This window comes from Battus philenor, unplaced genomic scaffold (assembly GCF_028537555.1).
Source record: "Battus philenor isolate CCGP_79_NKW_IND1 unplaced genomic scaffold, ilBatPhil1.0.hap1 SCAF_5, whole genome shotgun sequence".
NCBI lineage: Eukaryota > Metazoa > Arthropoda > Insecta > Lepidoptera > Papilionidae > Battus > Battus philenor.
Genome location: NW_027181715.1, coordinates 2824362 through 2952409, shown reverse-complemented (window position 1 = coordinate 2952409; position 128048 = coordinate 2824362). Strand labels below are relative to the sequence as shown.

Below are 128048 nucleotides of genomic sequence, written 5' to 3'. Positions count from 1 at the left end.
AGTATTATATATACGGAACACTTTTTATTTTAGACAAATTAGCTTATTTGAAGGATGGCTAAAGTATAATATATTGCCATGTTATAGGATTATGGGTTAAATCTCGTGAAATTCGTTTAACACTTGTTTATTAAGATTTAGTTTTTGAGTATCCATTAAGCGAACTTTTTTGGATACAAATCGCATAAAAATTAGTCTCATTTTTGTATTTTTTTATCATACATACAGTAATTTAAATATTATGATTATTTTAACGTATTTCACTGGTTTGCGAAGTTATGTTTGTATTAAAAATAAATATCATACTAGTATAAGAATGAATTTTTCTTGCATAAAAGTCGCAGTGCAATAACACTACAGAGTATCTGATTTTATTTAGACTGCGCTATCAGAGATCATGCGATCCGAATGGAACTTCGTTAGCTAACTCCATTTGGCGGCACAAGATCTTAAACGTGGACGTCGGAAATTAAATTTGTGCTAGTCTGCTCATTTCTGGATATAAATAAACTAATTTCACTATTCCTGATCTTAAATAGATGTTATTTAAATCTTTCGATATAAATAAACATTTCGTTATTTACTTTTATAATTGATTCTGTTATAATGTCTCTTATAAATAAAATATATATTAAACTTGCTTAAAAAAGAATTAATCAAAACAATTACATTAATGAAATATAATGAAATGATAGCGGCGACCAGTGATCTTTTTCATATAGTGGTAAGGAAAATATTTCTGTAAACAAAAAAAATCTTAAAAATAGTAATTAGTAATACACTATTAACATAGGCGAAAAAACGCTTGAAACTAATTCATAGGTGATTTTTTCAGTTTTCAGCCCTTCGCAACATTACTCTGACAACGGAAAATTTCCAATCCAACACGATTTCTGAGAATCCCTTTTAGCCAGCGTAACATTGTCTTAATAAATTCAAACTGTACCACAACTCACAATAATGTTAAAACTTTTTTATTATCTTCAATTTTGGGTTGCGAATTCATCCATGTTTGGACGTATCAACCGTAAAAAATATTCGTCATTACAACATTAAAAAATTATTATTGAGGAGAGAGCTTTATTTACCGTTGAGCGGTTCAACGCGGAATAAACAACAAATACTATTAAAATAGCACCTCGATTTCAATTAGTTTGACCTTTATGTTCCAAAGATACGTTAGTCTCCTTAAAATGGTTTTCTTCGTTGCATTTCTATGTCACGTGCATTTATACAGACAGGCGCGCAGTTTGAATTATATATTAGCATAACCGAATACAAGTTGCGAATAAAAATACTAGGAAGGGGAAAATTATTTTGGGAGCAAAATGTATAAAACAAGAATTAAATTTGTAGCCATGTGGTTAAGAAATGTGACTTATGATCGCAAGTAGTGGGGTCGATTCTGATCGACTTCTGAGTAGGAAAAAGATGTTGTATGAAGTATATCTTCACTGTTCCAAAATTGTGAAGAAAAACATAACATTATGCGACCATCGGCATATCCTAGAACCCAAAATCCAGGTGATGAAAATCCGATGATTAATCCAGAAATCTGGATTTGTAGGATTACGTCATTACCGTCATTCTGTGTGTTGGAAACATTACAAGGTTAATAAAAGATATGTTCGTGTGTTCTATGTCACAAGGTTCTTCTCGTCTTCGCAGATTCACTTTACTTCTTCTTTTTAATTTTAAAGACAATGTTTGTGAGAGAATTGTATGAAATTAAGTAAAATATGATGAGAACATATCAACTGTAAAACCGTGTTTATGAAGCGAAGTATTTCTGAACTGTAACAAGTCGAAGTAAATAAAAGATATAAAATTAAATATTAAATTTTGTTATTGTTATCTTTGTGGTTTGTTTAACGGAAAGTTGTTTAAAAGAGAAAGAAAGTTGTACAAAAAAAACTTCTCACAGAAATAATTCTGTGAGAAGTTTTTTTTTTTTAAATTTTAAAATACAGAGCGGTATATATACACGTACACTGCATAACATTTGCAGCATTGTTGCTAACCTATATACGTGTGTGTGGATAGGTGTAAAAACTTCTTTGTATAATATGTCGGCGAAGGTTCCAATCTCTCTAGAAGTTCTTTCACTGCTAGGCGAGTATAAGAAGATTCTCTGAACGATGTTGTACTATATGACACTACTAAGGCTATGGTGGACTTATATATATTTATATACTACACGTGAGTCGAATATCCTTACATGTCAAATGATAGTGCAAGGCATATCGCTTCTAGCGCCATCTAATTCTACAAAATAAATTTTAACCACCGTATATATTCCGTTACAATTACGTTTGGCATATATATATATATATATTTATATATATATATATATATATATATATATATATATATATATATATATATATAACGACGAGTTTTCGTACGGTTAAGACAGTTATGACTTCGGTCAAACAGTTCCCGCTTGGGTCATAACATATGAGATATTGTTTCGTGACGTTATCGGTCAGAAACACTGACACGGCCCCCAGGAGCAATAGGTTCCTTGTAAACAGCGCCTCGGGTCCACGGCTGCAACTTTGTATGAACTCACACAATAATTTAACTGACTATTGCCTTTCAAGCAATATGAAGCTATATACTGCCTTTAACAATGTTATAATATAGTTTATCTGTTTTAATAATATCTTTATATTTTCAGTTAGAGCAAAATTCTTAATCGAATTCGATATGTATCTGTAAAATTGAATTTCACTGTCATTAAATATGAATTACCATTAGAAGTTATTTGTCACTGATTACGTTATAAAAACTAAAATTAGTTTTAAGAATCATTATTATATATATTATAGCAATAATTCAGTTTCTGTGCAGTGATTGCCTAGTAGTAGAGAACTTAAAACTTGCAATCGTAGGTCGCGAGTTCGATTCCTGGGATATATTCTTATAATTCACAAATTGTGCTTTAATTATTTAGGATTGCCATTGCTCACAAACAAGTTCCCAGAGGATGAACAGCAGTGTCTTCTGCGTACCATAATACCACACCGCAATCGCCAATTCGTCTGTCAAGCATGAAGGTCATTGGTATATCCCCCCATAGATATCTGAGGGGTAGGCCAGTGATTCTCAAAGTGGTCTATATCGACCCCTGGGGGTCTATGACAACCTACAAGGGGTCTAAGTCAGCGAAAAAAAGTTTGGGGGTCCATTAAATGAAAATGGGGGTCCACGATAGTGAATCTCAACACATACACTGATAGTACTATCCTATTTACCTATTTATTAACATCATACTATCTTATAATATCAAAACATTTATATTATTTATAAAAGTACCTATGAAGTAAAAAAATATTATATATGTTTATAAAATTGTGTAAGTTGGGGATGTTGGTATTCGTTTTATGGTCGCAATACATTTTCATACCATAACATGTGTTTTTACTTTAAGTTTTTAACACTAAACTTCACTACAGTTAGAAATATACAGGAAATCAATATCAGGTAAGTAGGGGATCTACCCAACACGGAAAAACATGGCAAGGGGTCGACACAAAAAAGTTTTGGGAACTCTGGAGTAGGCCTATACCTTGCAGTGAATCTCTATGGGTAGAAATGATGATAATCCAAGTATATATTCCAATATGAAAGTTGTAGAAGAAAATTGTCTCACCTACCTCAATTACAAAAAGTAATTGTAGTTAATCTCATGATATCCAAAATTGAAGTAGTTCAGCGTAATAAAAAAATTAATACGTAATTTCTCGTATTCTCTTTTTTTTCAGCTGATAGACGGCCAATGCAAGGAAAAGGCCTTTTCCAAAGATCACTACGATGGCCGCTCTTACACTGCCTGCATCCAGACTTCCCGCGACTTTATGTTGACGGTTCTTCAAGTGGAGGACCTATCCATATCGCGTCTACTGGCTAATGGTCGCCACTCGAGAAACTTTCGACCACAACGACCATCAGTTACATGGGCGATGTGCCACGCCCACTGCCACTACAGACTAACAATTACGTCGGTGACTTTGGTTCTTTTGCGTCTCTCCAAGTTTTCAATTAGTATTTTCTTAGTTCTTTATAATTCTGAACATCCAACCCTAAATTACTCTTCAAATAAAAAGTTAATACTAAAAAAGACTTTTGTTGACTTTTTCCTTTTAGCTCTTGACTTGTTAGCCCTATTAGTAACGCTGCGCATAACGCTTAATGAAATAATCTAAATCCTAAGCTGAAAATCAATTATCAAACGACTGTTCATTTTAAAATAGCTCTTATACTGTGTTACTTTAAAGTGGAATTTAATTTGTCCACTACGGATAATATAACCTACGAACTCACCTGATCCGACTTCGCGTGTTTACTTTCATTTAGTTCTTGATCGAGTATTTATTAAAACATTCAATACTTTGATCATTTAAGAATTGTATAATTAATATAAGTAGTGGTAGAGAACTGAGATTTGCGATCAAGATAAAAATAATCTTATGAATTTCACACTTTATGCATTAATTACATAGAATTTCCACCGTTCACAAACAAGTTTCCAGAGGATGGGCATCAGCGTTCTCTCCGTACCATAATACCACACTACAATCGCAAACACGCCTGCACGTCGATTGTGGTATATCCCCCATAGACATCTTTTGGGGAGGCAATACCTTGCAGTGGGCGTCTATGGGCTGAAATGACGAAGACTGTACCATTTTTATGAGAAAAAAATTTTGACCAGTTACCAAATAAATTGTTGCATATGTGACCTTATTTTTGAACGAATAAAAATTATTAAACGTATTTCAATTTAAATTATTTAGATAGACAGTTAATTCATATAATTATACAAAGGATTGTCTTAAAACTGTTTTGTTGCATTCATTATCATCATCATTTTAATAAGACGTCCACTAATGGACAGATGTAGAAAGATAACGAGCGGGATAAAAATAATGCTATAATAATTTATAACGTTTTTAATTTAAAATTACGGATGATTCCAAATTTAAATGTGTCATGTTCTCTATGGTAGGTATTATGTCCTTTATAAGTTAATCTTGTTCAGCTTGAACAATATGTTAGTGTCAGCAGGTGGCGGCTTCGAACGCGCCTGCTCGTCAAAAGCCGCGGCTGAGGGTGGAGGGTCATTGACCCCGAATCCGACGTGAGCTTTCGCTAGATACGTGTAGACTAGACGAAAATGTATCGCGGAATATCAGAATTTCATTTTTATTATTGATTAACATTGCATTGCGTTTGATATCGATGTCTGATAGATGTTATATACAAATATTAAATATTAATATTTATATTTCATATATAAACAATGCATTTCATCATCATTACCATTTCAGATTCAGGGCGTGATTTACTTGCTGATTAGTATACTAAATTATCAAATTATCAATATATCAAAATGTCGAGATGAGTAGTATGTTCTCCTAAACATGTAATAAATATAGGTTAGACACATAACAGGACTTATTTTTTGTTGTAAAATATCCTGTAAATGTTCGTTTCAGGCGTAAGCAAAGCGATATATAAGGTCTAAATTTTAACTCAAAGCTGTAACTGGTATAGTTAATAAATGTGAATTACTATGTTAATGTGTTAATAAATGTAATTAAATAATGGGAAGAATACTATGCTAGCTAACCGTGTCAAATAAAAGCTAGTAAAAAAAACATACTGTATTAAAGATATTTGTAAAAGTACATTTAAACCTGATTGATTTTGTTGTGGCATCTACTCAAATATGAGAGTGTTTGAAATCTTTTCTTGTCTTTTGTGGTGAAAGATAGCATTACTTTATAGCTTAATTTGATCCTATTTGCTGTGAAATTACGTACGTGACGTACCTTATCGGATTAGAAAATCAAAATGGCATTTGTTTTTTTTTATTAATTCTGATTTGTATCGCTAGTGTTTTTTTTTAATTTTTTTCGTTTTTACTAAACGCAGACAGTTGGAAGAGGGTTGCCGCTATTTGATACGGATCTTTCTTCTACCAGCTGCGAGGTACGTCAGAGTTTTATAATTTTTACAATTTTTCTTACACAATTATATATTAGTTGGTACATTAATTTATTTCAAGTCGCTGCCCAAGCGCTAAAGACTGGTAAATTGAGATTTAGGACAATGTGCCGGGCCAACTCATCAAAAGATTCTGCTGTAGATTTTTCTTGAGAAGGTCCGGTAAGTTGGACGAAGGTATATTAAGGTTTTCACATAAGGAATGGCAATTGGTTAGACCATATAGCGCGTAGAATAAAAGATCGCTGGGGCCTTAAGATTCTGAAGTAGACAACAGACAGGCTAGCGTGGCATAGGTCATCCACCAACTTGTTGGACAGATGACGTCATTGAGGTACTTCTTGGAAGACGATGGATGTAGGTCTCTTCAAACTGGATTTGGAAATTAATGGGGGAGGTCCAGGTCCTGCTGAGGGCGACGTTCGGCGGCAATGATGATGATGATTTTTCATGTGTTTTTGTTTACGTTCCCAAATGATCACTTTAAATGGACCAATATGTTATGAATAAATAGATCTTATCTCTATAGATGAAGATTAAGTTATGTAAAAAACGTATTTTTTGCAAATAAAAGAGTATTTTTTTAAAATAAAATATTGCATAATACCCAGTGATCATTGTCAATCTGCCGCATTCTTATACTATAAATAATTCATTGAGACTAAAGTAACCAAAGCGCAAATGGTTTCCGAGTAAAAGCAAGTGCCGGCATAGACGCACCTGCGTTGTTTGAATAATTCGCAGTCAAAATTCGTCGCGACTGGGGATGCGTTGTGGCATTTAACATCACCCGAGCTTTCTATATTGCATTTGTCAAACCAATATTTACTATATGCTAAAAGTAAGTTTTGACATAATGAATAAAAAGTTTCACATGTAAGATTTAAATAGAATGAACGTAGCGTTTTGGCAAATACATATAATGCACCGTCTATATTTAGAGAAATTTTATTAGTAAAATGGTATATTGAAAAGTAGCTGACTTTGACAGATACAAAAACTGGCACACAAAAAATAAATCTGCAGCTGTAAATATAAAGTAGATGAAGCTAATTTTAAAACTGTAGTAATATACAGTATTGAAATATATCTAACACTTGTCTTTGCCCACAGACGCCCTCTGCAAGGCATAGGTCACCTCAAAAGATATCTCTAGGAGGCTAATCATTAATCGTCTCGCTTGATAGAGGGGTTGGCATTCGCGGTGTAATATTATACGCAGAAGATGCTGCGGTCCACCCTGTGAAAACTTGTTTTTGTGAAGAGGACAGGATCGCCACTATATAATTAATGCACAAAGAGTGAATAGTATAAGATTGCAACCCAGAAATCAAACCCGTGACCTACGATCGCATGTCTTAGACCTCTACCACTGGGCTACCATTGCTCGACTGGAATTTAACATTAATAATAATGAAACATTAGTAAACTCGTGAAAAGGTCCCGAGGAAAGTTCTTAAGAAAATATTAGAAGCAAAATAGTAAAAAAAACCTTTCGCTTTTTACACATTTGTCAAACATTTAATGTCAATCAAAACCGAAAAATCCTTGATAGAATGAAATTAATTACAAAACTATCAAATACTTTAAAGCCTTACTATCCTTATAATGTACGAAATAGAAAACTTATCATCGTGAATAATCATTGTTTGTTATTAAGACAGTAAAGCAATAAATAAAATACTTCTTATTTATTTATTTTGCCTGTTAGATTGCGACAGACCAATGACTTAACAATGCAAAGTGTTTTGGGGCAAAATAAAATAGTCAAAATAAATATCATGGTATTTTCTGTTAATCTAGAAATTGAAATGGCCAAAATAGCTTTAAGAAAAGCTTTATAAATCTAGTGGAAAATTCTAAAAGGAAATTTGTTACTTTATTAAAGATTCATTAACTTTGCAAAACTAAATAAATACAGGGACGAATTCAGTACATTACCGCTTTATGTAGGAAGCTCGGCGCGTTGGCGTTATCTAAAGGCTCTCCCACACAGAAGGGGAGGCCGCCTCCGGAGATGATTGCTTCTTAGATATTGCAACTGAAGTGTGCTTAAGATATCGCAGCGAAACAAAGTAAATGCATCTAGTAAAACTCTTACGAGAATTTCATTATTATTGGAAGTTGGCTTTTTTATTTTCTTTGTTACGTTAAAAGCAAAATGCTTTATATATATATATATCCTGTATAAAGTGATCATTTTAATATTTTTATTTTTTCTATAAGAATGCGACTGCACAATAATTTTTGGCAGTACAGTCTCAAGGGACAGATAATAAATAGTAATAAATTTACTATGTATTAATTTGAATTTTTGATACGCTTTTTTATACTCTATAATTAATAAGTTATTTCTAAAACTTGATTTTTGATTGTACCCTATATATACATTATTTGATAGCAATAGCCGTGAAATCTTAGGTTTTGCATCACAAAATCCTCTCGCTCGATCGATTTTGCGATCTCCGTCTTTTAATATACGATAGTACGTCTCATTAATAAAACAACTTCAAAAGGATCGTCTCATAAAAGACTAAGTTAATGGTCACATGAGCAGCACTAAGACGGACTCAAAAGTCTGTTATTTTAGTACTATTGTGTAGCTTTCATATTTGTAACTAACTAATACTGTATTAACATAACAGTGGACATGTCTATAATGCTTTTGTTATTGAATAAGAGGTCTGGAATTTAATTTTTGGTTTCAATGTGAGAAACTAAAACTTCTTAAACAAATTTTGCGTTTGATATCTTTGAAGCGTAATTAGGTTATGATATATTATATTTTTGCCCCAAGTATATTATGATATAAACTTAGATATGGAATTTTAAAATGAATTATTACTAGGGCAATGCGTTGTCATATATGAACATATAAATAAATTTTTCTACGTATATGTCATATATATAAATTCATGTATACATATTTATAAGACTTATGTACATTTTAGTAAAATAGTTAGAGAACATGGTATTATCTTTGCAAATAAATAGAAGTAAAGCAATCATATTGGGAACTGATTTAGTCAAATGAAAGAAATGAATTGTCATTACCAATATTATTTAATGTTTTAAAATGCATCGTTTCGCACTCGAGAGGTATCATTTACATGTCTTTATCTAAACATAGGTACGTACATTTAAATTGAATTTAATAATACTTACGTTTATTAATACATCGCAAATTACAAATCATAACGTATCCGATGATACAGAAAACATGCATTTTGTTCTCCTGTAGAAATTGTGAGAAATAATAAATAATATATTCTTTTAAATTCTGGAAGTGACTTGAGTGTCATCGTTGCAATAAATAAATAAGTACTATAGTTAAAGGAAAGATCACAGCATAGTTCGCAGCGGCAGCAGTGATATCTTCTGTTACAATAACTACATCGACAAGACCAACAGTACACCGATTGAAATGAAATCGCTCCAAAGTCACGTAACGAATAAGCAGTCGGAATCTAACGTCACTATACTTTACACAGTCGTCGCGTCGACGCTACGTACATTTAGAAAATCTACATAATTACAAACTTTCACTAAGAATCTAGACTTTTCGAGTTCTTCAGCGATCTCAGTGACGGCGACGGTTTAGCCTTCTTGCCCTTGTCCGGCGGGTTGGGGACGCAGTCGCCGGAGGGCCCGCTGAACACGGAGGTCTTGGAGCTGGGCGCGCTGTTCCCGGGCGAGACGCCGCTGTCCGTGCTGACGGACGCCGGGCTGGGGCTGTCGCTGGCGCTGTTGCACACGCTAAGCTCTTGCCCCGGCACCGACACTATCTGTCCGACCTGCTTATGTCGCACTAGATTTATACTTTGGCACACATTCTTCACGTCACCGTCGCTCGCTTCTTTCTTGTGGTACCTAGTCAGAGTTCCCGCCGAGCCCGCCGAATGCGGACGGTACAGCGGGTAGAATTGAGATTGTGGATAGTACTGCATCTCAGGCGGCACTTGTCCTGGAACCCATGGGTTCATGGTGGACACCACTGGGGGCATGTGTGTCCACATTGGCATTTGAACCATGTGCGTACCATCCGGTAGAGGTTTGAAGCCCGGCGCTACCGGCATTGGTCTAACGACACCGACGGGCGTGGGCGCGCTGTGAGGTCTGAGAGCCGGGTGGCCGTATTGGGCCGCGAATTCCTCACCTTCAAACATTCTCGGTGTCTGTGTATAGTCCACGTTAGGAAAAATAGTATGGGGTCCTCTTTGTAAATACGAGTACATCTGCTGCTGGGCCTGTTTCATCGCCACGTACTGCTGCAAGTGTATGGCGGTTTGCTGACGTTGCTGCGCCAGGTCTTGTGAGAAACCGGCCGTTGTGTTGCCGTGGATGTAATAGATAGGCGACTGATTGGGTTGCGTCACCGGCGGCGGCTTTTGCACGTTGTTGTATTTGTTGTCGATGACGTTATTTTGCGGGTCTTGATATTCTTCCGGAGGCGCTATAAACTTGGGCGGCGATGGCGGCGTCACTTGCTGAGATTTAGGGTAACTGATTATTTGGGCGATGTACGGTTGTTGTCCTTTGGCAGAATGTGCGGGGCTATGACTTTGGAATGTTGGATTGTACGTAATTTGTGAGGTTTCCGGGCTTATTTCGCATTCTGCTTCTTTTTGGTTAATTCTTTGGTGTTCGTTTGTTTCCGTCTTTTTGGTTTTTTGACTATAAGGCGCAACTTTGGGATTACTTTTCCAGTTGGCACCCGCACTTTGAGGTCTTTTTACCGGTGACTTAGAAGGGTCATGCCAGTTATCTCCGTTGATCGGTCGGGGTTCAGGTGGATGCTGAGATTGCGCGCTGTGAGATCTTCTTGGGGGCGGAGACATGCCTTCTGGGACGTGCTGCTGTCTATAACACCTTCTTACCGCACCGGGGCTGTTCTGGCGTTCAGGCGGTTGGGGCATTGGCCTCGCAATCCGTCTTCTTGCCGGCGTCGGAGGACTGGGCTGCGTTTGAGAAGATTGCGTGGACTGCGACGCGGATCTCCACTTCTCTATTAATATGCGACGTCGTTCTTGCTCCAAGCGTACTTCTGTTTCACTAGACGAATCGTAGTCCTTTCCCTAGCAAAAATATTTACATTACTACACACTGACTACTAAATTAATTTATTGCAAAATATATAACTAATTATTAAATAATAATACCTTCTCGATTTTCTCGTCCAACATTTTAAAGAAATCCTGTTGGCTGGCTGACACCTCACTGAAAAGAAGTTTCCGTGATCATTCGTGTCTTAATTGTTAAGCTTTCGGGTGATGCTTATCATGAAATTCAGGATTAAAAAACAAATTATACAAAATTATGTGACTTAAACTATTTAATTTTAATTATAAATGATTAAAACGAAGTTTATGACCTGAATTCCGTGCAATTTTTAAATGTAACCTAAGTAATAACATTATCCCCGGCATAAGACGATAGGCATGACAAGTTAAATGTACGTACATGGTCGGTGGATGCGCCGAAAGGGGTAGGATGTTCTGGCTGGGTTCGGTCTCTTCTTCAGTCTCGTCTGCCGGCGCCGCAGCCGCGCTGCCTTCCTCCTCGTCGGCTTCCTTGTCTGCTGCGCCTGAACACAAGCAAGAATATTTTGTGAGGATATGAAAGTCACCTTTGTCATTTATTAAGTGATTTTTTGTGATCTAGCAAAATCAGGTTAAGAATCTGCCGTTTGTTCGACGTAGGCCTAGATTCAGCTATAATTCATCTAAAACTTTTCATAGATCACTTCCAAAATTTAGCAAGTATGGGTGGACCCTTGCGGCTAAATTTTTACCATATTACCAAAACTCCAAAAAATGTGGGAATTTATTAGTTAATTAATTGTTTGTGTTATAAGTGGATGTCAAAAAGTAAAGTTGACCAAACAAAAAAGTGATTTATCATTTTCTACTGTACGCCTGTACCCGTATTGTGAACGGCGACGGCGCTGCAAGACTCGACACGTTGTATTTGACATGAAATATGCAAGTTTCTACAAGTAACTCCGGCTGAACTTCTTAGAATATTATCTATATGTAGGTAACATTGATGAGTCAATATTTCAGTTCCTCATTGTCCAAATTAGAAAGATTACAATTTTTTGTCATGCCAACGTAAATCCCCATCAAGTCTGTCATGGACCTCTAGGGTCCCCACGGGCTATTTTGGGAAATAAAGATTTAAGAGAAAGATGTGCGAATATTCAAAGACAAAAAGGGACAATAAATGGACGAAAATCAATTAATTAATTGTCCATTAAACTCCAGTTTACCGTCACAATGTACTAAGTGCTCGTGCAATTCGCGAATTTAATTGAACGCAAAGAGAAATATAGAATTGTGTTCAACAATATGCAAAGTAAGTTTTTTAATATTCACATGTTGATAGACAGGACAATTATTGTCTGCCGGCGCAGAAAATTGTTTGCTGTACACACACGCGCGTGTTACTGTTTCAAACAATAATTAATCATTGAATTTGTTGGATCGTAAAAAGATATTCATTTGGAATTATTTGTATGCGAATGTGAAGTATTAAACATAGCACGTCAAATATTTTAGTCCCAAACAGAAAATAGGATATCGATAGATAAACGAAAGTAACCGAAGTGGCAACTAGAAGTGGCAGTGTGAAGGCCACATAGAATAGATGGTTCGTGGTCCTCTAGCCATCATAAAATTCTCTTTTGTAGACAATTGTCTATGATTTTACAATACAAATTAATCTAATATATCTTGATAATCGTGTAATAAATTTAAGAAGTTAAAACAAAAATTATTCAAATTAGACTAAATGATTTAAAACGATACTAAATATGGTGTACGAATCATCCTACTACTGTATTTAAGAATGTTAAAGTGATCACAAAAAGGGCTTATCTAAGGTCAAAATGTGTTTGTAAACCTTATGGCTAAGGTGAAGAATCTGATTCTAGCTTCCGTCAAATTGAGCTCTTCTGGGATTCTTTTCATGATGTCTATAAGCTGTTATTCAATATGATTCTGAAATGTTTTGTTCATATTATTTTCAGAGAAGCAATTACGAGTAGCGATGATGCATGGTTATTTAAACAGAGCTTGCACTATATCGGGTATCGAATCCAGGACTTTTGGACTTATTCGATTGCAAGCGTTAAAATATTAAATTTAATAATCTTTACTTCATATGCTAGAATGTACATAGTTAAATAATAGTAAAGAAAAAATTACAATGGACGGTTTTATCACACGAGTCAATTTCTTCTAGACAACATATGGAAACAGTGGAAGCATAAATAGCGGGCAGCGGTCTTTACTTATATCTTTACTCATATGTATTTGGTATGGACAAAAATTTACATTTTCAGGCAGCATATAGATACCAATTCGAAGATACCAGTCATCGTTTCGAGAGAGAAGTGAGAAATACTAGTAAGGGATTCTATATATACAAGATCGAGGGATTTAGGCTAAGACAACAACAGCCCTTCCGAAACTTACAATCTAAGCAACGGTCTACTCAGAACTTAAATGAAACGTGCTATCTAAATTAATCTTAGTAAAGTACATTGTAAAGGATAATTGGTTATACGAAAATAAATCTTCTACTACTAATTTCTACGAAAATAAAATCTTTAAAGAGAAGCTTATTTGTCTGCAAAAAGTTTTAACGCTTTTACACATATTTCTAATCATCCTATCTCTATGACCACTCTGATATATGAGAAATGAATTTATCTTTTCTATTAGACTGCGGCAGGCATATAATTTCAGGCAATACAAAGTCCACACGGGCAATTTTTAATTTTATTACGTAGTAATACGAATTTTGATATCGCTTTCTCTTACTATATTATCATTACGTTATTAATTATTTCCGAAACCATTGGTTTTTTACATAGGGTGTACTATACATTAATTGACATCTAATGAGCAATGTATTCGTATATTTAAAGCTTTTACACACCAATAACAATTCAACCTATGTAATAATATATGCTCTTTTCAAATCAGGAGAACAAACATTCAACGGTACCTTAAGGACATTAAGCGAGAATGCAAGTTTTTAAACTATGAAAATAAGCCAGGAAAAACTTTTCTCAGACTCTTCATGAAAAGAAATAAAGATGTAACAACAAGGACATCCCAAAATCTCACGTCTTCAAGAGCGTCTGTGACAACCGCTAATATAAGAGAATGGTTTAATAAAGTAAAAAGCAAATTAGAGGAAAAGGGTATTAATGTAATGTAATTACAAGCATAGAAGAGACGACGAAAACCAGTAAAACGAGAGACCTGTACAATGTGCCAGAAATACTTTACTATAACTATGATTGAAAAATTGCAAAAAACTTATTAAGTACTTACTTACATATTTTTCATTCTTTTTATAAAAGAAATAAACTTTACTTCTTTCTTTCTTTCTTTTTTTTCATACTTACTTACTCATTAAGTGGTATAACACGTGACACATGTGTTAATAAACAAAGATTAACGAGGTGGGCAACTACTAGCTAGGAAGTGGCCATCTATTGAATTTTTTGTGGCCATATACTAGTTTTCGTTTTTTTTTCTTTCTTAAAAAAATCTGCTAAATTTCTTTCGCTTGAAGTTATTTGTTAATAAGTTCCTAATAAAATGGAGTTCAAACTATTACATAACATTTTAATTAAGTAAATTTAATTATATTCAACCTAGGAATGTCTACAAATGGAATGGAACTGCGTTAAGTGGCCATCTACTAGCGTTTTTACCCTAAGTGGTTCGATGGAATATTGTTAGTATAATTTTGGTACTTTGTCTAAACCTGTACACGTTTGTGAGCTACCTTTATATTTATGTTTGTAAAACAAAATGTTATGTCCAGTTAAAACGGAACTGTTTGTAACAAACTTTATTGAAACGAGTAATTAACATGTCCGAGAAGTTTCCGCGGTCCCTAATTAAAGTGTCATTTCCCTCGCCAAGAGTGACTGCGGTCGAACGTCGTCTATATCTCTGAGACAGGGCAACCCCACGCGGCCCTATCTCTTAATTGGACTGATGGGTTATATTCGAGATAAAAGTTTTAACTGACTACGCTGTGAATTATCTCGATTCCACAAAATGGCGTCGACCCTACACTACTGTTTTCGAATCGGACAGACGCTGTTATCTCTATATTTAAAGTGTTTAAAGAAGAAAAAATAGAGAAAAGTAAAGATTCATCATGATTTCAGTCATAGGGTGACATAGGCCTCCCGCATAGATTTGAAAAAGGACCGGATGGAAGCGGTCGGCACCCAGCGTAGAGTAAGAAGAAGCTGGTTTCAGACCTTGTTAAGGAACGAGGTACAATTGCTTACACATCATTATAATATCAAACATTCGAACGATATACAATGTGATCATCTACTTCACAGGTAATGCTCAGTGACCGCATCTTTTTGTTTATTTGTTATTGATCTCCTTCCTCCTTCTGAGGGCTTTGCTAAGACAAGTCAAAACCAAAAAAATTTTTTTGAGCTTTCTAGTATTCTTCAGCATCCATAGAAGAGAAGGATTGGGATGTTGGATGTTTTTAAGTTATGGTTTAAAAGTTTAAGTGTTGTTTAAGTCTATAGATGTATACTACAAGAAGTAGGCCTCTTTCTTCTAGTGGGGCATCACTTGGTAGTCGGGTTCGCGAAGTCAGTATGGTATAGTAGTACGCAAAGGACGCTGCTGCGCATCTTGTGGAAACTTGCTTGTGTGCAATTGGAAACCTATATAATTAATGCACAAAGTGTGAATTATATAAGATTGTATCCCGGGAATCGCATCTGCGACCGTCGATCGCACATCTTAGACCTCTACCGCTGGACTACCGCCTTGCAAAGATACTGGTGCTGCAAAGGTGCTTCAAAGGTGCTTCGGAATAACATTCGCAACGATGGGGATATAAAAAAGCGCGGCGTAATTTGTTAACTCGCGTGTGGAAGCGGCTTGTCTTAAAGTGATAAGGGCTAGTCATGTTTTTATTTATTTATTTGTAATATGTTTTATAACATATTATTTTTTTGTATATATGCTCTATTCATATGTATATATGTTTATGTATATGTGTTTTGCACACGTGAACTACACGTTATTTATACTTCAACTGTTTCCATACTATGATTGTCTGGAAGAAATTGCCTCGTGTGAAATTACATGTAAGTTTTTCTTTACTATTACGAAACTATATACATATTTTCTAGAGTGTACAATAAAGAATATTAAAAAGGCAAATATAATCCTGCGCAGAATATTTTATCAGAGAACTCCGTGATATTCATTGTTATAGGCGCATCAGGCCTATTTACTATAAGATCAATGCCCTTGTCGGTATTCTTTAGTAAAATTGGACATTAAAAAAGAGAAATATATATACAAAGAAATATATATTTACCAGATATGTTGTAGAGTAGACTAACTGTGTAACATCTTAGTATGAGATGTTCATCAAGCAGTAAATTGCAAAACTCAGATTTGTATAAACTCGCGAATTTACTTAACCTAACCTAACTTTATCTGCTGATTCGTAATGCAGTGTGAGAATTTTTATATTTTCTTTTACCGTAAAATATTCTTTTATTCATATTACTTACCAGATAGGTTCTTTAACAGTAATAATTTGTGTATATCACGACAAGGACGTCAAGAAACCTCAATTTGATACAAACTAGATTTAGTTTGTACAGCCTTATACAAGGAACTTTAACTAAATAACTAAATTCTATTCTGAAAAGAATCCACAATGAACTAAAACGGGAGTGCTTTTCGTAGTCGCATTTATAATATTCTTAACACAATATTATAGCAATTATTTTTTCCAAATTTATTATCGCTTAAAAGTGTTTCAAATTATAATAGGATTATATAAATAACAAAATATAATAGGATTAGGTTACAAGTTTCTGTTTAATTAACTTAAATATATTACAAGATAATTTAGAGACATAACTTGAGATTGTGTTGTAAAACACAACACAGTTGCCAACAAAAGAGCTAGTAAGCTTATAAAATCTAGAGAAAGGTATAATAAGTTTATTTTTATTTTTGATGCTATGTTTAATTGCTATTCTCTTACGCAATTCCTAACTCCCTTTTGCTTGACAGAGAAAGGAATAAGCTGCGACTCCTAATCCTTTCATTCAGTCTAACGACTCACAGATTTTATTTGACGTATGTTATCAAAACAATGGAAGCGCTTTTGTACACCATTATAGCTACGACGTAGGCTTTGTGCATGAACGACTTAGGTAAAGTAGGACTTTTCCACTAGTCATTATAAAATTACTCACTGGAAATAATATTTAGCACGGCCTTACAATACTTTAATATATGTGCGACGGGTTACTGTTGTATATTTTCCAAAGGTCGTATTATCTGTCAAAATCGAGCAGCGCTTTGATTTTAGTGTCTACAGCGCTCTGTTCCAAATTAATTCTTTATTTTTCTCAAAAATCGATTTTTTTGAATTTTTATTTTCTTCGTGTCGTCTTCTTCGTCACAAAAGCGCACCTTTCTTGAGCTATAATATAAGCAATTCCTCACTTTTTAAAATTTTCACGTAGAAAACGACTCGGGATTCGTAACACACACGTCTTATCGAGACGGGAGCTACGCGCGATATACTGAAGAAGGGGTAAGTATAGTGACTGTAGGTAGAAGAAATGTTCTTTTTGTACTAACTGAAATGAAACTGTTGTGTGAAGTATACCGCATGGCTGTTCGATACAAAACTCTTTTGAAAAAAAAAAACATGTTGTTTATACACCTGCGGTAATAAGACCACGAAGGGAGGTTCCCGTAGTCGCGTGGAGATATGTGACTCGTGGAGACGTTTGTTCATTGCTATTTCGGTGTTACTTAAAGTACATTGTCTACCATTAAGATGAATACTCTCGCTTTGTTTAAATCGGGTGATTGCATGAAGCTTGAAGTGTGGTACAACGGCATAGTGTAACCTCCACAGTAAAGTTCTTCGGTTGCAGATGAGGACCTTTAGTGTTTTCTTTCTAATAATAGTAGTTTTACGCAACTTTTCTTGACTAATCACGCCTAGTTATGTTAATAATTACACTTATAGGTGAAGATTACTTTTATTATGTAAAAAAAATGTGCGACAATTCATAAAAAACTTAACGAGTTCTTGCGGCTTCTAAATTTCCACGCCGAAATAAAACAGGCGGCTACCCTCAGTTTATTGTTGTTGTAAAACAGGCGAACAAATTAGTTAATTGACAGTCTTGTATAAGAGGATTTACAACCGCTTTACGCACGAAGTCTATAATTATAAGTGAGAGTTTTCTCTGCTTCTATACTTTTTTTTGTAAATATTTTATTAAACAGTAAGATATAAAATAACTCAATATGATATTAAACGGTCGTTTTACTATGCAAAAACAAACTTTTTAATTTTTTGTTATCGATCATTGAACGTTCATTTCTCTCGTTTCCATCCAAAGGTCTGTCTGGCAAAGATCGCCTGGAGCGATAAGAACGCCTCTCGTACCTGTATATAAATCTTTTCTTTTTTTTTAGTTATTGTCTGTCATTTTGTTACATTTCCTTTTTGTTTTTTTAAAAAGTAGTGTTTATAATTAAAAGTAGAAATAAATAAATAAAAGGATTAATACTTTAGTTTATCGAATGGGTTTCTAAACATTAATAAACTAAACCAACAGTTGCAAAAAAAAATATTAATATATAGTGCCCTCTTTTACGAAATAGTAAATTAAGCCAATTTTATAATTGAGTTTTTTCCTGCTGCTTCTTCCCTACTATAACATATTGTAAAGCAGAGTAGAGTCAAACATAAAATATATAAAAAAAAATAATAAGTTGACGATCAATAAAAGTTCTGTTGAAAGTTCCAATGTTGAACAAATCAATTTTATGTTTTATCTTAATCTTTCCATAGATTTCCAATAGCCGAAGGTCGCCTGCTTGCGGGGAGTGTTTATTTTATGTTTTAATGTTTACTTACGTCATAATTGGGATCAACAAAGAGATTATAACAGCGAAATCTTTTTTTTTAGGCTCGTCAAGAGGGAGCAACATTCTGGTTGATGAAGAACTCCATTGAATTGTAAGCAGGCCTTGAACCTGTTAAGTGGGTGGTCAGACCCAAAACCGTAACCGACACCTTTCACAAGACACTAGACATTATCCTCATAATTTTAGTCATAAGACGTCCACAGCCGGACAGGCCTCTTTCAGAGATTTCCAATACACCAGTTTTCCAACGACCTTAACGTTTTAAAGACCCGTACCAAAGTTACCTGTCTACCTTGCGGGTGGACACCTTGCGATGCCTTATGGGTAATATCCTTTCCATGGCCCGTTGAGCGACTGAGTTTCCAAACGAGGCTCAGAAAAACAGACAGCATTTATGTAAGTCATCATTGATAAAACACATTGGTAAGTTTCTTAGACGGTAAGACATAATATTTTTTTTCCAGATTATTGAGGTATTTTATAATGCCACAATTTACTTTGGAACCCGCTACCGCCAATATAAACAGCGATATCGTTTGTTGTTATATTAGCATTTTACGTAAAAGACACGAAATCCGGTAAGGAAATCCAAAGCATGTAAAATAGATTAAACTAGTCGTTGCGACTCGCAGACGGATTCCCAGCGGAAGAGTCGTCTATCCGCTGCAGACAGGCGATTTTCCCGATCCAATGGCTCGCTTAATAATTCGGAAATGACAGCGATTTTACCATTGCGCGGATGCTGAGCGAAAATACTTCTCAGTTCTTATTATTTATGCAAGAAAAAGCTTGGTGAACATGGGAAGACTTCGATACCATAACAATAGCTAAGATGTAGCACAAATAGCTCATATAAATTATACAAATGGAATACTTTTCCATGATCTGTAAATTCGTATTTCATCAAAAGGCCAGTAATCGTACTGATTAGGTTCAGAAAGTTTTTTTTAAATATTTATTTGAATCTAGTCCAATGTATGCATAACGATACACACAATTTTAAGTTTATTTTTTCTTTGAAATTCACAATTTTAATATGAAAATTTTAATGTGTAATGAATTAAATTCGTATTTACATTACATTGCTAATATAAAACGAGTGAAAGTTCTGCATATCGTTAGGTAAAATTCCAATTCATTTCGATTGAAAAAGATATACACAACCCTCGCTATCTGCATGATACTATATTGCGCATAATTTTCTAATACACTCTTTAGTGCGAGGACCTATTAGAACCCATAGGACGGATATACTTGCTAATTAAAAGCAGAAAAGCGAGTCATATCAAGAGTATTGAATAACAAGTACTAGCTACGGACCTACAGAATGTACAAGGACCTCATTAATGGCAGCAGCGAAGTTATAACAAACGATCTTGCTCTGCCCTGTTGAACAAAGTTTTACGGTGTTTTATAACTGTATATTATTTACGCTACAAGAAGTCTTTATATAAACATTTATTCTATTCAAGTCTAGTTTTAATAAGCGAACATTTTTAATTAGTACATACGTTGATGTTACAAAGTTTTTATTCTTGTAATGGGGACGGGTACCGGCATGAGGAGATACGACTTCAACAGTTACAGATACAAAGATAGTAATTTATTTGCGTACAAAGAGGGAGCTAGGAAGCAGAGATGAACCCATAATGCACTACTAAGGAAACAAATATCTGTACAAGTTATTTATGTAACCGGCCAGCGTACAAATAATAATGCATGGGGGAAGGAAGTATCGCCTCCTTTCTAGGCGATGACTAACTGTACCCATCATTCCTAGGAATCGTCAGAAAAGTGGTGCAAACTGCAATAAAAGTAAACTAGACTCAGGAATAAAAAAAGTGTCAGGTACTCGTAAAAGTATAAAGACAAGTATTTAAAGTAAGATTAAAAAAAAGTTGTAACAGGGTGCCAAATAGTAAAATAAAAAAATAAATTTAAGTGAATATATATTCTGTGATAAAAAATATCTGTGATAATTAATGTAAAACAGACTGTGATCTAGGAATGTACATGAAAGAAGGAAGAAGATCTGCAAGCGAGGAATGAAAACCCAAGTGAAGCGTAAAAGGAATGAATGAAAGATAAAGTGAAGAACGAAAGAGAATATAGAAGAATAATAAAATAAAAACTGAAAAACTAACTTAACTCGAATTTGTAACGTAACGTATAAAAATTAATAACGCGATGTAAAATACAACTAGCGCCATCTATTGCCAAAGTACGTCTTGTATTAGCATCCTTTGTTACAATCTTCGATATTCAGGTTACATTAATGGGACTTATTTTTCTACTGACAAGCAATACACAACACGTGTGGATAATAAATGCAGTTAGCGTTAAAAATGTTATGAATCACAATTGTCCGCTGGTTTAGCCAAGCTCTTTAAACATTCGAATCTTTCCTAATTAGCTTTTGTCTTCAAAAGTATGTCTCTAACTTGTCATTGTGAAATTACTTTTCTATGAAGTACCGTTTTCATCGGTAGCAATGATTATTCACAGCAATCTTAAAGCGAATAGACAGAAAATATTGGCATATATATTTGCTGTTCGCATCTACCAGGAGAATAACTGACTAACTAGTGGATATACAGAATAATTATTTGGTACAATAGTTCACTTAGGTACAATGGTTTATAGGAATAGGTCTTTTGCTGTCAATAAATATATAGTACACTCTATACAAAAAGCTATAGTTACAGAAATTATAAGTAATGTAATTATAATACAATAAGAAAAAGCGTTTTTAAAATTCGAATAACTACATATTAAAATAATTATAGTTTACTATTTGTACCTGCAGACTTACTGCTAGAAGTTATTGTCTTATCGCTTTCCAATAAGATTAAATTTAAATTTCTTGCTGATAATTGAGTTACAAATTCCTCCTTTTAAAGGTTTTTAGCCTATCACCATGTATATAAACATATCTACTAAATGTAGATGAATTTTGCGAGAGGCTGTCGGGGTTACATAACATCGCAGCATTTATTTTTGTCACATGACACTAGCGCACAAGCTTTATTGTTCCGGTTTGAAAGACGTCGTAGCATGTAAGAATATTGGGCTAATGAGACCGTAGCTTGTCTCGAGGTGGCCCTTAGAGACTAGAAGAAACTCTTTTGTACTCTGCATAGTATTTTATGTAGTTTCGAGTTCAAATATTGTAAAACTAGTTCGTACCGATCTTTGGGGTTGGCCTATGGATTGCACTAAGCGCCTGCTATAACTAATGACGCCACACGTGATAAAAGTACGAGAGATGACACTAAAAAAAGTTTATCAAAAATTAAACTAAGAATCAACTTATAGATTATTTACAATTTTTAAAATTTCTCGTTGGCAATCTATACATGGTTGCATCCTATGAAACAACTGTCAGAAGCATTGGGTGAACTTCTCTGTCTCAAGGTGTATTAAAATGATTCATGATTTTTTTTGTATATTTAAGAATATATGAGAGTCACATGGTGCAAGGTTAGGCCAGTGAGAAAGATGGCTCAATAAATCCAAACCAGGAAATGCTATGACTCGATGTTTTCATGGTAGAGGACTCGGCTGCGAGCACGAAATTTCCGAACTTTTATCAAAACAATAGGGAAATAAATTGTAGTGTAACACTAATGCAGTTTTGTTATTGACAGGAACAATCGTCATTCTCCCTACGTTCTTAATTTTCACAAACAGTTCTCTTAAATTTAAAACTAATGTGAAGAACCAGGTTTCGTAATATGCGGCAATATCAAATGCAACATTGCCCACGAATTTTAATATCATTTCACGGTTGATCCCGTTATTGAATAACGACTGAAGATGACTGAAGTCTCTTTTCAGACACGTAGTGTACATGTATTAGAAAACTTAGCTACTCCATATTATCTAGTTGGTTATACTGAAAGTTTTTATAAGTGGCCAGTGTATTAATGAATGAATAATAACCTCTTTCTCGAAGTTGGACTTACCAAGCTATTTAATAAGACAAGTATATATAAAAGGACGACTTTTAGGGGAACCTATGACTTGCAGTGACCGTCTACCGGCTGAAAAGAAGAAGATGGATCTATGATACGAATAGATGTGGTATCCATCTAGCGTGTCAGGCTAATGAAGCTGTGCTTGCATTCTATTTTGTTTTATACAATGGTAGAAAGTCATGTGGGTAACCTTTTTAGTGGTTTTATTTTTGTTACTATGTGCCGTATTAAAATAATTTATCGCTCTTCATCTCAAGAAATCGTTAATTGTGTTTGCCTTTCTATTCATGTACTTAGTCTTGTTACGTACCACCAGCAATCTAATAATATAAGAACCACAGTCGATTTATGACTATCAATGAATAAATAATAAAAATTGTGACATCAAATGAGGTAGACTGTGGTTGGATTTTTATAGTAGTATATGATCAAGGAATATTTTCACAGGAAATAAAAATACTTCGAAGGTAGAAAAAAGTTTCGTCGATTGTACAAAAGCAATAAACACTCCCGACGACATCCAGCGACTGGGATTTGCGACGACTCGCAAATATTATTCCTCTTTCAATTCCACTAGGCTGATGGAGATATCATAAAGAAATGTTTACGTGTCACCTTGATATATATGCGACGGATAACGTAGGCATGTTCCAGATTTCCGAGATTAAATCAGATATGACTTTTCACGTGGTGCCTTCGGCAATATTAACGAAGAAGTTTTTTTTTTCTAATTTTCGAAATATTACTTTAATATAAAAATTGCAGTTGTAAAAGCTTTAATGGTTTAAATGTTATATATAGTTAGAAAAAGCGTATTTGAATTACTATATATCAAAATAAATTATTGTTTATTTTCTGTCACTGCAGACTTTATATTGCTGGAAATATTTGGCCATTCCAGTAGAAAAAATAAAATAACTTAACATATTTCAAAGCATTAAAGCATTATCCTGACAAAGCACCTATACATTTACCCCTATAGTTTTAAAAATAAATCAATCAGTCTATATTATTATCCAGTTCAGTATATAGATGATTTAAAAATAATAAAAATTTACTTTAGTAATTTCAATGAAGTTTGTGATATTGTAAAAGTAAAATTACAGTGAAAAATATTTAAATATGGAGCTTTATTTTGTCTAAATAAGAAGTTTAGTGTTTTAAAATTTAAAGTGTTAAATTTGTTTTGTAAATGAACCTCCAGAGATTCAGGTTTCGTAGTTCTTAATTCAGAATTTCACTTTTATTTTCTTTGCGCAAAATAAATCCTGCGTAAGTACAGATTAGTATTTAAAGCTTTGAGATCTTTTTTAATTTAAAATTTTGTGCATTTGTCTGCGCCGAGTTTATTAAACTTAGTGTCAGTGGCAAAACGAATTTTAAATCTTTTCCGATTTTATTATTTTCATAATCCTTTCATTATTCGGCAGGGGAGTTCAAGTAATGTAAGTTCTTTGACTTTGCCATGCCCTTTAGAAATGTGTTTATATTTATATTGTTATATAGGGGATTACATAGAATCAGCTTCATCGTCTATAGATGCCAACGACCCTTTCTATGTCCTCGGTCCACCTAGTGGTAGATCTATCCACACTATGTAAGGAAAGGACCAATATTTAGCCACTTTCGCACACAGAGTGGCACTAAACGGTGTAACATAAGTCCTGAAGATGCCCCGTGGGGGGTGAAACACGAGTTGAGTGATTTAACGGTGGCAGTTGTGTAATTCGCATTGTTTGCCGCATACGCATTTATCAGCGGACTGGCGGGCGGTGCACTTTGTTGCACGACTACCACTGCATGTGCGGAAGTGGCTAAATATTTGTCCTTTTCTAACTTATGATGGACTTTCGCAAGGTAACGCCTGATTCCATTAAATATCCACACTATGTCTACCAGGTCACACACCTTACGGCCACAGCGACCGTTGGTAGAAAAAGCGATTTGCCTCACCCACTCCAATATCAGACGAGTTATTGTTCGATCTACACCGATGACCTTACTTCTTTTGTGGATCTCATTTTAGATTCGATCTCGCATCGAAGCTTCGAGAATAGCTCTCACTAATATATAAAATACAAACGTTTGTTATAAAACAGTGTCATGTCGAGAACTATATATAGCAAACAATGACATTATACCTTTTTTTAAAGTTTTTACCTTGAGACGTAAGAAAGAATGTTTCGTTAAGTATTTATTAGGTCGAGAAAAAAAATATTTTCACAAATAGTATACACTAATTTGTGATTTTTTTTAAAGAGTAATGTAACTGAACCATTTTTGAAAAGTTCGTAACTCTTAAGATCATTTTCTTCGAAGACATCTATCTATCTAGGTAGATAGGAAACCGACAACGAGCGCACGACGTCCGCCCACGAAGTAGAAATATGGCTTTGTTAAGGTCATCGGAAGACGCTGCTTTCAACCAATCCTGTTGGAAAGCAAGAGGTAGAGGTGTGAGTAGTGGACGTCTTACGACTGAAAGTATAATGATGATATTACGAGAGTGGACTAAAGAAATGATCAAGAAGGGTAATGGTTAAAGGTAAGGTTTTCCAAAGAATGTTGCAACGATTTCTCTATAGTAGAATTTTTTTTTATTAAGTCTAATTTGTATTGCAAGTGTTTTTTTACATATTTATTTTTTGCTTTTACTAAACGCAGACAGTTGGGAGAGGGTTGCCGCTATTTGATACGGATCTTTCTTCTCCCAGCTGCGAGGCACGACAGCGTTTTATAATATTTTACAATTTTTCTTACACAATTTTCTCTTATGGGTAAATACAGCTAAAATTTATACATATTAACAATACAATTTGGAATACTCAATTATATATTAGTTGCTACATTATTGTATTTCAAGTCTAGTAGAAATCTTAAAAAACTTATCCATTTATAAATTATTTTCTTAATTAATTTATACTCCTAAATTTTTTAATATTTATATGGTTTATCGCATAACGTACTCTGAATGTAAAGTAATAAATCATTTATTTAACATCTGATAAGTCTCTTGTGCAAACGTCAGCGCTAAAGGCTTCGTGATCAATAATAATTAACGGCATTACAGTTTTTCATTCGGTGCTTACAAAATTAAAGTGGCATTTACGACTCGTTAATTGTTCTTTTATTCGCTATAACGTCTCTCTACGCAAGTAGTTATTCGGCAATGTTTGAGGACGAAGGCCTTTTACCAATGTAATACGTGTACACATTGGTCAAAGACCGCCGGTGATGATATATGGATCCAAAACCTGGTCACTTATGACGGGTCTCAAAATAATGCTCAAGGTCACTCAGAGAGTAAGAGGGCTAAGCTCGGAGTTTCGCTGCGAGATTGAATCAGAAATAAGGAGATTCGTAGAAGAATCAAGATCACTGATGTTGCTCGAAGAATTGCTTGTATGAAATGACAGTGGGCGAGGCACATTGCTCGTGCAACAGATGGCCGTTAGGGCTGAAAGGTTCTCGAGTGGTGACCACGACCTGGTAGACGCTGTATGGATAGGCTCCTCACTAGGTAGACCGACGTCATAGTAAAAGTCACGGGAAGTCGCTGGATGCAGGCATCGCAAGTCGATCGTAGCGATTTTTGGGGGAGGCTTATGCCTTAGGACGCCTCTCGGACGGCTCCCATCAAGAAGATTACACACAAGGTGACAAGATACGCCCAAGCAATAAGGCTCACTGAATAGCAACTACCAGGAGGTAGTTGCAAGAAGAACAACAAGACACCGACGCCGACTCCAACACCACCATCGAAGGAGAAAAGCAGCAGCAGCAACACAGCAAGTCTCTCGCAGTGCGCCGAAGCGCCGGGAGCCGGCGACTAGTATAGAATTTCTTATTAGCCTTAGACGGGAGTCCGCGGGCTAAAAAAGAATAAGAAGAATTTTTTCCACAACTATCGCATTGTTCTTAGTTTAGCCTGTTTAAAAAATAAGTTATAACAGGTGGGTGAACATTAGATAAATATTTACTGCGTTACTGTAACTTGACAGTAACTACTGTGCGAAACGTAAATTCACATAATAGCATTAGATTGGGAAAGCCAAGTAAATGCGAAAGTCAATTTGCGCGCGTTGTAATCGTATTCAGTTTCAGCGACACGTCTAATCGCAGGCGGTTAGCTGGAATCCTTGGGATTTGTTTAAAATAGAACCTAATTAGCTTTAATCGCAGGCTGCTTAATTGGATCGATTGAAATCGAGACCTTGGGGTGTATAGTCGAACAGATTAAGTTTATATATACTTTTTAATTACTAGAATGTATAATTTGGTTCTTATACAGGTTGATTAGTTATAGGTGTGAAAGATTTAATTAAAGTATAAAATGTTTTTCAGCCAAAAGCTTCAAAGCCACCTATCTCCAATCTCCCTGTATATAATTATCACTATGAATAATGTGACATTAATAATTTTTTTCTATTAGAATGCGACAGGAACTTCTGACAGTACAAAGCCAGTAGGGACAGGTAGTAAACAAATAAGTATTAGTAATAAATGATACAAATTATAGTAAATAATAATTATTTCTTATCCGAAATTTTAAAATGTTTTTCCTTATTTTATCATTATAATATTATTTATTATTTCTGAAACCATTTTAAGCTTTACATCTACAACTAACCAATCTGTACATTGAGTGAAATAGGCCTGCATTTTATCTATATATAACCGAGAAAAACAAACCAAACAGTTTAGAATTTTGCTTTGTTATTGCACTGGTTTCAAGGTATTTATATTTGTAACAAGATTAAAATCATGCAATGTTGTAACATAGAGGAACTTCCATCCACTAGGTGGTCATGCGATCTGTTGAAGGTTGTCGAATGGCGCTGGAGACAGGCGGCACCCAAATGTTTCGGGTTCCGAATTAATGCAAGAGGCCTTTGTACAGCAGTGGCCATGGGTCGTATTCATCTATAGAAATAAATAAAATCGGATCGTCTGTTCCTAGTATTAATAAATCCTTTTTACTACATGCATTTGAATATTATACATATTCAAATGCATGTAGTAAAAAGCGTACGATAAATATACCAAAATTACATATTTTAAATTTTTGTTTGTCTGTCTGGTTGTTCCAGCTAATCTCTGAAAAGACTGGACCAATTTTAACGTGACTTATGCTTGCAGTTAGCTTATATATTAAGGTATAACTTAGGCTACTTTTCTGTTCGAAAAAATCTAGTTATATAAGAATGTATAATTTATTATAATGACATCGACAGAAATAACTTCGAGGCGCGTGCAACGGGCGGGGTAAAGCTAGTATAGAATATATCTGTCATAAGTCAGTATATACAATGTGAAGCTTGTAAAATTGCTGAGCTCACTAGACGTGCGGTCTTCAAGTTTCAACCTGACTCCGCATACGTAGCACTACGTTAGTTTTTCTATTTTAAAAATCTTTATTCTTCAAGGTTGTGCCGAGGCACTTATAAACTTTCACATCAAATTTAAATGGCTTTTTCTTTATACCATTAGTGGATATATTTTTATGTAAAAATAAACTTAGATACGTGTATTACAAACTAATAATGTTTAATTTTTTTATATGACAACCATAATTCTGTTAAATATAACATCTCGTAATATAGGCCATGGTTTATAAAGCTGCTCGCACAAGGAGTAGTATCTCCCGCTCGTTAAATACAAAGTTATTGTGTTACCAGTCATTCCTTTTCCGCTGTGAGTAACGACCTCACCTCCGCTTCTAGTTAAAGACTACAATTAGTCTGAGAAATTACAGCACCGCGTTTCCGAGACGAGTATTATCAATACGAATGTTCTCTGATCATTAAGACAGCTTCGAAGATTTATGAAAGCGTCTAATTTGTACAAAAGTCGTAATTTACATGTTACATTAATTAGAAAATTTGGTACAGAGAGTGTATCATAAATATCTAACCTGAACAATGCATACGTTGAGACAGCTGTTTTTTTAATAGCATTATCGTCTGCTGCGAGATTAGCGATGAGTAGATCTGCGGAAGAACCAAAGTCCGACGTAGTTCGAAAAATTGCTAGTGTGAAGCGGCACTAAAACCCTGTAAAGAACTTTTCGGCCACAAAGGCTTTATGGGTAAAGGTTGTATGGGTACATCTTGGAATTACCTTCAGAATTATGAAGAATTATAAATCTGCAGAAGAACCAAGGTTTCCAACGTAACGAAGAATTGTTCTTCAGAAGTGACAGTAGGTGTGGCACTCCGCCCGTGCAGCTGATGGTCATTGGGTCCGAAAGGATGTGTAGGTAGTACCTTTGGGGCGGCCTACGCTTTACACTGGGCTTCCATTAGCTAACATGATGATAATAGTCCTAGAGCAGAGTTCCCCAAACTTTTTTGTGTCGTAGACCCCTTGCCATGTTTTTCCGTGTTGGGTAGATTTCTACTTACCTGATATTGATTTCCTGTAAATTTTTAACTGTAGTGAAGTTTAGTGTTAAAAACTTAAAGCATAAACACATGTTAATTTATACATTTATTAAATGAATTTAAATTAAAACTACTCAAAATAAAATTTTGTATCTGTTATGAAAAATATACGTAACATTAAATAAACTATAAATAAAATAACATAAAATATATACTCCATAGGTACTTTTATAAATAATGTAAATGTTTTGATATTATAAGATAGTACGATGTAAGTAAATAGGTACTATCAGTGTATGTGTTGAGGTCCACTATCGTGAACATTTTCATTTCATGGACCCCCAAATTTTTTTTTTCGCTGACGAAGACCCCTTGCAGGTTGTCATAGACCCCTAGGGGTCGATATAGACTACTTTGGGAATCACTGTCCTAGAGGAACTGTGGTTCCCAGAACCATTCACTCAAGTAAAGGAAGATCACCGATGGTTTTTTTTTAGTAAAAAGGCATCCTAGATAAATTTCAAACATCTGGAATTTTTCAAAATACTATTATTTGTAAATGGTATGGATAGCAGACTTATGTGATCTTTATCAGAAACATAGCTATTATAAATATTTTCGTAACTCTGTAATCCTTCTACTTGAAGTTGTAGACATTACGCATGCAATATAAGACGGTTAAATCCACAGACTAAATTAAACAAAATGAAAACTTCTTTTCTAAATAGTAATTATTGTTTGAAGTTATCGTTTGTTTTTAATTTTAGTTTCATCTTCGCAATATAAGCTTAAATTTAAATTACACCTGCAAATTAGTTTAGTTATTAATTCTTTTACTCATTTTTTTTTTGCTTTCTCTGTTTCTTTATTCTTTCTACGGCAAGTGCGGTTCAAGTTAGTTTGATGTTTTAATTTATTATTATTATTAATTATACTTTATTTATTATAAATAAATATAAGTCTATGTATTCTACATACATGTGTAAGTATGTTTGAATAAATGTATGTTTTGTCTATGCATATGCACGTTATATACCCATTATTTATCGCTCTACTGTTTCCCTACTAAGGTCGTCTGTAAAAAATTGCTTCGTGTGATAAGACCACCCATTGTACTTTTGTCTTTACTATTATGCAACTATGTATATATTTTTTAGCGTGTACAATACAGAGTATACAAATAAATAAGGCAAGGTTATTTTTGTTTACCGCTTACCATCTTGTCGACGAGTTATATGTACATAAACATGTAATTATAATATAGTTGTCATTTATCTCACTGAATCATATACACAACATTCTGCTTAAGAATATTAATTAAAATTATCAGTTAAACTGAACTCACACGGATGTAAATACAGAGTGATTCCTGTAAAAGCTTGAAACGGGTAAATGTGTGGCGCAGTAGCTGTCATTAATGTACAACGTATCCAAAAGGAGTTCCAGAAATAAAAAATAACGTAATGTTTATATAGTAAGAAAACGCGTCTTCAAAATTCGTATTACAACGTATCAAAATTGATTATTGTTTGTTATCCCTGCATACTTTGTCATAAAAGAGTTATTGGACTGTCACATTCCAATAGAGTTTCAGAATGATCACTATATAAAGGATGATCGAAAGTAGGCGTAAAACATATTAAACTTATTGACTGATAAATTTGTACATTCTTCCTTTTAAAACCAACCAATCACCCTGTATTTTAATTAGTTTTTCTTTTATTTTGTGATTTATTATTATAGTTATGACTAAGAATGACATTTTAAAGGAAATGTTAAGAAAGTTTGACAAACGTAAACTTAAAAAAAATCTTTTAATGTGTAAAGAAATTTTAATGTCTTGATTAGGTTTGGAAATGAATTATTCTAATTACTATACAAGGTGGAAATATAGCTCCATCATAAATGTAAATGCTTTGAAATTTATGATGTAGATATTTAGATATTTTGTATTGCTTGTTGATAAAAATTTACCTAGACATTTGGTGCAATTTTTACAAATTAAGGATCGTTCACATTATGATATTACTTTAGCTCCATTTGTTATTAAGATCATTTTAAACTTATTTTGTTATAAGCTTTACGTAAATAAGACAAAGTGGAAATAAATCTTCATCAAAAATGTCAATGCTTTGAAATTTATGATAAAGATATTTTCTATCCCTTGTTGATATCTAATTCTCAATACGATTGGTACCATTTGTTAAAATTAAAGAATGTTTAGATTGTGACATTACTTTTGCGCCTTCTGTTATTAAGAACATTCAAGACTGATTTTAAATCACATTCGAAATCCACGTAGTATTTTAAGTTGAAGGATGCTATCATAGGTTAACCAAAATAGATTCTGGTTTTATTCAAATCGAACTTATAGCATTCTTCTCACGGCGTAAACAACAGACAATTATAAATAACGAAAAGGGGAATGTCGTTTTAGCTCTTAGATACTCACTGCAAGGCTTAGGTCTTGGGAGTGCCAAAAGTATCAATGGGGGGATATACCATCATCAACGCCATTGGCACGTACAAGACATTGCTGCCTATCATCTGGAATCTTGTTTGTAAACAGTGAACATACAAGTAATGTATCCCGGGAAACGAACCCGAGACGCATTTGCGTTTGTAATATGAATACATAATTAAAATCAATTTAAAAAAGCGTGTCAATATTTCATAAATTAATTTTGATCGCATACGGTTTTTTTTTTGTCCGACGCACGCTAGTTACCATGACAGCTCCTAGACTTGTTAAACTGTTGCGACATTATATGTATTAATAAATCATATTTTGATTGAACATGTCACGGAGTAGCGATAGTAAACATGGCTTGATAATTTAAATCCCATTCTATGTCTCGGTTTGACGTATGGAAGAAATTATAACTGGCAGCTTGTGTATTTTGTTTTTATATTCTATTTGTTTTGTTTAATGGCTTTGAAATTAATGGCGGCGAAATTATTGACGTCTTTATTTGTTTTATTTAATAGTATTAGATCCGTAACGATTATTATCTCTTTATATTTATAAAATAAAACTGATACAGCTTAATGTTTTTTTTAAAGGAATATTAAATAAAGTTTCTGTACGATCCCATCTGATGTCATTTCGTGAGGGTAGTAAGATGTTATCCCCTATTTGTCAGTTGTCACGTGCCATCCCTTGGTAAATGAATTAACTTTTAGGTAGGGGAGAATTTACGAAATTGCAATCTCTAGCGAAAAAAGAAAAACATGGGTTGCAAAGTTAAATAAAATATGATAATAATCGTATTATTCGAGACCTAATCCCGTTCTGGCATTTACAGGTACGTGCAGTACCGTGCCGCATACAGTCGGTACGGGCATAGAATGAAAATACGTCCTTATAAAGAAACCGGAACTCGCACGGATTACAAAATTAAATTGATTGGGCTGTGGCTTTCATCTACCTTTCTCTGCTTGAAAACGTTTAAAACGGTGTATTTTTAAATTGTATTGTCTTGATTAGGTGGCTAAAGTAGCTGCTTTTAATCCTAAGTATTACAATTAATGACACTTTTATTTGCAATATTCCTATAAGTTAAAATAAGTAGTTTTATTTAAAAAACAAAAATATCAAGTCATATAAAAGTAATATATCGTTCTCGATCAGGAACGAGTAGATCGTGGAAATTATCAAGTAGAAATAGAGCCCGCAGAAAAGACGGTGGCCTAGGCCTTATTGGTTCAGGAGCGGAGAACACGGATCGGTGCAGTGTAGAATGCCCTCGGAATACTCTGGATGCAGATTGCTTCGAATCAGTCTTATTGGAAATCTATAGAGAAGCCTATGTCCAGTAGTGGAAGTCTTTCGACTGAAATGATAACAATGATGAAGTAACTTAATCATTGAGTGTATATTTAAAGATACGATTGTATCAACACTAGATGTGTTTCGTCATATAACAGACATCTCTTCACACGAGTTTATTATGAAAGATATAAACGAAGAAATATTTCGATGAATTTATTTTATATCAGAAGTGACATTGTCTAGACTACGTATAAGTCAATACAAATACGGTGGATAAATATCGGTTATTATTCAAAGAAATCCCAATGTCGTTTATTTTTAGACTTTGTGTACATAAATAAAGACAGTTGCGTGCAAATACTATTGAAATAAGTAAAACCTTGATATTAGTGAATTAACCTTTGTGGTAAGCTTTGTAATATACTTTTGGGCTAATGAAGAAAACATAGTCTATGTCCTTACAACTTTCTTGTTAATTATTAATGCATTTGGACGTTACGGAAATTTTCAAAAGAATTGTTTTAAGATGTATTCAAAAAGAGCTAAGCTAAGGTATCTCTGGCAATAATATTCGATCCGATCTGATAAAAAAATCATGTAACGGCCTGAATAAAGACACCCGAAAAATTTATGTGAAATAGATGTTTCTATCTTAGTTAATAAATCTTTCCTTCTTCTTGTCTTTATGTCTGCGCCAGTTGAACATTATTGATTCCACTGTTATCGTCATTATCGTCCGACAAAAGGTGAAGAGTCGACTTTATCAAGGTCGAAAGACACTGAATGCACGCCGCTTCTAACTGATCCTATAAAAAATGTATGAGGGAGGTTTAAATCCAGCAGTGAACATATTACAGCTGAAATGTTGATGATATTTTCGGACGGGACTGATTCATTTATTAAAAATGCCGTTATTCGTTACAGTAAGAAACATTCAAATAAAACCAACTTATTCAATAGGGTATACAAAAGCTAATACGTTAGATCGGAGCGTTTGACACGTGATCCTTATCACGGGCAAAGTGACTCGGTCGTGCCTGTCGCGTCCCCCGCGGACTTAAACTGAACACCTGGGCTCTACAAATTGCCTATTCCTGTGCATTTAGTGGGCGTGACTTTACAAACGAATGTATTTTGTTACGTTATAATAATTTGTATATATGATATAACTTGTTACATCAGGCGAATACTACACATTTTTCGTAGATTCGTCCTAAATCATATAATGTATACCTACTCACGCAGAATTGATTTTTGTCAGAATTTTACTAATATTTAGTTTTTAGACATGTTTCATTTCAAATCACGTTTTGCATTATTTGACATTATTACATTTAAATTTACATCATACACAATTAATCCAACATTAAAATTGACAGTTTTTATTCAATACTCCATTTATACTTTAAGCACATATCAGATATTTGTTTCACAACAACGCTATAGAATTTGAAACTAATTGTTAATTGCAAACATTGACGTTGTAATGAGAATCCAAACAGTGACCGCAAAAAATTATCTGATATTTTAATCACGTGAAATGTTTTTTTTTATTGATTTGTTTGTATTGATGAAATCAGATAGTATCTTTTGTGTACACGAATTTTATTTAACACATTTATATTTTATAATATTGATATTACTTTATGTATGTGGGAGTGAATCACGCAGGCGAATAATAGATGTTTTTAGATATTTTTTAAACACTTTAATTTTTCACTTCTTACATAGTTGATACAAATCGGCCCATCGCCATCTTCCCAGAGAATGCTATAATTCATTCCTACTCTTCATTCGTTCATCAATCAATCGCTCACTTCCTTCACTTTTACGTTCCGTTCCCACATGTATGAGAAGGACAAATGTACAGGATGGTTTGTTATAGGTGCATAAGCTTTAAATAAGTGAGTGTACAGCTTATTTTCTTTCAATTGAAACCCTATTAAAAATTGGTTCAGAAGTTATAAATAACGTAATAATAATATAGTAAAGTAAAACGTTTTGTTAATTAAGGTCACTACGTATTAATATAAATTTTTGTGTAATATTTGTCGCTGCAAAATTTATATTGCCAGAAATTTAAATAATTATACATTTACCTCTTTAAAGCCTTTACACATATAATTGATAAGCGTATATATATCTTTGCGCTAATAAGTATGTTCGATGTGTATTAAAAAAAAATAGACATGCGGTATTTAAGCTCTCTTGGTCGAAAAATAAATAGTCTGTGTAAATGTTGACGCATTTAGCATGTTATCCGACACGTGCAGAGCGCAATACTAAAGGCGCAATCACATAACATTGCGAAATTTGTTATGAACAATCGTTTGTTGACTGTCTGGTGTCTCTGCACTGAACGTCGCTCTCGACAATCTCTTCAGCGCCTATTTCCGCCGAGCAATAGCGCACAAACGGCATAGTTAGGGTTTGATAGACGCTGTTACTTTTGAAATTACTGGGTTAACGAGAACGTAGACTATAGAACTTAATTACTCTTAACCTATTGAACGACAACATTTAAATATTCTGCTTAGTATAAGATTAAAATGTGAGACTGTTAAATAAAATATGTTCGTTATAAAACTTCTCTCATTCGTGCAGATATTTTAAGAGTATTTGAGTAGGAGTAATCTTAATTATTAAGTGCTATTGACCTTAACAAGTCGGTAGACGCTCCAATCGATACTCTCAAAATCACTTGTGGAGGCCTGTGAACAGCTGTGGATATTCTACGGCTGAAATAAAGATGATGAATAAGTGTATCAAAAATCGTTAATGCGACTGACTGTATATGTTAATAATTTTAATCGTTGCTAGTGTATATCATAACCAAATAAATTACTAGCAATGACACATCACATTCAAATACGAGTATGGTGGTGCCAATGACAAGCAGTATACTGTTCACAAACAACTTCGCTTTCGGTGTCAGCTGATCCTTACTCCGCCTTCGCGCACAGCAAGGGCGATCCGAGGTAGGATCCATACCCTACTTCGATCTCATAGTACTCCCAATTACACTTACACCCCTAAAATCTACCTTTGTGCGAACGTGTTCTGTAAACTGGCAAAATCGAACTAGTATCATTTTATCAAGTTCTTAGAACTCGTCCAAAATACCGCAATGATTAAAGACGAAGGTATTTGACCAATTTGTGTTGCGCAACCATCGAGTTCGACACGTGGTCACTTACGAAGGGCCTCTTAGGAAGGCACTAGACCGTCTAGAGAGCAATGGAGAAGGCTATGCTCAGAGTTTCGCAGCGAGGTCGTTTAGAAATGAGGAAATCCGCAAAAGAACCAACATCACTGACATAGTTCGAAGAATTGGCATTTGAAATAGCAGTGAGCGGGATACATCGCTCGTGCAACCGATGGCCGCAGGGGCCGAAAGGTTCTCGCGGGTGGCGACAAGGAGCCGGTAAACGCGACGTGAGTTGGGCCCCCACTTGGTGGATCGAGCACATAGTAAGGTATAAGTTGGATGCAGGAAGTGCAGACCAGTCATTTTGGCTATCGTTCGAGGAGGCCTATAATTCGCAGTGGGTGTTTCTCGGCTGAAAAGAAGAATAAGTTCTTGGACTCTTTTCCACGAACTCAGTTACGATGAAGCGGCAAAAGCCTCCTGGTCAAAACATCAACAAATATAATACATTTGCAGATTATTAAATAATTTGAACTGTTTTTTTCTCACAAACATAATACTAATTTTCATATTATGGTCACGACTTGCTAAATATATATATCATCTATTAACCTAGTCAGTGGCATGTCGATCGACGAACCATTACATAGCAATGCGTTAAAATTTGTGTTCCTCTATTTGCTAATTAAACACCGCGTGTCGTTGAGCGATATCTATGATTTCTAGAAGGATTAGCTTCATTGGGAACATTCTAAGTATCTCTCTTTCCGTTGATTGACTCTTTTCTTCCATAGTAATAGGTGTAAAGGTTTTAAGGGAGTGAATTTGTATTTCTTATTTTGTTATTTAATGTATGGTTCACCCTTCCAAAAATAATGATTCTAGTTATAATGATAATATAGTACGAAAAAGTATTTTCAAAATTCGAATTACCGCATATAAAAATGAATTGTTGTTTTCTATTAGTTCCTATAGATTTTGTATTGCGAGAAATTATTGGATTGTCGCATTTCATCGAAAAAAATGTAGTAAATTTCAGAAGGATCACTTTACACAGGTTGATTGGAAATGGATGTAAAAGTTTTAAAGTTTTGCTGACAAATAAACTACACGTCCACCCCTTTAAAGTTCTTTTGAACTGTAGCACTGTAGGTAGGCTATACTGCCACACTTTATGCGAAGCAAAATAAAAAAAGTACTAGAGGTTATAAGAGAAGTTATATTTATTACATAGGCTCAATGTTTATCCTTTAGATTATCAGTCTAAAGGTGTTTACATGATATGTTTACGATTTATTTTACGCAGTATGTGCAATGTTAAATAATTAATACAACTTGAACGCCAGTCCGCCGTATAAGGCACTAAGATTATCAAATTAAATCAAAATATCAAAATCAAAACAATGTACTATAATATTTTTGATTATATGCGTAGAACACAATGACAAAATATCATAAATTTATTACAAAGATCATTAATAAATATTTTAATAATATTTAAATGGATCAAGATTGTTTTATCTTTCAACTTTAGCTTTTAAGGTATTAGAACAAAAGTCAACGTAATGATGGAGGCAGAGCGTGGCAGTAAGGTAATATGGGACAAATTTTATCACTCGGATTATGGAACATCGTCACACCCATAACAATTCCAATCAAAAATGATGGGCTCTGTAAGTCAGTTACGGTTGTGTTAACTCCGTCATCTTGTTAAATTGCCATCTTTATATTAAGCAATGTATTTTTTATTAACTACATAGTATATGAACTGTGGTAGTCCAGGAGTAGAGAACAGGGACTTTAGATGGTAGGTCGCGGGTTCGATTTACGGGATACAATCTTTTATAACTCACATTTTTTTAATTACTTTTAATATACCTTATATTATTCATATTTCGTCCTTAATTGTTAAGAATTGCCATTGCTCACAAACGAGTTTCCAAGGGATTGGAAGCAGCGTCTTCTGCATACCATAATACCACACTGTGATTGCCAACCCGTCTGCCAAGCTGGGCTTCCGGAAGAGTCCTCCCTCTAGATATCTTTTAGGGGAGGCCTATGGGAAGGGCTGGACGACTCCCTAGTATATATATCTGGTATGTTTTTATTGATATAGAATATAGAACTTCCTGTGGTAAGTAATACAGTATGATTCGTTATAGGTGTAAAAGTTTTAAAGGGGTCAATATATAGCTCATTTCTAATCACCCAATATAAAGTCACTTCGAAATATTTATGTTACATAAATATATTATTTTCTATTAAAATACGTTTGGACAGTAACTTCTGGCTTTATAAAGTTAATTTTAATAAGTAGACATCTAAATTTCTAAAACACTTTTATTACTATATTATCATTTCGTTATTGTTTTAGAAGCTATTGAATAATTGGATAGCGTGTATCATACATCATTTGAAAGAAAATTAGATATAGATTTACAATTTAAAGCTTTTACACCTATATCCAATCATAGTATATATACTATGTAAATATTAACAAAATCGTTCACATCATATTTATATGTATTGAGATAAAGTAATGCGGGAAAATATATAAATAATTGTACGTTTTTTAGCATCTTTGCGAAGTGATGCTTTCAAAGTATTTATCCTTTAAGCTTTTGTATTCGTGAATCGCACGGATTTTATTTTTTAAAAAAGAGATCAAAAACGTGTCCGGATATCTTAAGATATTTGATCGAGCTATAATCGAAGCAAAATTTTGAGGACGGACTACAAGTCACATAATCTTAATGAATACATTTTCGTTGGTAAATTTAAGTTCATTTTAAAGAAAAGTGAATGTTTGCGTCTTATAATATACTGCCATTACAATACATTTACGATAACCTAATACGTATACATAGAAATTCCAGTAAATTTAAGACAAATAGTAATCCACATTAATGTAATCTAAGAATTAATAAATACATTTAAAAAACTTTTAAGTTTTTCGATACCCATATTGTGGTGGTCGTGGAAAAATATGTACCTAGTCCGTCATATTGGAACGGTTTCCATCTTGAATTTTAAATTTTGACATAATCATCGTGTTTGACTAGTGTAGCCCTTTCATTTGATACCCATATTGAGGGGGTTAAGGAAAAATATGTAATCCGCCATTTTGTACCGGCGGCCATCTTAGATTTATAATGTTATTGATTTTATTATATTGTATTGTCATTTAAATTAAATGTGTGTACCAAATTTCAGAGCAATCTGACAACGGGAAGGTGATTAAATTTCAATTTCTAATTTTGACCCAAATAAATAAATAAATTCCGTACGGGGCGAACTAAATAAAACCGTTTAAAAATAAAGTTTCTGTACCCGTTATTAAACTCCATAAAGTGTCTTTCTCATTCTTAGGTCAATGTACACGATTTTATTGCAAACTACCAAGTGACGCGGTAAATTTATCTCTTAGTAGGTTCAAGAAATTTAATAAGCACAGGTTTTGTTAAAGGATTATCATTCAATTTCAGATCATGTTCAGGTTAAATATGTTTGGGATTGAATTTTGTGTATTATAAGGAAAATTTGTTTTGTTAATACAGTTATGAAAAAATTACAAACACCATTGATTTTCTTATCAGTTTTTCTCAGCAGGTTGCACATTAAGAACTAATATAAACTTTATTTTATGCTGATAATTATAGATGATTACTAGCTGATTCCGCAAACGTTGTTTGGTCATGTATGTTATTTCTAGGAAACATTGAAAAACAATAAAAAATGAGGGTTGATCGTAGAGGATTGAAAATTTAGGGATGTATGTATTTTTGTATGCCGTATCATAAAAAAAAAACAAAAAATTTAGGGGTGGACCACTCTTAACATTTAGAGGGATGAAAAATAGATGTTGTCCGATTCTCCACCCTGACCGATATGCACGCTAAGATTCACGAAAATCTGTCGAGCCATTTCGGAGGAGTTCAATCACGCACACCGTGATACGAGATATATATTAGATAGTGATCTTATAAAGTAAAGCTATTTCGACTATTATTTTGACTAGTTCTAATTAATTATTTCTTATTCCATTGAGAGTTCTGCCTAGTTCCTGGCACATGGATTGTCGCTGCCTTTATTTTGGTGTCGGATTTATTCTTAGGTGGCGACCACGAGGTGGTATAGACGGCGTGGGTAAGTCCCACCAAGTTGGACGTACAACATAGTTAGGGTTGCGATAAGTCGTTGAATGCGGGCAGCGCAGGACCGGTCGTCGTGGCGGTGTTTGGGGGAGGCCTATGCCGCGCAGTGGGCATCCATCGGTCTCTCTCTTTAATACACACAATATAATGATATACAGGCAAAGCCTATGCCCAGTTCATCATTCGAAGATGATAATAGATCACAACTGATCTTTATGTCATCGTCAAAGAAGAATGAAATACGTGTACGGGTGGTCAACCACGGCCTTCAACACTTATATACCATATTTAATCGAAAATTGATATTCAAAATTTTCATTATGTTAAAATAACTAAATAATTATTTATGAAATGTCGGTTGCGTATTGCGTCACTTTGACAAATATCCGTAGGCATAAATTCGAGGACACAGGCAGTTTTCAACTGGTCCTATTGTAAATCTATAGGGAAGGCTTATGCCCAGCTGTGAACATACTAAATGACTACACGAGTACTTTACATTTTGTTAATAAGACGAGAAGTTATTACCTTATTTATTACATATATTTATTTATAATCGTTACAGTATATGCGAAATTTATGCGTGTGTTTTTAATATCACACGACATAATTGCGGCGCGCAAATAAGTAGGTTGATAGACACTGTTATGGATCTATCGACCCGTCTGTCCGTCTATAAAACTAATGAAACGCATAAAACATTCAAATTAATGCAGGTTTATTGTAGATCGATACTGTACGATTTATTCGCGTAACCGGATCGCGAAGGCTCGATCCAATCGGTGCGATCCAATTCGCAGACGCGTTAAACTGTTCAGAGTAATTAAATGTGACACTTGGGAATCTAATAAGGCTAATTTAAACTGGTAATTTCGGTAAATTCATTTTAAAAGCGAATGAACAGTAAATATTTCTATATATCACTGTGAGACAGATTAAGGGACGGTACGGATGTTTACCTGCCATCCAGGATTTTGAAATAAAAAATCGTGTACATTACCAATTTGACATTCCTACATCGACGTAATACTTTAGATAAACTGGTAGAGACTTAGTGGTTAAAGATGCGCTACGATTGCATGTAACGATACCTTAGGTTCGATTCCGGACATATGAGATATTTTATAAATTATCTAACTAGAACTGATCGAAAATGGAAGATCGAAATATTGTTAGACATTCAGCGTATTTCTGGTTCCAATTCCGAACTAATAATAAAATAATCGCCTCAAAAACTAACACAAGTTAGTGATATCAACGAAGCTGGCTTTTTATAAATACCGAGGTTCTTTCTTCGACATATGTATTAATTTTATAGTCGTAATTCATTATAGAAATAAAAGCGACTGTATTTGATATCAATAAGAATTTAGAAATATTATGTTTCAGATTGTAAAGTATTGTAGATATTAAAGTTATTGGTATACTAAGTCGTACCATTTCGTGTCCCATATGGTGTCGAATTAATGTGCCGCGTATACTGCTTCATTAGACTCCAATGCATTATAAATTATAGAGAATAATTCCAACCGTATAGTGATCTCCATGTTTGTTTTGTATTTTTAAAGAACAGAAAAAAATTAAAAGCTTTTTTTTTAAAGTAAATATTCTCATCTTTTGCTATAAACAAATACAGGAGGAGTCTTAAGAAAGGTCAGTGGAAAGTTCTAGAGCTAAATTACGGCTATTGTTAGATGAGGTCATATTTTCAGCTCGTTCCCTTTGTCCTGATAACAAACGGGAGCATTATAAAGGATAATTTCACGGACGTTATGTTTTTGTTTCTACGCTCGAGCGGCAATTCTTTTAGGTAGAATGAAAACGTATTACGGGCTAAATCCACTCTAAATTATTATAATTGTTTTTCTTTAAATGTTTAGAAATGAACATACAGGTATAATTCCTTTATACTCAATGCTCTGTGTTTAATAGCAATATATATATATATATATATATATATATATATATATATATATATATATATATATATATATATATATATATATATATATATATATATATATTGCTATTAAAGTGCCTCTTAAGTTTATAATAAATAGTGCTATGGTACTAATGTTTTCAAAACGAATGTTATGGTTAAACATACATATTTGCGAATTGTCAAAAATCGAAACTGTTAAATAACTCTGAACTATATTTTTACATGATATTAAGGTACATCGAATAAGTCTTCCATTCGGAAATATGCAAAAGGTTGTGACTTATTGATATCAAAATAAAAGTGTGCTCCATACTTGTATTATATGAAGCTTGTACTTACTGTACCAAAATGTGGTTCAATGTGAATTTAAAAATAATAATTGGACTCCAAAAATATTGAGAGAGGTAGCCCGAAAGTTAAAGGTCTTTTAGAAACGCAATTTTTTGACTATCAATAAGCGTGAAGTTGCATGTATTATTTGTTTAGACAGATTTATTGCACTGCTACTTATAACAACGGAAAAAGTTGTCAGAAAAAGATTAAAAGGTAGCAAAAAGTCCTAATATCAGAGAATGAACGGTGAATTGGAATGCGGTCAAAATATTTCAAGTCACACAAGATTCCGAGGTGATTTTTAACTTATAGATTTTTTTTAGTTATTGGGATCGATATTTCATAGACAACGTCCGAGTCTTTGTTTTAAATTCACGCTTATTCTTTCCCATTTTTTTGGTTCACGTTTTTGCGCGTTGCGTCTTTATTTAAATAAGTATGTTTCTTAATCTATCTCAATAACACCCTAACAATTTCCAGTTTATAAACTTACGGTTTGTGCGATCACTTTCTCATTCCTACTCCATATTGACAACCCAAGGTTGTATTGTGTATCTAGTATTTGTGCGGTGGTTGTTGTATTCGCCACATCGATGAATTTTACGATCGCATCTTGAGTCTCGTCTGTGTAACACACGCACGTGTGATGTGATATCGCAACCACCGCACGATGGACACTTACACAGCTAGAGAGTGTCTGTTGTTCGACGCAACTTACAAAATGTAAATGAGATGTATGCATACTACAAGAAGTAGCATTACAAAATGTTTTTGGTCTCAATATGTGGATCAATATGATTAAAAATAAAACATGAACGAATGTGATAAATAATAAAAATTCAATACATAATGCAACGAAGTACATAGAAAATATGCATACACCGCAATGTCATTATTGATGAACCGTTGATTTTCTTATAGGAATATTCGAACGGTGCATTAAATGTCCAGTCATCATATCACGATTTGCATAAAAAGATCACTCGTGCGTTGCGGTATGAGGAAAATGTTAGATATAAACGAGATCGACAAACGTTCCGCGACTTTATGATGAACGACTTGTAGGGCGCAGCGGTTAGTGATATCTTGCGTTAACGAGATGCCATCTTATGTCTGAACAGCTTAGCCAAGTCCCTTGATAAATAGGTGAGATATTTATTTTTAAAATTAAAAATAATGTCCCTATTTTATGAAGGACTTATTTCGACTGGTCAATGTGATTACTGCTTTCTAATCTATTATCATGTAATAAGTCAAGGGGCGTTGCACGTTCACACGTTAATGGTACATAATCACTTAACTGTCACACGAGCTTTCAACGTAAAATTGTTAAACATTAATTAGTTACATGGAATAATAAAAACAGCATTATCTGTAATTTTTATAGGAATAAACGGTCTTTGGAAACGTTTATATACTTCCTATAATTTTCTTAATAAAATACATTTTATTATAAAATTATCTACGAATATTTATTAATTTTGTGCCAAAAAAAAAAACATTGTTAATGAAGTCAATGTGAAATATATATAGGTTTAACCCGCGACCCAGCTATTGTTGCACGCAATTACAAGCTGCCCTGGGTTTACAATAGAAAGAAGAGAATTCGAAGAGGAGCTGGAGGTAAGGACAGAAAGTGGCACCACCGCCTCTGTAATGGAAAATAAAGAACGCCGCACAATTTTTTTAATTTGTTATAAAATAAGAAAGTTATAGATAAAAATAAAACTAAATAAAAAAAAAATATTTAAGATTTAGTAAGAAAAGAATTGTAAAATAAGAAACAACGATTATAGAAAATGGACAAAAATTGTGAATGAAAGAAAAGAGTATACAAGAAAACAGAAGAATGAAAGAAAATATAGTAAAAGAACTTGTAAATAATGACAGAAGAGAACGCTAATAAAAAAAATACTGAAAAATTATTTGTAACATAGGTCTCTGTTATTGATTTTAGAAACAAAACTTAATATTTACTTAGGAATAAATAAACAAGTAATTAAAAGGTTTATTTAAAAAATATTTTTACGGGACTTTATACCCAAAATTTTTACGACAAATACATCAATACGTTCACAGAGTTCTAGGAGAAAACAAAGCAAACACAACATCCTGTAGGCACGAGATAGACAAAACAGTAAAAGAAAATAAAGATAAAGGAGCGCACTAGTCAAACAAGCGAGTACTCTGCGGTCTGACGAGAGCTCACTCACTTCCCTCCGTTTGATGTGTCGTCAGAGGCGGCTATAAAAAGTCTACTGTATAACTTCTATGTAAATGTTTTTATTTACATAGAAGTTATACAGTAGTTTATTTTTATTATCAATGTTTTTTTATAAATTAAAAAAAAATTATAAATTGTTATGTAAATTTACCAACATAACTAGATGACCGCTCCTTTCATGTGTTCCGCGATATGTTTACACTTTATAAAACTTGTGTATGTGTATACTTAATGCCCATGCATTCTGTACCATTCGACCCAAGAGGGTTGAAGAATACCACACTTTTGTGGGTGTCATCATCATTATATCAACGGGTAGATACCCACTGTAAGGACATAGGCCTCCCGCAAAGATCGCCACGACGACCAGTATTGCGCTGCCCGGATCCAACTAATACCCGCGACCATAGCCATGTCGTCGATCTATGTGGGGGGGCATACCTATGGCCTCATAAGCGATGGACACAGGCGTAATTTTATAAAATCCATTCTTGGTAATTTTCAACATGCCTAAAAATGATCTATAATTTGAAAACATATATTTTTAAATGCCGCTCTCTCAATTTGTCCCTGTAAGTGGAATTTTTAAAAAATACTTCTTAGCTGACTTCTACTTGGCAGAAAAAATATTCTTACGAAATTTCAAATTTCTAACCTTAATAGTTCTAGAGATACCGTGATGAGTCTGTACATAGACGAATATTACCTATTTGTGTATAGATATGTAATTTTAAAAAAAGAAGCGCTATTTAAATCTTTCAAGTAATTTCTTACTACTATAGTTTATTATTTGAAATTCCTAATGTAACTGTTAAATTAAAGACGCAATAGCTTTGAACTGTCTAAGTTCGTAATTGAAACTAAACATTAATCCTTTTGCTACATTAAATCTTAAGGATATACGTTACGGATGTTTATGAACGCAACGAAATTTGTTTATCCCATTTACAAAATAGACATATTTATGAGATTTGTTACAAAAGATAAGGCGGTATAATAATATACAGCATTCGTGGGATAGTGATAATAACAGAAAACGCAGAACTCATCTCATTGGACACATATCCTGTTAAGCATGTGTTTATTTATCTGCCGTTTTCATAGTCTGGACACGTTCTCTAACTCTCATGTTCATTATTTCTGTTTATCCTAAGACTTGACATATTGTTGATTCCTGTGTGAGTTGCTGTGTTTGTCGGTCATTGTTTTGGCTTGTTTTATGTTACTATTTAAAATATGATTGAATGATAATGAGAAGTAAAGACGTAAGACCTATAGTTTTCATTTCATGAAAATATAATTTCTCAATGAAACCCATACTAACCGTAAATCAAGTCGTTGCGAATTTTTTTGCTTTGTAAACGCCTCTTTAGATTTTTTAACGACTGTTGAAGTTCAATGCAACTATCATTTATATTCCATTATAAAAATATTGAATAACGTATGGTAGAAAAAACTTGTTTGTTTACAAATGCTAAACGTAATAAGATATCAATGACAATTTCGCACACGTTTACCTAACAAAAAAAAATGAAAAAAATAGTATTACCGAAACCGCTGTACCGCCCCTTAGGTTTGAGCGCAGCGATACAAGGGGAGTATCGGCCGTACTTTTACGTCAGTCTGACGTTGACGCTGGTGGCGCTCGGCGCTCATGCTTTTTTCTTTTTCCGCCTCCACCACACTGTGTGTTCCTTAGGCGAAATACAACTGTTTCTATAGCGCTATAAGTTAAGTTTGTTTGAAGTTTTCTATTAAATTTAACGTAATAATTACTTTTAACTGACTTCTTTCATTATGAGGTGCGAAAATCTTTTAACATACACCCACTCTTATATCAGAAGTTTGTTATAACGATACTATTTCATCATAAATTTACCAGTGCGCAAATTGCTAAATTGTGGTAAATATAATATTTTATCGAATCTGGATAACGTAAAAGAAACTGTGATATTTAAACTTACACGTATAATGGCTGGAGTTTTCGTTGTAACAACGAAAGTTTAATTTGCGGATTTAAAAATGTATTCTCACCTATAAAAGCATAGAAAGTATAATATATAAGCTTAGTTGTTTAATAAGCGCTTTATTTACGCTTAGTGGATCGGCAAGTTTTAGCGGCAATGAACAGGTCACGTGCGCAGAACTGTCTTACTGAGCTTTAAGGTTTTAGAGTGGAGACAATGAAGTGCAGTCCATTCATAAACTGGACAGACGACTTTGTTAAGCTCTGGTTCCTTTGGAAATCTATGAAGGAGGCCTAGGTCCGTAGCCTTTGGAATTCTAGGGTTGAAATAATAATGATATCGAAATCTAGTCCAACGATACTGTACTTACTACGAATGTGGTGTTGTCGATGTACTAGTCAAAAGATTATATTGAAAAAAAGTTTTTCTAAAATTCTTATCACTATCACAGTATAATCACTAATTATACTGTGTAGAATTCTGTACATGTAGGATCATAAAATTAATTGGACATGTTAGCGAATTGTAATAAATTCGAAGTTCGTAAAAAATTTAATAGAATGCCCGTAACAATTTTCTTGAGACATAAATATAATCTGCTATACGCAGTTGAATGAAACGTCGAATTGATTGCGGAACTCATGAGACATATCGATAAATGAACCCGTAAAGAAGTTCATTTCGCAGAGACGAGTAAATCAAAAGTAATCCGTTAACTGGCTAAATTAAGTGTCATAAGATCGAACGGACTCTTGTCCCTTTCATTGGGCGTCCTTGAACGTTTTCGACAGATCACTAAATAATAGATGTTTGAGATGGATTGATTGAAAATTATTTCCAGAAATAGAATCATCCTGTATTTGAAAGTTACTAAAGGTTTCTAGTGATAGAAGACTGCGGCTTACAGCTCGTTAGTTATCACAAAGTTAGCAAATTAGACAGGTGCTAACTTTGTAATAACTACATAAATCCTTGATTTTAAAACGTTAAGTTCAATTTCTTTGGGTCAGTACACTCAATTACTCTCTTACTGAGTGGAAGAATATACTACTAAGAATGGCAAATAAAGAGCTAATAAAAATATTACATTATACCTTAATGAGTTTATACAACTTCTGTGACAACCACAGTAGATATATGAATGACGTCACGGGACATTGCATGGAAATATACAAAGTACTTTTGATATAACTATAATGGCACATGTATATAGGAAATAAAAGGAGATGGTTTAAATGTTAACAAGGCTTTATTATTTTACATATTATCATCAGTATTTCAGCTGTAAGACGTTCTTCTGTACAAATTTGTAATAAGTCTGGTTGAAAGCGGTTTGCATCCAAAGTTTTCCAAGTACTTTAACAAAGTCGCCGGGAAATGTTGTGAGTAGAAATCGTGCGTTGCACTTGTCTATCCACGGTTTTCACTTAAGAAGTTTACGGCCCCAGTGGCCATCTATTCTGCGCACTATATGGTCTGCCTTTCTTTTTGTTCTTCTTTTTTTCAGCCGAAGGGTGCCCATTGAAAGTCTTAGGCCTTCCCCAAAGATCGCTCCGAAGACTGGTCTTGCGCCGTCCGTATCAAGCGAATTACGCAACATTAACTATGTCGTCGGTCCACCGAGAGGGGGCGCCTATCCACGCCACGTTTACCGACTAGTGACTGCCACTCCAGAACCTTTCGGCCACAATGGCCATCATGAGCGATGTGCCCCGCTTACTGCCACTTCAGACAAGTACGGTACGTCGGTGATCTTGGTCTACTGCGGATCTCCTTATTTCTTATTCGACCTCGCAGCGAAACTTCGACCATTGGTCTCTGGGTGAATCTGCCTTTTCATGAGGCCCGTACTAAGTGACCACGTCTCGGATCCGTGAGGCATCACCGGCAATACACATGGATCAAAGACTTTCGTCTTCAAGTATTGCGATGTTTTAAACGAGAAGAAGATTAGTTTGATTCGGCGAGTGATCTCTTATAATAATCTGCCTATAATAATATTAATTTATTTTGTCAGTGAGACTAAATTGCTTACTTTATCGATTTTATGTAGTTATATCTTGAGAAAAGTTTTCCTTATACATAATTATTGTTTATCTCAAACAAACTATTGAAACGAAATTAAATTAAATTTTAAATTAATAAGGTAAACAAATTTTTCGCAAACACTCCGCCGCATCGTTTAAGATTAATATTTATAATACCCGTAAAGTTACTGCAAAGTGATTCTTTATTCAAAAAATATACGAAGTAAATATTACTAATAAATGGAATTCAAAACGAACGTGACCTCAATTTAGAAAATTCTTTCATAAACCATTGGAAGAAATTTGCTACTCCCAGTTAATTAAAGTAATGTAAATGAACATTAATTAAAAAAGATGTAAGACTTAATACTTTTAACGTTCAAAAGAAATTGTATGGAAAGTGGATTGAAAAGGGAGTTCCTTTAGGAATTTCTTTAAAGCACGCCGCCTATCAGAACTTATTTAGTCTGTAATTGAAAAGAGGTTTCAACTGAAAAATTACATCGATACTTTTCCTTTTTTGTACCTTTTGGGAAATTAGCTTCGTATAGATTTTCGTAGCGTTTAAAGATCCTTCAATCGGTCGAATGATTCGTTCTTTTTCAAAAGTATTACATGAGTTTATTTTAATTATGTATAAGTTCGATTCGGTTTTAATAATTTAATGTTTAAATCGCGAATGAAATCCAGCATCTTTTGTCTAAAAAATAACATGCGCGATGCGATGTTGTGAATTTATATATAAAATTCAAAAGCTCCAGTTGCATTATATTGCTATGGACATGGCAGAAGGCTTAAAATGAGGTGAAGGCTTTTCATTTTTTTTAAATTAAAAAATTACTGTTTACTGTTATTTATAGTGTAATAATAATGTTAAATGATTTAAAAAATATAAGGTGATAAAAACATTTCGAGCTGCTGATTGTTTCATCATCACCGTCATCATTTCAGCCGAATTGCATCTACTACTGTATATAGTTCTTTATAGATTGTGAATAGGACCGTTAAAAGGTGGCCATCTGGCGTCTTCCGTCAACCTTAACAAGATCGTTTGTCCACCTTGTGGGAAGATGTCCCACGCTGCGCTTGCCGGTCCGTGGTCATAGAGATCAAAATATTAAGTTCCTAACAACCATGTTTTTAAAAAATTTTTAATGAACTTAATTTTTTTAAGCGAAAAAGTAGTTTAAAAAACAATAAATAAAACGGAAGACATAATACTTTGATCAAAAACTAAAGTGAACTTGTTTATAAAATGTAAATTTATTGTTTATTCTTCCAGTCGGAATAGTCTTTTTCTGGTATAGACTTCAAGATCTACGATTCGATTTTTATTTCGTCAATGGTGTCCAAACGGCGTTACCGCATTGGCCTTTTCAGTTTGCTGAATAACCAGAGGTCACACGGAGCCAAATCAGGTGAATGCAGTGGTTCTGGAACGATTTAAGCAGAGTCTTTGACGCTTTTTTCCAAAAAAACTGAGCTATTTTGACACCAAACGAGACTTGAGGCATTTGATAAAATTGAAACATTTGACAAAGACACGTGCATCTCGGAGATAATTAAACCTTTTGATATACAGATGCTTCGCAAATGTGATAAACAGCTCCAATCTAAGAATTTTTTACTTATTAACTGCCATGCCCGAGAGTTTTAAATTACAATTTCATTTTACTTTTTGATCACATCGGTAAAAGACGAATCTCACGATTGGTTGGCAATAAACTTGGTGATAACCACGTGGTGCCTATTACTTTCAGCAATACTACTCAGAATTACCGAGTATGACATCGTGTTCGTGATCGTCACTCTTTGATATATACCAAACAGATAAAATCACGCACATGCTTAGCTAATTCTTACTGCAGAAAATGTACACGCGGCAATTTTCAAGTATTTTGTAAATTATTATTATTTCAAAAGTAGATTCGTAACCGTGGCAAAAGTAATAAAATCATGTGAAGGACATTTGTAGGATTTCATGCATATAACGTCAATGGTATAAGCATTGTGAGTTCGTACAAAATATCAAAGTTTGCAGTCACAGCGAGCAGGTTCATACGGGCATGACATTGTTGTACAAGTTTATGACGTGCAAAATTTTCGAAAGGGACATGCGGAGTAATATTCATGAGTTGAATCCGCTTTATGCTTTCGCCTCAAGCTCCCGCCATTAGCAATTTATAAAGAGTTTTTGAAAGGCTCTACACATACGTGCCTTATGTTCTATGTACATTTTATTATTACATCAGTCATTGTTTGGAAATCTGGCTACGTAACTGTGGACCAGAATAGGCTTCAGCGCGTTTCGAATTGTTCTACTGTAACATATATTTTTCATGAAGTTCGTTTTCAAACACAACTGTTCAACGATTTTATGTTACGAGAATAATCCGTTTGAATTGAGTATTTTAAATAATGTTGTTTAATTTTTAATGGCTTAGATGTTTTGAGGAAAAGTTTTGTGGGCTTATCTACATATAAAAATGATTCTTGTCTGTATGTCCTTTATACAATCGTAAGCTATGCATTGGATCAAGTGATGATCTTTGGCAAAGTTTTTGTGCATAAACCCACAAAGGTATTAGTATATTAAATTTTCGACAGATGGCACCACTATAGTCACAATGAATTTTATATATTGCCGTGACAGGTCGTGATTTGATTTGAATTGAAACGAAAACAACAAACGAATTATTACGTTTCGAGTTATGGATGACAGAACAATTAATGTAAATTGTGAAATTCATGTCCGGCATTCATCATTAAAATAAATATGAAAAAAAAAACTGAATACACAATTTTTGTTTCATAATATCCACGCGAACGAAGTCACGGGGCGCCGCTTTGGGGTCAGTTTTTTTAGGAAGTACTATAAGTTCTGAGTGCCATATTGAGTGTGAGCCTATTTTATGATTTATCATGATCATTATCATTTCTCTGTCACCAGAAGTGGTATCACAAGAGACTCCAACCCACATCGATTCATAACCGATATAATATTAGTTAAGACATTGTATTGGTGAATTCATGCTTTTTATTTCATAGATTTCTAATAAGACCGACTGGAAGTGGTTTGCAACCAACGTTTCACGACAAACTTAACATGATGGTATATCCGCCTTGTGGGTCTTTGCAGATATCCCACGCATGCCGGTCTGTGAATTTTATTTTTATTTTTAGTATAAATAAATCAATTATTGTATAAAAAGAATTTTACTAAAGCTATTGGTTGAAGTACAGATATGTGACATCAATGTAACATAGACAAACGATTTGTATGATTCATGGCAAGAAGAAAATCTCTATATTTCAGAATTGTAAATGCAAAAAGTTCAAGTCATTAAAAGGTAGCAATTAAACATGCATATAATAAGATTAATTAATAACACTTTCGTTAATAAACTAAGGCTGTCAACAGCTTAAATTACATTTGCCTGTGTTAATCATATAATAAGGCTATTTCCCCGCACTAAGACGAGGTAAGCACCACTCAAACTCCAAGGCTACATACAATATTACGGTGTCAGTATAATTGAGATTTACGAACGGAACCTGATGAGAAATTCAGTGCGCCGTTTGCTTACCTGTCCGTTGACACCCTTGGGGATGCTCGCTTTAATAGCAGAACGGAAACATTTGAAAGGGGAGCCTACTTCACGCGCTCTGCGTAAAATCGCACCATAATTTGGACGAGGGCCTTGACGTGTCGGGGGTGAATATGTATGTTCTAACATTAATAATAAAAAAAAACAATTACGCTTTAAACTTGAGTACAACATAACAGAGCACTGGGCGTCTCTTAACTGGATGGTCTCTTTTATTATTATTGTTATAGATCTCCTTCTATTATAACTACGAAACATCTTATCCTCTAATCCCCCATTGTCTGACGAAGTTATCACTGCTATTACTGGTACGGAAATGTGGTCCCTCATTCTTATCCTCGTTAGCAACATCAAAGTTGCTCAATGAACCATGGGTTTTGTGCTCGGAATTCCTATATGAGATCAAATCTGTGGATGATCGAAAATAATCGATATTGCCAGTCCAATTTGCCCAGATTGGCAAATTGGACTAGCAATGGCAGACCATGAAGCGTGCAGAGCAGATGGCTGTTGTGGGACGTGAAAGTTCTAAAGGAGACCACGGACTTGTAAACGCAGCAAACGAAGTCCGCCCATAAGGACAGACGACCTTAAAAAAAATCATCGGAACACGTTGAATGCAGGCGTCTTCCGGTTCTTTGAAAGAAACCAACATACCTTATCGGATCGGCAAATTCAAGTGGTAATGGATAGGTCATAGTGCGTAGATCAATATGTCGCTGGGGTCTTAAAGTTCTCGAGTAAAGACAGGCAAGATGATGATTCTTCTTTCCTATCCTGTTGGATATTTATGGTGAAGGCCTATTTTCAGTAGTGGACATTCTATGACTGAAATAATAATGATGACAATTATAGGCCATTCAGATAGATATCTTCGCGACTTCAATTTTTTTTTCGTCTCATCCTCTCGGGGGCAAGACTTTAGGTAGTATTGCTGCCGTTTTACAGTCCCTCTTCATGTCTTTATTGCTGAGTTATTCTACAAGGGTTTTCACTCAATCTATTGTAAAAACGGGCTTCTAGATCTTGGCCATTTTACTCTTCATTCTGGATATAAAATCTTTTCATGTCATCATCTGTTTTTTACATATCACCAATCAATATGATCATGAAATCAAACAGTTAACAAGTGTAGTTAAAGTATAAATAAGAACACTCATATCTAATTTAATCTAACTTGTATTTGTTCATTGAAATCACAGTTACGATTTTACTACAAATGTAATACGTAAAAGCTTATAACATTCCACAGGTAGGACCAAGCGTCCTCTGATACAAGATGAAATTAGGTTTTTCCCTGGTCAATATAGTGATGCGAAAACATTTGTAATGAAAATCCTAAGCGTTTCTCTGAATTGTTTTGATTGTCTTATCAAATTCAGCATAGCAAATATATGTTTTGTTTTAATTTTTCAAGTATTCTTTTTTAACACAGATCGTGTCTTTAAATATCGATTAGATGTATGCTGAGTGTTTTTCTTACATAAATTGATACAGATTTTAAAGTAAAACATAAGTTTTTGGGCAGAAATCGAAATCAAGTCTTTTTTTAAATATCAGTAGTGAAATTAACAAACATGGTGATTATATATTCACAGTAAAGTTATTTTAAGTTTGCCATTGAGTACAAAGTTTAAGTTTACACGTGTATTCGCTTCCCGGGTCATTAATAATGTACGGCGCCCCGGGATAAAGCGACGGACCGAGTTGAAACTTTGTTGATTACTATACAGCTTACCGACACTATGCTACAGGTAAACTATAAAACAATTTTTTTCATAACACAATAGGCGGGTGCTTCCGATGGTATTACTTTTAAGTGGATGAACAAATTTATTCATGACCATTGTAATGATCTGTGATAGCCTAGAACATATGAACTGTGCTTTGGTTGTACATAGTTAGTATTATAATATAGTCATAAGCTAAAAACGATGAACAAAAATAAAGAGCGAAAAACCGGTATATTTTAGGTCCTAAAATTCTTTATGATGTGTGTCATTCACGATCTTGCATTGAACCCGCATATGTATTACGTAGTTAAAAATTATAATGCATACATTCTTCTTAAAAAAAATCGGCTTTATAGTAGGTTCATAATAGTACCGACATTATATTTTAATTTTCATTATAAATACTAGCCGATACATATTCGTTATAATGCAAATAAATTGAATATAAATATACAAGAAACTTTAGAAAAGTTTTTAAGTTGCATTAAATTTTCTTTTAATTATATAAAAACAAGAATGTAAATGGTGGTTTTGAATTAAAACAAAAAATTAGAATCATTGCTTATATAAGAAAAACAAAGAAGTAAATATTGATAATAATCATTTGAGGTTATGTATTGTGATTTTATGTTAAGGCCCAAGGTATTCATTTTTAAAAGAGCTGTTGTATTTTGAAATAAATTCTAAAACTGAAAACTGTCTGAAATGACGATTAAAAATATATGTGGCCACAAATGCCAGAGGATCAAAAGAAGAAACCTAGCGGATCATATGGTAAAGGAACAGCAAACGCAGTCTTACGTCAATCCGCAGGGTGCACAGGCGATCTTTCTTAAGGTCGTCGGAAAACACTGCATATATGCTCCAAAACATTTCATCGAAAATCACACAATCACACAGAAAACAGACCCTGGGTTTTCCACTACAATTTAGTACCAGGACATTCAGGCCCCAAGCACACTTAAAATCCCTTTATGACCTTTGAAATCGATTCCAAGAGATAGCATGAATGGCAAGTCCGAACTGTTAAAGTAATCGATTTTAAAATAAAGTAACTATATGGTAAAGGTGCGCTCATCCTGACCATATTATTAAGCATTTCAAAGCGTTCCTAATTAAACTTGCGACTGATATAAACGTAAACAATGCACGCGCGGTGGTTTAGTCTCGGAAGTAAAGAGCTTGTGTTAAAATGGAGGAGGTAATCCGAATAAAAGCTAGGTTTGATTTTGTATGCGGTATATTCGCGTAGGGCTTTTTCCCACAAGGTGCATAGGCTTTGTGAAAGTCATCGAAAGACGGTGGATACTGGCATTCTCCAACTGTACCTATTGAAAATCTCTGGAGTTGCTGATTTTCAGGAGTGAACGTCTTAAAGCTGAAATTATCATGACTATTATATTTTATACCAAAAGTCGTAAAATTCGTTTAATGAAGTGTTTATGACAATAGTATGACCAGACAAGGTATATATAAATATAACTATAATTATTTGTATTCTTGCAACAAAAGAGTTTTAAGTTATCCTTCATAAGAGCGAGGACGGCGAAATTCGCGAGTTTTCCTTTTGTCTCCTGCACGTATTTCGCATTCAGGACACAAGCATGTTGTCTCAAACGAAGCCAGTGGAAAATTTGTTTCTTGTTTGCTCGTCACAAAAAAACACACGAGTTTCCTTATGATTTATTTTTCATATAAAAAGGAAAACAAATTTATATAGATACAAAAAGCACATTACATAGTAAACAAAAGAGTATATTTCACTTAATATTAAAAAAATTGTTTGAATCTAAGTGACTGACTAAAACTAAGTGTCGCTTAATCACCGTGGTCGAAAAGTACACAAGCTAGTCAGTTAAATCTGAGTATCGTCTTTAAAAGGGGATCTATAGCTCTTTCATCACCATAAAACTTTCAAGCTTTTACACCTATTACCAATCAACCTGTACAATGTAATCACTCTGAAATTATTTTGTGATACGACAGACTAATCGATGACCACTGTAAGGCATAAACCTCCCCGTAAGATAATCGTGATTACTGTGTACGTAATCCTCTGTTAGCGATTTCCCATGACCTTGATTATGTCGATAGTCCTCCTAGTGCCTCACGCCTTGTGCGCCGACTCGTGTTCGCCATTTTAGAATTTTTCAAAACCAACGGCTGTTGATTTTACGAGCGATGTGCTCCGCCTAGAGCCACTTCAGACCAACAATTCGGGCTAAGTTGATTACTTTTTAAAACTACCTTTTCGAACTATATTATCATTACGTTATTCATTATGGATGCCTTAAGGTTCTACAGTGAAGATCACACCGGCAAACGTAGCTTAATCGTTTCTCAAAAGGTAGACAGTTTACTTTGTTAAGGTTTTGGATAACGTTGAAAGCAGGCTTTTTCCAACCGATTTCATTGGAAATGTATAGTGGAGTTTTATGTCTAGTAGTGGAAGTCCAAATGCTAAAATGATGATGATAATTTTTTATTCGACCGATAAAATTAATATCAGAAAATGTACATTACATTTGTCACATGTAAAGCAAGGGTTTTTAGTATTGCGGGATAACGAGATTCTTTTTAATGGTTCGCCTTTATCGTTTAAAGTTGGCAACTGCTCTCAACGTTCTCTTGAGAGCGACTGAATTTAAACTGTTAAAGTAGTTTTCTCATTATTTTTAAATGAAAATGTTTATCTGTTGTTTACATTATGACTATTTATTAATAACTACTCGTAATAAATATATTTGTGTGTTATTACTTCACTGTGTTAATCTTCATTAAGCTAGTATATATCAATTGCAATAATTGTAGAAATAAAATAAAACAGTTTTTTTTTCAGTTTTCATTACAGTCAGTATTTCAAACAATGAAAGCTGAGGTATATTATTTTATGTGTACAAGTACTTTGTTGCTATTGAATGAGTTAAGATAATGACACGAAAACTTCATAACAATCGAATAATCAAGAATAAAATCGAGAGATGAGAGATAGCTTTGAAATATTTTACCATCATCTTATATTTACGAAAGCGGCCTAAAACCTTCAAGAAAGTTGATACACTAGGATATGGAAAGATTATTAACAGTGTTATAAAACAAATGTCACACACCTCTTTATATAAAATAGGAAACACAATAGAGACACTAAATTCCTATTATGTTGAAAAATTCAATAGAAAGCAAGAAGCGCTACCAAATAGGCAGCGTCCTGGAAAATCGTTTAATGTAGCGAATTATATAAATATCGCACCCTCCATTTGGAATATTGTTTCGAAGTCAAACACACGTGCTCTTGATATATCTCTTTGTCTTTGAAAAAGGAGCAGTAGCGAATGCTTTTATTCGAAATTTTGGTTCATCCGTATTATACAATTGCATTATTATTGGCATAAAAGATTTTAAGGAATGAATGTATATCACATATGTCACCAGAAAGCTTAAAAGCTTTTACACATGATTTCAATTAACCTGTATAAAGTAGTCATAAATATTTAATGGAATCAGTTACCTTGCGGAAGTCCATCCTAAGTAAGAAAGGGACCAATATTTAGCCACTTCCATACATGCAGTGGTAGTTATGCAACAAAGTGCATCGCCCGCCAGCCCGCTGATAAATGCGTATGCGCTAAACAATGCGAATCACACAACCGCCACCGCCAAATTACTCAACACGTGTTTCACCCCTCCACGGGGCATCTTCAGGAGTTATGTTATACCGATTAGTACCACACCGCACTCTGTGTTTGGCACCACTGCATGTGCGGAGTGGCTAAATATCGGTCCCTTTCTTACTTAATAAAGGAGGTCACTTTTAAATGTAATATTAATTGTTTTTTTTCTTTTGGAATGCGCCAGGTCAATTATTTTAGGCTGTAGAAATTCAGGGTTGATAGCAACCTACATACAACGTCTTCCAATGACTTTAACAAGTTCTCTCTATGTTAAGTCTGTCTTCCTTGTGGGCAGACTATATTGCAGGGGAGTCCAAACTGCGGCCCTTTGAGCTATTATTAATTGCACACGATATATGTACCAGAGTTCTTTATTCATTTTTGTATAATTATGTTTTTCACAGCGACCTCGAGCCGGTAGCTGCGACTTAGTTAGGTACTGAACTTGGGTGGGTGGACAAAGTCGCGAAAATCCGCTGAATGCGACCAGTGCAAAAACGATCATCTATCGATCATCGTATCGGCTTTATAGAAGGACTAAGAAGTGTGCGTCTGTAAGCTGAAATGATAATGATGATATTTTAAAGAAAATCGTTCTTTATTATATTCGTTGTTAAGAAATATCTTTAAAATTACTGGCAACATATATGAAAGACTAATTGCAATTTTTATGTATAGGTTATCTACAAATATAATTTCTTTAAAAACAATCATACATGTAGATACCTTTTAAATACAATTTACGGCTCGTGAGAATTTAAAAATGTCCGAAAATAGCTCCGACCATCAAAAAACTTGGCCACCTCTGCTATATTGGTTATTTTCGGATACGGATCTTTTCATTCCTAATTAGTTTCTCATTCTTGTAGAGATGTCCCAAGCGTAGTTCTCTTCTTGTCGCATTGATCGACCATTGCTTGTACTATTCTTAAACATTTTTAAGGATCAATAGCTTGTTTTTACAAATATTGGAAATTGAACTCCGTTATTAGCACGCGTAATTTATTCGTTATTAATAACTAAGAAGGTATTTTCATAGGTAGGAGAGATCACGTACTAACAGGTGATCGGTTAATGAATATATAACTTTGTTTTAAAATAACTGCGTTTGCTGCAATGTTGTAGTAACAACACTGGCATGCCCAACAAACTTCATACTGTCGTAAGTTATCGGCCTTTTGTAGTCTAATAGAAAACAACGTATTTCCGAGTGACCAATTTTATTTATAAATTTAATATCCTTAGTTAGTTTGTGATCATAATTTCGTTGTATTGCTTTATTATATTTCATTACATCCTTACTCGTCTGTTTTTAATTTTAATTGATGTCAAATATTTGAAATCTATCAGGCGTTTTAATTATAGAGTAAGATCGATGTGTTTAAATTCTATTTATATTGTAATCCTTTTATTTTTATGTCCACAAGTACTTTGTTCGTGTCTAAAAACAGATGAAAAGAAATTTAATGAGCGAAAAAAAATCTTTTAAAAACGCACATCACCGTAAAAGTGTTCGAACGTTATTTTTTGTTTAATATTTGCATAGCTTAATAAAACCCGCTGACTTTATATACTTTCATCGACAATGAATCTTAAGTTATCGCCCGTTAAAATGTCCGTTGAATACGAGATCGTTAAATTGTGATGTACGCTTATATAGACATTATAAATTTAGAGCATTCATAAAAATTTAACACGTTCGGTCAGAATCATCGATGCTCTTCCCTACCCTTAATAAACAACTAAATTAAAAAGAGTATTCACCTGAGAGATTTAATTCGAATATCACCACAGTACGAATTTATATACTAATTCGTTTCACTGTTTCTCTGAAATGTAAAACGAATTTTCTTTGATATTAAAGAATTTATTGAATACAGTAAAAGCTCTTTATTCGTTGGGCATATGTTCCATAAATATGCCGCGAATCCAGGAGACGTGAATCCGCAATGGTAATTCATATAGGATTATAGGGGATACGTTCCTAGGTGACAAAATAAAAAAATAAACAAATATATAACACTATCTTAACATTGGTTTGAAGTATTTTATAATTTTCTCTTCGCATTAGCAATTTTCCTCTTAAAAATAAGACTTCATTCCTTAGTCGAACCATAAATAATCATAAAGAAATCATAAAACTCATTTGCCATTCTTATACCTTCACCAAGATTTTTCAAATTAAATGTCACGTTTCCATTGCTTGTTGAAACATTCAATGGGCTGTTAATTTAACATTTTAACATAATTTTTTTATTAGTCCACTTACCAGAAATCTACAATGGATATTAGGTTAGATACCCATTGGAATCCTTTTATTATTATGTATGTACTTATTAGTTTCGCGAATAAAGAAATTTTTAGTCACGAATATTGAAATTGGATCGCAATTTTTAATCCGCGAACAGTGAAAACGCGAATGAAGGAAACGCGAGTAAGAAGCTTATAAATGTATTATTTAGTCTTACATCTTCATTTCAGTCCAAACGCCCACTGCAAGGCATAGGCCTATCCTAAAGATATCTATGGGAGAATATACAATGACACATACGCTTGGCATGCGGCCTGGTGATCGCAGGGTCGTAATATGGTACGCAGAGAACGCTGTTGTACATCCTCTGGAGACTTGTTTATGAATTGTAGCAATCCTATATAAAGAATGCACAAAGTGTAAATTATATATTAGACTATATCCCGGGAATCGAATCCGCGACCTACGATCGCAAGTCTGTCCTAACCGAAGAGCTACCACTGCATTTTGTATACATTTTGTATTGTAGTTATGTTTTTAGTGAGTATGAAATTTTTGCCTACTGCGCGGTCCTAGGACGAGTTAGTAAATGTTTATACTTTTATATTTTATAATTTTTATAAAGTCAAGAATGCAATGTTTTTACCTAAGGAGCGGTACAGCGGTTTCACCGGCATTGACTACGACATTATATGTAAAATTTTGTTTGAAACACTAATATTTGCTCATTAAACCACGTTGGTATCTCCATAGGTATGTGTCACAAGTAAAAACTAACTCCGTAATACATACACAGCTGTATATCTCAACTACATATAAAACATTTTCCTTTGTTTAAAAATAGCAAAGTATAACACAGAAAAGTTTGAAATGTACAGAGTTATTTCTATACTTGTGGAAAATTAAGTCTGCCCCACATATTCCATAAAGAAATAGAATAAGTCGAAAATATAATAATAAAGGATGTAAAGTGTGTATGAGTACATCGAACGAACTGCCTCGCCTCGCGGGGATACAGAAGATGTTACGGTTTAGGGTCCCACGCGGTTTGCACTTAATATGATATAAATTTTAAACATTATAAACATTTTAAACATTATAAATTAACAGCAGTAACATATATATTTTTATATATAGCGTTATCGAAATATTATAAAATAGATTCCATTTTAATTTAATATCACTTGTTTCATTGATTTATTACCAGACTTATATGCGATATGCGGAAAAATGTTTAGAATGGTAGTAAGTAATGAGTTCAAAATGTTAACGGTGTGCGTACTCTTGAAAAAGACAGGGATTGTATGTGTGAGAAAGAGAGAGAGAGAGAGAGAGAAGTTCCCGCGTAATGTCATTACAACACCACATAACATCACGCTTCACTTCACGATGCATCATCTCATTCACTCAGCACATGTCGATACTCGTTCAAACCTGTTCCACTATTTAAGCGGTAGTCAGAGGATGACTCTGAACTCTCATCAGACCACCGCATTTACTAACCTTCAAATCCCATATGTTAATGTAAACTCAGCCTTAGTTTAGATCTGCATAGCACATTTGGATACTGATCTACTTGGAAGTATTGACGGGAATTTTTGAGCTACTTTATGGACTATGAATCCAAAAGTTCACGATCCGTGTTCTATCCAGAAAGCATCCAGAGAGATACTATTTAATTAAAGTTGTCGTGAGGCGTGCGCTGTCATAGTATAATATATGAAAGATTTGTCATTTAAAACGTTGTACATTGAATTTAAATAAATAAGCATCAAGTAGATTTCTTTCAATTACAAATGGGTAACAATTCGAATATGACAACAATAAACGGAAGTTTTAAATTCATGTTGTAGATATGTCTATTATTGCTAGCAAAAAAAAATAGAAAAATGTCTAAATTTAAATTATTTTTATTTATATAGGCATTTAGATACACTAAATTAGTCTATTATTTTAACATTATAATTAGTAAGTTACCACCGGTTCGGAACGCTGATCTGTTGAGAAAAGCCGGTCAGACATTCAACAGTTGCTCTTTTAAAATTAAATTCAATAATTTAAATTGTAAAATAAATTTATATTATATTAAGCAAGTGAATGTGCCAATAAACTAAGTTCTACGCAATTCGATCAACTAAAAACTCTTGAATGCTTTAATAAAGTTTATTTAATAATATACTTTTAATTTTAGATTTAAAACTAAGAAACGGAAGGTCTAACTTTATTATTAATGCGTACATCCATACCCATTTTACAAACACATCATACATACATCAAAGATTTGTTAACTTTTCGAAGTCTAAATTTAGTCGTCGCGAGTTTATTTATTTCTTGTATTAATCGAGGGTCCGTCATAATTTTTTATTTAAGATTCTAAATAATAAATTATTTAATAATTATTGTAGTATTTATCAAGTACATTTGTAAAATAAATATAGAAATAATTTACGGAGAAATAAAAATATGTATTACATTTCATCGAGTTATTGTTTAAAAGTTGATCCAATTGGAGCATTCTACAGTTATATGCTTATTTAATTAAGGTCAATCAACTCCATAAAAAGTTAATTTTTTATGCTATTAAGGGTTGAAGAGAGTATGCCAGTAATATTTTGAATTTTTTTTTTTAATTTAATTCACCAAATACCAGTAATCAAATACTTATTAGAAAAGTCACGAAAATATTTCCTTTGTTAAAGCACGTAGCAATGAGATAGAAATGAACCGATAAATTAATAAATATAAATTCAGTTTAAATAATTGAAACACGTGTACAATCAAGGAACTTTATCCGTCTCGTTATACAAAACGACGTTTTTCCTAATGCCGCCGAGAACTGTACCATTGGTATGATAATAAGGCGGCGTGGATCGAATGAGGGTTGAATATGAAAACAAGCCATCTGTATACATGACGTCAGATATATGAGTTCGCGTCGGGTTATCGCGCGAGCATCAAGCGTGATAAAGTTTTAAAAGAAAGAAAAATTTCATGTAAAATTATATATTCATAATGTGAGAAGGGTATAAAATTTTTACAGCGTTATCGGGACATTACAAGACACTTAACGTCGCCATAACTGAATGAATAATAGCTGCGAAATGGACTATTACACACATGTGAATTAATAGATAGGTTATTATTTGCGACAGATGTTAGATATTTCATTACGTCTTAAGATTTTAACAATAAAATTTGGCTTTAATTTAACTTACTATGATCATATTTTAACTGCCAGGTTTGAATTAGATTGATGCATTGATGTTAAAAAATCCGTGTTAATATCATATAATGTATTTAAAGGTTTACAAAATATTTGCATTGTTTAAAAAATAAAAATCCCTATTCTAAAATCCTAAGTATATATATATATATATATATATATATATATATATATATATATATATATATATATATATATATATATATATATATATATATATATATATATATACAGGGAGGTTGATTATAGGTATAAAAGCTTTAAAAACGTTAATGTATTCTCATTTGAGGTTAAATAATCACACCCTATCCGAAAATCATAGTTTGAGATATAGTCATTAACGTAATGGTAATGTAAATAAGAAGATTTTCGAATCGACCACGAGCCGGTAGACGTTCCGTAGGTTGGCCCCCCATTGGTTGGATCAAAGATATAGATAAGGTCACCGGAAGCCGCTGGACGCGGACAGCTCAGGACCGGTTGTCGTGGCGATCTTTGATGAAGGTTCTACGCCTTTCAGTGGGCGTTCATCGGCTAAAAGCAAGAAGAAGAATGTAAAAAGAAAAATGTTTTCAATTAAAATTTACTACATATCAATATGAATTATTGCATGCTATCCGTAGCTGTAGTCTTTGTACTGCTAGAAGTTATTTCCCTGTCGCATTAAAATAGAAAAAAAAATCCCTTAGAACACTATATAGTGATTGGAAATACGTGTATGCTTTTACGCTGATTTACGAGCTATCATTCACCCATTTTAAAGTTTTTACATCTATAACTAATCAACCTGTATACACGAAAAATAAAGCTTACGTATGTATATCTTAAGGTACATGCATATAGCATACATCAAGTCATATAGTCCACAATTAATCACGTACGTATCACGTATACGTATATAGAACAAAATGTTTAAAATAAAATAAAGAAACGGAAAGAGGAATGAATGATGTCGTTATATGAAAGAGAAAGGCAGAAGAAATGTGGAAAGAAAATTGAAGTACGAAAGATTATAAGAACAATGCAAAAAAAAACATATAAAAAATTATTAAATAAAATACACCGACCCTGTCCTTCCCAAAGATGGGGTACGAGATAGCGGCCCCCAATAGCGGAGGCTATTTAAAAAAAAATGCGTCACGTCTATTATCTTTGTTATCATATATGTCAAAGAGAAAAGCCCTTTTAGCTTATACGTCTTTTCACAGACTAATTTTACATATTTGGAGGCTACCAAGATGTTAAGTGATTTTTGCGAACTCTCTATGGAGCGATTGTACACTATGGATCCGAGAATGGATCAGCACTTATGCTGTCATTAGAATCCGTTCAGTATTCCAATTACGGGGAGAGTCTGCGCTCCAATGACTCGGAATTGATAATATAATGGCAGACAGATCATGCATCGGTATTAGGATTTATACACTCATTAGTTGTTTGTTAATAATATGCTGTTAACTAAATTTAATATAACATAAAACCTTCTAGCATTCTAATATAAGTATGTCGAGAAATAAATCAAACCCACGTGGAGTCATTTTAAACAAAAACATTTTTATTAGATAATAATTAAAGAATCCATGCAAGTCAACGATTTCTTAGACGACGAGATTTTTTGTATAGTAAAGACTGGCTGTCAATTGAATCAAATGTAAATTAAATCTTTTAGATAATGAATAAAATCATAGAAATGTATGTAAAAAAATTGTGAAAATATTACATATAACTTAAACTATATCATCATTTCAGTGATGGGATGCCCACTCCTGGACATAGGCTTCCCCGCAGATGATGATGACATTGTATAATACACTATTCATAACAATATTTTATTACTATTTTACAGTGTTATATAAATAGTAAAAGTAATGCGTAAAAAAATGAAATAAATGTAAACGAACTTATCAAATAATAAAAGAATATAAGACAAGTCTAGCAATCCATTAAAAAGTTCAAATCCAAACAAATCTGTGATATCAAAAAATAAAGATAAAGATTGGAAAATAAAAATGTATAGCCACCTGAGAGTAAAAAGATGAGGAAAGGAAGGCGATGAAAGCAAGAAGGAATGAAAGAACAAAAATTGCAAGATATTGTGAAGGATAAAAGGAAAGAATAAAAGAAATTGAGAAGTATGAAAGTGAGTGTCGAATAAAGATAAAACTCTGAAAAAATTATGTGTAAATAAAGTCCCTGTCCCAAACTAGATAGGGGGTACGAGAGGCTCTAAGAAAAAAAAAGTAATACGTAATGATTTTTTAAAAAAATCAATTAAAAAAGCAATGTTGTTGCTTCAACAATATACAAAAATTTATGCAGCAGTGACAAAATCGCATGTAACCTTTTTAAGGTCGTCTAAAAACGCAGGACCCAGATCGCTTCCGACTGGTTCTGTTGGTCGTTGGAAATTTTACGGGAAGGCCTATTTCCGGCAGTTGAGGCTCTGCGGCTGAAATGACGACTAAGCCACTATAATGTATGCTATTACTATAGCTAAAATTAATAAAATAAAAACCAAATTCCAAACCAAATAAAATTTTGGTTTGCAATAAATTTAGTGTTTTAATGGTTTTGTGACATGTGAAGACCATCCTACTGTTACCACGATTGAGTAATATTTCTTGGAAAAAAATAGTTTTTGAAAAGCTAAACTAAAAAAAGACTCAAACACGCAATATGTTCTTCTAAAGCAGAGGTTATCAGACTTTATTTCCAAAACTCAACAAAAATTGTGAAATTTATCTATGTTTTCCTAAATATGGAATATGCAAGGTTTTACAAGTAAAATTAGCCTCGCTTCTCAAAACATTATTTGCCTATATTGATACGTGAATTCAAGCCAATATTCTAGTTGTTCATTATCGAAAGCAAATATTTTTTTGTGGATTCTCGCTTACGAATTCTGAACCTCCTTTTTTTCGACACCCCTACGTAGACTTTCGTCGAATCTCCCGTGGATTTCTGGGGCTCCACGCCAGTTTGTAAACCAATGTTGTAAAGTAACCGTGGACAATCAAATACATTAAATAAAGCTCACCTGACTTTTTGGCACCATTTCCTTTTCCGCCATTTTTATTTCTCCGAGGGTAAAGATTAATTTTGCTCTGACCGCACCCCATCACAACTGCCTTCTACTCTACCATTATTCTAAACGTTACTTTTGGTTTTTTCACAAGTATATAATTTATAACGTCGTATTTTTATTACGACATCTTGATATTAATATCCTCTTATTTTCGAATTCAATAATCCTTTTAATCTAGAAAATGCGACTTCAAAGAGCACTTCCATTTGTTTTTTGTATGTCTTCTTTCAACTCCTTCGGTTGATCGTTGTTCGGGGAAAGGTTCCATAGTTTTCCTGTGAAAAGAAATAGCATGGTAATTATTTTATTCTATTCAACACCCAGAATATGAAGATCGATTTGTTTTTAAAATAGTTTAGATAACTCAAGTATTGTATTTGATTTGCTGACTTTAATATAAGTTTTTCTTAGCTAATTGTACCTAAATGAAAATTTTAAAATATGTACTTAAAATCAAAACGATCCATACTATTCTTATGACAATATATGAAATTTTATACAAGTATTAGAATTTTTATGCGATTTATTGTCAAAATCAAAATATATTTTATTCGACTAGGTTATTACAAGCACTATTGGATCGTCAATCAAAATAAAATGTCTGTATTGTTGTCCCTTCAGGAAGCTTATACCGGCCCAGAAGTTTTTTATGATTCTAATTAACAGTTAAAATTTGCAAGATTAAAAAGAGTGAGATCAAAAACAATTATATCTATTTAAAACATGATGTACTTTAAGAAATTATATAGTATATTTTTTTACAGTATGTATATTGCATCGGTAATAAATGCTCCTTAGGTAACTTAAACATAAAACGTTATAAAATTCTAATGACTAAAGGAATTCGCTACGTAATATATTTGTAAAGAAAATAGATTAGATGTTGAAATCTAAAATAAAGCAGGAAGTCAAACCTGCTTCATGTCTTACGGCAGGGAGCAGTTACAATAATATTAGCCATGATACTAGCAGAGATCAAAGGGCTTGCTACATTATAATATACATAGCAGAAGACGCAGTTCGTCTTGCGGATTTCATCACATAATGTGCTATGGACGTTTATACACAAACTGTGAAATATTAATGTATCCCAACGGTTGATCGGTAGGAAAAGGTTATAATTTGGTAGCTTATTGCTCGATTTCTTTATTTAAATTAAAGAATCCAAACTAAAAATATATGTTGCTATATAACGTGCAGAACAGTTGGTCGCTAGGACGGGATATCATAGAGCAGGACGTCCACCTATAAGATATATAAGATGTAAGCCGATTCCAACCTATTGAAAATCTAGTAGTATATGTTTTTCGTCTACTTATGGCCACGCCTACTTCTGGCCACATTGGCAAGGTTAGGGTCGCTAAATGAGCTATTGAGAAGGATATACTCATGGTTTCTTTGCGAGATTGAATAAGGAATGAGAAGATCAATCAAATTAAAATATCCGTCGTAGGCCTAGCCATCAGATTTGCAAGTTAAATTTGCAGGCTACATATTGCGGAGAACAGGAAAAACTGACTAAGATCTTCCGGTGTGATAGCTTACGAAGTGGACGTATCTCACTAGATTAAAACAATTAAAATTATTCCTCAAAATGTTCCGAGAATATCCGCAACGAATAGTATTATAATAAAACTCGAAGTAGACGATAACGAAGTTAGAGAATCATTACATAGAATTTGTAATCCTATTATCCTTACGCAAACGGTTATTTTGCACGTTTGCTAGAATCACTAACTTTAAATTGGTAATTGGGTCACAGACTTGGTACTTCGATAGTATAACGTCTTTTCGGAATATTGACGTTGCCTGAAATTGCTTGAACTCGAATCAAACTGTTTACACAAACTGTGCCTTTACATTGTATAATTCACGGCGATGACGTCTTGGTTCGTTGAAAGCAATCAGCCGTGCTGAGAATTAGAATTATATTGCTATATATTTTTATCAGAAGATTTATCAGTCGCCAAGATTGATAAGAAAAAAGTAATTTCTATACCGGAAATTTTATTGTAAGAAAGGAAAGACGGCAGAATTATGGGAATATTTTGGTTAGGATATGGACAAAATTTCATATTTAGAGGAGAATAGATTTACTTTTTTGTTTCCGACAACCTTTGCATCATCTGTTCACTTTGTCAGTGGACGTTCTACGTTGCCTCTGGTCTCCACTTTAGAAACTTAAGGCCATATTGGCGATCTGTTCTGCACGCTATGCTGCCTCCGCTGGACTATGCCGGTTATTTTCCTGCGTCTACGGATAAACTCATTTCTGACTCCATCTAGTAGTTTGAAGATATACACATGTAATACTATATATGTATATTTAAATATAAATATATACAAAAAGCCCTCGGAGATATGTAGGATTGTTTCTAAGCAAGTTAAAACAAATAGAAGTAACTTAGATTGTCTAATTTAACATTGTGGTCACACGTGCCCCTTCTGTCAGAGACTCGTCTCGTCAGAGACGTCGAGCATAGCATTAGCGGCGCGTTCGCACCGTACACAATACGTCAATCTATTTATAAGACAAAGCATCGCTTCCGCCGCATTCCGCCGTGCTTCCACGCAATCGTAATAATGAGAAGTAAAAACGTAGTTACTATAAACCCGCGTTTGATCGCTGACTGAACGCAGACGCGTCTGCGCGCTTTTACGAGTATGCGAGCTTCATAATCCCGAGAAATAGAAATAAACTTTATACGCGCTTTAGCAACTTTAAGTGTTCCTTATTATCCGCCTTTGTTATTAGATACACATTGTTACGAAAGAATGTGTTTTGGGTAGTTTAGTAGTTACAATTTCGTTAATCATGGCATTTCTATACACCTATCCCCCTATTTACACGGTACTCGTTTTACACGTTTTCGCTTTTACACGGTTTTCACAAAAAAAATTAAAGCAATAGTTATTAACCGATTTTATTACAATCTCTCATAATGTAAATATTTCTGCTTCAAACATCGAATCGGCACAAATAACTTCGAGTGATGAAGGTGAATTCGAACCTTCGATTCCGAAAAAAAGAATGAGAGTAATTTCTGACAGTGATAAAGGATAATAAAACACCTTTGTTTTAATAAAAAAAAAACAGTGTTTCCGTAATATATTAAATATTTTAACTTGTCAATGCATTTTATTTATATTTCTGTGTACACTTAAAAATATTGAATCACAATCTGCAAGGTTTTCGATTTACACGGTTTTGACTTGAAAAATTTTAATTTTCGATTTACACGTTTTTCTCGGGAACGTATCTACCGTGTAAATCGGGGGATAGGTGTATTTTGAGAATTGTTGAGATGTTTAGTTTTACCAAGTCAAATAATGGACAATCATTTTTGCTTTATATATTTTTCTTATTTTATTAGACTTACCTTTACTTAATTAGTGCTTTAGTTGCTTCTGTTTTAATTTTCACTCGAATTTTTACCATAATTTTGTTTGTTTGTAATGTGCAATTAATATATTATTATTATTACTAATATCATCACCGTCGTCGTCGTTTCAGCTCATAGACGTCCATTACATGGCATAGGCTGCCCCCAAGATATCTATCTATGTGGCGATATACAGCAATCGCCACGCTTGGCAGACGGGTTACAGTGTAGTATTATGGTATGCACACGACGCTGTTATCATCATCAACATCCTCTTGAAATTTGTTTGTGAGCAGTGACAATCCTATTTAATTACTGCATAGTGTGATTTATATAAGATCGCATCCCAAGAATCGAATCAGTGACCTACTACACTTAGGAGATATAAGAAAAAGTATGTGACATCCACTAATAGTAACTTAGCCCGCGTTTTATATTTGCAATTTTGTTGTCTGTTGGCATTTACAACCTCTTCTAACTTGAGCTGGCAGATCATTAAAGGCGCTTAGTTTATACTTCATACAGTAAGTAAGCCTAATTGACCTAAGAAAATATAATAAAAAAGTTTTTAGATCAATCAGGCAGACGTTTCATGAAGTGTTATGCGTTTCCTATATAGGACCTCGGGTTGAGAGATCACACGAGTTTTGTGATACGTTTGGCATTCTGGATCTTGAGTTGATCGACAGATGCATAATGCGTACACTATGTGGCCGTGATAAAAGCTTGGTAAGAACGGTGGACGGTCTCTCATTTCGGACTTTATTGGCTTACATACGCCTAACGATCTACGAAGAGGGCTCTGTTCAAGATTTCTTTACGTGATTGAATCAAGAATGAAGTAGAAGTTGAATCGTAGACAAATCAAAGTAACCGACATAGCCTAGCTAATTGGAAAGTTGGTCACCCACTAGATGCAACTTGTTATAATCGTCGGAAGACGTTAAGTGTAGACTGTCTCTACCGGCTCTACTGGAAATCCCCAGGGTAGGCTCAAATCACGAAGCGAATAATCCTTTTTCTGAAATGATGTTAACATTTTTCACGTTACGTAATCACGTAAAGTTCATCACAAAGTCTTCGAACTAAATATTAGACATCCCAAAAAATCTAAGGCGTGTAAACAGGCACCGGACGCTAACAGGTGGCGCATTATTCAAACGCCATTACTGTGGCACGAACTATTCTTTTATTCGCCCGCCTCCGATATCGGAGTATTGTTAGCCCCGAACGCACTACGGTTAACCGCACGCTGAAGTTGAACATTGTTGGGAGACTATTTGACCTAATACCCATTGCCCGTCGACGGAACATGCAGTTAGTTAACTATGCCAACATAGTTTAGATTAAACTATGTGTTCTAATCTTAATGTAAGAAAATATATTCAGTTTTTATATATATTAAAACCTAAAATGAAGACTAACAAATGATTGGATTCTATCGTGACTTTATTACAACTATAATATTCACATCGACTTTTGAATATTAGAAAACTAATAGTTCTTTACATTTTCAACATAAATTCCGTTTGTAAAAAAGTAATACAGTTAGTATTTTAACATCATACAACAAACGGGTATACTGTCAAAGGTTACACTGGCGTTTTAACTGGGTATGAACTTCCTATGCCTGTGTCTCCCATAGTGCAATGTTTTATATATTACACTAGTTTATTTGACAGCCTATATTATTTATAATTTATTTTTTGTAACTGTAAATTATTTTATTTATTTATTTAAGCACATACGCTTAAACATTATTTTACAAAATATTTATCCGTATTACATGGTGGCGACAGAACTAAAATAAAAAGAAACATTGTATCAAAGTTGAGGCTAGCTAAAGAGCGAGGCGGTCATCGTTGTCCGTAGAACAAAAGACACCTTCAGCTGTATAATAGTGTCTATCAAGCGGTGGTAGCAATATCACGTCACACAAACTCGCGCGTGTATTGCACGGACGAGATTCAAGATGCGATCGCAAGATTCATCGATGTGGCGAATAAGGCAACCGCCGCACAAATACTGGCGTACAGCTTGAGGATGGCAATATGGAGTAGGAATAAGGAAGTGGTCGCACGAAACATAATCTTAAAAACCGGACATTGTTAGGGCGTCGTACAGATACATTAGGGAGACTTATGACTATGTAAAACAAAAATTTGAAAATAATAGATGTAACTGTAAAATATAGGCACGGACGCTAATATCTGTGTAGCATCGATCGTCGTAACATAAAAAAAGAAATTTCAAAGTTGGTCGCTAAAACTGTGAACTTAATATTATTACGTAACCTTTGATTAGTTAATAATAACTGGTTGCAACGTGTTATAAAATTTAATCGCTAAATTACATTCTAATATCTCTTGTATCTAAACTCACCCTGTCCTTTGTTTCAGATACCAGAATTAGAAAGAAATATGTCAATTAACGACACAAACGAACGGAGTTAAGCGAAACAGGCAAAATTATACAACAAAACCTTCATTAAAAGCTTAAAAAGAGTCAGACGGAAAAGAAAATTTTTCTTAAGATTTTTTTCTTTGTTTATGATGTTTTTTATCTTAGAGGCATGTCTACGCATATCTGTCTAAGCGAGGATTTTATACACTTAAAACTTCGCATTGGAAAAAACGCACATATGTACAATCATAGAACTGGACATATGTATGTGTTTTGTACCTTGAATATACCTTCTCGCATAACTTAAACTCCCTTAGTAAATTTCTTTGAGATCAAAGATATTTATTCTCTGCGCATTCACCCCTGTTGGATAGTGCGATGATGGTACGTTTAATCGCTAAGACTTCGTCTTGTTATTCCACCTTCGCAACAGTAGTAGAGAGAAATGCGTTTGGAAAGAGATGTTTACTTAAAAAAAGAAGAAAGTTAACAACCATGATCTAAGTCTGAACTTCTTTAAGCTAACTCTACGACGAACTGACCGTGAAGGTTCCACTTTGCTTCACTATGGGTTATTAACACTTGTCATACCGACAATTATTAGCTACATATTTCTACCATATCGGGTCAAAAGCTCATACCTTACGTTTCCTGCTTAAGTAAATGTACTAAATATGGTTGTTAGGAAGGAAATAAATTTCTTATAATTAAAGAAAATAATGTAATGATCATTTTTATATTGCTCATCGCACTGTTGCACGTTTGTTGTTATTGTGCTGTTGTACGTTTTCAAAGCAAAAGTTCAAAATGAATCATTTGACTCGTTACTGTATGTTTAGTGTTTACCAAGTTATTAAGTAACTTCTACCTTTCAGTTGACAGTTCTGACTAACCTCAGTCTGTAAAAGCCGTAGAGGCTAATTGCAGTGTAAAAAAGTTATAACTACATTTTTGTAGAATTGTAACGAAATGATATAATAGTTCATAACATAAAAATGTGATTAAGTTAGAAGGTTTTTATACAAAAAAAATACTTTTGTGCTTTACCTAAAATAATATTTTCTTAAAGTGACAATGCAACGTGGACGCGCCATTAAAATATAAATGAATTTCTTTCAACATTTTCCTTACATAACGCGATAAATTGTTATACGCAGCATTAACTGGAACCAAAACGCTCGCACCACTTTAAATCAACCCTTTGAATGGCTAAGTATCGGCAAAGTGCTCAGTGCCCCTCGCTAGTCTTTCACCGGCATACCCTCGAAAATCGAGAGCTAGCGGCTTTGTTGTGTAAAGCACTCGTCTCACGGTGTATCTTTTCACGATTCAGGCAATTGTTTGATCCCCTGCGGGAATTAAAATTGTATGTGTTAGTGAAGATTAGCTCCGCACCCATGCTTATGTATACGGAAGGCTTTGTCTTCGGTATTACAACTTGAAACTTTAATGAGGGTGTGTAAATTCAGAATGATTTATATCACTTATTAGTAAATCAGCAATACTTACGTATACAAGGTGATGTTAAAGATTAAGGAAGATACATGAAAAGCGCATTTTATCTAAATTAATTTCAGAAATAATAAATTACTATATTGATAAAATAATATTTTTACTACCGTGTTCAAAATATGGATTACTATATATTTAAATTAATATACCTTTACTGTCAGTCATGCAGACTTTGTACTACCAGTCGTTATTGGCTTAATGCATGGATGCACAGACCGCGGCTCGCCGGTCGAATACTGGTGGCCTGCCGACAGCAAAAATAAAACTCTCATACATTCGAAAAATGTTGAATTCTAATTATTATCAATTCTTTATTGTCTTTAATTACCTATACTTCTGGCGGCCGGCCCGCCATCAGTTCATGATTTGTGGTAGTGGACCCTAGTCTTAATAAGTCTGTGCAACCATGGCCTAATGCAAACCAATATAAAAAATAATGTAACATATTTCAGTGAGATTACTTTATACAAGATGATTAGAGCTAAACATTCACCCTTTTAACGCTTTTACACCTATAATCAAATACCCTATATAATTCGTTAATTATCGTCTTATTTTTATTATTAGTACAGGATAAGGGCGACGAGAAGTTAGTTTCTGAATTTAGTGGCTATAAGAATCTCCAAGTTTCTCGGTTGAAATTAGTAAGACAATTGAAAGTTCAGGACAAGTACTTTTTAAATTCGATATATAAAACATAACGTATGAATAAGTCGACACAATTCTAAGTTATTTGATACGGGGCAGTAGGTCGAACACATTTGAGTTAGAGATGGCAGATGGCGAAGAGGACTTCAAGTGGAGAGCGTGTTTCGGAGTGGAATAGACCGAGGTCATGCACATAAATGGAACCCGGCTCTAAATTTAATAAAAATATATTAGAATAAGTTTTTAAAATGCAGACAAATTATAGATAATATTGTTGATTGTTTGAAGTATCATGACGTGATCATCGTTATTTCAGCAGTTGGACATCTACTGCTGGATATAGACTTATCTACAGATTTCAAATTACAAGGTTACCTATGTCTACCTTCTGGGTATTACGCTGCGCTTACCGGTCAGTGGTATCCACTGTTAAACCTTAATGCCTTAGATTAAAAAATATAAGGTCGGGTATATAAAGAGAAACATTTTTATTAATTAATTTTAAATTGTAAACTAAATATAAAAGAATGTGGCTGATGTACACAAAAGATATAAGGATTTTGAATGAAAAGAATAATATGAACATAAAATCGTAACAATGATAATTTTATTACTAAATAAAGTCACTTTCCCTATTACGATATGGGGGACGAAAAAGAAAAACCTTAAGGTCCCAGTGGCCATTTATTCTACGCGTTATGTAGCCTGTCCACTTACACTTTCGCTAATCCGCCGGGCTATGTCGGTTACTTTAGTCCGTCTACGAATCTTCTAATTTCTAATAAGATCTCAAGAAATATCCGAACTCTAAGCGGAGCTCGCTCTGTGGTTCGTTAAGCAACTGTGAGTTTGCCAGTTGCCATTTGAGACAGAAAGCAAAAGACCTGGTTTCTGTACCTTAAGTCAGTGGTAATTCAAATCAAATTCAAATTGATTAACGAGAAATATTTTTTAGACTTTGTATTTAAAGTTTTTGACATTTCAGTTGTTTATTGAACGATTTAAATATTAAATTGATAGAGAAATAGTTCATACAGATAGGGATGTAGATGAAAGGCAAATAAAGGTGATATTGGCGCACCCGTCGGCTCACACGGGCGGCGGTGTTGAAACAATAAAATGGCGCTAATTGCTCTGGGGCTGACAACAGGCTGCAAAACTAGGTGCTGCCCGGTGTTGATTGATGAGGCCTCTGTTTGGTCGCTCCATGCATAAATTAGCACATCATTAGCAATACTCTTTATAACCCTATTGATGCAAGTTCGTTTTGAAATTTTAAATTGAAAATTATACTGCAATTAATTTGACTCAAAAAATTTTAAAATATTTATCGTATAAAAAATTACCAAAGCTTTATAGAACAAACAGTTACTTAATGGCGTTTACCTTAGGCGAAGAATAAGTTGGAATATTTTCGTTCAAACCGAAAAAATATACTCACACACAATTTGGTATATAAACGGAGTCTATCCTCACAACCTACCAAGCAACTTCTTTTTAATATACACATTGGCAAAAAAGGTATCCCTTAGCAGCCAAAATAAATTAAGTTATTTATTTATTTATATATTATAAGCACAGAGTGTAATACTATTATACATACAACGATAATTCCCAACCTTTATTATCACTTAAAAACCTTTCACATTACAAATTTTAGTAAATTTTTTTAACAAAATTTATAAATTTATTACATGATAATTAACAGACATTTATATCTTAATAATACCTTTTATACGACCTCAATACTTGATGTAATTAAAAAGTAATAAAATGTCAATACGTGTATCTACATCCGAAAGAATGAATAATATAACAACAATAGCTTCATTTCCCAAGAATTGATGTAGCGAGGCATAAAATATACACACGGTACATTGCTTACATCATAAAATATGCAAGGGCTTTAACTACGTCCTATTGTTACAGAGTAGCGATGTAAAGTCAATTGTTATTTGTTTACGTGGTTTCATTAGACGTAAGCAAGTTAGATCCCAAAGTGATGAAGTCGAATAAAGAGCCTTAGTACTATATGATATATTCTAATACACTACACGTTCTTTAACTTGTAACGGTGAACATCCTGTCCTTTTTATTATTAAACAGATATTGCTCCTACCTGGGAGTCTAGGATGGACACAGAATTTCTCTCTGTACGAGCTGCAATCGACACGAGGGTGTCCGGTGTTAGAATATGAAGAAGGTTGTTGATGATTTTTTTATGATGAACAAATGATTTGGTGAAAAACCAACGGGCTACTATGGCATTTCGGATTTAACGAATTTAAGTTAGCGGAGCGATATATATCTATATATATATATATATATATATATATATATATATATATATATATATATATATATATATATATATATATACATTAAACCTACCTACCTGAACCTACATTAAAGAGTACACGACATTCAATAAAGTAGTGTTCACGCAAATTATTAACTATACCTATAATTGTCGATACTACAGTTGTAAGAAGCAGGATATTGGGCGCTTCAAATCGGTCCTCTTAGAAGTCTCTAAAAGAGACCTTTGTTCAGGTGTGGTCCTTTTACAGCTGAAATTGTAATGATGTATACGATACAGTATATGCTCTTGCATATAAAACTGTAAACAGGTATATTATTAGTGGCAAAGATGAAAATTCCAAGAGAAAAATTTGCAATATCGAAAAAGAGCATATTTTCGTTCGTGCTTTACGAGTTGATGTACGGGCATCGGCTGTGGTAAGTCGTTAGGGCGTTTAAAAATGATTCACGGCGTAGGTAACGCGCGGGAGTGCGGAGTGAACGCAAATAAACGCCTCATAAAGTATTTGGTTTAACATTGTTTACATTGTAAATCCTATCTCGAGTATCTTTTAGAACGGAAACCGTAAACGCCGCGCACGAAGTTACATACGCGTCGGATTCCTAATGTAATAAAGTTGACTACAAATAATCTAAATTTATTTAGACTTGATAAACGTACAAGAAAATAACCCGTTAGAGTCTTTCTTACCACCAAACATTAATATACTATATCCTGATTGTATGACAATAGCAGTAGTTGTAGCCTAGCGATAAGTCTGGTCAGGGCACGCACACTGGTATATTTTTGGGACAGTACAAAAAGAGGGGTACCTACCTTAGATTTATACCATCAAGATTAACCTATTCATTAACAGGGATGTTTAGTTATAGTTTTAAAAGGTTAAAATGGGTGAATATATTGGATCTTAGATCGCGGGTTCGTTATCCGGGATACAATCTTACATAATTCACACTTTGTACATTAATTATATAGGATTTCCACTGCTCACAAAAAGTTTCTAGAGGATGAAGGGCGTCCTGTCTGTACCATAATATGATACTGCGATCGCCAACCCACCTGCTAAGGGTGGCGATTATATTCTATCCCCTCATAGATATCTTTAGGGGAGACCTAAGCCTCGCACTAGGCGTCTATGGGCTGAAACAACGACAATATTCTGACTCTATAGACACCATACTTAGTAAAACAAAAACATAGTAACTTAGCTTACAAATATCCCAGGGAGATGAAGACATTGAATTCATATGTATATTCTTATATATACCATAACGTTTTAGATAGACCGTATCGCTGATTGAATTACTGTTTAATGTTTTACAGTAATATTGAAGAACAGACAGTAAAACCGTTTGTTAAACTATGTATATAGCATAGTTATGTTTTTTCCTATTACCCGCTGTTTCAATTCATTCTGTTCTGTTCTATGTGCGTTCAATTTCATAAGATAATAAAAATAAAACGTAAAAGCTTGAATAAAAATGGTGTCGGAGAATTATATGATTGACACCGTCAATCATGAGGAAACTACAAAAAATAATAACAATAATAGTCATTGGTGTCCGGCGGGCACCAATCAAATCGTTTATAATTATAAAGCCAATGTCACAGTGACCATTTGTGAGCATATTTTGGAACGTAGCGGCAGAGTATGTCCGCAATCTTAACGATCACGTACTATAGTGAACATTACAAATAATCAGCCGAGGCTGTTAACAAGGTGCTATGCATTTAGTGAACGATTTCTTACATATTTTTATAAAATATTTGAATAATTTTATAGTAAAATTGATTTGAATAACCTAGAGCGAGTGCATTCGAAGCTTTCACGGAATGCATCCATCGTTCGTCCGGGCGAGATGTTCGCCGGTCCACAGTGACCGCAAGTATTCACGGAATGCCGGTATATTACGGTATCTCGGTTTCGACGATGATTGTGGTTCTCTTTTTGAAATTTCTACCACCATAACGATGTCAAAATATTATTATCATTCCGTTCAACAAGTTTCCTCAGGACACTGGTAGAAGATTGAACAATGAGTTGATTTGACCTACCTTCGTAATAAAGGGTTACATTTATGTTGTGTTACCGAAACCGCTATACCGCGCTAGTCCGCCTTCAACGCTCGCGGCAATGGCGGTCATGCTCTTTGTTTCCTCGGCCCCCACCTCTCTGATCCTTCCTAAGGCGCGGTACTGTGGTATCAATAGCATCTTCATTAATCAATCAACTTACTCATACATACTTCATGATTTATATTTAAAAATGTTCAATGACCGTATAGAATTTAGTCCAGTAAAAGCTTTTGTTTCATATTATTTATTCCGAAAACAGTACCATAACCTACCATCAATAAAGGATTGTAACCGACGATTTTTGTTGCATTGTAAAGGTGGGTGCGAAAAACATGTTATTACTTAGCGACGGCAGTAAAACAACTGTAAAACATTATGATGGTGTTCTTTTCAGGCTTTGTCACATCTTCACCCAACCCATCAATTTGCAAACTAGTTTTAGTGTAAAAATATTATACGATCGTAAAACGGAACGCAACGATCTGTCATCAGGATTGTTTATAGTCTGTGGTTATGAAGTGACAGGAATTTTCTCGAATGGCGGTGTCATGTTATACGCATGATTTTTAAAAAATAAAGAATGCCAACGTGACACTTTGCCTACTCTGCCATACCTACATACATTTCAGTAAAGTGGTTAAGACCAAGTGTCACCAGACGAAGAGGATGATCAAAGATCAGTGAGGTAGATAAAATTGTAGCTAAGAATGGAAAAACGAGATATGCCCATTTCTACCCATACATACACAAAATAAATAAATTAAAGAATATTTAAAATTTGATTAAATAAAAACTAATATTAAAATTAAATCAATGGTGATATAATTGTAACTAATTAATATCGTTTACAAATCATAATATTGTAATATTGTATGGAATTAAAATATTTTTATTTATTTAATATTCTTTATTGTACACGATAAGATACATAATATACAGAAAAGTACAATGGGCGGTCTTATCACACAAGGCAATCTCTTACAGACAACCATAGTAAGGAAAAGATAATAGTACTTATAAAGGGTAGTATAAAGTTTATTATATTTTAAATATTATCACATACGTTTACTATTTCATAGTTGAATGGTTAATAAAACAGTTAGATTTATTCTTGTAAATTCGATTAATAAAAAGTAAATAAAAAAGTATTTTATATTTTTAATTCTAGACATTCTACCACGGGACAAATAATAATCCCGTAGCTGGAAGTAAATATGAATGTTTGGTAATCAAATACGATCCAATAACAGACGAAAGAGAGTTTAGTAGAGGTATAACTTCACGCATTTGTATAGAAAGGAAGTAAAACAAAATCGTGGTTGCAAACAGAAACAACATCCAACTTCCGAGTCGTTATATTGACTGTTTGCATGGTAGAACGCCTGGAACGTGATTTTAAATTATGACGTATTATTAAAAATATTTTTTTTGATGAAAGGCTTGTATTTATAATACACCAAATAGCTTCATATTGCCTACTCTCTAAAAAAACAACAGAATTACACAATTGAGAGTAATCAGGGTTTGCCGGCTCCTGGTTGCCTCTTGAAAACCGTTCGACCCCAACGGTTGACACATGCGTGGTAGAAGTGCCCCATAATAATTTATTATTGTATTAAAAATGGGTATGTCAATAAAAAATCAATACATTATTTTACACTATAAAACAATGGAGAGGTTATGAAAGCAAAATTTCCTTAACCACAAAGACGATGCCGCTCTATGAAGTTAAAAGTAAACACGACGTTAGCCCAAGCGGGGAATTTCTAGCGCGGCGTGAGGGTACTAGAAAAATTCCGCACGACAAGCGATATTCGCCGCATCTGAAACTGTGATCTAGTTAGCGATGTCAATTCTTATATTCAGCTTCCGAATCAAGTGGTATGAATCATGAATTTCTATTGGGCTTGTGTGATGATGTCTTATATGTTATGGTTTATTTTCGTTACAGTAACTATCAGATTTGATATCTTAAATTGTGATTTTTTGACCTTTCAGTTTTTTCGACTTCTATACATTTGACCGGTCATCATGAGGGGGTCCGCAATATTGTTCCGTGTGCCAGCCCTAGTCCTTGACAGTCCTGTCCGACGTCCTGTCAACATCGGGCGTGCTTTCTTTTTTTAATGGCTTCAAATAAATACTACCACGTATTTATTCACATTATCTTCGTCTCTCGTTCATTTACAGCAAATTATAGTGTATGTTAAGAGAAAATTTCAAGAGGAGCCTACTTTTAAATAAATAAGAATTAAATTGAGGTCCTTATAATGCTATCCTTCACCGCTAATTTCGATCGATATAAAACATACCCACCAAACTTCACGATCTAGAATATTCTAATGTTGTTCATCTACTCTCTACATATCATAATCCCCCGACGCAACTACCCGCGCCACCAGATTCCTCTTCAAATCTTTTAGTTTCACTTCTTTTAAAATAAATTAAACATTGTCACTTCTGCGACTTGAGAGAGTTAAAATTAAGATTAGAGAGCCCCTAATAATAATGTTTGTAATAATGCTTGCGGTTATCATAAGGCTTTTAGAAGTCAGAAAAGCCTGATTAAAGCCAAGCAACCATTTAATTGATTTAATTTGAAAAGCGTTTGATCTTTTGTCGCAAAGCTTATCCCGGCTTACGCCGATGAATTAACAATCAAGCGAAAAGAGAGGGCTGCAGGCGTTCCCTGCGGGCCCTTGATTTATCTTTCTAAACGTTTCAGACTTTAAAAATTATTTTCTAGACATAAGAGATAATTTATTCTTTGCAGCGTAAACTATTGTTTAATACTAATATAGGTGACTTTGCTGTTGAGAACGTCTAAATAAGAAATGAACCGTATACCGATACGTATTTAATTTACGTTCATATGATAAACTATCAAAAAACTTCACTGATTTGTAAAAATAAACTCTATTAAAAAGTCACGTACACGCTCGTATTTTTTCGCTGATGTTTAAAGTTAAAAATAACAGGACAGTAGGAGTTTGGATCTATGTAGCAATTTATTTTATAGAGGATGTAGTAGTGAGTAAAAATAATGGAGTAATGTGGTCAAGTAAGAGAAAATTGTGATGGGTTTAAAAAATATAACCAAGCTCCGCCATTTAGTTTTTGAAAGAACGCATCTCTATTAGGCAAATGCATTCCTGATCTATACAAGGGACTAAATTTATGGTATTAAAAAAATTATGGATAAATTTTCGTGTAACTGTTCAAAGTGTAATACGAACAAACATACAGTATATACATGAGCAGTTATATCCCAGCGGTACAGGACTGAGAGTTGCGATCGAAGGTTGCGGATTCGATTCCCGGGATACAATCTTATGTAATTCACACTTTGCACATTATTAATATAGTATTGCTTCTGCTTACCAACAAGTTTACAAGCAAGACTAAGTAGTAGCATCCTCTGCGTATATTATTGACCGCACAGCGATTGCTGCCAAACGTGACGATTATGGTATTTGCCCCATAGCCGTTTTTGGATGAGGCCTATTCATTACAATGGGCGTCTATGGGTTGAAGCGACAAAGCCATGTTGTGTCAAAACCTACAAATTTAAAATACCTACAAATTAATTACAATTGTTCAAGCGAAAAGGAAACTCGACGCGCTGTTATTTAAATTCGATCCAAGTTGAAATTGCTAAACTTCAGGCGAGGTCGATCTCTCAATTTCCGATCTCCCCGCAACTTGTCTCGTTATTTTTCGAATAATCATATTTAGAAATGCGAGAACTCATAGATTATCCTTTTTATTCTTTTGTCAGCACCTTTATTGACGCGATTAAAGAAACTCGGGCTTGAAGCGAAAAGGTTTAAAGGAAAAATATTACAGTTTGATTTAAATAAAGAAATTGATGACCAGAAAATAAATGAAAAGATAAGTCTTTTTATACATAATACGCCGTGCTTTTTTGCTGTACACAAAATTGACATTGCCACTCTACATAAAATATTGCAAACTGAATTTATTGACAAACATCTCTTGCAATCCAATCCATTAAAGAGCTGCAAATTGATTCCGATGACATCGTTACGACTATCGCACCCATTAACATAATTACCGTTACATTTTAAACCATCACAAACTATCTAACATCAAAATCGGTGATAGGCAGTGATCTGAACTCATCAGATCCGGACGCCTTCTGCTGTACACGGGCTTTCTCCGCAGATTTCCAATAGAACCAATTTTTTTAATTGTCCCTCTTATTTGAGGCTTCTCATACATTCTCCTATCTTGGGTATTCAGGGAAAATTTTTCAAATAATTTGTATTTTCTAATCTTATTTCTTCGCTCTTCTTTCGACGCTGTAAAAACTATTTGCATATAACCTTTTTTTTCTTCACCATTTTGTCCTAGACAACTTTTTTCCAATTTTTATTTTATTATTTTGTTTATCTGTATTTTTCAAATTTTCTCCTTTATAATTTGTATTATCTTTTGTTATTATAACCAATGGAACCGGTAAGAGACGGCCTGCCTCCACCATGTCGACATGTGTTCTCGGTAAGCGATTTTGTTAACTCAATGTAATCATATTGAGTCCAATGAATTTAAAAGTACAAACTGTGGCCGTGTTTTAAAAATAAAAATTCAAACTATTAACATTTACCGACTCGCAATCGTCACTCGAGAAAAATTTTGCCACAACGGCCATCATTAATAAAATCGTTGTGGCTGTATCTAAGTGCAATTTACTTGACAGAAGTGTATCGATGTATAACACAATTACAATACAAAAGTATTTAAAAATTAATATTAAAAACAATTACCATTAGTATTTTACGTTTTATTACATCTAAGATTTCGTGCGAAAGTTTCATGAAAAAGGTAAATAAGCAAGTACAGTTCTGGGGCTTCTTTTTTCGTTGCACGGAGCGAGCTCTTAGGTTAACAGAAAGCATAAAAAATACTTTTACGTTTCCTCTAGTTGCTAGCATTAATATCGAAAAGTGCTAGAAATGTTTTTATATATTTTTAAGCTGAATGTTATAGCTAGTGTTTATTAACATGTAGGTTTGGTACATATATACATATAAGTATTATTTTACGTACCCCTGGGACAAAGGCTTTCTATAGCGAATCCTAATCATCTATTACTCCCAATAGGACAATGAAAAGTGTAATTTTGGTTAAAATTATTTATAGTTTGTAAACTTACCGCAGAAAATTAAAAATATAATATATAATTGAAAAAGTTTTCAATTACATCACATTTTTTTATAGACTTCCACTGCTGCCTAAATGGCTTTTGAGGTTTCCAGTGGTAGGGCGCAAAGTGTGACGAGACTACAACCCCTTTTAGAGTAGCAAACCTCGGTGGAGCCTCGACTTTGGGCGCTACATTATACTATTTTACAGAATTGGGAGGCCGCCGAACTCTTAGATCGCTTCGGTGACCGCTCCATGGAGTGACTAAGTTTAACATACCCCACGAGGGGACCTTGACTTGGGCTGTCACTCGTCTATAATACCCGCTTAGTATTCCGACACAAGGGCGCCCGAGTGGGCCGAACTTTGGCTAAGCCGGTTGATATTGCCACTACGCAAAGCGTTACCGCTAGTAAAAGTGGCGAAAGAAACACAATTATTCAATGATTCCTAAGAAATACATTTTGTATTTCCAGTTATCATTCCTTACTTATCCAATGGATATTAGATATCTATAAATATTTCTCATAGCATTGCCACTTAGTCTATCGTCGATAGATGTCCTAAAAGAAAGTTACAATTTGGTAGATTGATATAAACAATAATCACCTATCGATATACCTATCTGTGAGATCAGTGTCAACTAGAAAAAACTTCACAAAGGCTTCACAAGGAAATCATTCTTCTGGAATATTTTTTAGAGAAAACCATACATCATCATTTATCTTCATTTTTAACTATTTTTTTATTTCGTATTTATTTTACTTTGTCTATTTCGTTATTCATTCACCAAGAAGTGATATTCTATTTAACAATTCTTGCGATATCATAAGGGCTTTTTAGTTATTATTAATTAAACCAAAATGCAATGTAACTGTTTGTAGAATATATTAATCAAAGCATGGTTTGTAAAGTAATATAATTAAAAATCGGTGATTATACATAAAAGATAAAAAAGTATTACCGGGCATATATTGATTTATTTATTATTTATTCTAGATTTCCTGGCGTGCGTCTTGTCATTCGGTCCATTCCCCGTCTCACTGGTGACATGCCTCGGTTGGAGATCAGAAGTTGAATCATCAGCTCGGTTATATATTTATTTCATATACAATTTTAAATCCTTTTATACACATTAGAAGTTTCATATTTCAGAAAATTGCCTCGTACTAAAATAGCCTTTTTATAATGATAATTAAGTAATGAAACCAGCTTCAATTTCAACACTGCAATAAATTTAGAACCGGAACAAAAAAAAGTCTTTGTTACACAGAAAAAAACGAGAGATAGAAAAAGATATGAAAGCATACCTTTTTATGTGTCTATTGTATACAAGCCCATTCTCATGAGCACAATTGTCAATTCATTAAGAACACCTGGAACGTTAAGATAGATATAAATGTCAGAAAGTACGCATATTATTGTATTTCTTACATTGCCTTTAAAATATCGTAGGTGTTCTCTCAGAGCGTCTAACCGTCCCCAGGTCAGGCGCAGCTATCATAACATTTATTCACAATCAATAAAAATATTAATGTAATAAAAAATCCCAAAGAACTCCTCGATGACCGGTCCTGCGATTTCCCGCGACCTTGACTATGCCGTCGGTTCTCTTAGTGGAAACATCCACGCCTCTTCTACTAGCTTATGGTCGTCGCTCGAGACACTTTCGGCCTCGCCAACTGCCACTTAAGACGAGCAATTCTTATAGATACGTCAGTGATCTTGGTTCTTTTGGATTTTCTCATTTCTGATTCGATCTCGCGTCGAAACTCCGAGCAAAGCTCGCTATATATTCGTATTTTATACGTTGCATTATATATATGCATGAAGATAATTAAATAATCTATCACACAATAAAAGTACATTTATATCACCAACCTTTAAATTTTATTTTACTTTGAATCAAAGGCGAATCGACAAAAAAATTACACAAGATCATCCACAATTCTAATAGACAGATGCATTGCTATAGTTTGTTACGCTGCTTTTCCCAACCAGTCGATACCAACCGACTAAGTCGAGGTTCGCCCCAGCTCTGTCGCGACTTATTCGGAATGCCACACCAGTTCTAAGTGATAGTCCAAGCCGAAGTTCCCTATCAAGGTCCCTTGTGCTAGGTCCTTCTAAAAGGCCTCATATTCTGCAAACGAAAAGTATACAGTGGTCCAAGTCAAGGGTCTAAAGCAGTGATTCCCAAAGAGGTCTATGTCGACCCCTAGGTCTATGACAACCTACAAGGGGTCTACGTCAGCGAAAAAAAAATTGGGTGTCCATGACACGAAAATGGAGGTCCACGATAGTAGATCTTAACACATACACTGATAGTACCTATTTACTTACATCATACTATCTTATAATATCTAAACATTTACGCTATTTATAAAAGTACCTATAAGGTAAAAAATTATTAATATGTTACGTATATTTTACATAACAGATACAAAATTTTATTTTGAGAAGTTTTAATTTAAATTCAATTAATAAAAGTATTAATTAACATGTGTTTTTCTTTAAGTTTTTAACACTAAACTTCACTACAGTTAGAAATTTGCAGGAAATCAATTTCAGGTAAGTAGGGGGTCTACCCACGGAAAAACATGGCAAGGGGTCTACGACACAAAAAAGTTTGGGGAACTCTGGTCTAAAGGGAGCTCTCGAACTTAACTACCTGAAACGAATTTTGGGCTAGGCCGCATCTACGCCTTGCCGTCTAAAACCCGCCACCGAAACCACGAAATAAAACCGAATTTATTAATGCTAATAGGTCAACAATAACCATTACTTTGCACTCGTACGTTACCCTCCCATTAAATAACATGGCAGTGAGTTAAACAAACAAGAACAAATAGCCCAGCGTTACAAATAACGGAACTCATAACTGAACAAATATTCCAGGAATTCATTTGCACATAACACCCTCGTCGATCGTTACATTAGCATTTTTGCGCCTTTGTTGTTATAAGGCACTCAATTTGTTTACGTAAATCGTTAGCGCCCTTTTGTTGGCAACATTGGTTTTTAATGTTAATAACGTGATGTTGGTATTACTCGCGAGCCCTGTTGATCATGGTTTTAATAATGAGAGCAATATTTATAATATTCATAACGGTATTGGATGTTTTACTCATACCGATATAAGAGAATGTACAAAGGAGAAGGGCCTGTATATATCTCAATTTTTTTTTTTAGATTATATAGATGACAAACATACTAGGGTTTAGTATCATGTTAATTTTCTCGTGACAAATAGAAATGATATTGAAACAAAAGTTTATAAAATTGCCGCTAAAAGAGTAATTATCAAGCTTCTTGGCTAGGTTCTTCTAGATAGTATTAACATTTCTAACCTAGCAGTATTATATGAAGACAACTGAGACCATTGACACTATTTATAAATATATATTTAAATGTATCTTATATCAATGTCTTTACATTTAGATGTCCAGCTTTTTGACAAATGTTTATTTAATTTTTTGTTTCTGTTTCTGTTTTTGTTTATGTTATATAAACTAGAGAACGATGTTCCGGTTACCATATGAAGAAAGAAAATTATGCAAAATTTGTTAAAGTAGGAAGGGGAGTCTGTCCAGTGAAGGTAAACGTTAATGAATTGCAAAGAGGCCTCTCTTAACCCGCTACGCGAGTTCCTATCACGACTCTCGGGGCTGACGATCTAGCCCGTTCTTACAACGCGATGAACCCGACACTCACACTATTTGTGTATTCAAAAAATGCTTAGAAGTTACGTCTCCTATTTGAATTAAATTTATTTAGTTTTGAATGCGCATAAATAACATCTTAAATAAAACAAAGCATTTCCCGCAAACGTTGTTTTGCAAAAAAAATAGAGTTTTAATTAACAAAAAAAATAAGGGTTGATCGTAGAGGGGTGAAAATTTAAGGTTGTATGTATTTTTGTATGCTGTATCATAATAAAACATAACCAAAAAATTGTCTAAAAAATAAAGAAAATAATTTAGGGGTGGACCACCCTTATCACTTAGGGGTATGAAAAATAGATAGTAGCCGATTCTCAGATCTACTGAATACGCATATAAAATTTTGTAAAAGTCGGTCAAGCCGTTTAGGAGGAGTTCAAGTTCGAACACCGTGACACGAGAATTTTATATATTAGATGTAGTTCTTGCAATGACTTTATTCAATCGTGTAATCAAGTGAAGATTTAAAATAGCAATTTGTATTAACCATCTCACCAAGTTAAGTAATTTTATAAAAAAAGTTTAAACGAAATAATATAAAATTTGTGCTACGATGCGTTCATACAATTCGTCGCCGCTCCTAAAACGAATAGCGTATTCGCTTTGTGTACTTTCGAAACAAAGACGGAACGACATGTTTTAAGTTTGTCCCACTCCTGCAAATTGAGAAATCGTATTGTCGTTTCGAAGAAAATGAAATGTAATAAATTAACTTTTGCAATCGTGGTTACGAATTTGACGAATCCTTAAAGTATTTTAAATTGCTTTATTAGATACAAATGATGTATATCACAAATATACATTATACAGAGAGATTGGTTATAGGTTTTGATAGTTTTAAAGGTGTGAATAAATAATTCATTTTATGTCACTTATTTTACGGTATTCACTATTAAAAAATCAAAACTAAGTAAAAAGCTAATGAAAATATAGTAACAAAAAAGGGTATTAAAATTTATATTACTAGAAACAAAAAAAATTACTGTTACACATTTCAGAGTAATTACTTTATATAGGTGATTGAAAATAGTTGTAAAAGATTCAGAGCTTTTTGCCGGCAAGTGAGCTATACATCCACCGCTTTAAAGATTTTATACCTGTAACCCATCATTCTGTGTAGTCGTATCATACATTCGTAATTAGCTTCTTATTTAATTTAAATTTCTTACTAGCATTTTCTAAAAGAAGAATAGAGTATTTTATTAGAAAAAAAACAGCGATGCACTGATAAAAAGATTAAGTAACCTTTCTTAAGCTGTACTGCTAAGATTACGCATCAACTGTAAGTTAGAAATTACTATGAAATTTGCTGCGATTTTAATATCGTACTACAAAACTAATAAGCCTAGGTCCTTTAACTTTAACTTTAAAGGGAACCCGACCACGTGCAGTATTGCGTAAAGCGAATTTGGTTAAATATTATTTGGTACCAAAAAACATTCATCGTTTCAGCCATAGGACGTCCACAGGATAGGCCTCCCCTTTAAATTTCCGATAGGACCGGTTTGAAGTGGCCTACGTCGAGTGTCTCCCACCGATCTCAACGGAATCGTAGATCCTACCTTGCGCTGGCTGGTTCGTAGTTTCCTTTCCAGAACCTTAAGGCGCCAGCGGCCATCTGTTATACGCGCCTGCCTACTTACCTACCTCTTCAACTGGTCGAACTGCAGGGCTATATTAGATACTTTCGTTCGTCTACGAATTTCCTCATTATTGGTCTGATCTCGTAGAGAAATCATCAAATTTTTTTTTTCTCTTATATTCCACAGACATTAGCGCCTTTGTTTTTATAGTTACACTTTTTATTTCCAATATTTTTGTTGATAACATTTCTACATGTCAATGTTTAGAAGTCTCCTGAAGTATCTTTTAACTTAAAGTTCTTTAATCGTTGAATCGCTCTGAGCTACTAACAGGGATCCAGACTCCACCCTCAGGGGGCCCGCCTGCGATGACTGGTTTTTGTGTTTTGAGATGCTTAAGATGGCTTTCATTTCAATATATGAAAAAAAAATTAGTAGCTCTTGATTTGTACCAGCAACTGCGGTTAAGAATCTTTAACGAACGTCTAATACTCCTAAGTTATTAGCTTAGTCAGCGTATTATCTTAATGAGCGTTGGAATAATTCAAGTTTCGAGGCTTTTAATGTCGAAGAAGAGAGGTTTTAGCAAACAATTTGATTTGGCCCACAACAATGAAGAAGCAAACTGGCGTAAAGTTAGAGGGTATTACCATTTATAACTGGATCGGCTTGGGGCGTTAATAAACTTTCTGCGGTATTTTAATGATAATTATGTAAAAATTGGCGATGTTGTGGTATAAATTCCGCCTTTACTTTCTTAAGGGTTAGATGTTAAACTCAACCTCCAACAATATTCTGAAAAAGACTCAAATCAAAAGTGAAATTCGTCGTCAGATCAGCAATATACCAAGACCTAAAACATTTACAATCAATTTTACCAGGTCAGCCGATTTCAGCGGGTTCCCCTTTTACAGTGTATATAAAAATTCATATATGTGTATATCAAAATATTGCAATATTCTACGAAAAAAGCTCGCGGTAGACCTCACCAGATGCAGCTCTGAAAATATTTCTTATTAAAGCAATAGCTGACATCGACATGAACCTTGTGTTTACTTGTAAACTATGTGTTTGAAAGTATGTATTTATAATCTAAGACACTTTTCGATACATTAACACTCTGCACCATAGTACCACACTATGATCCCCAACCCGTTTGCCAAGGTTGTTTGGCGATTGTTTTATCCCCATATAGATATTTTTTGGGAAGCCTTATGACTTGCAATGGGCGTCTATGGGCTAAAACATCGACGACACTTATTTTGTACTACTCTTTGTATATATTCAATAAATATAATATCTGTATTTTTTTTAATAACTACAAGTAAAAGTGCATAAACTTGTAAAGAAATTATAACAATGTAATGGATTTTTAACGACGATACAGCTTAGGAATGAATTGCTTTAACTAGTATATTAAGTTCATCTGTGAGTGTGACCACTTAAAGTATGACCCCACTATGTTTTTAGAGGGATTTTCCCATATTAGGATTCGTTTAAAACCATGGTTATTTTATATTAAGTTAAAGGGTGTTATTTCATAGCGAAAAATAATAGAAATTAATGTATTTATACGTAGGTCTATGTAGCTAGTCAAATTACAAAACTTAATTAGACATTAGATATTATATTTCACGATAATTGGCGCCTTGATGTCGAGAATATTCTACTACGAAATACTTGTTACAAGGCATTATCGAGAAACGAAATCACTATCGGGTCCACACACTTTTTGTGACGTCATTTCTATAAAAAACTTAACTGCAAAGACAGAAATACAGTTCAACGAAGTTGCGTATAAGTTTATTAGGTTAAGCAGCACTTAGTACGGATTCTTTGTTTATCCATCGATGCATTCTACATAGAGTGCAATGGAGTTACATATTAAGGTCATGACACGCATGTCGGCAGTTGCAATGCTTTGAAATCGCTTAAACTGTTTACATATCGCTTACTAGCAACAACTAACAAGCGCTAATGTTTAAAATACATTTTGTTCATGGTCAAATTCTGAAGAAATATATTTATGTGAATGTATTTTTGTCACGATTTCTTTGTCTCATACAGCACACACTTACCAATATCTTTAAAATACAATACAAGAGAAGCAAGGCCTTTCACTGAGATGAACCTTGGAAATAACTAAACATATATAACATTGTTATAAATAAAAATTAAATATAATTTCATGTTATTGCAGTACCGTATTTGTGCCCACCGTGGGACATGATTTTAAGAAAATTTTAATGAAACAACTGTATTAAACACATTTGTGAAAAGGAATGCAAAAAGAAACTTGGCTGTCTTTAAGGATTCCCCATTAGTTAGCCAAGAAAAGCTTTCAAAGCGAAAAGCAATGACTACTGGCCATTAAAATATCTAGTAAAAACTCGTTATTGAATAGATTATATTGAGAAGAAGTGTCAGTGCTGTCAGAGACTAATATATTGTTTTTATTATTATATTATATATATATATATATATATATATATATATATATATGTATATATATATATATATATATATGTATATATATATATATATATATATATATATATATGTTTAATTCGCCACGAACCAATGCACAAATGCGTCGACCCAAGACTCGTATTTTTCTAGCAACTTTCTACCAAAATATCTCTTACTTATTATCTAATATACCAGTAAATCATTATATATGAGACTTACAGTAATTTAAGTCACTTTGCCATTATCTGCTAACTAATAATAGCATGAGTATATAAACGTATATTAATATTTTTTTAAAATAAATGGAGATGTTGTGATACCCGCGTTTATTTCGACAACAGGAAAAATATGATAATTATCAGTTTAAACCTAACATTATTTCACTTGATTTTCTTATAGTCGAGAGAACAGGAACGTGAAAATTCGTAGCATGAATACGCTATCGTTATTACAACAGTATTTGACTTTCCTTTTCATCTTCACTGAGGCTTACGAGAACTAACGGCAGAAGACTTTTAATAACAAATTCTGGAGCAAATTTTCCAGTATTAATACCAGGAAATAGGTATTTTCTAAGCTTTTAACTCTGCTTTATGAGCCTTACTTTACAAGATATCTTGATTTCAGAAGATGATGCGAACATGTCATACAACCTTTAGCAAAGGTGGTCTAACCTCAAACCCCCCCCCCCCCATTGTATTACTTCCTTTTATTGTTTATTACGTTTGATCTTTTTTTGTGTCCTGTCGATGATATAGTTAAGATCATTAAACGGTATTTTCTTCGTATAAAGAAGCAGTGTGAAATTACAACAGAGAATTGTTCACGATACATCGTTTTGAAAATAACAAAATTTTCGTGACTCTTAGCACAATAACTGAACTCGAAGTTATGAATAAAATATCATAAAAATTTAACAACTATCTTTTCAAAGTACTTCTTGAAAAAATGACGGGATGTAATGTACAATTTGTCATCAAATTAAAGAACTGTTCCGGTTTGTCATTGCGTTCATAACAATATAAGCAGTGCAAATAGATAAATACATGTTGATTTGTTGTTGATGCCAATTAATATATTCTAGTCAATAATAATGATTTCAGAAATAATAAATAACTTAATCATAATATAGTAAGAAACACCTTGTTAATATTCAGATTCTTCATATCAGCCGACAGACACCTATCGTAATGGGCTTCTTCCAATACTAAAAAGCTATTACTAAGCTTAATTCGAATTACTACATTTTCATATTAATTGTTTTTCGCATTCCAGAATGATAAATAATTAGGGTAACATTAATTACATTAAGATCACTCTATACAGGTGTGCTAACAAGTGTGCTATACATTCACCCCTTTAAAGATTTTACATCTATAACCGATGATCCGGTATAAATCTCAGCTGTAGAAAATGGTTTAAGATCTGATCTGAATTGATAAAGTATGCAATCTAACGGCTCCGGAGTTAATACGTCCTATGAAGCAATATCCCGGGGTAGTCACGGGTAATCAGTTTAGCGAGGGCAATCTGCGGAAGCGGCTTCAGCACTTATTTCATTATTGTAAAATTACTACCGCAACAGGCTTAGACGCAATTTTGCAGCTCAGACTCCGGGGAACTTTTCCAATTATGTAATATAAAAAAAACCTACGGATCAGATGCTTTCAAGTTTGTGAAATTTTTAGTCTATTTCTCTGAGATTTTGCAACCATAGTCTGCAGACCGTCATCAAGAACATTTGTGGACAAATCACATTGAGATACCGGATTTTTAAATATAGGTTATGGAAGAACCGTAAAGGAGAAAGGAAATGATAGACCATCGTCATCATCATCTCATGCTATAGTTACTATAAGGCATATGCGTCTCTCAAAGATCACCACGATGATCGGTCTTGCATTGCCCCTATCTTGCCCGACTTCCCGCGACTTTCTTCCTCTCTTCGACTCTTCTTGACTATGACATCTTTCCACCTAGTACAGGGTCTATATACGCCAAGTCTACTAGTGGTTCGTTCCTACAAATTCACATAAAGTACTTAACTTTCAACCCCACAGACCTACAAATATATATATATATATATATATATATATATATATATATACTTCGGCTCAAAATAAAATTACGAGTGTTCCAATGGCAATCTGATCTGAAAAGCACGGACAATAAACACAGTCGGGTTTTTTGTATAATATCACCATATATTTCATGTCGTGTAAAAAGAAAAGATAATGTAAATTACTAATCGATGATTTCTTTAAAATTAAAGTTTGTTGTAATTCTTTTTATACAAAAGAACAAGGGCCTAAATAAAAAGGTTTCATAAACTTTTATTTGCAAAAATGAACAACAAAATCGAACTGGAGACACAATGAGTATTCTAAATTTGTTTTGATGTACTTTTTAAGTAAGAAGTTAATTTATTTCTTTGTCCTTTCCTATAAGCGGAAAAGTAAGTATTTCCTCTTCGATTATAACTTGTACAAAATTACTTTAGTTCTTAACCCTTAGTAGTCTGATTTACGAAAGTGATTATTTTAAATATTACTGTGTTTGCTTGAGATGAAGGAATAAAATAGATTTTATTTTAATTTCGTTGGAAAGAATATTATACGACAGTAAAATACGTACAACCAACCTATAAATAAAATTCATGGTTATGTGAACATTCGGTTTAAAAGATTGGTATCAAAACTGAAACTCTAGGCTATTAAGGGTTAAATTTAAATTCTCAAATTATAAAAATAAATATTGATATGTATGCCTAAGTAAAGTTCAAATACAACGTTTTTAATGTACCAATAAAAACTGTACGAGGTCTTCTCGATAACTTATTATTAAAATATACATTAAATAATCAATAGAACCACCCTCATTCAATGTGACCGCTATGTAGACCTTTTGTTATAGTTTGACCTTGATGAAGGCGTTGGATGCAAGACGCTTCTTACCGGTCTTATTAGGAATCTAAGAGAATAGCTTATATTTTTATTATAACAATCAATAAATTCTGCTAAATCTATCATAAACTCTATACAAACTTTATTTAGTATAGTATTACTTGAAAATTATGTAAACGCTTTTGATCGAGTCAAGAAGTAACTTTAGTAATTTGAAATTTGAATTTACATTTAACTGTAAATAATAGGAAGAAGAATTCAAGAAATTTTAATCCATGTAATCTTTCCGTTCGTTATAATTGTAACCCTTTCAAAGTTGTATAACAATCAAATCGTTTAGCCATTCAATAAATTCACTGAAAAGATATTCTCTTCGGTAAAACGAAGTAAGCCTTTTGCCGTCTTTGTCCACAGAGCGCACTAAGTCATTGTGTAATAAGTAGGTCTCTTGTCACGCCTATCCAGACACTTTCGCTGAATTTCAAGTGAGCAGTATCGACCCGCGCGGGAAACTCAAATATACATAAGTGCGATACCAAGCGGTTGATGTTTTAGTTAAGTGCTCGTAGTATAGGTTATATTTTATTCAAAACTTAACTAAGTTGTCACTGCTGTTAAAGATTGTTGCCTATTAATGTTCCAATTGCAGGAACCAAAGCCTCATCTAAAGGAGACGTAATTTATAATCGTTAAAGGCTGTATACTAAGATACTCTTTTCAAGGTAGCTTCTAGGTCGCAAGATCTAGAAGTCGCCAAGCTAGGCCCCTAAATGTATGCATTTGATATGCCTCAGGAAGAGAACCCACGAACGATCACAACGATCGCTTCCTCTACTCTCCTACCAAGGTCACACGACTAAGAAATGAACCTAGCGTAGGTTAGTGAATATATTATATATAGTGTTTCTTTACATCTGCGATATGATAACTATGTTAAAATAAAGTAACTTTTTTTGTGGATAATTGTATATCGGTTTACAATACATGTAATGTATCTATTAGTATGTAATAAATTTATAAGTTTATATATATTTTTTTAAAAAACCTTTCCATAGTAAAAAAGGATTTTTAAATGACAATAAAATTTGGCATTAATAGCTGCATTGTTGTTGTGAATATTGTGGAGGATCACAAAGAAATATCCTGTCTGAGATTGTTGTGGGCTCTTCTTAAATCAAGGCGCGTAAGGTTTGTTGCTTTATTTACAGGATGCTCAAAATGATTCTAGTTTCAATCAAATTGCTATCATTCTTCTCTCAATACAAGTGATCACTGTAAATCATTCTAAGTGGACTATAATACAAATAATAAGTTGATATTTCTTATCTGAATAGGTCATCTACTTACGACGTGGCATATCAATCAAAATCTAAAAGATCGGAATCAAATCTAAACGATTTTTAATTTACTTTCGCTTTCAATAAATAAAGAAAACGAACATATATTTCTATTTTCAAGCATTCTATTTGTAAAATTCGACATTAAAAAATGTTATAAGTGTGATTATAGACAGAATAGTATAATAGATTAATAAAATTTTAAATATTTATTTTAATAATTTAAAATGATTAGGATGTTGTTATTTTAATTAGATTTTTGAAGGCTTCGGAAGTAATTCTGCTTGCAAATTTATAATTTAGTGCTAATCATCTCACTGCCCTACAGATTTGGTATTATTTAGTACAGCATTCTTTTCTTTGATACTCAATTGGAATGGCTACTTTTATGCTTAACTAGCTGACCCAACTGACTTCAAAAGTTATTGACCGGCCCCAATTCAATGGAATAAGAAATAAATAGAGCATATTTCAAATTAATCTCTCTTTTTAATAATCTGTACAATAACTGCAATGTGCACAATGTTTTTTGTTTGATTGTATCTTAAACCCGCTTTTTGTTTGTCGGAAAGGTGTTATAATCTACTCTGTGGCTTACATGGGGAAAAATTGTTGTTTTTACCATTTTTCATGCAATATTTCCATTTTTTCTCTCCATGAAAACCTTCCTTTTGTTATAACGAGAATATGAAAAAAAATATTCGAATTATTCAAGTCGTTCTCGAGTTTAGATAGCTTATATTTAAATTTCGAATCGGATTATGGTATAAAAAATAGATTTAAGTTGTTGTTACTGGCAGTCTTTAATACATTACATGGTCAGCAAGGTTAATTCAACTTAGTGTCTTTATTTAATTAGCCATATTAGAAATACAAAAAGATTATGTAAACAGGTTAAGTTTGGAATAATTTCAGTTTTTTTGATTTCCGACTGGAACACAAGAATAAATGATGAAGGTTTACAAAGCTACCAACACTCTGCCTGTATTCTTAATCCTCCCGGATCGTGAACATGCCAGACAAATACTTTTTTCATCTACTTATTTAACTGTACTTGTTAAAGCAGGAAGTAATCTAATGAAAAGATACGTATACCTTTAAAAATGTCTTTCTATATTTATAGCTTTCAAAGCACTTTCGTAGACAATTCCTATTAAGCTAGTCAAAGTGAATATAAAATATCATTTATCTAGTAATATCTTAAAGTTCGAAATGCACCATGTTGCTGTCAGAAACATATGTTCTGATTAAGTTACGTACATAGTTAAGATCGTGGAAAGCTATTGAATGCAAGCAGCGCACGGCTGGTCATTGTGGTGACTCTAAGGAACGTAAATATCTTGCAGTCGGCGTCTAGTAAATCCTCATAGCATTTAAATTAAGAATTTTGAAAAGAATCATTTCACTCGTCAAGAGTTTGTTACTTTTAATATATCCAATAGGTGTCTTATAACACTATAGGTCATTTAGCTAGGTAACCTATATGTTTACATTTATCACCAGAAGGAACTAGTTAAATAATTTAGCTTATAGAGAGTACAGTCAAGAATTTTGTTTAACAGCAATCCTTCCTATTACTTCCCTTTTACGAATTGACGGTACGACTACTTTCCGTCGCTTTTTTCTGTATATAGCTATAACTTACTTACTTTTAGCTGCCTTTTCTGTTAAATGTTAAAATGTTTTAATTTTAAAATGTTAGTCGTCACTCGGCAACCTTTAGGCCTTAGCGATTGTTGGTATGCAACGCCGAGCAACTTCAAACAAACAATCAGTCGAGCTACGTCAGTGACATTTTTTCTTCTGCGGATTCCTACCTTCGTACTATTTATTAATTCAGAAATTTATCATATCAATCTTATATTAAAAATCACCCCTCGTTTTCACTAATTAGTTTAAATGATTATGGTCGAGGTTCTCAGATTAATTAATAAGACAAATAAGGAGCAAACGAGGCCTTGAATTTTAAACAGGCTGCTGTTGTCGGGTCTAATCAAAAAGCTTTACACGCAATGCAATATCTCTTCATTAATTAGAAACCGTACCGCAGTAACATAAATTACCGTAACAACAATGAGGGATAAACACAAACACCTCGATTTAATGGGATGTAATAAAGGCGGAACCATTTTTAGATTCCAATACTACTTACACGAATTTAAGTTGGGAAGATTCCCTTGTTTTGAAAAATCTTAGCCCGGAACCTAAAAGCTGTGGCTTGCTATCATAGGTTGTGGTTTTAACTTTCGATTAGTTTTACAGTGGAAATAATAACATGATCACTTATAGGAAACGTAAAGAAAATCAGTACAGACAAAACCGCCATAAAACGGTTCCTCAAGCAGTTCAGCAGAACTGGATCGCGATTAGTATGTCTCCAAGAAAAACTGTGTCAGACTTTTAAAAAAATATCGGGTGACTAATGTAATAATGCATTATCTTACTTATCAAGCGACGAAATGAGTTTTATTAAACCGTTCGTACGCCATACATTTAAAGATATATTGCTATAATTTGATGTACCAAAAACAATTCAAGATTTTAAAACAAATTTGCAAAACATCGTGATACGTTTATTGCTTTAACAATATAATTTTCTCTACAATTTCATTTAGACCAAAGGCATTAAAGCTGATATGTAAGGTACAAGTATTATAACATATACATATAGTATATAGTATTATAACATATAACATTTACAATATAACATATAAGTTTGCAAAATTAGCATAAATTACCGATGTGTTAGATGTTTTTGTATTCCGACTCACTGACAACAATTTTGGTGCAATTACATTTCAAATTAAATCTGGATATCATACCCACCGAAGCCGCGTGTGGTTCAAGCTAGATCCCAGGATGGAATTTTACAGCAAGTGTCCTTTTACAACTACGGCACCATATGCGGGGAATTTCGTAGCCAGGTTATTTGGCGTCCCAATTACTCAGCTTTTGCTTGGATTATGTAGGTAGTAAGTTCTCATCTATATATAGGTCCCTGTCCACGAAGAGATATACTGTCCTCATTGCTATAACCTAACGGTTGGGAAATTTAGGAACAGTGTATATTTAAATTCTTAGGAATACGTAAAAGTGGAGTTCTATCTGATATAGTTATTATATTAAAACAATGGGCGTGTATAATGGCTCCAATTATTGTCGCCTTACACCTCTATCCTAAAACGGGAGACAAGTTAATACTGCCCTGTTTACAGTTTTTTTTTTCTTACTTAATTTCCTATGTACTATATACTATATCAAATTACTTGACTAGTTCTTATTATCGTTTTATGTGAATCTTAATTTTAATGCCATGATTATACCTGCGTGACATCTATTAGTTGAAAGTACTTAGCATGATGGCATAGCTAATTGTTCCACTTATTAATTTAAAACATATTTTAAATAAAATTAACTTAGTTTTATATATTACATGTCCGGCACAATATCGGGCGCTTGAGATAAAACATGCGAACCGCAAAGTTTTACGTTTTTAGACATATACAGGTATTTTAAACCGCCATGTTATCTACGAAAACCGCTTTTATTTATATGTAACAGATTTCTGTGATTATTGCTACCACTAGTGAATGTTAACTGTTTAAAATGACATGTCTCCGACGGGGGCGGGTGTAAACCGTGCGGGAGCTTGCGTCTCCACCTCTGTTAGTAATTGTAATGTCTGATTATATCCCGCATATTGAAATTTCGCGTAAAACGATAATAGATGCTTTTACCTTAACTAAACTGGTTTTAAAACGAATTGAGCGTTCGTTACGATACTGAATCGTTTAAAGATATTTATTTAAGTTGTATACCCATCGTTTTGTATTGAAATTGTACTTACTGCATCTGTAAACATGTTCATCATGCTAAATATCTTTAAACGTGATATTACGTCTAAAAGTTACTTACGTATGATTTCTCTAAGCTTGAACAAAAGTATAGAAATGTAAAATATACTTAGTTGTATAAACCGTAGTGGCGATTTTACTCTGTGATTGAAAATTTATTTTATAAAATTTCTCTGCTTTTTAATTAAGCAACTGAAATAATTTTCCGTTACAGTGTTCGGACTCAAAGTGGAATATTCGCCCCCTAACCAATTACACGGACGCCGTCCGCTGGATACCTCTCGTTCCGGATTTCTCCCAGCGCACCCTTGTTCAGCTTACTACGTAATGGCCTGTTGCGTCGTGAGACGATGAACTATAACCTATTTGTTTTTAAACATTTCAATAATATTAAAGTGCAGTTGTATATACTAAAATGATTGAATAACTATTTATAAATAGTCATATGAAGAAATTAATTATATTCGAAGTAGGAGACTGCATTGATATGCGGAATATATTACATGTATACATGTATATATATGTTATCAAGCTAAATAATAAAATAATAAACGTTTGATGTCGACCGGGGTTTTTCCAATGCCAACCATAAAATCCTTTATCAGAAGCCTGCCCCTATGTTATTAAAATATGCCCTGAACAATTATTAATAATAATTCTAGTCGTAATCGCTGGGCTTGTAAAACGCAATATATAGATAATGAACAGAGATATGTTACGCAGTATTTTGTATTAGAAAATTCTGTGTAACTTCGCACGTTTATGAGCAAGGTAATTTCTCATTGTGAAATAAACAGTTCAATCGTCTTGCTATATTTTAGTAAAAAAAACTCCAAATCTTAAATTAGGCTTGTGAGACAATAATGCATTTTTTATCATTGTAACATTTCAGCTGTATAATTTCACAGCTAGACACACTCTTTTACTCATCCAAAAGGGTCCATGTTTCCTGGTTGAAGGGTTCATTCCACCGTTTTATTTTGCGTGTCTCTTGGCATTCCATTAGGCATTTTGCCCATCTAATGTTGTTCATCCTACAGACGTATCATGCCCAATGCTGCTTGAGTAGTCTCACTGTCCTGATCTTCATATTGTTGATCATACAGATAGTTTAAGAAGAGCGTGCATGTTTGAATCTTACGTTGACAGATGGCGAAATTTCTCTCTTATTAGGTTTAAGTAATTTAAAATAAGATAACCTTTTCACATACACTTGACTTTTAGTGGTTTTCACTTACTTCCATTGAGTTAAAACTTAAGTTTTTCAATAATAGCTTGATTTTAAAATTAAACATAATACATATGTTTTAACAGAGTAATATTAACCGTGAATTTACGTTCGAGATAATTTTTATTAAATAAAATAAACGGACAGTTATTTTTAACATTGCCAAATTAAACTATAATGTAATTATGATAAATCGCGTGTGTTATAAGAAATTAAAATTGCAATAAATTAATTATTTTTTTCAAAAATTTTCAGTAAAAATCTACTTAGGCGCTAGTTCAACATGAGATTAAAAAAAAACCCAGTAGCAGTTGAAACGGTACGCCAGTGTAAATAGGTTTAATCCGGGCGTGAATTTGCTTGCTCGCTGCAGCGCCTTACCCGCTGAGTGCCCTGGCTTAAACCACCATTTTGGTTTGCGTCGAATAGACTTATTTACCTACACTGTATTTCCATCCATTTTCTTCAGCGTTATACAGTGATATATAGGTAGAAATATTTTATCCAACATCAACAAAAATACATATCCATATTTGGTCATAGGGCTGTATAACAATTAAAATAACTGGATAAAAAGAAAACTGACCTCTTCCGACAACTGCATGACACTAAATCCAAAGTTGATTTAGATAGAATGTTTGTGAGATAGAATGTTTAAGTTGATTTGGATGATAGATTTGATATCCCAATTATTTTCGAAAACATGAGTAATACTATAATTTTTTTTTTAATTTAAGGAAAAAATTGAGCTGTCGTAGCACTGGGATAAAAGACTGAGACGAGATCTTGGGTCGCGGGTTTGATTCCAGAAATACAAAATTATGAAATTCATAAATTTTATAGGACTACCACAGCTCACAAACGAGTTTCCAGAGGATGGGCAGCAGCGTCTTCTGCGTACGATGGTGGTCATGGTATATCCTTCCATAGATATCAATAGCGAAAGCCTATGTTTTGCAGTGGGTGTCTATAGGTTGAAACTACGAAGATGACGAAACGAGAAATAGAGGTAGAGTTATACCGTGAATTAAGATCTATTAGAACAAAGAAAAGTAAATATCAAGAAACTCAAATTGAAACGCAACAGCTTTTGATGAACACATTTATATAATTATAATAAGAAATATGAGAAAAATTTCGATGCATGTAAGGACTGCACAAAAAATATAGACAAGTTTGTTATACCTTCCTCTAGACTTCATTCAAAATTAAAATGTATAAATCCTGTAATAAAGCAAGGAAATAAAAAATGAACGAAATAAACAAAAGGAAGCGCCGTAAGTAAAGCGAGGTATGAAAGGAATACAAAGAATGAAATGTAATGCAAGAATTTGTGACGAAAAAAGAATAGTATATAAATAGGAAAATTTTGTGAATAAATTATCACTGTGTCTTTTATACCCGTGTACTCAGGACAGAGGAAGTTTGAGAGACCCCGAGAGCGGAACATTTAGAAGAAGATTTCAATAACAAACTCTTTTTAGATAGTTTACGATTTTACAATAAAATCCCGTGTGTCATAAATTTTAAAATGCTATTAAACTAGAAACTCGGTAAAATTATATTATAGTATAATGGTTATTTTATAATCGCTTAGATATTAAAACTTTGAATTGATTTGCTCTTGCAATGGGTTTAAAGAAATTTGTAAGTGATCTATAAATAAAACCTGAATAACGTTGTCGTGGCTAGGGCTCCACTAGGGCGACAGATGACATAGTTAAGTTCAGGATAAGTTGCTAGATGCAGACAGCGCAGGACCGGCCATCATAGCGATTTTGGGGGACGTCTATGTCCTACAGTGTGCGTTCATCGGTTGAAAAGTGGAAGAGGGAGAGAGTTGTTGCGGACTCTTCTCAGAAGGTGCTTTTAGTTACCGTCGTTAGGCAACTAAATTTGAATCTAGTTTATGACTAATTGGGTTCTTCTCGCATTCTTTCCCCGTTCCAACGTCAGGACATGCGCCTCACATCGACCCCCCGTTGGGCTCGATAACCCGCGTTCACCCGAGGGCGGTCTGGTGAGGCCCGTGTCGCATCTAACCGCCGAGTAGTCCTCGCTTCTCAAAACTTCCACTACACTTCATTCACTACACTATACACCCACACGGGTATAGTCCCTTAACGTGTGTGCGTCTTCGTTGTAACTAGGGTACGATCACCCAGCGTAAATTTTTAGCCCTCGAACCTTCTGTTTCCGCGTACTCAATTTCGATAAAGCTGCACCAAGGTTAAATCAGCATCATAAGTTCAAACACATCAAATTCAAAATCGCATTCGTCAAATGACGGACACAAGTAACACTTTTAGTGATTCAAAATGGAAGGTGATATAAATAAATGAGATGGTACATCACATGAGCCCAATAATTTCCCAAGCCACTGATAGAAATAACTTATTAATAGAAATATGGTCTCAATCTTCGTGTAATTTAATTGGCGCCTTACAAACAAAGAGGCTGGCTTGTGCGTTTACACAAACAATAAACTTTGGCAGATGTCTTACGTAACTGTCGCTCGGAATATTGTAAGCACGTAAAGTAATTAATTTATCGCTCTTGTAGTAAAGTTTTAGCACCGCTGACTATAAGCAACTGTCAGCTGTTATTACACTGTCTACGCTTCTAATTTAAGGTTCATAATTATGAGCTCTTAATTGGCTAATTATAATGATTTATTTCTTTTTACTGGCAGTACACCTATACTATATATATATATATATATATATATATATATATATATATATATATATATGTATATATATATATATATGTATGTATATATATAAATAAATATTTTAGCTCCAATTTTAATTCTTTCAGCACTATTGTTCCAATTCAAATAATTAATAGAGATAACTAATGCAAGTCCAGAGAATAGATAAAAAATAGTATCAAATTGTTTCTCTCTCTTTTAACTTAAAACAGACGTTTCAAACGCGTCCTCTCGTGGGAAGAAGCCACAAATAACTCAGTCGGAAAGTTATTCGAATAATTTTCTCCTACGTTTCTATTACAGTGGTTAGAGAGCTATTCTGAAGCTGTATTATCACTTAACATACTTTAGACAATAGTACACGTGCAAACTTTACACCTATGCCAATAAAACTGATTATAAAAAAATGTTAAATAATGTTAATAAACAAAAAAAACAGTACATTGTTCGTTAATAGACATGAATTAGGGGAACCAAAAAGTAATGCGGTTGATTTTTACCGCTCCGGCATTGAAAATTTATATACTAGATGGCAAAAGGTTGTTGATAACGAAGGTGAATGTATTGTTGATAAAAAATAAAAACTTGTTAAAAATATAGTCGTGTGAATTTAACTTAAGAAAGCGACATTACTTTCCGGTCCTCCAAATAATCGGGTTCACATAAACAAATGTTATTCTCCTACACAACTATGTTAGTAGCTTTTCTTTTGCCGTAGCTTTAAAACTCGATTTTTAATGTTTCCTTTGTTTATCCGTTGCACTACATTAGATTGTTTTATTTCAAATTTTCATTATAGGAAGTCACTGTAGGCTACAAACGACACTAACTACCGAATAAGCTTCGAGAGCTCCACATTCCCGTATCCTTAGATTTAAGTGACCACAAACAGGATGTAATTGATCCCTTCAAAGTGTGATCCAGGCACGACTAAAGAAACAGACGGCGTTTTCAGCAAACAAGAACGCTTTTTTAATACCAACAGAATAACATCATATACAAATGATTGGTTAAGGGTGTAAAAGTTTTAAATGAGCTTAACTCAATTGTCAACAAAAAGCTTGAAAGCTTATACACCTTATTTTAAATCACCCTATAAAGGGATCACAATGATATGTGTTAAATTTATTATCTCTATTGGAATAAGGTAGGTCAATAACTCCTGGTAGTACAAAGTCGACAGCATGGATACACAGACCGCGGCCCGCCAGTCGAATACTGGTGGCCCGCCGACAGCAAAAATAATACTCTCGTACATTCGAAAAACATTGAATTCTATTCCAGAATAAAACCAAAAAAAAAATTAATTACCTATACAGTTCATGATTTGCCCGAGTGGCCCCTAGTCTTAAGCAAGTCTTTGCAACCACGGTCTACAGGGACAGACAGTAAACAATAATTGATTTTAATATTTAGTATATCGAATTTTAAAAACGCTTTTTCTTAATCATATGTAATATAAAATTTCTTATTTATATTCTTAATTGACAGCAAATGATCTATATATATATATTTCACATAGGTAGATATGTTTGTACGTACATTAACGGAATCGAAAGATACTCCTACCTGGCGATAAATATTGCACATCGACCTTTGGAATGAGACAATCGGCTAATTTCGGCTCCGTAGAGCACTATCTCTGTTTCACACTACCTATATGACGTTTTGTCAGTCTTTGTATTTTGTTCGATAGTCTCCGATTGTCTCTTTCCTAAGGTCGATGTGCAATATTTATCATCAGGTACTATACAAAAGAGACCAGAAATCAATTAAACACTAATTTCAGTGATCGTGAATGATGCGTTGATAAAACAATGTTGGGATTTAATAATAGCAATAGCTTATTAATAGAGCTATATTTTAATATTAATAAAAAATTTTATGTTAAATAATGTCATGCGAAAATGTGATGTTTTACAGAGTCTTTCAAATAATGGATTGTGATGGATTGGTAATGTCATAAAACTTCACACGAACATCATACTCGTCCCGAAAGTTATTTAAAATCGGCTCAATTTATTCCAATAACGACACTGCACTAGCGGCGTGCCGGCGCGTCAAATACACGAATGATTAATGGCTCTTCAGTTAGAATTGGTGAAAACGTCATTTTCATTTTCAATCAAATATTAATCGAATTTGATTCCAATCGAATAGAATGAGCTTAACACAGCCATATTTGGCACTACTGATATCCGACAAACAATAGAAAGTAATTCCCAATCTATGAACATTATTATATTCGAATTCATGCATATATTTTATACACGTGTCGGTAATTCGGAGCAATATATGACAGTACTTCGAAAAAAACATAAATATAGCCATAAGTAGTATTCTAGTACTTGGTTTTCTACCAGCGGTATTTACATTACGCGCTTCGTAGAAAAGTTAATATTTAAAATAAGATCTAGAATAATAATTAAATAAAATTAAACTGTTATATGTATAATTCTTTTGATGATTAAACAAAGAAATGAAAATTCGACAAATAGCCTATGGAACTTTAAAAAAAAATTACATATTATGTAAATTGACAAAAAAGGCATATTATTCAATACACGAATATTTAAATGACAATAATCCTTGGCAATGATGTCGCTTGATTATTTTGTTTTCATTTAGGCGATATCTTACGGAAAGTGTATGTGCATGATTCGCTATTTTTAATTTTTTTTTAAAAGACATGTTGTTGTGAAGTTTCTTCCACACTTCTTTTTCACAATTAGAACACATTGCGAAGCAGAGGAGATCAATTAATAGAACAATATTTAATATAGTAATTTGACGATCAATAAGAATCCTGTTAAAAGTTCCAACGTTAAATAAATGAATTTTATCTTTTATCTTTTTATGTCAAATGTTTTTAAGAGTACATACAGTGGCAAAAGTATTTTTCTATCCAAATATCTTACTTATCTTTTGTTTCCGTTTCCGTCTAAGTTACATTAGAGCAAATACGATCGTCCATTTTGTTCCAGAAAACTCCATTATTATTTCGCATTCAGAACACATTTCAGAATAATTTCACTGATGGGAAAGAAAGTGGAAATAAAAACGAAGAGGAAAACATTTCTACGCTTTTTACCATATGGCTACACGACGATGACTCATTTTATATAATTATTTTTCATAGATGTACTTTTAAAAACCGCCCGTTTGAACTTCTTGTGTTAAATGAATTGTTTTTTACTTGTTACTAATATTCCTTTGTTATATTTTACATTATATACCAAATTATATATACAATAGAAGCACATTTTTGTGGAATAGCTATATCGATGGCAGCCTCTATTCATGGCTCTCCAGGATTCTTCACTTATTTTATTAAAGCTATTTGTATATAAACAGGGTGATTGGTTATAAACTTATGTAAAAGCTAAAATAAGTGATAGTATAGCTTTTTTGTGAAGAAACCTCTAGAGCATGGATGCACAACCGCGGCCCGCCGGTCGAATACTGGTGGCCCGCCGACAGCAAAAATAATACTCTCGTACATTCGAAAGGTATTGACTTCTATTCCAGAATAAAACCAAAAAAAATTAATTACCTATACTTTTGGCGGCCGGCCCGCCGTCAGTTCATGATTTGCCGGAGTGGCCCCTAGACTTAATAAGACTAAGCAACCACGCTCTAGAGCTTTTACACCTATTGAATTAAAAGTCTGCAAGGACAGATAATAAATAATAATTAATTTTAATATGTAGTAATCCGAATAATGAAAACGCTTTTCTTTACCTTATTATCATTACGTTATTTATTATTTCTATTTCCATACAATTAATTGACAGCAAATGTATATAATGTTTATGTAATATTTAAAGCTTTCACATCTAAAGATTAATAGTAGTGAATAATATGACTAGTGACACTTTCGTTTAGTTTTAATATTCACAAAAATCATAGACGGTTTTATGCTAAAATGTAAACTGTCGAATAACATCAGTTTTTATTCTACAAAGGCTTCTAAAATGATCTTCAAGTAAAGCCATACGTTAAGCAACATAAGTCATTTGCGAGTATTAAAAAGGGCTTTTTAAACCTTCACGCTTCTATTCAAATGGAGTTACGCTAGTAAATTTCGTCCTTATAAAATTAATAGATGTTTTTCCGTGTTGGGTAGACCCCTTACTTACCTGATATTGATTTCCTGTAAATTTCTAACTGTAGTGAAGTTTAGTGTTAAATACTTAAAGTAAAAACACATGTTTAAAAAAAATTAGACTATTAAATGTTAATTTTCTTTGTTAAATTGAAAGACAAGGAAAACGGCATTATTTAGAAAGATTTATGGAAATAAAAACTTTATAATTATTATAATAAAAAAACAGACGCAGAAACACTGGTGTAAAAATATCACAAGTCAATACCGAAAAAAAAAAGGAAATGTATACGATTTAAAAATAGAACGCTTTGAAGTTATAGTGTATTTTGATTCAATATGTGTTTTTGAGCGTTTACGGAAATCAATATTATAAAAATAACGTTGAATATCCTACTAACCTGGTTCTTTATACGGTGTATGTGTGTAATCCATAATCCACAAAGTACATATATATCAGATAAAATACCAGAGTCCTTTTTCGTCTAAGGCAAGAAATAATGTTTTAGTAGAATTTATGGACACGAAGCTTACTAAATTTAGAGCTCCATTTTGGACAAATACTAGTTTTTACTAAGAATTTAACTTAGCACAGGGTACCTAAAAGAAGTTCGAATATTGAACCTATTGGTTTATAGGTAAGTTAATTTTTATTACCCTATAAGAAGTTTTTAATCGTGAAGAATCAGCCACCTTGGCTGGACTGTTTGGAGAATTACGAAACCTTGTCTCGTCCAACAATTCTGAGTACCTTAAAAAGAAGTATCAGTTAGGATGTTAACATCCTACGTTCGTTCCTTTTTGTACTAATACAAGGAATAAAAATAAGCTATATTCTCCGAGTACTTTATTTTCAAAAATTAAATAAATCGTATATGGCAAGCACATGGTGTGCATATGTACAATAAAATTCCACAATTAATTTCAGATCTGCCACTGGAGAGATTTGAGAAAAAAGTGTATTATTCGATCCAAGAATGCTATACTGATGTTAATGTGTGGAATTAAATGTTGTTGATGTTTATTCGGCAACTTAATTATTGTCAAGCACTCTTTATAAAACTATATTTGTAAAGAGCCGTTGAGTTTCTCGCCGGTTTTTTTTCAGAACTGCCATCCGAGTCCGTGGTAGCTTCTTGTAGGTACAACAAAGCCGACAATTTATATTGATTGACGATTCGAAAGTGCTTGTAATAGCCTACTCGAATAAAGTGATGTCAGTGCCGTGCACTGAAACATTTTGTCTTATGAGAGACATTGTTTAAGGTGGGTCTCGTTATCAAACTGACAGACACTTAACGAGCTATGGAGAAGTCTACACTCGGAATTTTTCTACGAAATCGAATCGAGAATGTTGAGATCGATATCAATCCACAAGGAGAACAGACGACCTTGTTAAGGTTGTCTGAAGACTGGATTGGACTGGAGGAAAATGGACTACCAATGGACACGTTATGGCTGAAATGATGATGGATTATAAAAGATTTCTCGCGACTTTAACTACGTCGTTGGTCTACTTAGTGGAGGGTTTACCCACAACGCGTCTGCTGGCTCGTGGTCGGCACACAAAAACCATTCTTGAAATGATCAATTCTTCGAGCATTTATCATAGTCCTATTTATTTTGGAGAGTAGACGATGTTTTATTTCTAAGAATTGTTAAATGTCATCATAATCGTTCCAATTTCACGAGGACGTAATTTATATGGATGCCTTGGGGTCCATTATTCAGCCTTTTAAGGCTCGATGCGGCGGAGTGAGTCCTACTGCGCAATCAGTGTGTCATTACGTGTTCTGTCCCATTGTTTTACTGTACGAACAATATTTCCACCTAATTTAGGATTCGCACTCGAGCATATTTTATCGTTACAATTAAATTTTTCGTGTATCTTTATATAATGTTGTAAAATTAGCTCGATAAAACGAGGAAATTTACGTCTATCGTTATGTTATTATGATTATAACACGCTATAACAATTATCGTTTTAAAATGTTTTAGCTATATTTTTATAATGAAGACGAAAAGGACGATTTACGGATTAAAGATAATGTATCGATTATTACTCGATTAATATATTGATTTAAAAAATCTAATACTACTTACAGCTTGTGACATCGATATAAGACTTTTGTTCATCATTTTTTTTACGTAAACTGGCAACAGAAATTGACTTTAAATTGAGATTTCATTACAATATTATTATCAAGTTTCATTAATTGAATATGTAATTATTTTTTAAAGGTTTTTCTTAATGATATTTACCATAATTTTCTGAATAACACAACGTTAAACGTTTACGAAAGCGAAACTTACTCTTACTTTAAAAATAAACAAAACAACTTCGATATATAATTTATAATGTCTATTAGACATACATTTACGTGTAGAGAAAAAGAAAAAAAATCAAGTTCGTCTTAAAAATAACGCGTCTGTTCGCAATTTTGCTGGATTCGAGGGTAAATCGAAAATGGCTTTTGAAAAAATGTCCCCCGAGGGATTCATATAATACACTGAGTAATCGGGATCTTTCATTTTGTACACGATTTCGTTTACTTCATCACTAGCTTTTTTCTATTTACACATTTATCTTTCAAGAATTTTATACAGGGAGACTGGTTACGCATGTAAAAGCTTTAAAGGAGTGAAAGTAAAGCAGTCAATGCACGGTACAACATTACGAAAATCATTGGTTTCAGAAATAAATCAATAACGTAGTGACAATGTAATAAAAGAAAGCGTACTAAAATTAATTCTTATTTACTATCTTTACCTGTAGACTTTATACAGCCAGAACGCACTACTTATTGTCGTATTCAGATAAAAAAAAACCTATATCAGTGTCATTACTTTTTAAACAGTGATTAGAAGAAGGTGTAAAAGTTTGAGAGATTTTCGCTGACAAATGCGCTATACATTCACTTCTTTTGCGTTTCTGACGCCGGTGTTTGACGACGAATTTGTATTACCATTGGTAACATATGGGTCCAAGACGTGGTCACTTAGTATAGGCCTGATAAGAAGACTCAACGCTACCCAGAGACCTATGCTAGGAGTTACTCTGTAAGATCGAATCATAAATGAGGAATTCCGCAGAAGAACCAAGGTCACCGACGTAGTTCAAAGAATTGCTAAACTAAAGTGGCATTGGGCGAAGCTAATCTCTCGACGGTCAATGGGGCCGAAAGGTGGCGAATGCGCGCAAGTAGACGCGGCGTGGGTAAGCCCTACACTAGGTGGAGGAAGAACATATCTAAAGTCACAAGAAGTTTCTGGAAGCGAATAGCGCAAAACCGTGGCGATCTATGGGTGAGGTATACGCCTTCAGTAGGCGACTATCGGCTAAAAAGAAGGAGAATAAGAACCAATCAATCTGTATATTATGGATGCACAGACCGCAGCCCGCCGGTCGAATACTGGTGGCCCGCCGACAGCGAAAATAATACTCTCGTACATTCGAAAAATATTGAATTCTATTCCAGAATAAAACCAAAAAAAATTTAATTACCCTTACTTCTGGTGACCGGCCTGCCATCAGTTCATGATTTGACGGAGTGGCCCCTAGTCTTAATAAGTCTGCAACCATGCTGTATATAAACGTTAGGTATTATTTATAATGCTGCCTTGTATAAATCTTGATACATAATTATTTAAATTCTCTGTACCACAAATCTATTTTAATTATTCAAACTTCTTAGGAAAATTACTCTCATTTATTAGTAAAAAAAATGTATTATACTTTTACAAAGTTAAAGGTCAACAATGTTCAGTTAATCAGTGGAATGAAAGGATAATTTTGGCAACATTCATTTTCCTAATTAAGAAAACGTCAATTAGCAAGGATAAATAAGCCCACGTCGGGTACGTTCCGATGTGCGTCGCAATAGACTTTATTAACGAACGCCGGCGCTGCGTGGATCGATGGGACGACATGCGGCGCCGCTCTCACGAAATATTCCTCATTCAATATCCTATTGTTTTCTATGAAAAATAAGATCCAAATATTTGAGTGTAGTAATCGTGGTTTATCGTTTTACCGAAATAAAATAAATGTTATAGACAATCGCCGGCTTTGCATACTAACGATTATAAATAAAATTGATAGGTACATAGTGACCCGGATTAGCAAATTGAAGTGATAGTGTACAGACCATAGCGAGTAGAATAGATAGCCGATGAGGCCTTAAAGTTCTGAAGAAGAGACCTCAGACTGAAAAGCATAGCGTAGGATATCCATATTCAAGGAGAACAAATTACCTTGTTAACGATACTGTGATATACACAAAGTAATAAAAATAAGAAATTAAAAAAAATGTGAAATAAATCAAATAAACAAATGAATTGAAATTGCAAAGTAGCAGTCCAGGAGGAACGGTGAAGGATAGGCAATGTATAAAAGGTAAAGAAATGGATAAGAGTGGAAAATAATGAGACGGTTAAAATAGAACAGCTGAGGAATATTAAGAATGATGTAAGTAGAGTGAGAAAATAAAAAGAATGTGAATAAATTATTAAGCAAGACTGTCCCCGTGAACCCAAAGCCTTAGAAAAAATAATTACCTTATGAAGGTCGTCGAAAAGCTTGTGTCCAGCATTGGAAATCCAACGACTCAAATAGTGTATAAAACAACAGTCGACTTTAAGTAAATACACCTTAAAGATTGCTACTTCCATTATCTATAAGCATAATTATACTGAGGAGGGTTTTGTGTTGTAGAGAAATATAAAGTAGAAATAAGGCGACGATTAATAAATCTTAAAAAGGAAACGTTGGAGATGTTAACACGTTCATAGCATTAGGAGGTCTAAAAGACCCCTCGATTTTTGTTTTATGCGACATACCAAATTCTGTCATGCTCTGGAGCAGAAGCCATGTTTAAAGTTCCTTGTGTATGATTGAAATTGATTAACTGGTATAATAACGTAATATAAGGGATTTATCAGGTCTCATACGCAGTACAGGAAAATTTAGTATTTGGTATTCTTTTTTAAAACAAAAAACTCATAGTTCTTTGAAAATGACGCATCGAGCGTGTTAATGAACATTATGTCTACCATGTTAAATATCTAAGATCGCTTAAGAAGTGATAAGAATTTCAACCACTTTATTTAAAATAATGAATAAATTTTGTTGATGTTTATTTTATGAATACAAATCAAGGAATGATCACCTGAGTTTATTTTTAATTATTTTTTTCAGCAACTTTCTCGCTGAAAATAAATATTTATAAACATGTTAATTAATTGAAAGGATTGATTGAATAAGAATTTATAGGTCAGCATTATTTTTATTTCGCTTCTCAACTATCGCTAAGTCTACAATTTATTTTATTCTTAAATGGATTAACACTGTTCGATATTGTATCCGAACGTAACACTTTTTATTATTGTACTTGAGTGCGTGTATCGGAACGCACGGCGTCTTTCACCAGCTTCCGACAAAAGACGAACTTTTTGCATCTACCATCAACGGACATTTACAAGTGTAACATATTTGATTTCTTTACATTAAATAATTAACAAAATGTGCTTGTTTTATATCGATACCCAACAAACACGTTATGAGATTTCTAATTTAAAACAGCTATTGGAGACAAATATTATTATAAGTTAACAAAAAACGCAAGATTGCAAGTCTTTCTTATGTGAAACAAACCCCCAATGATAGAAAACGTATATTTTAACTGTATAATTATTACATTATATATATATTACTACGTCTTTATTGAAATTAAAATATTTTTAGCTAAATGATTTCCTGAATATAGATAATTAAGGTATTATAAATCAAGATGGACTATATCAGAGCCCGCATGATAAAGCGACGCATTCATGGAACAAATCGTATAGAACAATTTCCTGTCCCATATGACGTGTGAAAGTGGTTTCATAATCAATCCTATGGAAGTGAATTTATTATGCAATTTCTGTCACTGCAATTGTTTTTGTATAATATGTCACTCTTTAAGGCTTTGATTTTTATTTTAAAGAAATAGCCATGATCAAACGACGAAGAAATTAGTTATAGATTGACAGTTGACATATAAAATTAATAAATATGTCGATATTACTTTAGAAAATAAAAGCGTTCCTCGAAATATCTAAGCCTTTTCATTTCTAAGCCTTTAATCTAAAATCAAAAATATATTATTACAGCATTTAAAGGTTTTTGTTTGATCGAAAGTTGATTTGTTGACTCATATATAATTGATATTATGATTTACACAGAAAAAATAGTTACATTTTATTTAAAACAACAACTGTTATCAACAGATAAGCGTTCCGAGCCGATGGTAGCTTACTGCTTACTATTTTAACAATAGTCGTCGATTCCAAAGCGCATATAAATGCTTGCTTCAATAAAGATACTACAAATTTCAATCATTTGTAATATACGCATGAAATCTCAATAGCAAAAGAAAAACTAATAAAAATGACCCAATTCTGAATAAAAAACTGGAGTTAATTAAACAAAAGGATAAAGGTTATTTTTAAACATGTAGGTAAGGATAAGAATTTGGGACTTCATTTATTCGAAACCATTTGGCAGTTGTCGCTTCGACACCGTGATCGTTGCGCGGCCTGTGTCATGAAGCCAAATAACCCCAGTAAATCTTATTACCTCATTAACCTAGACACCCCACGTGACGGTTGTAGGAACTGTAATCGGATTATGGTTACATCGAAAATTTCATCTTTTTTTGTTTTACATTCGTATTTTTTGTTTGAGTTTACCACGTTAGTATGAATAAGAAACGAAAATTAATATTCAATACTTTACAATCCAATAAAATAGAGAATTAAACAAGACCAGTAAAGTAATGGTACATACGTTATGGTACAAGAAACTAAAATAGAAAAACCAAACATTGAGAAGACGATTTAAAAAGAAAAGCTGGACCAAAACTTTTTTGGATAAAGGAAAAATAATATATTAATTTATATATGTGTACATTGTACATACATTATAAAATATAAAATTAAAGTTTCAGCAATAAAGGCGTCACACACTAGATGAACCGAAGACATAGTTAAGATGCTGAATTCGGGCACTGCAAGACCCATCTATGTGGAGATATTTGGTAGAGGCCCATGTCTTGCACTAGGCATCTGTCGACACATATGAATGTAAAAAAATGAATAACCAAAAAAAAACTTCCGAGTTTGTTGTAGTGAAGTCTACTCACATCAGAGCACGTTTGTAACTCTCTTAGCTAGAAGTTGAAGGATTCAACTACAGAAGAACGCAACGTGATTATATTTTATATCAAATTGGACACTTCTAGCATTCTTATCATAATGTATACAAGTATAAATAAGCAGAAAAGCGTCCACGACGATCGTTTTTAGTGAGCGGCCGCCCGCTCCCTAACCGCAAACAGCGTGGGCGAACTGTGGTTGAATCCGGATCCCCCTTCGGCTCGCCTGTGGTCCACGCTGCCGTCCTAACCCGCAAGCACACTCCAGCAACACACCCCGTCAAAGCTCTACCGCGAAGAGCCTTAACAACGTGCGAGCGTCCCCGTGCAACTGGTAGGCGTCTCCCCAGCTTTTAGTTTCTAGTTTAAATCTAGTTCACGGACCCTTCCGCTCCGTGAACTCAGTACCGATGGAGCTGTAAAAGCCTTAGGGATAACAGCATTAATATCTTCAGAAACAATAGAACAATATAGAAAAGCGTACAAATCGTACATGGTATAAGTTCGTAAGAAATTTTTATACTATACTAGTAAACTTTGTAATTGCTTATCAACCAGACCAGTGTTTGCCAAGGTGGGGGCCCACTCCCCATAGAGTAGCTATTTGATTATTACAGAGGACAATTCAGACATGGAGTCGACATGAATTTAAGCTTTTTGCCTTAATATAAAAATTAAGATAGGCTAATGTCGGGCATAACAAATAAATGTTTCTTGTTCATTAAAAAATCTTCATTTTGTTTCTATCTGTACCAGTACAGCTAAGACAAATTGTCACCACGCAGCCTCGAAACTAATATAATAAATATACGCTACACGAGTGGGAGTAACAGGGATCATAAATTCTACACAGCCGACGATAACTTGCGACCTACATACCTACATGACATAGAATTAATTTTGATACCTAGGCAGCCTATAAATTAATTTTGTCCGAGTAATTTGATTTTGTTTTACCTTTATTAATTAGGGGTAACTATCGTTGTGTTATCTTAGTCATAGATGTAAAATAAAAAACAAACTTAGTATTAAGTAATGATGCTTGACGTCCTCTTTTATATTCTTTTGAAATGTCATAAATGACAAAACTAACAATTTGTCGAAAAAAGTATAAATACAGTTTCATGCTTCTGTTTTAAAATGAAAGGTTAAACGATCAAGCCTCCATATATTATGTAATTTCGAGATATTAATTTTTTATCTAACACCTTATTTATTTATCTCTTACCACACAGGCCGTTCTATTTTGAAATGATTTACCGCTGAATATAAAATGATGAAATATAAATGGTTAAGAATTATTTACTTAACCTATTTATCCTATTTATCCGTTAATTCATTTCTTTTTCTTCCTCGATTTATTTATTCTTTCTGAGGAAAGAATGATCCAAATCAGTTTGATGTTTTTATTTATTATTGTTTTATATTTACAATGTGTAATATACCTTATTTGTTATAAATATACTACTATATATATACTACTATAATATACATACTTATAATAAATAAGGCATGTAAGTTTATGTACGTATGTCTGTGTATGTTTATATAAATGTATGTTTTATACGCATTAACTACCCATTATTTATACTTACACTGTTTCCATACTATGGTGGTCTGTAAGAGATTGCCTCGTGTGATAAGACCGCCCATTGTACTTTTTGTTTATTATTATTATATTAAACTATTTAAATGTATCCTAGCGTGTACAATAAATAATCTTAAATTACACTAAAAACTAGCTGTACCCTAAGCGTGTTGCTACGTCACCTACTATAATAAATTTGAAAATTATTATGACAGTGGCGCCATCTGTCAAAAATTTGTCGTACTAACTTAGGAACCTACGTGGGCTTATGCACCACAACTTTGCTAATAATCTTCACATTATCAAATGCATTATATTTCTATAAAGGACATACAGACAATCATTCACTTTATATATATATAGATTATCATTAATAGATGTCTGCTGGTGCCTTAAGGTTCTGGACTACACGAACTAACAAGAGCAGTGTACGTCACACGTTGACGGATGACCTTGTTGAGGTCGTCGAAAGACGCCACGTGCAGGCCCGCTTCGAATCAATCCCATTGGAAATTTTTGAGAAAAGCCTCCGTCGAGTAGTGGACGTGTTATGGCAAAATTAATGATAAATATCATTCATATTAACAAATACACTCTTTGTTAGTCAATGAGTGAAGTATAAGAACTTCATAATTTATTGGTGTTTAATTTACATTTATCTTCGGTCATTTGGACATATCAACAATAAGTAGCTATAGAAAGAAGACAGGCGATGTCGCTACGAGATACTACAATACATATAATACTTTCATAACAACGACTACGATATTATGAAACTACATTTCAAACTAGGTTAACAAGATTAGCTTTAGATAAAACTTTTGCATTTTATGACATGTACATTGCTACTTGATTAATATGTAATTCTCTTATCGCCACAAAAAGTATAAGACTAAACAAATTTTGTTCCAAAAAAAAATAACAAGAATTCAAACATTATGCAAACCTTTCAAAATTATGTTATTAAATCTTTGCCAAATAAGATTATTTAATTTGTTATTGCATAACGTTGTAAAATAGCCCTTAAATATCTGATTTATGGTTTTAATTAAGTACGCGTATTGATTTATTATTAAAACTTATAGATATATTCGCTTTGTAAATAAAAAATTTAAAATAATACTTTTACATACATCCTTCAATGTTATAAACTGATAAGGGGACATGTCAATATACCGTCGATTTTATAAATTGAAGTGGTTATTGACAGTTGCTGTTTGTTAACGATTATTAACACATCAAATAGCTACATAGTCCAATGAATTAGCAAGTTGATATGGCTCTACCATTTACCATTCACATCAGGCTGCGTAGCGCGCAGAATAGATGGCTACTTGGGTTTAAGGTTCTGGAGTGAAGACCACGGACCGACAAGCTCAGGACGTCCACAATATTGACAGACGACGTTCATGTCCAGAAGTGGACGTCAAAACAAACATTGCAAGGAAACATTATTTACGAGGTCTTCGTCTAGACGAACTAGTAACTAGTAACTTTATGATATAAAAGAAATAAAACAATTAATTTATTTCTTCCATTAAGCACAATATATAATGACGAAGCAATAACAACACCGAAATTTATTTCGAAACCTTTCGAGCGAATCAAAATTAATTAGCGAATAGTGGACTCGTTCGCGAAGTGGAATGCATTTGCAGATTGAAATGAAACTATCCGGTTGACATACAGTTAAAACATTTCGAATGTAATGGAATTTGTGTGAATCTCTATTTGCATCGCTCAATCCCATTACTGTGCTTCATTTTGAAATTTTTATTAACCTAGATTAAGTATCGAAAATTGTAAATACTTTTTGTATAAATATAATCTAATATCTTGATTTTTTGTGTTGTTGTGATGGTTCTTTTTACTTTTTCTCTATGACTACTAGGTATGAGTAAAAAGTATGCTGACTAATTTTATTAGTAAAAAGAGGTACTCTCCATAACTAGCGATACACTTATCCCAACGTTGATTTTACGATTAGACTTCTGAAATGCTTCATTCGGAAGGCCCTTCAACTGCCCTGTCGCTCTTTTAATGTCGGAAATTGTGTCAAAACGAGTTCCTTCCCGCGCGATTTTTTAGGAGAGTTGGAAATCGCTTAATGTTAAATATGGTAAAGTGGGTATCGGCAAACTACAAATTTTTTACCAAAAACTCGAAAATCAGTAGCGATGTGTGGCCTGGTAAATTGTGGTGACGGAGGAAACCGTTGGCCCATTTTCAGGGTCTGTATTTCATTACATCATCTCGCAAACGTCTTTATATGTCTCTGTTATATTCAGAGTTCACATTTGTTCTCCTAAGAACGAATTCTGATCAAATTTTCGTCAGCTTTTTAAGGTCGAACGATGCTCTGACTTTTATTCATGATCGATCATTCTCACTTCTGTATCGCACATCTAAGCACTAATTTTAACAATTAATGAGCTTTTTGGCATCTTTTTGCAACTTAAAACCAAACTTTATTTTAACGTATTATTCAAAATCCATGAATGTGACCTCACTCTTCGAGCAGTAAAAGCAAATAGACAAGTTGCAACTTGTCCAAATTTTCTACAGACTATCTCAATGAATTAGACTATCAAACGTATTCCTTTAAGTGGACGTAGTTAGTTAGACAGTAGTTAGTTAGTTAGTTAGACAGTAGTTTCTAGTATAAAATTTCATTCACCGTATTTTTATCACACCTCCTATATTACTTTATACGAAGCAGAGTAGAGTTAAAAAAATAATAGATTTAGAAGTTGAATAAGTTAATTTTATCTGTTATTTTTATTACAGAAAATAGTGACAGTTAAGTGACATTATCTAATTATATTTATATATTATATGATACGGTATTATATTTTCGTAATTTTTATTAAAGAAAAGCCAATTACTTAGATATAAAAAGACGAGCGTCTTGACCCGTGTTTGCTCTTAAGGTGAAGGAAGTGAGACAGACGGACCGTTTCTCCGACAACCGATAGTTACCGTCGTAAATCCTATCGATAAACCTACAGATGCACCTACACTTCTGTTTCTTCTTTATAATAAGCTTGTTTATAATGAACTTAAACTTGTACACCCGAATCTCTTAGTTTCAAAGCTCGACAAAGCGTTAAAAATACATAAAGAATTACAATACTGAACATGAGATATTTATCAATTGTACCAGCAATAATATTTCCATTAATTATAAGTGTTTATATCATATTCTATATAAGTGTATATTGTTTTCTTTAGCTTGATGTGTTTATAATTGTTTTATTCGTACCATTGTAGTGTGAAATGAAAGATTATCTTATTGTTTAATCATCTGCTAGTATTTTCAGGCACTATGGCGCCAAGTACATGGTTAACAATTATTGTCTGTCAATTGCACAACTATTAATAAAGATCACAAAGTCACAAAAAGTTGTTATAAGTATAACAAAACTCAAATGTAAACATTTTTATATTAAACTTGTTGAGTTTATATATTACTTCGATATAAAAAAATATGGATTGCCAAATGTATGTCTATGTGCAAATCGAGAACGACTTTACCAATCCATCTATCTTTTTCCGTGTGTACGTTAAAACGCAAAGGTTGTTACGGAAAAAAAAATGGAAAACTTGTTAGGAAAACAGTGAAGAATAGCTTGACCTAGCTTCCAATATTTTACGAAGATAATATTTCAAATAAGGCGTATTAGGATGTAATCAAATAAACGCATTATATCTATAAAAGATCATTGCAAAAGTAATTGTATCATAAATTTCCAATATCAATTGTTGAATCACTATATGACTCTATACTACAATAAAAACATTAAACGGTATATTAAACCCGAAAACGAGCCCGCTATATCACAATTTCAATCCCACAACATCACTGGAGCAATTCGATAAACATTTTGCATGCGCCGCACGTGATTTACGATCCAAGGAAACTCCGCGCGATTGATATTGATATTACATAAAATACTAATACGGTTCTAATTTCTATGAAACATAAGCTTCAACTACACTATAATCTAAAAATATTTGCTTATATGGTGTGGTTTTATGAAGGAAAAATCCCTACGAGCAAGCAACTACAAGGTTTAAGTTTGTAGAGCGTTAAGAGCGCCTTGAATTGATTTTTTTTACGGCAAACTTTTAAGTTTCTTTAGAAATACCTGCTCAACTCGTTACAATAATTATTTATAACAGGATTAATAAGCCACTCAGGTCTTTGATCGGTAGAAGAACGCCGCACTAAGAAAGTGGTCGAGCTCAAAGTCCACGAAAAGTAAAATCGACTTTGCCTGTAATAGTTTGTCTCTATGAGTATATGTGTGTTACTATATGTAATTCAATATATAAACATAATTTGTCATTTGTATATATGTACTCATCCTGAAGGCACTTCCATTGCTTGAAAGGTTATATATCAAAAAATCAATAGTTTCGTAAAAAAAATTAAATAACGTTTTCAAAATTATAATTACTACGTAATTAAAATTAATTGATATGTACTATCTGTCCTTGACTGTACAGCTGAAAGCTTCTCTTACTTCAATAAAATAAATAAATTTTAGATTGATCATATTATACGAGGTGATGGATAGGTGTAAAAGATTTTAATCTATTTTCTGACTTATGACCTATATATTCACCACTTTAAGGTTTTACATTTATAACCAATCGCCTTGTACAAAGGAGTCCAATGAACTCCGTAAAAAGAATTCTTTATTTCTAATATCTATGAAAAATCTACTTAAGATTCATTGCGTTTCAATATAATTTAAACATACCACAAGTGAAACTTTTACAAGAGTATCACTACATTAATCAAAAAAATCTTAAACAAACATAAGTCGCAAACCATTTCGAATGCATGTTTATTTATACAATGCATGCATTACCGGGTGGAAATAAATTTTTAATCCGTCTTAAGCTATTTTAGTTGCCGAGCCATTAGATAAATTAAACGGATTGGTTATAATTAATTACTTTTTGAGGTTTTTACTACATTCTACCATTACTACAGAGTTACTGTTTACGCTGACAGTAATTTTTAAACGACCAATTAAATTAAAAAGCCATGTTTACTTTGACCAGCCCCAGTATCATCTTCCAAAAAAGGTAAAGAAAAATATATGATATAGAAATAAGCAATAAAAAATATAAGCAGACATTTAAAAAAAAGAAAGATAAACCAAAAAAAAAAATAAAAGTTGTAAAAAGCAGTCCAGGAGGAAATGGTGAAGAAAAAGACGTATGAATGATAATGGAATGAAAAATCATGTAAGAAAAAAAGCGCAACGAGTGAGAGAAATTGCGAAGGACGAAGCAGGAGAGTGGAAATAAAATTAGAAAGTGAATGAATTATTAATAAACATTGTCCCCGCGTACCCAAGAATTTTATTGTGGCCTCGCGTACTTAGGGGAATGTACGCGAGGCCTCAATAACGGAGGCCATATTAAAAAAAAAACATCAGCCGTAGAAGGTCCACACCTGGAAATCAGTCCTTCCTTATAGATTACCAATATGAACGGTTAGAAGCCTGCATCCAGCGTTTTTATGACCTTAATAAAAACATCTATTCACCATGTGCGTTGACGTCATATGCTGCGCTTGGCGTTCCGCGATGTCCATTCCAGAACCTCAAAGCCTCTGGCCATTTGTTTTTGACACTATATGGCTGTGTTACACCAGTTTCTTTTATTCGTATAAGTGTCTTCTTCTTCCTGAATTAATTTCGTGTACGCTATCCGTGGCTCACTGAGCAACTGTGGCTTTGCCCGTCAAACCCGAAGTGAGAGATTGTACTATGTACTATCTATGAGGTCATTACGGTATTTTTAATTTCTTCAAATAACTACTCAAATTGTTCATCTTGCCTTATTTTATGAATAAATAGAAATGCAATAAGTGCGAATATGACCTTAATATCACAGAAGTAGATAGGCAAGGAATATTATAAAAATGATTAAAAGGACTTAAAATTCAACAACTTTAGTTAATACGCAAATAATTCAAATGTGTAATGTTACAAATTATCTAAATATAACAGTAGTGTACGTATCGATAAAATATTTACATCGCTTAAAACCTCTAATGGATTGCGGACTAAGTCTAAAAATAACCGTCTTTGAATATAATACAACGTTCACGTTAAGTGTTATTTTCAGTAATGTTTACCATTGCATGATATGATTTACGCCGTAAAGACATACGTACACGCCTGTATCCGTTTATCGGCCAGGAAGGGTCTTAAAAAAATTCTTTGCAATTGTATAAAAGACTATATTTTATATATAGTTAGTTAAAAACCTTCACGTATTGTTCGCATTCTGAACAAAATCATATTTTGCAAAATTCTTTTACAACTAAAATACGCAAACTTAATTAATAATCTAAACATAATGTAAGAGTTTATTAACACAATATAAATAAAATAAAATAGAATATCATAAATATGGACTCTTATTATTTCAAACTAAAAAAAAAGTATTACGGATTGACACACCTTAACAATTCCTCTACAAAGTCGTAAGACCAAAATTCAATGTCTATTCAACACGTCCTTTTAACGCACGATTAAGTTCCTTATTCATGTAACCAGCAAAATAAATACATCGCACATATACATGGTTTAACAGCGTCTGTTCGACACAAATCCTATCTCGGATTGTATAGACATGCGAATGGAAAAAAACTAGTTGACCTCGTCCTTTATTTAAATAGAGTTGGGATAAAGACTTACATAAGGGATGAAGGAAAGAGGCCGTGTCAATAGATAAGACGCCATGCATTAACAAAGTAACTTATATTTTAGATTGTATATTCCGTATAGATTTTCTTTACAAAAGAAATAGGTTATATTTCGGAAAACTTCAACATAGATTTATTATTATACTAAATAACTGTTTCGATATTGTTGCAAATTATTGTCCTTTCGCCTTTCGAAAGAAAAAATAAATTCTGAATTTTACCTATTCTGGTTTGTGATCACTTTAATTTAAAATAATAAATTGTGGTCGATATTAATTACGTCATCATTAACTTGCAGCGTGTGAACAATTAAAAATAGGAAGTTTCAATAGCCATAATACTTTCTGTAATTTTTTTTCGCAATTTACAATTATTTTTTCAAAAAATGATACTATTGAACACAAGAAAACTCAAAAAAATATATGTTATCGGTAAGGTCGTTCTCAATTCATTTTTATACATCTAATATTATTTCTGGTTGTTTTAATTAAATACTTAAGAAACCAGGTTCAAACTTTTATATCATTCTATATATTACATATCTACATATATGGAATATAACTATATGGAATTCAGTGTTGGGTCACGATATTCCTTACCAATAATGGCCGAACGGGATCGGCAGAGGACAGATAGATGCCGCTCGGAGACGACGTCGTTAGCGCAGAGACGCTCTCGCGACGGCCTCCGGTAAATGGTGTTCTCCTACCATAAACGGGGCCTTCGGAGCCACTAGCTTCGGCGACTCTAAGGCGGACGATGGTTCGACTTGATCTCGAAGCATCGTGATAGCATCACGAGGGTTTGGGGAGCAGCGTGAACCATACATGCATACCCCGGAACGAGCTATATAAAATAGCACGGCGCGAGGGAAAACCGCATAGCGATCCCTGACCAGGAGATACTGCGGTCCTCCGTTTAGCGGAAATGGTGATCTCCGGGGGAGTTTTAGTGGGTAGGAATCCCACATATCCCTGTCCTCCCCCCAGAGACGGGGCATATTGAAAGAAGATCCCCCCCCCCCCGAGACCAAAACAAAGCTCGAGTAGCTTAGCACTGAACGGTTACCAAAGAAGTCCCTTTCGGCGTCTTTTTCTATATCAAACTTAGTACTTTGCTAAAACGACTTAACTAATTATATAGTCGTAATTTTATCATCCCCATCACCACCTTTTTAGCTATAGAACATCCTCTGCCTCCCGCATAGATTTTTAATAGAACCGGATGAAAGCTTTCTACATCCAACATCCACAAAACAAGGTCCATTCACAAGGTGGACCCGGTGTGTTGATGTCCCACGCTGCGCTTACTGTCTCGTCTCTTCTCAAGAATCAAGATCACAACGGATATAAGTTTTACGCACTATGTGAATTGCCTACTGTCATTCCGACTTGCGAATACGCGGGGATTCATCCGTTGTTTTCATCCGTCAACGGATCTAAGCGTTCTCACATATGTCATTGATTCTTGATTGTATAATAATGCTGATATAACCTATATGATAGAGTTATGGATCTACCGACATTAATAATAATAGCGCCCTATTATCTATATTTACAAAAACGAACCTTGGAGCACCTAGACATTTAAATTTTATAAAAGTTATTGCATTTTCCTTATGATATTCAAGACGCGAAAAGAAATATTTCAGAAACTAATTCTGAAAAGTAATAACTCCTTTTATATTACTCTAAAGAAATTTTACTTCCTTTGAATACAGAAAGAGGAATTTTATAAGAATTTAAAAAATACTTCGCTGTAATCACTAAAAGTTCGAAGCAAACTAAGAATAATTAAAGTTGTAGCTACAGAGGAACGAAAAGCAAAAAGCAGAAAACGTTTGCGTTTTTTGCCCTAACGATCCTTACCGAAGTGAAAATTTTTAGGGTTCCGTGGCGTGAAATTAAAAAAGAAAACAACTCGAGGGGAACTCTCACTGCCCTCGTCGAGTCAGTCGCGGTCAACTTTTTAAAAACATTAAATTTTCTATATAAAATTGAAAATGCAATAAAATAAACACAACTACGCAAACTGCTTCTTTATTTATATCAACCCTATATACACAGAAATCTTTATAAAGGATCTTTTTGTATTAAATTTTACTTTAATTATGGCTCTTCTTTTATTATTACAACATATATAAAACACGTAACTAGAAATTAGTCAAAAAGTTTTTCTTAAAAAAAAACTTAACTTTAAACCATTTTTAAATAATAGCAACTAATCTTTACACAGATCGGGCTTTTAAACGCTGACAACACACTAAGTGAATGACGCAATTTGCTCAAAATTTGTACATTAGTCTACTAAAAGATGGTGATTGACAACAATCGTGTTGCATTTAAAATAACTACGAGGACTATTCAAATAATTCACGGAGGTATCAAATAGCCCTCGTATCTATTGGTTTATCATTTATGTAATTTAACTTCTATGTATTATTAAAAAGGTAGATTTTTTTTTATGTGTAAGACAAAGAAGAAACAATTATTACTTAAAATTTACGTTCTTCTGACTGTATTTTTATGCATGTACAATATTTGTTGCTTTTATATATTGTCACGATCAATAATGTTATCATTATGTTCATAACAAAGGTCCTATTACCTGGTAGTATCTCAAAGCTTACGCTAAGTTACTACACTGTTGTTTAATAGCATGTTTTTTTATTAAAAAATTTTCAAATGAAAACCTGACCATCTAGGCCCGGTTTTCACTTGAAGCCATAGGACGTTAATTATTGAAAACGACATATTACAGTCTAATGAACTTACTTAAAAATTTTTAATTTGTAATACTTTCGAAAACTATGATATATTTTGATGCAAAACCTAGTCTGTGGATTAAAATTTCATATGAATAATAATTTAAGTGACTCGACTGATATTAAACAATAGTTTCGCTAGTTACCCAGCTTTCATATTCGAATTTGATACGCATTTTTAGATTGTAACCTTTACCAAAAAACCAAACTTCCTTGTCATCTTATAAAGAACATATCGACAGGGTTATTCATGGCTTCTGCCGTACATTTTCAAAATTTAGGTCACGAATTTCAGATCCACGAGCCTTCTGACGAATCTATAAAAATCCACTTGAATAAATTTGAAGAGTAATGCAAATATTTGCAGCGCCGATACCTTCCTAAAAGGCATTTTGATACGGAGAGTTTTTCCCTAACCCGCGGGTTAAGAATAGCCCCTGAAACCCGCCAATGGAACGTAAATAGGTCATAACCTCACTTATATAATTAGGTCAAATTCGAATACAAGCATCCACATCGTTCGCTAATTATTTTTTTTATTTGAAGCATCGCTAATTCGGTAGTTAACCTATATCAAAGCAAAAGATTTATACAATACAAATTCAAATTTAAAGTATTCTTTATCATATAGTGTTATTGCATTTAATTATAATTTCTGTCTATCATCAACATTATTTCAGCCAGTTGAAGTCCACAACTGGACAAAAGCCTTCCCAACAGAAGAAACTATTGAAAACCGCCGGCAACCAGCGTCTTTCGACGACTTTAACAATTTCTTCTCTGCCCAACTTATGGGTGAATGTCTTGCGTTTCCTTCTTCCTTTACTCCAGAAGCTCAAGCCCCTGCTGTGGCCATCTGTTCTGCATGCTATACGGCCTGATCACTGACACTTAAACTTGTTAATCCACTGGGCTATATCAGTAATTTCTACTATACTAAAAAAAGTTTCGATTATGTACATATTAAAAGTTATTAGAAAAAATATATTTTACGAAAATAGTACAACATTATATTACTTATACACCGCTTCATAATTCCAAATGATAACCATTTTTGTTTACATCTATATTATCTAGTATACAGACTTTAACTTGCAAAATTCTTTACTAGATTATTATTATTTACTAATATAATAACTTCTGAGTAAGTAAGTTGTTCGTTTCATATATATACACGTGAACCTCATTTGTATTGAAATGTAAATCAAATAAAATAATATTTATTCAGTATACAATGGCTTACATTTTTTTACGTCAAGTTGGATGTACCACCTCCTATGTACCTCCGAACAGAAGGATAAATTCTTCAGATCTGAGTACAGGCAAAAAATCAATGGTTAATAGACTGAAGGCGTTTATGACATTCCTAACGAGTGCTATTATTAGGATCTATATTCAACAGACATTAGCGTCCCTTTGTTTTATAATGAGATTTAATATTTCCTATTTTCCCTTTTATTTACGTTTTTACATGTTACAGTGTTTAAATCAAACTATTTACTAACTTAAATCGTAAGCTATTTTATACTGTTCAAGTCAACTAATTGTGATGATTATTTTTTTTTTATTTTGAATGCGCCTAAGGTATGATATATACTTTTGAATTCGTTTAGTGTAGGACACAAATATTAATGGTGTTATAGATATGATTCTTACATGATATTTATAGAAAAAAAATCTAATCAACTATTATATCTAAAGAAAAAATGAAAACATATTGAAACAAAAAAACACAAAAATAATTGACTCAGTAATAAGTGAAGTAAATTCTCAAAACGTTTCACTCGTACCACATTTCGGCATATATCTCGCGGTAATGAATAACGTTGTAGGAATCTGTATGTTTATGCGTTCTTAC

The 128048-nt window shown here is 33.5% G+C and overlaps 1 protein-coding gene across 1 annotated transcript; it reads right to left on the bottom strand.

Moving 5' to 3' along the window:
- Positions 1–9151: 9151 nt before the first annotated feature.
- Positions 9152–66618, bottom strand: tow (target of wingless). The gene is made up of 4 exons (XM_068772701.1): positions 66440–66618; positions 11473–11596; positions 11172–11229; positions 9152–11087 (listed from the first exon to the last, which is right to left on the bottom strand). Exons 1-4 carry the CDS (start codon positions 66519–66521, stop codon positions 9558–9560), a joined length of 1794 nt encoding a protein of 597 aa, XP_068628802.1. The 5' UTR covers positions 66522–66618; the 3' UTR covers positions 9152–9557.
- Positions 66619–128048: the final 61430 nt, after the last annotated feature.

Excerpts from the sequence above, each read along its gene's own strand:
- tow (XM_068772701.1), bottom strand. The coding sequence starts at position 66,521 with ATGGGGTGCGGTCAGAGCAAAATTAATCTTTACCCTCGGAGAAATAAA. Across the intron at positions 11,597-66,439 it reads AAATGGTGCCAAAAAGTCAG|GCGCAGCAGACAAGGAAGCC; the intron begins GTGAGCTTTATT and ends GCTTGTGTTCAG. Across the intron at positions 11,230-11,472 it reads TCGGCGCATCCACCGACCAT|TGAGGTGTCAGCCAGCCAAC; the intron begins GTACGTACATTT and ends ACTTCTTTTCAG.